The 122635-nt window shown below is 40.8% G+C and overlaps 6 protein-coding genes across 10 annotated transcripts; 2 read left to right on the top strand and 4 right to left on the bottom strand.

Moving 5' to 3' along the window:
• The first annotated feature begins 1465 nt into the window (after positions 1 to 1465).
• Positions 1466 to 3043, top strand: LOC147231244 (claudin-23-like). The gene has a single exon (XM_086152524.1). The coding sequence runs from the start codon at positions 1568 to 1570 to the stop codon at positions 2396 to 2398; it is 831 nt and encodes a 276-aa protein (XP_086008650.1). The 5' UTR covers positions 1466 to 1567; the 3' UTR covers positions 2399 to 3043.
• A 2933-nt stretch (positions 3044 to 5976) lies between these two features.
• On the bottom strand, positions 5977 to 10984 carry LOC147231243 (uncharacterized). The gene is made up of 3 exons (XM_086152525.1): positions 10844 to 10984; positions 9664 to 9972; positions 5977 to 7572 (listed from the first exon to the last, which is right to left on the bottom strand). Exons 2-3 carry the CDS (start codon positions 9942 to 9944, stop codon positions 7512 to 7514), a joined length of 342 nt encoding a protein of 113 aa, XP_086008651.1. The 5' UTR covers positions 9945 to 9972; positions 10844 to 10984; the 3' UTR covers positions 5977 to 7511.
• Positions 10985 to 11865: 881 nt separating this feature from the next.
• lrp13b (low-density lipoprotein receptor related-protein 13 b) lies at positions 11866 to 37011 on the bottom strand. The gene is given in 51 exon segments (XM_086153002.1): positions 11866 to 11925; positions 12371 to 12461; positions 12653 to 12965; positions 15953 to 16192; positions 16726 to 16833; positions 17371 to 17493; positions 17564 to 17765; positions 18278 to 18412; positions 18553 to 18780; positions 18887 to 19126; positions 19243 to 19407; positions 19560 to 19761; positions 19834 to 20014; positions 20141 to 20353; positions 21058 to 21247; positions 21391 to 21584; positions 22654 to 22783; positions 22908 to 23137; positions 23222 to 23437; positions 23532 to 23702; positions 23794 to 23904; positions 24046 to 24225; positions 24423 to 24638; positions 24787 to 25047; positions 25143 to 25361; positions 25727 to 25975; positions 26095 to 26316; positions 26424 to 26672; positions 26793 to 27008; positions 27114 to 27362; positions 27484 to 27678; positions 27813 to 28061; positions 28186 to 28407; positions 28514 to 28762; positions 28887 to 29030; positions 29160 to 29486; positions 30295 to 30452; positions 30644 to 30857; positions 30979 to 31287; positions 31439 to 31657; positions 32076 to 32195; positions 32418 to 32640; positions 33632 to 33800; positions 33995 to 34163; positions 34778 to 34981; positions 35299 to 35421; positions 35687 to 35803; positions 35911 to 36024; positions 36136 to 36360; positions 36590 to 36721; positions 37005 to 37011. Coding segments are annotated over 51 exon segments (9693 nt in total).
• Positions 37012 to 39510: 2499 nt separating this feature from the next.
• On the top strand, positions 39511 to 41121 carry LOC147231241 (nodal homolog). The gene is made up of 3 exons (XM_086153098.1): positions 39511 to 39807; positions 40002 to 40720; positions 40824 to 41121. Exons 1-3 carry the CDS (start codon positions 39537 to 39539, stop codon positions 40974 to 40976), a joined length of 1143 nt encoding a protein of 380 aa, XP_086009224.1. The 5' UTR covers positions 39511 to 39536; the 3' UTR covers positions 40977 to 41121.
• A 343-nt stretch (positions 41122 to 41464) lies between these two features.
• LOC147231240 (eukaryotic translation initiation factor 4E-binding protein 2-like) lies at positions 41465 to 46227 on the bottom strand. The gene is made up of 3 exons (XM_086152523.1): positions 45954 to 46227; positions 42242 to 42427; positions 41465 to 42061 (listed from the first exon to the last, which is right to left on the bottom strand). Exons 1-3 carry the CDS (start codon positions 46087 to 46089, stop codon positions 42030 to 42032), a joined length of 354 nt encoding a protein of 117 aa, XP_086008649.1. The 5' UTR covers positions 46090 to 46227; the 3' UTR covers positions 41465 to 42029.
• A 907-nt stretch (positions 46228 to 47134) lies between these two features.
• ank1b (ankyrin 1, erythrocytic b) lies at positions 47135 to 119537 on the bottom strand. Of its 5 annotated transcripts, none has more exons than XM_086152518.1 (43): positions 119001 to 119537; positions 86569 to 86670; positions 83416 to 83514; positions 83005 to 83103; positions 82781 to 82879; positions 81800 to 81985; positions 81544 to 81642; positions 81322 to 81420; positions 81056 to 81154; positions 79619 to 79816; positions 79208 to 79306; positions 78814 to 78912; positions 76937 to 77035; positions 76651 to 76848; positions 76363 to 76461; positions 76037 to 76135; positions 75610 to 75807; positions 74884 to 74982; positions 74552 to 74650; positions 74289 to 74387; positions 72069 to 72161; positions 71813 to 71885; positions 71634 to 71654; positions 70110 to 70233; positions 69152 to 69215; positions 68759 to 68871; positions 68240 to 68464; positions 67807 to 67961; positions 67342 to 67553; positions 66001 to 66205; positions 65776 to 65872; positions 65465 to 65693; positions 64836 to 64964; positions 63257 to 63376; positions 61075 to 61159; positions 59919 to 59993; positions 58619 to 58750; positions 58369 to 58527; positions 57798 to 57869; positions 52343 to 52994; positions 52085 to 52220; positions 51895 to 51954; positions 47135 to 51140 (listed from the first exon to the last, which is right to left on the bottom strand). In XM_086152518.1, exons 1-43 carry the CDS (start codon positions 119124 to 119126, stop codon positions 51078 to 51080), a joined length of 5688 nt encoding a protein of 1895 aa, XP_086008644.1. In that variant the 5' UTR covers positions 119127 to 119537; the 3' UTR covers positions 47135 to 51077. The 5 variants fall into 5 exon arrangements, with proteins under 5 accessions (XP_086008644.1, XP_086008647.1, XP_086008648.1 ...); XM_086152521.1 differs by having other exon boundaries at positions 52160 to 52220; XM_086152522.1 differs by lacking the exon at positions 57798 to 57869 and having other exon boundaries at positions 52343 to 52415.
• Between the last annotated feature and the right edge of the window lie 3098 nt (positions 119538 to 122635).

Here is a 122635-nt window from a genome sequence, read left to right as displayed (position 1 = left end):
CATAGTACTGAAAGCAGATTTCACCGATAAAAACAGTAACTCCGGAGGCGTAATAAAAAGTCAAGCCGTCACAGTATAAGAATGCGCGCAAGCATCTTGTCCGGTCAGTTGAACCTGATTCTCTGACTTCTCTGTGTGTGTAACCGTTCAAAATAGATATTTGAAAGAAAACACAAGGACAGAAGGATTGGCCTCTCAGTGGCGGCGAAGAAAACAATCGCACAGAAACCCGGGAGGTCGTCGTCTGCAGTCTGCGGTCGACCGTCAGCCGTTTGTAAACAAATCATTTTGGCTTTTCTGATGGGAAACGCTAAACAAAACCATCAACGGAGACTGAAAGTCGTACTCCGGCCTGTAGGTATCTGCGAGCAGAGCAGATAATGTTCTCTTTAAGGAGGATCCAAATCAAATAATGTTTTTTTTTGTTTTTTTTTTTTACTTATGTCTCATTATTTTGTGTCATCTACAAATCATAATTCCACTGCTACTTTAAGATCTTGAGTTATTCCGGCTCCGGTTTGACAATTTTTCTGAAAATTAATGAAAGGAATTTTTAAAATTGACGGAATCCGCCAGTTAAAGGTCAGAACTCACAAAAGTAAATATGACCAAAGCTGACACAGTGATATAATCATAATCTGATACATAGAAGTACAGTAAACTGTAAAATAAAACATTCAAAAATTAAAAGTCTTGGTAGCCACTGAGGGCAGAAAATCTCTCTAAAAATTAAATAAAGTACAAATGTAATCGTATTCGCCCGCTGTGCCACAGGCACACAAAAGTTACAGAACAACATCTGTGCTAAAATGTAGATAAAATGAAGACCAAAGATAACAAATAAAGTCGTCATTTCTTTAGTTCGAGTGACATCAAAACCCAGTTTCAGTTATTAGATTATATGTCTAAGATATTTCTAATCTTTATATTAATATTTTTATCCGTGGTAACTGAAGATTCAAGACCCAAAAGTTTTTTATTGTCACTATATAAGCATAAGGACATTTTGTAGGAACTCCTCTACATATAAAATAGACAAATTCTGTACACGGTAGAAATAAAAATAAATAATAGGAACAAAAAGGGGGTGTTTAAGTTTAACTTTCGCTACTTAAAGTGAGGGACAAAAGATTTAATCACACCATTTGATCCATATTTTTGCGCAATGAATTATTTGCGCAAACAAGATTGAGGTAGTATTTAAACTGGATATCAAAACACTATGCATTTACATTTGGTTATCGCGTCACATATTGTGATTATTTTGTGGAAAGTTTTTTTTTATTTTAAATGCTTTGACATAGAAACCAATTTAAAACGCAAAGGACTTTTGGTTTTAAGGCATCGCCAAAAAAAACGCACGGTGAAACGTCGGGCGGCGGCTCGGAAAGGTGAGGCCGAAGCTCCGCCCCCACCGGCGGGGTTTCTCCGTGGATCCGCTGGAAGTATCAAAACTCTGCGGATCCCGTCTCCCGCACCCACACATCGGCGATCAGAGCCGACAACCGCACCGACTACCGTACCCCGCAAAACAGCACCGGCAACCGGCGGGAGGCGGGGCCAAGTCATGCCGGGCCGATCGGCGCAGGAGTGGATCCGCACTTCGCTGCGGACTCCGGGTATTTTCATCTTCGGGCTGGTGATGGCGCCCTGCGGCTGGATCCTCAACCTGACCGCCACGGTGGCGCCCAACTGGAGGACCCTGCACGACGTGCCCGACCTCCCGCAGGACGAGTTCATCGAGCAGGGCATCTGGGACATCTGCAGGTCGTCCAACATCAACCCGCGGTCCGAGTGCAGCCGGGAGGACAGCGTTTACTTCGGGAACGAGTTGATCGAGGTGGCCCGAGGGCTGATGGTGGCCTCGCTGGTGATCACGCTGATCGGGTTGGGGGTGGCCATCCCGGGGGTGCGTTGCTGGAGGGACCGACCCAACTGGGTGGTCGCCGGGCTGGGCGGGTTGCTCATTTTCTGCTCCGGGGTTCTGACCATCATCCCGATCGCCTGGTACACCCACATCCTGACGGATATCGCCACGACCACGCCGGTCGTGGTGGTGCGCGTGGGCTACTGCATCGTGCTGGGCTACATCGGAGGGATCTTCGAGGTGCTCGGCGGCTTCGTCATGTTCATCGGTATCTGCCGATGCTGCAACGGAAAGAACCGCGGCGAGGTGCGCGTGGAGGAGGCCATGGGGACGCGCTTCACCCATCAGAGGCCGCCGTCCAGACGCGTGGACGTGCCGACCCTGAGCCGGGAGCGCAGCGCCGCCGGCAGCAGCGTCCCGTACTCCAAGGACTCCATGGACGACGACGTGTCTTTCCCGCGAGCCAAGAGTCCCGCCGCCCGATCCGTGAACACGTCGTACAGCGGCAGGCCCTACGACGCCGACCTTTGACCCCGATCGAATTGAAGCTCCGAAGCGGATCAGACCGCTGCTAAAAAAAAAAAAATAAATTAAAAAAAAAGAGTAAATATCACCCTCCCGCGTTTACAAATAATTTTTTTGTACTTTCTAGCAATGTATAAACTTTTCATGTCACCACGGCAACCAAAGAAACTGGGGATAATGAAGTATTTGACACAGTGAAGTTGTCATTGGGAAAATACATCCCTCTAGTAAGTATTACGGTATGCATCCTGTGATCATTTGACTCCCAATATAGTAAATACCCAATTTAATTCGATCAGATTATACAAATATATTGTATTTTAGTAATTGTGATGGGATAAATGAAGGCAGGCTTTTGTGAAATGTATAAAGATGTTTGTTTAAGCAAACATAACTTATATTATTTGTCGGGGGCCTTGAGAATCTGAAAGGAGTCCGGGCCTGTTAAAGTTTCCCAAACTGTACATAATGCTCATCTTATATGGAAAAGTTTTTTCTTTTTATAATTTAATTTTTAAAAGCCTCTGTTTCTTTTTATTGTGTGAATACTGTATTGAAAATAACAACGTTGGGCCAACTGTCACGAGATGATCAACTCTGTCTTCGCCGCTTTGTGGAAGTTCTTTCATTAAACATTCACCGTCTCCTCCAGACGCCTTCGTATCTTTGTTCGGAGCCTCTGCGCGTTTCCTCGTCTGATCGGACAAATCTTTCGCCTTCAACAACGTCAGGTTGTCGCGGCTCACAATTTCGATTCTTTCGAACTTAACCGGCTAGACGGCGAAGCCGTTCGTTTCCCGAAAGGGGATTAAATCGAGTGGTCAAAAATTCCAGGATGTGTTAGACGACTGCAAGAGCAAGAGAGTGACGGAAATTAGGAATACAGAAAAGTTGATTTTTACTTCTAATGATGAAATAGAAAGAGTCACACTCCCCAGAATGGAAACCATTATGAGCGCTGATGAAACCCAAACAGGTGTCACTCCACACGGGTATTTCTTCTTTCCTCGCCACCCCTGAATGTTTAGTCTCGTCCTCAGAGGCGCACAGACAATGCGACCCATCTCGTCGGACGACATTGCTACCTTCGTCGAAACCGGCTCCACGCCTCAAACGGGGCCGTGAACAATCGCCTCTTTATAGCAGCAGGACGCTTCTGTTTTTTGATTCTCACGGCAGGACCGGCTGCGTCGCGGCGAGCGCTGAAAGCAACTGTGTTTTTTTTGTTTTTTTTTTCCGGTTTTGAACAAAAGTGCGACCGATAAAGCTGCGTAACACGGAAAACAGGTCGGTGCGAGAATATCATGTGACGGCGCGACTTGTAAGCGCGCTTCAATGCGTCTTGGGGAAACATTAAAAGTGAATAAAAGTTTATCTTGTAAAGCTATGACAGAGCCAGGGAGATTGTTGCGATGTTTACTTTGCAGGCTTATGGCAGAGGGATAGTATTGTGTTGTAATAGAGAAACCAGTTTGCAAATATTATCTTTTGGCTGTGTATAAAAGGATATAAGTGAAAAGATCAGTTCACTCTGGAAAGTTTGGATTGTGAACTTTTCTTCCTCCAGGAAAAAACACTTTTTAACCGTGACCTTTTGTACTTTTCTCCTCGTCGTTCGATCTTATTCCTGTGACTGAATTAGATTTCATAGAATATTCAAATGACACATAAAGAATGTTATTATATTGGACCTTGTACCTGAACTCATTTCCTATGCAAGACGTTCCTCCCATATAATCCTCGTTCGTTCTTGTAATATATATTTACGGGGGTTATATATATGGAGTTTTCACCACACCTTCTCCAGGGAGATTAAAGAAACAAGATCTTGTGGCAAAAGGTCTACGTGCATATCAAGATTATTTTTAAATTACTTTCCAGTTTGTGAAACTTTAGATTTTATCAGTGCTCATTTGGAAAAAAAAACAAACATAAATGCATTTATCATCTGGAGTTAAAGCGGACCTGCTGTTTTTGCAGTGTCTGTAGGGATTCACTATTTGCTGTAATGAATTTCTTAGGAAATATGTCTTTGCACTCAATGAAACCATGAAATCAACCACTTGTTCTGCAACAGCTTCACTTCCTGGTGGCACAAGTGTTGTAAATACCAAAACTGATACTATCGTGTAATCGGATTCCAGAAGAGTTAAATATGAAAAGTAGGTCATGTTTTTCTGATGCATGTCATCGGCTTGCGAAAAGTTTGAAATACCTTTGAAGATTGTATTCTCGTTCTCATGAAATAGGTAGACTCGAAAATAATTCCGCCTAAAAAAAGAAAGCCGGACCTGCATAGTAAGTATTTTAGTTTTTTTAAAAACATTTTTTTTTCCTTAATATTTGAAGTTTTGATTTTTGTCTCTTATTCCAGGAGGCATTCTGACCAGAAGCCCAATCCACCTCATCTGACTGATCTTTATGTAGAGGAGCAGCGTCTCTTCTCTGAGCTCGTCCAAGATGACCAAATTTAAGATAACAACTTTATTAATCCCGAAGGAAATTGTTGTGCCAGAGTTACAGAAAATATAACAGTAATAAATAATAAAAAGAAAAAGGCAGAATTAGAAATAAAAATAAACTATAAAGTGTCTCAGTGAAACTATAAAGTGTTTTTGTAAACATTTCTCACCCTATCTCTAACGGGGAGTCCGGCCACCCTGCGGAGGAAACTCATTTTCGGCCGCTTGTATCCGTGATCTCGTTCTTTCGGTCACTACCCACGGCTCGTGACCATAGGTGAGGGTGGGAACATAGATTGACCGGTAAATTGTAGAGCTTCACCTTGGCTTCTTCTTCACCACGACAGATCAGTACGGAATCCGTCAACACGCAGGCGCCGAGACTGGGGGCAATCAATTTGCCAAACTGCAGACTAGAGAGTCCAGCCCCTCTTGAGAAGTCTGGTTCCAGACCCCACGCTGTGCGTTGAGGTGAGTGACTCTATCTAGTTGGAATCTCAGCCTTGTGCACAAGTTCCTCGCCAGAGAGGTGACATTCCATGTTCCAAGAGTCATGCAGCAGAGGACCGGATGGCCAAGATCCCCCGCTCCACCTACGGCTTGGCTCGCACTGCACCCGAACCCATTGGCTCTTCTTGTGGGTGGCGAGCCCAGGGGAAGCGGGAACCGTGTCGGTCCTTCTGGCTGTGCCCGGCCGAGCCCCACGGGTGAAGGCCCGGCCTCCGAGCCCGACCCCCGGGGGGCCTGGCTCCGGAGGAGGGGGTCCAAGTGACCCGCGTCCAGGCAAGAGAAAACTGGGTCCGGTGATTGTCTTCCTCATGAGGGACTTCTGAGTCACTTTGTCTGGTCCTTCACCTGAGGCCTGTTTGCCTCGGTTGACCCTTCCAGGGGCATAAAGCCCAAGAAAACACAGCTCCCAGGAACACTGGGACTTGCAAACCCCTCCGCCATGGTGAGTTGACAGCACATGGAGCCCTCCACTTATCCCCCTTTTTACTATTACCATTATTATTATTATTATGTAAAGCCTCTTTGCTGAAAGCTGTCCCATGAAAATGGGATAGCAGGTTAACATAGTAAGAAATCATTAACATAGTGTACCAGTTAAAATGGATCATGGTATTTCCAAAGAGAATTATATGTTTTTATTGAAAGCTGTCAAAAATACATAAGCAGCATACATGTATAACATTCAAATAATGGAGGCAGTACACTCATGGGTGAAATAAATACAGCTGCTCTAGTTAAATACATAAGAGGTTAAAAAAAAAGCAAACACTGCTAATGGGAGGAAACACACACTGAAACTTGAACAAGATAACTGTAGGCAAAAGGTTATTTAAATACAACTGGTAGCAAGTAAATACAGAACAATGTAAGTTTTTTTGGACATTTTAACTAATAGTGAGATGTTAAGAATTGATTGAAAAACAATGGAGTACTAACTGTGTTGGGGAAGTTATTGATCTGCTCGTCTCTTCAATGTCATGAATAGAATGAGAAGTTTTTTTTCCCCCAGACGAAGTTTAAATTCCGTAAAGAAGTATGATTGGAAATCTGTGCACATGAACTGCCTGGACATGCGCTCACGGTTTTGAATACTGCACATGTAGCTGAATTTCTGAATCTGTATGCAGTGTGTGGCGCTGTCCTATATTGAAATCTTACCAAATTCATGAAGACTTCTGAAAAAAGTTTGATATGAGATCGCAATAAGTAAAAAAAAAAAAAAAAAAAGTTCAGTGTTCAAGTGACATTCATAGTTGCTTTACATTAATGCAAATTCAGTATAAAACCCCTAATTTCTCTTGTAGGAACCCCCTCTTCCTTTTAAGCCCCAACATGTCTTCACTTTTGAGAAAAGGAAAGGCACCTTACTGAAATGGAGGCACGTGGGTAATTTCTCACTGTCAAAAACGAAAATAGTTATTTAAATTAACAATATATAGTTATGTTACAGTAGTTCTACTTCTGCAGCTCAGACACTGAAGAACAGCACTTCATAATGGTGAAATACAGAAAGGTGTAACAGGTTTCAGAACCAAGAGTTTTTGACTGTAGAAAGCACTAAAACAGTATCTAACACAGCAATACCTGCAAGAAAATAAAATTAGCATTGATTTCGAGCTCTAAGTGTAAAACGATTATTTACAAATGACAGTCACATGCAAACGCATACTTTCATCTTAAAAAAAAATTGGGGTAAATAACAGCGGTCCACCCCCAAGTAAAGTTTGAGGAAAGTAGTTCTGTTTTAGCAGATGAACCAAGATAAATGCACATGCAGGGATTAAGACTCCCACTGAGTGCTTTTGTGGTCGTCTATTGGCCCGACAAGGACAGATCAGTTTGCACTTCAGTCTGGGCCCTTTTGGGCAGAGAGGGCAGATCCTTCAAAGTACGTTGTAGTTCATGGTGCAAGAGTTATGGGATGCATGAAGACTTAATCCCTTAATTAAGCACCGGTGCAAGATATCAAAAAGTAATGTGTAAACTGAAGCAGAGAGGTGACTGAAAGCTCAGAAATGTTTTTGCCATAATGTCAGACTGGACTTGGAATGAGAACAAGTGTGTATAAAAGTTTTCATATGGTTTTCTCACAAATACAAGTTGACAGTTCAGCAGTTAGCAACCCAACAACAATGCTAACTCCAGTGTTAAGGCGACTTGTACATGTTAAACTGTGTTGCCGAATCCATGTTGGCTTCCAGAGCTCTCCTAGAAAAGACACAAAAACAGAGTGAGTTGTCTGATGTATTGATCATGTGACCACCATCCTCTGAACATGTCAAATGTTAGCAACTTGAAGGATGGAGACAATCGATGTTGATCATATTCTTTGTCAAGCTTCAACTGAGACCACCTGCTGATTCTGAGCTGCTGTAATTTGCAGAGCCACGTAAACTCCCGTAAATAATGTGAATCAACACTTTAAAATGAAAACAAAGCTTGTATTTCGGGTTACCTGTACAGCTGTGGCAAAATGATAACTTTCAAAGTTACTGTTGCATTTTTTTTCCCCCCTCTCGCTTCAAGACGGCCACAGTGATCATGACACTCCTTTTCCTCTGTCACAAATGTGGTTAATTAAAATGTATCCAATCTGGTTGTTCAGGACAGATTAAAGAGCTACACACTCGAAACCAAATGCGGAAATAGGGAACATTTTAACATTAACAGTCTTGTGTTTTAATCTCGACCTCAAGCTATCTTTGACCTGTAGAAACAAAAGTACCTATGAATTTGTGAAGGGGAGATTAAAATGATAAATCTTCTAAGGCCCCATGACTGAAAGGGTTGCTAGAAAATAATATTAGTACTTTTTCTTTTTAAGGAAAATTACCCTACCACCACAAAAGAGTGTTTGCTTCACAATGTACTAAAACATTTAATTAGCTATTTTTTTGGCAAAATAAAAACATTTCACAAAATCTACACAAAACTAGCCAACAATGACCTATTCAGACTGAGGCCCTGATATCTTACGCTTGTTCCCCCCAAACACACATTTACATAACCCCATTCAACCTAATTGCAGCACAAAAAATACTCATCAAAATAAAGACCACTTTCATGTCAGACCAACAACCAACCCAGCTGTTATACCTGAAACCCCCGGTACGATTAAAGATGTGAAGAAGCCTCTCAGATGAGGTAGAACATCTTCAAGGACGAAAACTAAGTCCAGTTGCAATGATAAGCTTTGACAATGATTGATCGAGAGCCTCCAGAGATCTTACCAGCTGCTACAGTCACTTTTCCAACCAAACTGCAGTTTGTGTGGAAAAAAAAAAAAATGCAGCAACAAGCTTTATTGGTGTGCATTAATTGTGCACACTGCCCATGACTTTTGCAAGTGGAAAGCTGTCAGTGAGCTGACAGCTTTCCCAGTCAAGCTATTCTGTCCATCTAAAAATCCCATGGCTAAAAAAAAAAGTTGGGACTATGATGATTTCTTTGAGATCAAAGTAAGAAAAATATAAACCTTTAAAGGATTTTTTCCAATTTTCTCACCAATCTTGGACAAAATTATTAGATCTATTGTAGGTAGACAGTTGATCCAGACATGCTGTATTATATATTTAGGGTTTGTGCCATTGAAGCTGTTGGGTACCCTGGCTATTAAAAGGATTTGCTATCATAGTTCCACAGAGCATAGCGATCACGTGTCTTAGGAGTATATTCCCTCTTGTACGTATATAAAGGGACATGACCATTATACAAATTGGTCAGAGGTTAATTCCATGAGATTTGGCATTACAACATACTGAACAGCTCTTTTCTAAATAGACAAGGAATCAGGGTAAGGATGCAAGCATAGGCTCCACATGTTCTTGGCTCATTGTCTTTGCCAAGAAGCTGAAGGAAGCATTTTGATTGAATTGAAAATGGAAAATAAGCTGAGAAAAAAGGCTTTGACAGAGCTAGAGTTGTTCAATGAGCATTACACGAACAAAAAGTCTCTAGATTGTGCTTTGATGGGAAATTGCACTAAGATGGGGAGAAGGACTTTGTTTGCATGTTGAAAGCCAAATAACTAATAACTCCTTAGTTTTGAATGCACAAAAGAGCTTCTAATTTGAGCAAACTGCTTTGAATTCTCTTCTGGGAATATCACAACAATTTTTTGTCTAAGCTTCTGTGAGTTTTTAGTGAGCTGTCTTGCATTCAAATAATTGTAGAAGTCCAAATTCAGCCTCAGAGTGACCAAGCAGGTTCCCGAGGTGGTAAACCGTTCTGTAGAAGAGCAAAAAAAAAAAAAAATCTGTTAAAATTCAAATTTCTCTGCGTTATTTCCTCCTTCCGTACCTGCGCTGCTTTTGTCGCTGTCGAATCTTGGCAACGATGAAAGCCAGGATCAGCAGCCCACAGATGACACCAATCACGCTCAGGGTCAAGGGTAGACTCAGTGACCCGTTTACTGTGTCCTCACAGGAATCTCCCATGTAGCCCAGTTCACACTCACACTTCATGTCATTGGAACCAGGAAAAGCCACACAGGTTCCCCGACCGTTGCAAAGATTATCCCCACAGGTCGGGAGGCTATAGTCGATGCCTCTTGGCTGGGGAGGAGGGTAAGATGTGGACATCTTGGAGACGGAAGACTGCAGAGATGTACTGATTAAATGATTTAGAAAGAGAAGATAGAGAGAAACAACATGGAAACGTTAAAAATAAGGTATGCACATTATGTAAAGCTGAATTTAAACGTACAGCTCACTGATCGTCTGTATAGAACATCTAATCTTACATGGGGCGGCATGGTGGTGCAGTGGTTAGGGCTCCTACCTCACAGCAAAAACCCTGGCTCCCACTTAGTGGAAATCAAACTCATGCCTGTTATGGGGCCTTTCTGTGTGGAGTCTGATGTTCTCCGATTTTTTCCCTCGATCAAAAAATTTGTCACGGCAAAAATTGGGTAATTGCCCAAATGTGTGAATGAGAGCATGAATGTTGTCTATATGTAGAATATATGTGATCAACTGGCAACCGATTCACCCAATGACAGCTGGGATAGGATCCAGCATCCTCATAAGGTTATGGGTGGATAATTTTAGAGAAACTGCAAACTCTTAGAAAGATAGACAGTCACCTTTAGAAATCATCATTAGGGGATCTAAAAATCAAATAGTTACCTGAGAAATTCACACACAAAAAGAGATGATTGAGTTTGACACAACCTACTTCAAGTTTCTGAACTATGAAAGGAAGCCTGAGAATAAAATTGAGACTTTATCATCAAAATCCCTTAAAGTGTTTGATACTGAAGAGAATGAAAACAAAAACAACTATAAATCTAAGACACCTCGAACTCTATGTTGGTTTGTAGCCTCTTGCAATCACTGTTCCAACAAAAAGTGACCATTCTAAAAAGCCAAAGCTGCTCTTTTAGCCATAACGGTGATTCACAATAGTGTCACGACACCCATTTAGTAACAGAAGGCAGCGATATAATTGGCAAAGCAAAAATGGAAAAACATCTACTCACAAACAAAAAATGATGTCCCCAAATGTCCTGTCTTCGGAATGATTCTGTACGCTCAACGTTTCGTATCTGAGTGGAAATCTCTGGTGACCAGAAAATAAGTTCCTGTTTCAGTAACGTAATCAGCATAAGAGGGAAGGGGAAGAAAGCAGAGACCTGTGAATACCTGCCTCTTATTTTTCCTTAGACACACTTAACACCAGGCACCTCCCACCACATGGGCTGAGTCATAGGGATACACCCTCGCACAAATACCTACGATAGTGTGTAGCAACTTCACATTACATACAGTCATCTTTCCGAGATGGTCAACTAAAAACTCACCTAACAATGGTATGGCTTCACCGGTTTACTGACATGCCAGCACTGTCAGGCTGCCAAAGAAATCTGACAGGAATGACACTTTATAAACTAAGTACAATCGTAAACACGCCCATAGCTTCTGGCTTCTAACATGAAGGCAATAGATGTATTTGACTACCTGCGCGGGGGTGGGGGCAAGTCAGAACAAGTTTCGGCAAGTGAGACCTGTGATGAAACAGACATACATGTCTGCAAGGTCTAACAAAGGCTAACAACCAGGGAAGTTGATTTCCTTCATATTTAAGGCCTTTGGAAATTTTGTAAACAAGCCACTTCTGGTCAATCTAGATTCTGGAAGGTGCTCTATAGAGGGGTGCAAACTATTAACACTACAATAAATGGATGCTGTTTGAAAGATAATACCCCGCTGAAACCTATTTTGCATACCCTCACTATCTGGGGGATATTTGGTGGGAGGTTTCATGGAAGGACAGAAATGTGTAAATAGTAAGCCATATACAACTCTTTTAGACTCATTTGTCAAGAATTACCAATGGCTTTGACTTTGTGAAAGAGACACTTTGGACTGTTATTCAGTTTACCAGAAAAAAAGGAGTACAGATTAAACAGATCTGTATCAAAGAATGGCCATTTATTCATGATGTCTGAGGCCTCTGACCAAGAGCTACATCAGTCATGTTTATCAATAGATTTAGAATTGTCTATTTAAGCTGGAGAGTCCTTATCGTGGGATTCCTCACATCTGATGGGGATTCAAGCTCCTGGAAGAAAAGGGGACAGACGAGGACATTTGAATGATATTGAAGCCAACAAATTGTGAGAATGAAAACAATTCAATGTATATTTGTTAAATAAGTACATATTTGGTATTGCTGCCATGTTTGAGCATGTAAACTTTTAGTGATAGTGTTCATGGTCAATTGTAAACTATTCTTATCGTGGCAGTGACACATGTGGTTGCCAGAGTTAAATTTTAAACACAAACACAATGTCATTAGAAAGGCAATGAGCAACATGTTCAATTAGTGCTGCTCTAAATAGTGTTTGAGTGACAGAGGTGTATCTAGCAGGTTAAAAATGTGATGTTACTTGTTTCCATATTTATTATATAGATTGCAAATACTGGGAGATCACTGGACCAGGAATTGGTATGTAGATAATTTGATTCAGATTCTTAAATGCAAAAGTGCCTGCAGCAGATTTTACCTCACAGTCAGAGTCTTGTTCACAGGGCAAGCCCATGTTGGCCATTAGCGTTTCTTTCTCTGTGGATTTGCCTCTTGTAAATATCCAGGTTCTGTTTCTGAAACAAGAGCACACCCCCAAACCTTAATCACTGAGCTATAACCTGTAATGAAGTTCAAGAGTGAAAAAGGATGAAGAGGTTTAGCTTCTCCCTTTTAGCCCCCAAGTGTGCTGTGAAATGACTCCTATGCAGTACATTGAATTTCAGCAGAAACTCATTTCCAAAGTGCAAAGGGATCACACCTTTTTGTGAAAACTGTAACTGCTACTGTTAATGCAGCAACGAGGCAGAAAACACCCAGGATAACGGCAACGTGGTTCTGTCCAGTTACTCTCTCTCGACAATGCTCTCCTTTGTAACCAGCCTTGCATTGGCAGCGAGTCACTTTGTCCTCGGTAATGCAGGTGCCGTGCCCACTGCAATATTGGGGGTTGCATAATGCAGAGTCTTCTTTCACAGGGAGAGCAATGTCCTTCGGGGGATATGGGTGAGGAGAGGAAGACTGGGGTAGGCGGTCACCCCTGTCTTTGGACTGCGAAGACGCCATATTCATGTCTGGTCCTGAAAAGACAATCCACTGATAATGCACCTCAAAAAAAAGACCATCTCAAATTAATCTCTAGCACTTAATATAGAGCAGACACCAGGGAATTAATTGTAAACAGACATCAGTTGCTAAGTACAATAATTTGATTGCTATCTTGTTTTGTCAAGACCGTGGTGCTAATCAAAAATTTACAGAGCAATGACATTGAATTGTGGATTGATGAGAAATCATCCAAACATTAACAGAACGGGTCTTTTAATGAACGCTACGTATAGAGTTTGATAACTGTATTTTCAAGACAGGTCCACATCATGACAGGTGATCTAAAAGGCAGACTTAAAAAAAACAAACGAAAAAATAAATAAAACAGGTAATTTGTCACGTGATTGACTACTAAATAAATGCAGCCTTTGGGCCCGTGTCTCCCTGAGCTGGTCCCAAGACCGGATAAATCCAGAGGGTTGCATCAGGAAGAGCATCTGGTGTAAAAGTTGTGCCAAAACCAGACATGTGAATATGGATATACTGTTTCCAGGGGACCAGGTGGAAAGATAGCAAGACTAGAAGCAGGTTTTAAGTTGTACTATCACAGTACTGACAGGAAGAGAAATGGGGAAGGAGTTTTCTTGGAGGAGTTTGTGATTAATGTTCTGGAGGTGACAAGAAGATTGAGAGGACAAAAGACAGAGCAGAGGACAAAATGGGGGACACTGGGGGGACTGAAGAGAAAAGACAGGAGGACAGGGAGAAACAGCATAAGGTAAAGATAGATAGCAAAGGCAAAACAAAGGCCATATGACTTGTGTACTCAGTTGGTCAATAAGGAGTGAGCATGTTCTATACACATTGGCAAGACAGAGATAGTGATGGAATGATGTACAGTAGGCCCAGGTAATAAGGAGGAAATTAAGTGGCGGATGCTAGAAGAGTGATGGGAAGATGGAAAGAATACTTTGAAGAGCTGATGAAACCGGAAAATGAAAGAGGAAAGGGCAGAAGAGGTGACTATTATGGACCACAAAGTAGCAGAGATTCGTGAAGTGAGGAAGGCACTGAAGAGGATGAAGAGTGGAAAGCAAGCTGGTTCTGATGATACACCTGTGGAGGAGAGGCAGCGGTAGAGTTTCTGGCGAGATTATTCAACAGGATCTTCGAGTGAGAAGATGCCTGAGGAATAGAGATGAAGCGTGATGGTGCCCATTTTTAAGAGTAAGGGGCATGTACGGAATTGCGGTAACTATAGAGGGATAAAGTTGATGAGCCATGAAATGAAGTTATGGGAAAGAGTAGTGGAAACTATACAAAGTAGAACTCTGCATTTGTGAGCAGCAGCATGGCTTCATGCCTAGAAAGAGTACGGTTTCTGGACTATGAGCCACTACACTCCCCCTCCCCCACATGCTTTGAACACTGCGGCTTAAACATTTATGCAGCTTATTAATGGATTTTGGGAGCCTAACTAGCTTCAAACCGCTAAAACATTTAGCCTCGTCACAATATTTTTCATCAGCAGTGTTACGGACACTGTTTGGAAAAAAGCATTTCCAGTACATATTTGTGGATGTTACTAAAATCTAATTAAGTTCACAAAAATGTTTCTGTGTAAATATCTCATTACAACATGGACCCCTGTGGCTTACAGACAAGTGCAGCCTATATATGTACACATTTATTTTTAGCTGATGGCGCTTACATTCAGGTTCACTCAATAGTCCGGTTATTACAGTTCTACACACGCAGTGTTTGCTTTGGGAATGCTAACAGAAGTACAGAAAAGGTCAGAGGGAGCTGCGTTGCGCTTTGTAGAACTAAAATAGCATGCTGAGACAGGAACTCTGGAATTGTATGAGGAAGTCTGTAGTGGCAGAGAAGTATGTTAGACTGGTGCAGGACATGTATGCTAGCTGTGAGACAGTGGTGAGGTGTGCTGTAGGCATAACAAAGAAGTTCAAAGTTGAGGTAGGATTTCATCAGGAATCAGCTCCGAGCCCCCTCTTGTTTGCAGTGGTGATGGAAAGGCTGACAGATTAGGTTAGACAGGAATCTCCATGGACCATGTTTGCACATGACATTATGATCTGTAGTGAGAGCAGGGAACAAGTTGAGGAAAATCAAGAGGTGGAGGTATGCTCTGGAGAGGAATGAAGGATAGTCGCCGCAAGATGGAATGTGCGTGTGAATGAGAGGAACCCGGGTGTTGAGGCTACAGGGAGTGGAGATCAAGAAGTTGGATTTCAAGTACTTTGGGTCAATGGTCCAGAGTAAAGGAACTGGTGGCAAAGTGTCAGAGGTACTATGCCGTAGAAGACTATCAGCCAGAATGAAAGGAAAGGTGTACAAGACAATGGTGAAACTAGCGTTGCTGTATGGTCTACATACAGTGACAATGATAAAAAGACAAGAGGCCGAGCTGGAGGTCACAGATGTTGAGGTTCTCTTTGGGGGTGATGAGGATGGATAGGATCAGGAACAAGTCCAGAGGGACAGCCCATATTAGAGGTTTTGGAGAGGAGGGAGATGGTTTGGTCATGTACAGAGGAGGGATAGTGAACATATTTGTAGACTGGTACTGAACTGGAGCTGGCAGGCAGGAGGTCTAGAGGAATAATAAAAAGAAGATTTATGGACATAGTGAGAGGATGTGCAGTTAGTTGGTGTGAGAGGATACAGAGAATAGGGTTAGATGAAGGTTGATTTGCTGTGGTGATCCCTGAAGGGAAAGGCCGAAAGGAAAAGATTGACTAGTACTTCAATTACATTGAATATTTAAGACAATGGGTCAATGATAACATACTGCCTAACTTTGTGGGAGTTACTTTTGATTTAGTGTAGATGTTAACTCTGCTGTGGGGCTTGAATAAATCGAACAATTGCTCCCAAATTGGACTAAAGGTCCTCATTCCAAGTTAGATCAAGTTAAATAGTATTAAGAAAATTTACCACTAATTCAGTTTCAATTTTGATGAAACTTCACAACAATAGGGAAATTGAGTACATTGAGAGTTATTCTGCACATCTTACTGGTCAGAACAGTCTAGATATCCATGACAGAACTTGCAGCTGCTCATACCTTTGTCAGAGCAGGAATCTTCTCCATTGGGACAAGGAGAGGATGGGGCACAGGATGTGGCAGTAACACTGTGGGACTCCTGGTCACACCTGCATGTACGACCTTCTGGATTAGGCAGGCACAGGTGTTCACATCCTCCATTGTTGCTGGAGCACAGGTTTGTTCCTGGTGAAGTCAGTGGGGGACAAAGAGTAACTTTAAAAAAAAAAAAAAAAAAAAAAAAAAATCACACTAAAGTAACTGTGCACATCACACTTTACAATCTGGCTGCTTGCAAACTTTTAGGAACCTCTTAAACCCTGTGCCTTTCTTGTCCATTAACAAGATGATCAACTGCGCAATATAATTTTAAAAACAGCTCCAATGACTTTTACAGTTGAAACCCTGTTTGAAAGAGTGGCCAGAGATTTTGCAATGTGAAGCTTTGCGCCAAAAGGTTAGTAAATTTTTAAAACATATATTTCAACCATTCACAACAGTATTTTATGATCAACATAAACTCTCGCTATTATTTGAGCAAATCAAACTGGTAGAGTCTATTTACTCTGTTGTTCTTCGCTGTTTAACATTATTGTTTCGATATCCTACCAGCTTTTCCTTATATGTGCTTTTAGTTGACACTGATTTTTGCCGTTTTACATGTATTATTCTACTTCAAACAAAACAATTCCACCCTTACTACTTTCCACAGCTCTTACCTGATTGACTACTGTTGCTGTAGGCTCGGATCTCTACTAAGCTAGTTTTTGTCTCAAACCACAGCTGTTTAGGCTGAAGTCCATTGCTGAACCACAGTTTGGTTACATCTGCAAAGGTTGAAAGCCAAAGATGTAGGAAAAACAATTACTCAGATTCTACAGTCCTTCCACTTGTATGTATGAAGCTATTGGGTGAGGAGCTAAATGCAATGTGTATTTGGGGGCGGCTCCTCCTAGTGTATCGAAGGGTGCTGAGCAAGACGCTGAACCCTAACTGCTCCCCTGGTACTGATGGACGGGATCTAAGTGCTCATGGTTCATCCATGATGGGGTAATTGCAGAGAATGAATATCCCCACGAGGAATTAATGAAGGTTTATCATTATTATAATTAGTATATAAAAAACGAATAATTATTGTTATAAAAGGTTTATAAAGGGAGGGCTTGATGAAATTTGTTACATTAGCCTCTTGTGTCATTTAATGTTGGAAGTTCAAGAACAGGGAAAATACACTGGAAATTCAAACAATTTAACAGGCCCCATTACACCAGCTAAAAAGCTTTGGATATGTGTTCTGAAATTAATCTTAATTCATGCTGCAAAGTATTCCAAAATAACTTGAAAGCATGTGCATTCATCCTTACCTTTGTCAATGGTGCTCCAAAGAAGCATGTCTTCAATAAATGTAAAAAAAATTAGACCTGGTCCAGTTTTATATTGTCTATAGCCTGAGCCATCCAATCCAATAGAGCTGACCGTATCTTCACCTAAAATAAAAATAGGGACATAAAAAAAAAAAATAGTGTAAAAAATATATTATGAAGTTAGTGTCCTGACCTTTGTCTGCCCAGTATATTATGGTTCCTTTATTGGAAAAGACCAGTGAGGTGGGAATGCTTGATTTCTTCCATAATGCCGCCTTGTTACGGCCATCCATCCATGCACAGTTTATCCATGTGTGGCTCTTTCCACCTGCCATGACCACGGCTGTGTAGCAGAGTCGACCTGTGGGGGGATGCAGTGCAATGGACACTGTTCCCTTAAAAAGACAGACATTTAGATTAGTGTGTGTGTGAGTGTATGCGCACGCACGCACGCACGCACGCACGCACGCACGCACGCACGCACGCACGCACGCACGCACGCACGCACGCTACAGGGGAAAGAGTGGTGTAGCAAATATGGACATCTAAGTAACCTATTTTTATGCACAAACTATTTTCATTGTAATTTTTTCCATTGCAATTTGGATACTGAGGAAAATCTATCTGTCCAACGAAACCTTTGACAATATTGATCTTAAGGATAAAAGAAAGGCCAGGTAAAATCTGCTGACTAATTACAATTAAACAGCTGATAATTCAAAGTGAACTTTTGGTTTGAGCTTGAACTCCTCCCAAAATGACTCTGCAAATATAATAATTTGAGCGCAAGAAGACACTTTGAAAAAAATGAAAATTGAATCATAAATGGTATGGAAAATGGATCATGTTGGTACTGCAGGGCATTATATAGTGGATTTGAAAGAGATAAATATCCAGCCAGCTTTACCCTTATTGGTCCAAACAGGAGGGAGGTTGTGTAGCCATTTAAAAAGGATGTCACATGGACATCAGGCTTGTTGGTGCTACTCCAGTAGAGGTTGGAGGTTACCCAGTCAACTGCCAAAGCTGTAACGGAGTCATCCTTTTGGATACCAGAAAACAAGAATGAAACCCAACATGGCTTATATGAAAGCATAGTTATGATCCAATGTCATAATAGTTAGTGGCACATATCTTTTAAATGATTAAAATCATATGGAGCTTGAGAGTGAACATTTGTACCTTAAGCTTTAGAGCTTGGGCAGCAGGTATCAATCCTGTTCTCTGACTTGGCTCGCTCATTTTTAGCACAGTAACAGATCCAGTCCCACGATCAGCAACATACAGGGCTAATCTTTGGACAGCCATGTCCAGGCAAGATGCCTCTATCACACCAGGAAGGTCGAACACACGGCTGTTTGGCATTTTCTTGAGAGCAACCCCATTCTGATGCGTAGAGTTCAAGTAAATCTACAAGTCATGTGACCATAAGATAGAGACAAGGAGATTGTGGAAATCAAAACCCAGATTGCAAAGGGCAAATGTGTATCAGATTTCAACAAGACAGACCCTTCACCTGATAGACTGTTGTACGTGAAAGGAGGAGAACGAAAATTGACGCCACAGGCAGGGAGCAGGACATCTTGTCCTTGGAAAGTAGGAGTCCTTTTGGACATCTACAAACTGCTGTAGGAGCCCCTGATGAGCCCAAGTCTGCTGTACGGCTCTTGAGTCCTGGGGCCACCAGGCAGAGATGGGAGCAACGCAGTTGGTCACATGGGTTCGAGGTCACCGGCTGGGAAAGAGCATGCATCAACTGCGGATTGAAGAGACTTAAAATTAACACTTAATTCGGCACTCAGTTATTGCATGAAAATTAAAAAAAAAAAAAATCTTGAGAAATTAAGACTGTTGCATTGGAACATGGCTGACTTTTAGTCCAAACGGTTGTCCTGGTCTCTTTAGGAGAACCATCTGATCCTTCCCCGAGTTCTTGTCAGCTGAGCGGACAGTTCTTCTCTTTGTGTCAGACCAGAAAATCCGGTTATTGAAGACTGCCACAGAGAATGGGCTCGGAGTTTCAGCTAACTGGAGGATCTAAGAGATGATTCAAGTTACAAACCACCGCTTTAGCTGATGAAATATCATTAAAGAAAAGCAAACATACAAAGGAGGCGCTCTGATGGGCGGATCAACCTTCAAAACGCAGCTCAATTGTTACCCTTTGTCTTTTAAGTAAACTGAAATACCTTGACATTGTCGCCGTCGAAAGACGCTGAGCCAATACAGCGCAGCTTCTCATCAGCCCAGTACACTCTGTTATCTAATATGTCAAAGGTCAGACTGACGGGCCAGCTTAAGCCACTGCTAACCACCACCTTCCTCTTTGTGCCATCCATCCCTGACCGCTCGATCTGTGGGGTGCTCCCGATCTCCGACCACATCATGAACCTAGAATTAAATTCTGTTATGAATTCTTTATAACCCCAGGATATGGAAAAACTGAAATGCCGAGATTCTTACCCTTTGTGTGACAACAGGACAAGTGAGCTTGGCTGCTCCAGATCTTGAAGGACTACAGTGTAATCCTGAGACAACGCTGTGGTATCACGGAGCTGCACTGCCAGAATCTGGCCGACCAATCCGTCCACCCAGTATAGATTTTTACCAACCCAATCCACCGCAATGAAATCTGACTTAACCCCTGTAACGAGATCGCACATAATGAGAGTCAGGTTTCGAGAAAAACTTGGGGGAGTTTTGAATCAAGTATATCATGTTACATATGTTTTTTTGTCCTAGAATTTAGCATATCCTAAGATTCCTTTACCTTTAATCAGTGTCCTTTTGCTGTCAGGTTTTGATATGTCAGTCCAGCGGATGCTTTGGTAGTCAGGGCTTAGCCAGTAAACTCTCTGATGAGCCCAGTGGTAATCCAGAGAGAAGACTGGCCGACTAGCAGAGGAAAGAAGGCGTAGGGTGCCACTATGGACACCCATGACTAACAGCTCTGACTGTACTGATGCCAGGAGCAGTGGCTCATCTACAGATGGAGACAACCACAGAATTATGACAGAACATAGAGTCTGACCCACTTCATTGACAGACAAAGCCTAAAAGCCTTGTTTTTGTAGAAGTAGCTTTTCATTCATTTCTGGTTTTAATGCTTTCAGAGCAGCCATTTTGCTATCCAAAATGTCTCGTTCTATAGCATTTCTGCTCCTCATTAGCTCCAGGTAAATGGAAGCTACTGTATTTGTCAAAGTGGAAATTGGAAAAATGAAATGCCAGGAGTTCAGCAGGCCCCCTAATGAAAGGCGCTTGATTTGTTCTCTTACAAATGCTGCAATGATTGAAAATGCATAGTCTCGGAATTTTCTCAGCTCTGACTTATTTCATTTTGGTCACTACAGCATTCATAATCAACTCATTGAGCTTTCCATAGATAGTTCTGATGCTCAATTACCACTTGATCATGTATAGGGGAATACCAGAGTCATGTGCATTCACACTTATGCTAGAAATACACCACTTTTTGTTGGGCAAAACACAGTAATGGAAAAACAATAGTTAGCTCAGGTCATTCTAGGACCTTTTAGGTGGATTGACACAGCCTCAGTAAAGTTAAACATATAGCTGTGATAAAATATGATGCTCAATATTTGTAGAGAAAGGCAAAATATGGCACAGCAGACATCCAAATTTACTTATGCAAGGAACAATCCTTGCTCATGTATACTTGCTTACCTCTTGGCTTACAGCTTTTGTTGTCAGGCTCAAGGTAAAAGCCAGGGTGGCAGTGACATTTGAAAGACCCAAGAGTGTTGACACAAATATGTTTGCAAATTCTCTCCTGCAGTGACCTGCACTCATCAATGTCCACACAGGTCATCATATCACTGGGATGTAGAGTGAAACCAGCAGCACAGTAGCATCGCTGCGAAAATGGTGCAAACGTCCATTTTCAAACCGGCAATGGTACCCGATATGCCGAACAATTTTCTCAGTGCGACAAGTTTGGAACTTTGCAAAAAACAAAACAGAGTGAAATCTGAATTTACAGATGAGTTCTATACTGACCAGTCCATTTGGGGTGTTAACGCAGTAGTTGTCACATCTAGGAGCCGATGGACTAGAGCAGTTATGCTCAGTGCATCCCACACCCTCATCGGAGCTGTCCGCGCAATTGGTCAAGCTATTACACACCAGCCTTGGTTCCACACACTCACCACTGCCACACTGGTAAAGGTGAGAGGGGCAGTTTCTCTTTTTACCTGGGGGAGAAGAGAGGAACAAAAAAAAGGTTAATAACATTCTAGAACCAGTTAAATATTAAAATATTAAAAATATTAAAATATTTATCAGAATAAAAAGTATTTCTCCCCAACGCATTATTTGAGATTATTATCCCACTTTTTTCTCTGGGGAATTTTCATTGTATGAGTAATATTTAACTGTTTAACAATAGTATGCATACCATTACTAAATGTATGAACAACAATAAGATGCCTCTCCACGGGTCGCTTCCTTATTGGGGTGGAAGAGTTTGCACATTCCAGTGATCCCAACAGCTAAGTTATGAGGGGCGTTATGACCCTGGAAAGGTCACTAAGGCAAATAGGTCCAAGATGAGAGACCAGACAAACCAAGGCTCAAGAGATGCCGTTGAAGTGAAGGAAGCCAAGCGGCATGAGGCTTTGGTGGCTGCCAAGGTAAACATTTGGGTGTGAGAGGTCCATGGAGGATTACTTCAGAGGGCTTCAAGGAAATTCTGGCCAAAAGTCAGGATTTTAGGGTGGGGTCCCCAATTTCCGGGGCTGAAGTTGCGGAATTATTTAAAGAGACCCTCAGTGGCAAGGCCCTGAGGGTGGATGAGGTCCACCCAGTACAGGGGGTGCCTGGCTGACATGCCTTTGCAACATTGCATGCACCACAGGGGTAGATCCTCTCTTCAGTCTCCTTGGACAGGCCTTCTCATGGGTGCTGGAGAGGAGAGTCTGCCAGATACTTTCACCTCTGAGTCGGGAGGATTAGTGTGGTTTTTGTCCTGGAGATTTGTTTTTTTCCTTTTTAAGTACATCATTCACAAGAAGATGGGTAGAAATCCAACACACTAATGGGTTACATTTTGTATAGTTGCAGCAGTTTAAATCAATATTTCCCCACATAGCAATGAGCCCTATAAATTTTGAAGACTTAATTTTTTGTATCTGACTGGCTATGGGAAATAAAATGGTCCTTTAATTTTAAAGTAGCTTCTGGTGACTTGTCAAGCGAGCTAAGGGTCTATACCTTTGGCACTTGCTCTGCAGGTCTTTACTGGCAAAAGCTAAACTATCTCACATTTATACTCATCCATGCTATTGTGGCAGTCCTCTTTCCCATCACATCTCCAGGATTGTGGAATGCACTGACTGCTGCCTTCACATGGCCACTGGTGTTCTCTGCAGTTAGCAGGCGTTACCATGCAGTTCTGGATACAAATCACACCAAGTTCAAATCACATTCCCTTATTCCATTGAATAAAATTAATCCAGATGTACAAACACAAAATTCTAAACGTCTCAGGCACCTCTTAGCAGAACCAGTCCTTTTACCTTTTCATCTGAGCCATCTGTGCAGTCTTCCTCACCATCACACAGCCACTCTTTCTGGAGACACTCATGACTGTGTGGACAACGGAGCTGTGTCATGCAACGCGGGGGTCTTGTGCAGTCCACCTCATCAGAACGGTCATTGCAGTCTGCATATCCATCACACTTAAGAGCTTCAGACACACACTGACCACTAGTGCAGCGAAATTGGTCCATTAAACAGGCCATATTACCTTTTAAGAAAAAAAGCAAAATATGGATCACCTGCTACTGGATATAACTTGTGATAAATGCTGCGACAACAAAAGGCCACCCACCACACTTTTCTTCATCTGAACCATCAGCACAGTCTTTCTCACTATCACATAGAAAGGTCTTTGGCAGGCAGCGAGTGTTGTTGTCACAGTGGTGATCACAGCCCTCGCTCAGACTTAAACAGTTAATTTCATCTGATTGGTCCTGACAATCATACTGCCCATCACACACCTGGACCTTTAGAATGCATCTATTTCCGTGAGAACAAAGGAACTCTTCTATTTAAGAAAAAAAAAAAAATATATGTATAAAATCCTTGATATACTGACAAGAGTTCCTTAATGACTCAACTTTATCTTTGTGGAAACAAACCTGCTTTGCACTGAGCTACACAACTCTCTTCATCGGATCCATCAGCACAGTCAATCTCCCCATCACACACATGGCTGTACATCACACATTCCAAGCCATCTTTACATGGCTTGAAACCTGTGCGACAGTGGAGAGGGGTTGATCTGGCGCTGGTCGTGAATTTGTGGGAAACTAGGTAGAAACACAAGAGTGGAGGGGGTTATTAAGACATTCGCATAGGATGATTTTTTTCCTCCCATGATAGGCTTACAGGGGGCAGTACGATCTTCTGATTTACACAGCCTTTCATCAGAGTTGTCAGGACAGTGAGCAAACCCATCGCAAACCTGCACTCTGGGAATGCACTTTCTCTTGTCACTGCACAAGAAATCACCTGACACACAGAAAAAAGGCATTAATGTTAAGATTTCATATAGTGCTACTTTACAATTAAACTAAAAGTTAATGCCATCAATAATTTGTCACAGATGCAGTCTATGGCTTCTGTTTTGTTTACAATAGAAATCCAACTTGCCTGGATTTTTACACTGGAATATACAATTACTCTCATCAAAAGCATCAGGGCAGTCCATTTTTCCATCACACAGCTGTTTTTGAGAGATACAGATTGAGGACCCTGGACACAGAACTGAAGGAGTGATGCACTGTTTGGGACGAATACTGGCAGGAGGTTCTGCGGAAGCTGTCACATTGTCTAGAAATGAGAATTCTTAAAATCAATTAAATCATGTCATCACCGCACCTTTCCAATGACAGTCACAAATGAAGGGGACATGTTATATCATCTTCCGTTACTTTGGCTTTATACCAATATAAAAGTACTGACATGAAATGTCTCGATCCATGATAGCCATGTAATTTTCCACCGATAGATACGTCTCAAATACTTACCACAGCCCACCTCATCTGTGCCGTCCACACAGTCTTTCTCCCCATCACACAGGAACTTCTTTGGGATGCAGCGCTTGCCATCAGAACAGCGATGCTCGCAGATCCTCGTTTTTTCCCAGCAGTTCAGTTCATCAGATTGATCACGACAATCTGCTTTCCCATTACATACCTGAGCTGCAGGGATGCAATTCTTCCCATGAGCGCACTGAAATTCATCTGGGATACAGAGAGGACAATGTAAGAAAGGTTGTAAATCAAAGACGTGGTGTGTTTTTTCATAGACTTGCAATTTTCACAGTTGGCTGCTTTATAATCTGACTGAACATGATGTTATTTCAGAGTGTCAAAGAAACAGTAATACAACCTTGTTTGCAGGTTTCTTGGCATCCTAGTTCATCAGATCCATCCGGACAATCTCTCTCTCCATCACAAAGATGACTGTAAAAGACACATTCTGTGCCATCATTGCATGGCTTGGAGTCCCTTCGGCACTTCAAGATATTTGCTGGAGCTGCAGTGATTGTTGAACAGCCAATCTCATCTGTGCCATCATTGCAATGGGAGCGTCCATCACACACCAAACTGAGGGAGATGCAGCTCCGTCGGTCCTTGCACATAAATTGATCTTGAAAAGAGGAGAATTAAACGTATTGTGAAGGTAACAAAAGTGACTTCTCTGGCAGAGGAATTGTAGTCTCCACATCAAAAATTCAAGCTTACTTGCAGAAGGGCATCTTTCTAAACAGTCCTCATCAGATCCATCAAGGCAGTCTCTACTTCCATCACACAGCTGTGTTACCAGGATGCATGAAGATGAATCTGGGCACATAACTCGGGGTCGCGCACAAGGTGGCTTCATAGCAGGCGAATTAATAGGTGTAACAGGCGAAGAGGGTGTGTTTGACTGAGGAAGTGTTGCAATACTGCCCGTTGCCATCTCTGCGCAAAGTTTAACAGCAGAAATGTCTCCATTAAAACAAGCCTGTGCGCATCCCCCCCCTTATTTATAGAACTTATACTATAGACACTGGAAATAGTGTTTGTCATCGATCAGCACTGGGTCATCTCAAATGACTAGTTCATGTCATCTGAATCGTTACTGGCCATGTGGTGCCAGGTTGCACCGAATAGTAGAAAATGAAGGTCTGGGTTTTATTTTAAAAATACACTTTTAAAGTTTATGGTGGTCATATTCTTTCCCCATTTTAAAGTCTGGCCCACACACTATCTTATGGGAAACTGGTCCATAACTAAAAGGTTGGGATGGCTGATAAACAAAAATAAAAAAAATCCACACAACTCACCACATCCATCTTCATCTGATCCATCCTGGCAATCCCTCTCTCCATCACAGACATGACTGAAGAGCACACATTCAGTTCCATCCTGGCACAGTCTGGAGCCTGTGCGACACCTCAAGGTGTTTGTGGGAGCTGCTGGAGAACCCATACTAGGACAGTTGACCTCATCTGACCCATCGTGACAGTGTGAGCGCCCATCACACACCAGACTTTGGGAAACACAGCTACGGCGGTCCTTGCAGCGGAAGTCAGCTATGGAAGATGTGGGAGTTATTTTTTTTTCAGCTGTGACTAACAGAGCTAACTGTTTTAATTTATAAAAAGTGCCAAACTACATAATCAAGATCATAGCTACAAGCTTGAAGGCTTACTCTTCATAGGACATCTTTTGACACAGTTTTCATCAGATCCATCAGGGCAGTCCCTCCTTCCATCACATATCTGGCTTGATTTGATACATAAAGAAGAGTCCGGGCAAAAAAAGGATGGACTGTTGCATGGCGGCAGGGTCGGAGGTTGTTTTGAGGCTTCAACAGGTGGAGGAGATGACTTCAAATGTGGAATTTCTCCAACAACTGTAGTCTCTCCTGCATCTACAATATTACACAAGAGGTCAGAGTAGGTTAATTCTGCATTCTATGATTGAAGAGAACATTTCTTTTGCAAACAGTTAATTTCTCTTGAAAGATACTAAACTCACTGCAACCGTCTTCATCAGATCCATCCTGACAATCTCTCTCTCCATCACATATATGACTGAAGAGCACACACTCCGTCCCATCCTGACACAGTCTGGAGCCTGTGCGACACCTCAAGGTGTTTGCAGAAGCTGCAGCAGAACGGACGCTTGGACAGTTGACCTCATCTGATCCATCATGGCAGTGTGAGCGCCCATCACACACCAGACTTTGTGAAACACAGCTACGGCGGTCCTGGCAGCGGAAGTCAGCTATGGAAGATGTTGGAATACTTATCTTTCAGCTTTGACTAAAAGAGCTAACAGTTTTAATTTAGAAAAAAGTACCAAACCACAAACGTCAAGATCGTAGCTACAAGCTCGACTGCTTACTCTTCATCGGACATCTTTTGACACAGTTTTCATCAGATCCATCAGGGCAGTCCCTCCTTCCATCACACAGTTGGGCAGACTTGATACATAAAGAAGAGTCTGGGCACAAAAAGGATGGACTGGTGCAGCTGGGCAGGGTCAGAGGTTGTTTTGAGGCTTCAACAGGTGGAGGAGATGACTTCAAATGTGGAATTTCTACAACAATCGTAGTCTCTTCTGCAATATTACACAATGTCAGAATAGGTTAATTTTGCATTCTATGATTGAAGAGAACATTTCTTTTGGAAACCGTTAATTTCTCTTGAAAGATACTAAACTCACTGCAACCGTCTTCATCAGATCCATCCTGACAATCTATTTCTCCATCACAGACATGACTTAGGAGCACACACTCAGTTCCGTCCTGACACAGTCTGGAGCCGGTGCGACACCTCAAGGTGTTTGCGGAAGCTGCAGCAGAACGGACACTTGGACAGTTGACCTCATCTGATCCATCGTGGCAGTGTGAGCGCCCATCACACACCAGACTTTGGGAAACACAGCTACGGCGGTCCTTGCAGCGGAAGTCAGCTGTGGAAGATGTGGGAATTACTTATTTTTTCAGCTGTGACTAACAGAGCTAACTGTTTTAATCTATAAAAAGTACCAAACCACAAAAATCAAGATCATAGCTACAAGCTTGAAGGCTTACTCTTCATAGGACATCTTTTGACACAGTTTTCATCAGATCCATCAGGGCAGTCCCTCCTTCCATCACATATCTGGCTTGATTTGATACATAAAGAAGAGTCCGGGCACAAAAAGGATGGACTGTTGCATGGCGGCAGGGTCAGAGGTTGTTTTGAGGGTTCAACAGGTGGAGGGGATGGCTTAAAATGTGGAATTTCTCCAACAATTGTAGTTTCTCCTGCGTCTACAATATTACACATGAGGTCAGAGTAGGTTAATTCTGCATTCTATGATTGAAGATAACGTTTCTTTTGCAAACAGGTAATTTCTCTTGAAAGATACTAAACTCACTGCAATCATCTTCATCAGATCCATCCTGACAGTCTTTTTCTCCATCACATATATGACTGAGGAGCACACATTCAGTCCCGTCCTGACACAGTCTGGAGCCGGTGCGACACCTCAAGGTGTTTGTGGAAGCTAAAGGAGAACTGACACTTGGACAGTTGACCTCATCTGATCCATCATGGCAGTGCGAGCGCCCATCACACACCAGACTTTGTGACACACAGCTACGGCGGTCCTTGCAGCGGAAGTCAGCTACGGACGGTGGAGGAATTAATTTTTTTCAGTTGTAATTAAAAGAGCTTACTGTTGTATTTAATTTATAATAAGGTACCAAACCACAAAAATGTACATTCTTGCTAAAAGCTTGACTGCTTACTCTTAATGGAACATCTTTTGACACAGTTTTCATCTGATCCATCAGGGCAGTCCCTCCTTCCATCACACAGCTGGGTTGACTTGATACATAAAGATGAGTCTGGACACAGAACAGCGGGACTAGTGCAGAGTGGCGGGGCTGGAGGTTGTTTGAAGGTTGTGACAGGTGGAGGAGATGGCTTATAATTTGAAATCCCTCCAACAGTTGTAGTCTCTCCTGCATCTACGAATATTACACAATGTCATTGAAGGCTGATTATTTGATGATTGAAGAGAATATTTCTCCAAGCAGTTGGAAGTTTAACCTGAAAAAAAAATATTAAACTCACCGCAACTATCTTCATCTGATCCGTCCTGACAATCTTTTTCTCCATCACAGACATGACTGAGGAGCACACACTCAGTCCCATCCTGACACAGTCTGGAGCCTGTGCGACACCTTAAGGTGTTTGTAGGAGTTACAGGAGAACTGACACTTGGACAGTTTACCTCATCCGACCCATCATGGCAGTTTGAGCGCCCATCACACACCAGACTTTGTGAAACACAGCTACGACGGTCCTTGCAGCGGAAGTCAGCTATAGTAGATTTCGGAAGAAAATTACACTTTTCAGGTTTTACTCAAAGACCTAAACATTTTATTTATTAAAAAGGTACCAAATCACAAAAATTAAGCTCATAGCTACAAGTTTGACTGCTTACTCTTAATGGGGCATCTTTTGACACAGTTTTCATCAGAGCCATCAGGACAGTCCCTCCTTCCATCACACAGTTGGGTTGACTTGATACATAAAGAGGAATCGGGGCACAAAAAAGAGGGACTGGTACAGGGTGACGGGGTTGGAGGTTGGTTTAAGGTTTCGACAGGCTGCGGTGATGGATACAGATTTGGAATCTCAGCAACAGTGGCAGTTGGAGTCTCTTCGGCACCTACAAGTATTACACAAGGTCAGATCAGGTAAACTCACTAACAATTAACTATCCTATTGGAAACAGTGAATATTTTTCCGAGCAAAGTGACATTAACCTGAAAAAGAAACTATCAAAACTCACCACAACCGTCTTCATCAGATCCATCCTGACAATCTATTTCTCCATCACATATATGACTGAGGAGCACACACTCAGTCCCATCCTGACACAGTCTAGAGCCTGCGCGACACCTCAAGGTGTTTGCGGGAGCTGCTGGAGAACCCATACTAGGACAGTTGACCTCATCTGACCCATCGTGGCAGTGTGAGCGCCCATCACACACCAGACTTTGTGAAATACAGCTACGGCGGTCCTGGCAGCGGAAGTCAGCTATGGAAGGTATAGGAATACATTATTTACCAAAAGAGCAAACAGTTTTATTTAGTTTATAAAAAGGTGCCAAACCACATAAAAAGTACATTTGCTGAAAGCTTGACTGCTTACTCTTAATGGGACATCTTTTGACACAATTTTCGTCAGATCCATCAGGACAGTTCCTCCTTCCATCACACAGCTGGGTGGATTTGATACATAAAGAGGAGTCTGGGCACAGAAAGGAGGGACTGGTGCAAAGGAGTGGGGTTGTAGGTTGTTTGAAGGTTTCAACAGTCAGAGAAGATGGATATAAATTTGGAGCCCCTGCAACAGTGGTAGCTGAGGTCTCTTTGGCATCTACAGATATTACACAAGGTCAAATCAGGTTAACTGCACCTCAAACTGAACATTAAAACTACCATATTGAAAACACTGTATTTGGTTTCTCTTCCAAGCAATGGGTCATCTACCTGAAAAAGAAACCGTATCAAAACTCACCACAACCGGCTTCATCAGATCCATCCTGACAATCTATTTCTCCATCACAGACATGACTGAGCAGCACACACTCAGTCCTATCCTGACACAGTCTGGAGCCTGTTCGACACCTCAGGCTGTTTTCGGGAGCTGCAGAAGAACCGACAGTTGGACAGTTGACCTCATCGGACCCATCATGGCAGTGTGAGCGCCCATCACACACCAGACTTTGTGAAACACAGCTACGACTGTCTTTGCAGCGAAAGTCATCTGTAAGGAGAGTATGGAAAACACCATGAAGCTTCTCTTGCATATACAAGAGTGAATTAGCAAATTGATGACCTACTTTTAGAGGGACAGCTTTTCACACAGGTTTGTTCATCAAAACCATTGGGACAGTCCTTATGTCCGTCGCAAAACTGGTTTGGCGTAATGCAGATGTGAAAAGTAGTAAGAGGACAGAGCACAGAGGGGCTGATGCACGAAGGCAAGACAGGAGTGGTCATCGCAGGTGCCAAGTTCATGTTCGCTTTTGTCACAGTCTGTTCAAGGGAACCTAGGACATGAATTGTAGATGAGTCGACAATAAGCGTTCACAACAAAGCTTAGTTGAAACAAAAAGACAACAAAATGTTGAATACACTAACATTTATCAGAATGTATGTCTTTTCTCAGACAACTTTGGCCAACCTGTTTCGATGTCCCCGAGAGCAGCTATAGCACTGGACACATATCGTGCTACTTGCACAGATTCAATGAGCCCCCCATCACGCCGATCCCACAGTTTCATGACATTATTGGAAAAGGACAAAAGGAAAGGCTCATAGGCACTAATGACAGAGCCGGACACATTCCATCTACTTCCAGCTCCATGTTTTCTCTCCTGAACCAAACTCATTGTCATCAGGCCTATAAAAGTGAAAACAAGTGCTCCTTAGGAAATGCAGCAGAAAGTTAATTTGCCACATCATGCAATTATTGACATGTCCCTGCTACATTATACATTGTAAGTGAGAACGGACTCCCATACCTCCCGCTTTTGAGTTCCATAACAAACTATTTGCCCTGATATCAAAGGTGATGGTTCCAAGGACCGCTCCTGTTGAGCGCAGCAGCTCTCGTACGTTGCCTCCCCTGATGCTCATGGTGAGAATATGGTCCTTCTCCAGCCATAGAATCTCACCCCTCAACCAGTCAAGATAAAAGTCTTGAATCTTTTGGGTTGTCTTGTACAACTGCTCAGGGTAAGGATTATCAGCTTTAGAGGTACCAATGCTGGTTTGATCCAAGGAAACCCAGTAAAGATTTCCACTCCTCTGGTCAACCTTTATTAAAAAGACTAGAATACAAAAAGCAACGACCCTCTGTCATGCCTTATCAGGCTAATTAAGTGAGCAATGGACAACATATCCTTATTACTTACAGTAGAAACCTAGCTATAAGAATCTCAATGTATATTTTCATAACCTTTCGAAAAAAATATTACTTACTCAGCAGAGGAATTGGCACAAGCTTGATCTTTTCATGGATTAGGCTGGAGCATTTGAGATTACCACTTTGGTTGTTCCAGTACAGCAGGTCTCTAGAAAAGTCTACATCAAATGATAAAATGCGGTCGTCGGACATGAGGAGCCGTTTGTCAATATATTCTCCTTCTTTAAACTCCAGTAGGTTGATATTGCCAACGGTTGCATATAGAAACCTTGGATCTGTGGGACAAAAAGATACATTCATGCTGACTGCCATGATATGGTATACCGTTACAGAAAGCTAACCCCATAGTGACAGAATATGCCAAGGGGGGGGGGGGGGGGGGGGAACCAACAAAAACTCAAATTCATAAACAAGGTTTGAATATATTCAAACCAAAATCAGGAGGAAAAAAACAAAACACTGGAACATAGACCATGGCCAAGATATAAATAGTTATATTATTTACTGGTTTTTATACAAGTTTTTTTTAGTTACCATTTCTTCCTGTTCCCACAGAACAAATTATTCTGCGTGAGACAAGTCAAGTAGATGCAGCAAATTTCTATAATGAAAGTAATTAGAAATACAGCAAACAAAAACTTTGGCCCCCTTTGGTTTAGACTTTTAATGGAAAAACAAAATATAAAAACTTACTGTCACATGTCTCATCAAACAACTGCACTTTGGACTTCGGACAAGCACACGTGAATCCATTAGGTTTGCTATTAGTCAGCAAGCACATTTGACATGGAGTCTTGACACATGCAGAAGTACCTTAATTGACAAGAAATTTTTCTCCATAAAAAAGTTGTATATCTCTGAAGAATAGTTGAAAAACAATTAACATTATACAACTTGTAAATTCTATTGTTGCATCTATTCTACTCAAGGACAGCGTGAACAGGTTTCCAATTAAGAGTATTTTAGATTAATATGAAAACAACGGCTTCAGCATTAAAAAAAAAAAAAAAAAAAAAAAAAAATCACCCATTGCACCTTGAGGCTGCTGTAGCTCATGGTAAATTTTAAAAACTGGCAATATAGACTTCCAGATGAACTTCCTCTGGCTCAGTTGGGTCTGAGGAGCCCGCCAGAGTCCTTTGTCATCCACCCAGAAGAAGGTACTGTCAAATACAGCAAGACCCACAGCAAGTCTTCTATTGAATTGTCCAGGGAAGGTGTAGCGACCAGTCCCATCCACCTTCACTGTCTCTATAGACTGAAAGGAATACTTGAGTTAATTTTGTCATGACATGCTATTTTCTCAATACACAACAGTGCCTTCACATCGAGATTTGTAGCATACAATTGCAAGACAGGGATTATAGTATGGCGTTAACAAAACCAGGAAATCCAAATTGGTTTTAGGCACTAAATACATTAAAAAAATAATAATAATAATTTTGGTCCCTAATCTATGCAAGATTCATATTTTACCTATATATTATGAAGATATTGCTCAAAAAGTAGAGAAATCTCAACCCTGCCATTTAACGGCTGAAATTACAAAAACAAAATGCGACAGTGAGTTATGTTAAAATTAAAATTTCAGTTCAATTTTCACCATCGTATAAATTGCAGAATCAGACAAACACACCAATTCTTATTCTTTCAGCTTCTCCTTTCAGGGATGACCACAGCAAAGCAACTTCCTCCATCTAACCACATTTTCAACATCCTATTCTCTCACACCAACTAATGAACTGCATCCCCCTGGGTGAACACAAATTAAAACTCTAAAATCCCCAAATAATCCAAACTAACCGTTTATACCCAGAGAAGTGTCTCTGATGCACATTGAAGACCCAGTGACAAACAACCATGGTCATTATTTTAAACCCTTTTATGTTCATGCAAAAGTAAGAGCGCAGAGAAAAAAAAATGTCTGGGACACTTGAACGTCTCATTTTCCATAGGTTTTTCATGATTGGAAAATTGGCCAATCACTTTCCGGGTCACAGAGGAACCTTATTCGGCGCAGTTTTCTTACAACAGCTTCAGCACAGTGCAGACAGACAGACAATTACATACTAATCTTAAAAATGTGTTAACACAGCACAATTCTACAAGCTTGCTTTTTTTTTTTAAATTGCTGAATGCCACTAATTGATCACATTTTCTTTAGTGCAGGAGCATAAAATCTTAAAGCAGTGCTAGACTTTATCGGCCTGAGTGCCAAACTAGAAAATAAGTTTAAAGTTTCTCCTTGCCTTCTTGAAGTCACTGATCCAGTAAAGCCTCCTGGCTGCCACATCAGCAGTCAGGCTATGGGCAGATTGAGCCGTGAGCACTGCCAGGGAGCGTCTGTCTGACCCATCCATCCATGACTTCTCTATCGTGACCCTCTCTTTGGGGCCAGTATTGATCCAAAACATTGAACTGCAAGGTAGAGACCAAGAATTTCCATCACCGGTATCTCATCTCTTCATTTTAGTGTATTCATATGTAGGTTTTCTGACATGTCTGGAGAATTAACTCTTACAAAGTCTCATTAATAAAAAAAAAAAAAAAAAAAAAAAAAAAAATATTGTCCCCTGCCTTCTGGAGGCTGGGGGGATTAAAATGAGACATACCTCTCCACAGGTATAAGTACCAACTCTGACGGGCGGATGTTTTTGCTCAACACTGAAGTATAACTTATCCCATCATCAGCCAGCATGTAGATAGACTCTGTTCTCTGATTTGTCCAGAAAAGGTTTCCATTCAGCCAATCACAAGCCAGTCCTTTGATTCCAAGCTCTCCTATAGGAGGAGTTAGGGGTAAAAAGAAAAATCATGACCGCCTACTAAATAAAGCTGCGTCAAAATCATTAATTTGCTTTTTACATAAATAAGTTCAGGTGCCAAATGCCTCAATAATACATTTACACATCAAATTGGTGTTTTTTTAAGTATATTCTAGCACTGTGAAAATATCTACGAATATTTCTACATTTCCAGTACTTTTGGAAATTTGATCAGATAAACATACAATGTATATTGTACCTTGTCCTTTTCTATAAACTCACTGTAGAAATACCAAATTAAATATATTACTTTGTCCATGTTAATACAAAGGAGGGTACCAATCAGTTAACAGATAAACCATCTGCCCCTCCATAAAACCTCGAAAGACATGAAAATAGCCATTCCTTACAAATGTAGTACACAGACTGTTGTGAAATTGTTCACATTGCTATTGGTTGGTCCGGATATCATTTTGGGAAATCCCATGTTTAATGGGATGCATGCAGGCCCGTCATTACATTCAATTAATTATCCAGCATATGTGACCCAGAATGAATATCTGTATCTCCAACAAAGAGAATTAGCGGTTACTGTAAATGCTAAGACAAGTGAAAAATAATTATGCCGACCAGAATAGATCATCCAGATGTTCTGCCCTTGAGTTCTGTAAATGCTCCCCTTGTTGTCAGCCCAGTAGTACCAGCCTCGGGAAATGTCAAATGTCAAGGCCACCGGCTCAAACTTTAGGTTTTGGATTATTTCCAGCTCTTGTGACTTTACATTCAGGAGGCCAATAGATCCACCGTTCACCATCAGCAGTTTGGTAGCATTACCTGGATCCATTTATAATTTTCAGAAAACAGAACATGGGTTGTTTTGCAAAAATACACCTGAGACACTAGTACATTTTTGCTGTTCGTAAACTTGCTTCAATCATTCAAATTAGAAATTACCACAAAATTATTTGAATTTGAAATGTATAAACTCATCCTTTAAGGATAAGAAAACACTACAGAAGTTTTTTTTTTTTTTTTTTTTTAATGCAGCCGATGGCAATAATAGCTACCATTACAACACAAGACATCTGTGTTTTTGGCTATGAATGCTTAATTTTTTCAAAATATTCAGTTCTCATAAGAAAAAATACTACCTGTAAATTGACAAAAACTGTCAACCAGTGTGAAACCGTCTTCACACTGGCAATAGTAAGATCCAATTGTGTTGATACAGCGATGCATACATGAACTAAAAGGGACAGCACATTCATCCAGATCTGTGGAGAAATTGAGTTCTAGTTTTAGAAGCTTGTCAGTCACACAACTGTAAAAATGATTACACCTGCAGGTCCTTATAGGGCCCTTTATGTTTGCTCTAACAATTGTATATGAACCAATCTTGGTTCATGGCCCTTATAGGCCAGAAAAATATGACTTGATTTTACTATCTGGGGGTTTAATGTATTCATTACGCAGGACTTTTAAAAACAAACAATGTTTAACTTTTGAGAGTAAAAGCTTGTGGAACAATCAGCCCCTCACCTTTGCAGACAGTTCCATTAGACAGAGTATATCCATCGGGACAGCCACACAACACCCCCCAGGGTTGATCAACACAAAGATGGCTGCATCCCCCATTATTCATCGAGCAGATCCGACCTGCAGAAGATGCAATATGAAACCCCAGCTTAACATGACAGAAGTCCATTTCACAATTGCCATTTGACTGTCACATAGTTTTAATATGAAAAAAGATGGAAATGTACCACAGGTTATGGGTTCATCACTAGCATCTGAGCAATGAATTTTTCCATCACACCTCTCTTCAGCAGACAAACATCTTCCGTCAGGACATTGTATCTCCTCATTGCCACACAAAACTGACAAAAGCAGAAAATTTACACTGTAATACCACATCACAATCCTCCCACCCCTTACTTCCCATCTTGGGGTGGTTTTAATTTTCAAGTAATGGAACATTTCATTCTTACCGCAGTTCTCTTCATCAGAGTTATCAAGGCAGTCATTCTGCCCATTGCAGACCAGCTCTTTGGGGATACAGATGCTGTTTTGACAGGTCCAGTCCGACATCAAACAGTCCTCAGTCACAGTGCAGTTATCAGAGCCATTTGGACACTGGCTTTGTCCACTACACTGGACTGAAACATCAACACAGCTTGCAGAGTCCACACATCGAACCTGACCTGGCGGACATTCTTGGAACATAGGGGTGGGATATTGTGAAAGGTATTACTTCTTGAAAAAAATTACTGTGTCCTCTGATTATGTACTACGACTCACTGAAAATAGAGATTGAGGTAAAATATATAGAGCAGCATTAACAGGGAAAAAAAAAACATTGAGGGAAATCAAAGCAATTTTTAAATCAGCATATATATAGATATTTTTTATTTTTCTCTCTTCATGGCTAAAAGCAGAGTCCACCACACTAACCAATGCAGTCCATCTCATCAGATCCATCCAGACAGTCCGCATCACCATCACATCTCCAGAAATCTGGGACACAGCTTCCATCATCGCATTGCCACTGGCCATTTCGGCATTTTAAAATCTGGCCTGTAACACAAAGCGAGCCGGGGGGCTGGAAGTTAAAGCGTAGAATAGTTGCCGGAGTGGTCAAGGGTCAAACTGAAGCAGTTTCAAAAAAAAAAAAAAAAAGTGGAAGTGAAACTTCCTTATTTTCAACATAATTGAAGCCAAATCATACAATGAGGCCTACCGACTTGACAGTTATTTCATTTGTTGGTGACAACAAATTAGACAAAAACTCATTATACGCTGGAGGCGTGAGAAAAGCATAAGAAAATTAATTGCAGTAATCATGAATGAAATCCATTACAGGTCATGTTAAGTGGCAGCACAGACAGGAGCTGCAAGTAATTAGCATGGGGTCAAACGGTTACGTTTGCTAGCCAGGTAGCACCACAGAGCTGTTTGTTTAGTCGGTTCAAAACGGGGGGAAATAGTTTTAACTGTATTTCTACAGGTTTTAAAACATCTTTAAAACCCCTTGAAATGATGTCGCGTTGACTCATTCTCAGCTGACTTTTTTTGAACTATTATACCTCAACCGGAGTGCGGCCTTACAATCAGCACCATCGTGTTTAGTTCCTTTTTGATAATTTCAATTAAACCAAACACACTGGGGAGATAAAACCGCATAAACCTGGACGCTAATGAAGTTACACATTTAGTATGGCCTGACATAAATATACACATGTATGTACATTTATTTTACCTGCAGAAAGTTGCAGACTGTACCATAAAATACAATAAATAAGCTTGCGTGGCGTCATGCTGTCCGGCGCCGCTCATCTGGATGAACTGTATCAGCTGAGACGGGAGCCCTTATTAAGCCTTTGCTGCTGCAAGCGGGATGACGTGACAGTGCGTCCGAAATAAAGAAAAATAAAATCAAATACAAGATTATACCAAAAAGACTGTTTTTTTACTCTTTAAATTACTACCGAATATAAATTGGCTCGGTGTCCCATGCGTCATTAATCTATACGATGATTTAAAATGAGGATATCCTCAAAAAAAAAAAAAAAATCAACTTTATTTTCTAAGTTTGTGACAGCCCGTCAATAGAGGACGCACACGACGAAGAAATAAAAACTAATCACCTAAAAATGATTTTACAAATCATGAACTTTTTAAAAAGCAACTTATATATTATACACTCATTAAACATTACAAACAAACTATATTAAAATGTAGTCTGAAGAAGGTTTTATTTAGGTTTTTAGGGGCGAGGAAGCAGTCAAGTTAGGTGTTTGGACTGTTTGCTCGACTCGGGTGCGAACATGTTTATCCTACGTTCCTTGAAAAATGTTTATCATACGTTCCTTAAAAAAAATGTTTATCATACGTTCCTTAAAAAAGGTTTATCATACGTTCCGGTTTTGAATAGAGCATGCGCAGTAGGCTGCCTCAGTATTAAAGACTGGAGAACGCCCGGAGAGCCCGTGAGACAAGTGGTTTTGTTTAATTCATCATAATTTTCATTTTAATGTAATCCAATCAAATCTTTTAAAATAGCAGTGTGATGCATGACAATAGTGTTTTGGCGTATCCCAGTGGAGACAAGTTGTTATGACGCATCTCAAAACTGCCTTGCATCCCCCACAATACTTTCTCCATCATCAATATATAATTCGAAACAGAGAGAAAAGCTCGTCAGATCTCGCCAAAGCAGTACACTTAATAAGAACTAGATCCATTCAAGACGATTTGCACATTTTCTCCTTCTACCTAATCAAAGGCGTTCAAAGCTTTGTAGTTCATCCCTTTTTTCTTCCATCAAGTGTTCATATTGTCTTTGAATTTACCAGCAATCAGACCTTAAACGTCTTTTGATGCTGCCATCGATTCTGTGTTCACGCTTGTTTCTTTCATCAACTGTGCACTGAGTTCTTAGCATTTTACATAATGTGTCGCAGTAAAAGCCTTAGGACATATTACATATCACTGACTTCAAAGAAAAGCTTATCATGTTTAAAATGAAGCTACCGATATTATTATTTTTAATTCTTGGAAAAATCATTTGGGGTTTATGACTTTATACCATAAATCATTATGTTCTTCTCTATTGTTGATCATTTATTTGATACACATCTAATTTTGATCTCAGCTCACTATTTGTTGTTAATTGACTCACATTGTTTGTTGTGTTTGTTTTTAGCTGTAGACTGTAAATTTAGTGACATATGACATATAAATGGGTTGCGTTATAATAGCATTCACTTACCTGTATTTGGGTTTCAAATCAAATCAATCAAAATTTTATGAAAAATTGCAATTTCCGGAGGTGTTCGATTTACTGTATTTATTGCACTCTATAAGAAAACACATTTCAATTAAAATTACAACGACGGTCTGATTGTGAGCCAAAATAACACAAATAATCAATGCTGTTATTTGGTTTTTATTTTTATTTTATTTTACTTTATCCAGTCCAAAAAAGTGACATATGACCACCTTCCACCATTTCTTCCCAATCAATCACAAGCAGTTGAGATGCTTCTAATCTCCTTAACTAATATTATTGTCAGGCTTCGTTTTATAAGGATACTTAAAATAAAAGAACAACAATCTTTCACAGTTTTACTTTACTTCAGACAACAAAGGGACATTGGTTTCGATACATAACGACCTTGTCATTACATTTCATCACACCCATTGAGCGCTCCAATGGATCATGCACACACACACACACACACACACTCACACACACCATTCATCTGCACTTTGACAGGTATCTTCAAAGACTTCCGAAGACGGTTGTGTCATCATAAATGCGAGTCCGGACTTCTTCATCTGGGACATTTCAAATCTCTCCTTCGACGTGACAACACCGAATCTTGGAATAATGGCGAAACAAGCGGCGGATTTAATGTGCGCTCTTCTCTTAGCGGGGTGTATTGGCGGTTTCCTTGCCGTTCCAACCTTCACCGCGACGCGCCGTGACGCACCGCTCGCCAGGTGGACCGGTGGCTCCAGGCGCGCCGTGCACAGGACCGGCGGGCAGCCCGGTTATATGATCCAGCTCTATCGCACTTTGATGACCGAAAACCGAGACAGGACTTCGGACCAAGCCGGACTGCAAGGCACCGACTCTGTCATCAGCCTTGCCGCTCAAAGTAAGAGCCCCCTCTTGGATATTAGCGCTGTAGTTTGTGAATTAATTAGTGAAACGCAAAGATTTAGTCCAATTTAGATGTTGCAATAGGAAAAGCTGGGGGACACTGAAGCAACTGTTTTGGCCGTCTACATTTTATTACCTCAAACAATCTGATTCCTGCCGTTCTAATCTTTCTGTGCTTGTGTCTCTAAGGTTGCGAGCAGGTCGGGCATCGGGTATCCATCGCCTTCGACATGTCCTCCATGTCCTCCGGGGACATCGTCCAGATGGCTGAGCTTCGAATCCATCTGCAAGCCTTCAGCGAGTCTTCCAGAGTCTCCTTGGACATCTACCACTCCCACGACAACAGACGGTTCCTCCTTGGCCGCCTTAGTGCTCATCCCAGTTCCACAGAGTCTCCAGGCTCCTGGACTGTGATTACCATGACAGACATACTCCGTGCTTGGCTGCAGCAGGACATCGCCACACGGCGGCTGGACGAGGACGAGATTTATATTTCCGCGGAGTCGGGGCAGCGGGAGCAGGATGTAGTCCAACACCCAACAGTAGACAAAGTCATGATGGTAGTCTTTACTCGGCAGAACCCTAAAAATCAGGGTACGTCAACTCTCATCCACACAGCAGAGCGGTCTAAATACATCAACCTGGATCGGGAGCAGCGGACGGTCGGCTCCGTGTCCAGGTCAAAGAGGGACCACCAGAACCAGCAGGTGAGAAGGAGGCGGACAGCCGGAAACCCCACAGAGAAGGGTCCTTTGTGTAAGAAGGTGGACATGTGGGTTGACTTTGAGAAGCTTGGATGGGGTCAGTGGATAATCCATCCAAAACGATACAACGCCTATCGCTGTGAGGGGAGATGCCCCACACCCGTGGATGAAACGTTTGCTCCGACCAATCACGCATATATGCAAGTAAGATAGTACTTCTCAGTTTCTCTTTTTATCTGCTGCATTGCTAAAATATGAATTCTGAATGAATGTCTAAATCTATTTTTTTCTTCTATTTGTACTTCAGAGTCTTTTAAAACATCACCATCCCCAAAAGGTGCCCTGCGTGTCCTGCGCCCCCACACGCCTGGCAGCACTTTCAATGTTGTACTATGAGAATGGCAAGATGGTCATGAGGCTTCACCAGAACATGGTGGTGGAAGAGTGCGGCTGCCACTGAGCGCGGGAGCGACACGGCGACTTGTAAACAGTCAAAGACTGAGCGACACAGCTCCGGGACTTAAAAGTCGATGGCGTAAGAAGACGACGCAAAGCAGGAAACCATCAACTGACACTTTATAGATGTCCGGAAAATGTGGTTTCGCAACAAGATAGCAACTACCGTATGTCCTGGACTCTGCTCTCTAAGTCGTGGATTGAAAAAACAAGGATATTGAAATTCTTGGCAGGCTTTCCATAAATTAGGTGACCGAAATTGGAAGTTACACTTCAAGCGGCCCAGCTGTTATAAGAAAATGGCATAGACTGACGATTTCACGATAATTCGAGAAAAAAGGTCGGGACCATGGAGCATCCCGCTAACTCAAATTAGCACTGAAGATGCTTCACAGAAACAGTTGTATACAAAGAGATTATACTGTTGTTCTGATGTATCCTTTCAGCCATTTATATTTAAGGTCACTTTAGTGACAAATGAAGATACCTGTGTGGTGTAAGCGCTTTAACTTTATTAAAACATCTGGGTCACAATGACCCTGTATATATTTCCATTGTACAGTAATACAATAAATTATTGCTTTATCCTCAAAGACTACAATTGTTGTCATTACAAAGTCATAGGTGTTAAAATAAGGCAATTGTATTTCCTGTCCTGGAGATCAGGAGTAGGGGGAGCAATGGACAGTTTTTTTGAAGTTGTGTTGCGTCTCATCTACGAGGCTTCTTCAGGTCTCAGGCTGTCCTTCTGACATTATTCCGATGATAAGAGTCCCGTTCAATGAAACATGATGGATTTATTAAAAAATAAAAGGATTAGAATTATTTGTCAAATCAATGACAGCTATACAGAAGTGCCCATCCAAGAGAAGCAGCAATTGGCACGTTAATCCCTAGGGGGGGAAAAAAAAAACAACCCTTTTCCAACATCTGAAAACAGATTTACCTGCTCCGGTTGAACCAACTGAAATGTTTATCATCGTACACAAAAATAAAACCGAAGTCAACCGAAGGACTTGTCCAACCGACGGACAAATGTGTCCTCTTGGCTGAATCTTTAAATGTCCATTTCAAACTGGGCATCTTCCCCTGGAAGAAGAAAATACACCAATAATTAGCAAAAATCAAAAAATTAGATAACCACAGACACCTGATGTGGTTGTTGGACCATATCATCATTGTAAGTCTGGGACTATCTGCGTAACCCATCTGTAGCATAAACACATAAAGTGCTTTACTGCCAGCAAATTATGAAAACACAGGGTTTACCATGATCCTCTGCACGGTTGTTTTCAGCCTTATTGCTCAGGGTTTGTTCAAGCTGATTTGCCTCTGTGGAAGAGGATTTGAGTGAACTGGTGACTCCTGGTATGTCAGGCAGGCTGGGAGGTGTACGGGCAAGGGGAGATGTACGACACTGCAGGAGGAACTTCCTGTCATAGATTATTCTGGTTCCTGCAAAGGAAAAGGAAAAAGGACATTTGAAATGCAAGAGCTTTTTTTAGTCTCATTGCCACCAGGTATGAGATTAAAACAGTTTCCATTGACTTGTCATTTTTACCTGACACATAGAATGATGACATTTCAGGTGGTCAATGTTTGACAGCAGATGTAAGAAAATAATCTTTTTTTGATGGATGAGGCCAATAATGTTCATGGATATTTAGTTAAATAAGACATTTTGGTATAGAAAAAAAGCTTTGAGATAAATGGACATTATAGATTTAGCTGAAACTAGGTTACCTAAGAGTTAAATGAACATGAAATGCTATAAAAATATAAGTATAAGGAAAAAGCAAAAAATTATTAGATATTCAGCAAGACCGTGACATTCTAAAAATGAAAGAAGAAAGATCAGGTCATTGTAAAAAAACAACAAGCGGTTTGCAAACATTTAGATCAAGGTAAAAAGGCTGTTGCCATTTTTTGTATGTGTGAAAAACACCAAAACACAAGTAACGATGTCCGAATGTCGAATATGGACCGTACCGCCACACAATCAAGTGGGAGCCGGCGATAGCTTTTAGTAAGTAGTCTCCCCCCGTCGTGTCTTCACAGCAAGATTTGAGATCATTCTGACTTTCGAGGAGTCAGGTTTTAGGCAAGACGGAGATTGCTTGCCCAATAAAGTTATGGGTGATGTCACCACCTCTCTTCAGATAGCTGGATACACCAAAAAACTCCTTAAAAAGGCCAAAGGAGTGGCTGTCATGGACCTGGATGAGGTTGAAGCCAGCCTCTAGCCTCTCACTCATGAAGGGAGTCAGGATAGAAAACAGGCATCTTGCAGTCAATGGTGCAACACCATGTCCAAATCCTTGGAAGGCTCTACACAGGGAGTAGACTGTCTGAGCCAGACTGATAAAAGCAGCCTTTCAGGGAAGTTCAAGGTTCGGCGTTACCAATTCACAATGTAGTCATGCCGGGTTTGACTCCTGAGACTGTTACTTCAACAAGAGCCCTGAAGACCGACACAAATGTTAACAACCACATCGGGAAATAACCTGCGCCCACACTTAAGAGTCCCACTTAAATCCATCTATTCTTGGCTGCAAACAGGAAAGGTGAGGCCCATGCTCACACTGAGACACTCACTTGACCAGTTTGTACAGAACACAGAAGCCCAGGTTCAGACAGGTTATAAGTGGAGTGCAAAATTGACAGTCTAAGAGGCCATCAACTCGCTGAACGGTAAGGGGATTATCAGGCTACCACAGCCAGGGGGGAAATGCCTTGGGTGGATGAAAATCAGAGGAAAACAGTAAACAGCTGCGATCTGACATCATTGGGTAAAAAGGAGGCCATGGTCAACAGGATTGTCACATGAGCAAACCTGCAGTGTAAAGATAAAGAAATCCTTGACTTTGTCAGATTGAGTAATATCCACAGCACAAAATCAGCAAAATGAATCCTCTGCATTTAACCAATCACGGATGAATAATAAGCAGTGTGCAGCCACCGAGAAGCGGTTTAGTGTCTGGCTCAACACCATTTTGACAGGCTAGTAGGAGGTCGGGAACTGAACCAGAAGCTTCTCGGTTCTTAACACCAGAGCCGAGCTGCTCCAGGTCCCAGCTAGGCCAGGTATGAAATTTGTCTCAGTCACAAGAACCTGTATCTGTTGATCAGATCTGCCGGTTCTGCTCCTCCAAGAATCCAGTTTTGTATGGTTTTTATAGATGTTGTCAAGTCCTGCATATGCTCACAGTCAATACTGGAGATACACAGGCTTGAGGTAAATTGGTCGATCCCAGCAACAAAACAGTGGTGGACCCAATTTTTCAGGCAAAGAGGATGTGTAAGATACATACTTATCAACGAGGTATTGAATTCCTGTAAAAAATAAATTGTATTTTCCACAAATTAAATAGAATTAACTCCATACTACTCCAATCATTTTTTATATTTGTGACCTGTGTCTTTACCTTTACGTGCCCAACAACTCCACAGGACTTACTTTCTAGTACCCCTTGCACACATTTGGTGACCAAACAGGTTTTTTTATCTGCGTAAAAGTGTGTTCCACCTGCTACTGCTATAGTTCACTATCAGTAATGCAACATCTGGACTCTGTGCCAGCTTTCTCACAATCACAACCGATACTCTCACTCTGCTCTTGTCAGCAACTTGGAATTTTCTATAGTCTCAATCATACAGATCTATAAGTCAAATAATACATGAGCATCACAATGTGTAATCATAATATACATCTATACACACGCACACACACACACACCAACCAATTAATTCATTATCTATAGCACTTATCCTGCAGTTTGGGTTACAGGAGGGGTGTAGGGGTGTGGGAGGCTGGAGCCAATCCCAGCTGTCATGGGCCAGAGGCGGGGTTCACCCTGGACTGGCCGCTAGTCAATCGCGGGGCCAGAGAGACAAACAGCCATTCACTCTTTCATTCACACGTCTGACAATTGAAGGTCTCTAAATAACCTATGGCGTTAACCACTATGCCAACATGCCGCTCCATGTTATATACTGTATAAATATACGTCTGCGTGTGTCTTAACGAATGAAACGACCAAACTTTCAACAACACAAAATACCAGCACCAAAACATTTGTCAGACAGACAAAATACTGCCAGGCACGACATTCAGTCAGTATTTATATTAGATTATGAAGCTGAAATCTGAGCTGTAAAATAGTAAGATGTAACGAGTAGGTTCACTAGTATCATCAATATAAGCAGTGTGTCCTGCTCGTGGTACGTTGGCCATTTTGAGTAAACATGTTGCTGCAACTCAACAACAGGTATCTGTTATCACCAGAAAGAGTCCTATAAATAGGAAATTTCTGGCGCCTTTATCGGAGTACACAATCTTTGATTGTATCAAGAAATACAAGATGTCTTTTACATACTGAGCGATTAAGTTCATTTATTTCTTTAAACCCCTGCTATTACACTGAAAATCACATATTGGACTTTTTTAAGACAGATTTTTTAAGCCAAAATAATGACTGCATTACATTAGAGTATATTCAGAATCCCATGAGGAGATTTAAAAAAAATGAACTATTTTTTTCATCTTGAAAAGTACTCATTCCAGTGGTAAAACACACTGCAGAACCACCTTTCGTTAAGAGAAAATGTTATGAAGGGAAATCTATGAAATGTGTCATTTTATAGGCTGCACATTTTCGAGTTGCAGAGCGTTCCGTCTGCTATGAGAAATAGAAATGCTGTCGATCATTCACAGGATTACGACACAATTGCGTGGCCAAAATAAATAACTTGGAAAAAAGAAAAGCAAATACAGTAAATGTGCTCGAACTTGTCGAACGACAAACTAAATAAAATGCATCTCTATACTTAAAAAAAATAAATAAAATAAAACAGTGAAAAAGTGAAAACAGTAGAAGTACGACTAGTTTTCATAGATGCCTGTTAACGTTCACTTCCGGATTCGTTGGTTCTATTTCCACGTAGCGTGTCACGTCCCCCATCCAGCCGAGAAGCGCTTTACCTCCCGGCGTGGTGCTGAACACCGTCCCCCCGGGAGTGGTGGAGTAATCCTGGGGCATGTGTGCAGCCTCCAGGATGCTGACCCGCTTCACTTTCGGGATATTCCGGCCGCGGCTCTCTTGACCTCCCGCCGACATGTCGAGTAAAACGCGGGCGGACTGTTGAAGAAAAATACGCACTTTGCGATATCACGCTCAATTTAACGAGTCCCAAAGACGTTCCAAGCCGCGTGCACAGAGAAACGCTATCTCTTCCATGCACGTGGTGCGGACGGATCCAAAACAACACGTGAACCGGTCCGCGACCTCTGATTGGTCAGAGCGAAGGGGCGTCACAGATAAGAGGGTAGTTTTTCCGGTATGTGTAATGCACTCTATTTGCATTTAATATTTTTTATATTATTTAAAATTTAACACGATGTGACCAATGTTGCTTTTTTTTTTTTTTTTAAAAAGTTCTTTCCCAATTTTCAAAAATACTCAAAAATGCTTACGGAAAAGAGAGATGCATTACCCATACAGTCCACACGGCGCCACTGTTCCCCTGAAAACGTCAACTAAATAATTCAAAATACAATTCAATTCAATTCAATTCAAAATAGCACTCAGTGGAAGTACCAACATGCACTAGTTAAATGCTCAGTCACTGGGGTCTTACGTCAAGAATATACTTGAGATAAATGTCTGCTTACAATTAGACTCACAGAGTTTCGCTCTGCAAAACAATTGGCAAATCACATAAATAAGTATCACATGTTATGGATAATTGACTGATATTGAAGCAAGTAGATAATTATGTCCTTAAGTGCCTAAACGTTAATTTGAATTATAAAAAAAACATTTATTGTTGCTGTTCTATTGAAGTTCACCTGTTAGTTGACTGTTTCATTTTTCAACAGTTGTGGTCAAATGGGCCAAAATATTAGTTTTGATACAAGCGAGCATACAGTCTGCACAAATGTGAAATGACAAAGGTAATTCTTGTTTCAAATTAATTTTTGTGTGTATGCGTGCACACAGGTGTGTGTGTGAGTGTGTAACTTTGTTCAGTTGATTTGTTTTAGCTGACAAAACTGTTCTATTTTTACCAAGTGAATATTAAACCTCCAGACAGAATACACATCAATACATTGGGGAATAAGGGGCGAAATGTCAAACCATATTTCAAAAACAGTCCACAGCATTAATGTCACATCTTTGTTTAATTCTTGTAAATGGTTTGAGCTGGTGTACAGGGTAAGACGAACTATACATATCTTCATGTCAGAATGAGTCTGATTTAAAGGATTGTATACATATTCACGTCTGTTTATCCTCTTTCCAGAACATTACAAAGAAAAAGAAAAACAAGTGGTCATAGCTACGAAGCCTCTACATTCCCCATGATGTGGGTATTGGCCTAGTCTAGATAATGCTTAATAAACATCCATAATATCTCTTCAGAGGGTGCATAGCATTCTCATTAAATATATTTTTGTCATATATTTATACATATATTTTCATTAAAAAAACATCTAGTTTGTGCATGTGTGCAGTTGCATTCCTTAGGATAGAGGAGTATGATATTGCATTTACATTGCCATGTATCCATTCTAAAGAAGTATACGTGATTTCTACTCTTCTTAACAATTTTACAACACCCTTGAAAATACATTGTCATTGGTTAAACTTTCTTTCAAGTTGCATGCCTTGTAAAAATGTTCTCTCATGATCCCCCTGTTCCAGCTGGGTTTGGAACCACATGTACACACATACACACACACACACACACACACACGTATGCACGCACGCATTCACACACACGCACAAGCCCACACGCATTCATGCACACACGCGTACGTGCACACACACACACACAGACACACGTTGTTGATACAGCACAAACAGAACAGACTCAAAATCATCATGTCAGTATGACAGCAAATCTGATGTGTGTAAAAATCTGTTTTCCACAACATAAAGCAGTTAAATACATTATGTTACACAATAACCAGATGTAAATATACATTGTTTTGATATGCGATCTATATCCAGTTTAAGTACTACCTTAATCTTATTTGATTTAAATGAATCCTTCGCGCTCCGGAACTCTATAGTGGCCAGTCAGCAGTGTAACCAAACTTAAAAATATGAATCAAATGTTTTCATTAAATGCACAAATATTACATCTTTTGTGTCCCCCATTCAGCCTGGAAAGTTAACATCATAGAAGAGTTACCATGGAGAATAAGATATTGAATAATGTTAATATCTTAGATACATATTCAAATGATTAAAAGTTGGATTTGATATAATTCAAACCAAAGAAATAATGACTTCAATAGTTATCTCTGTAATATGTTCTGCAAGGTTTTGTGTGTCAGTTGCCAACTAGGGCCTTCCTGCATGGAGTTTGCATGTTCTCCCTGTGCTTGCAAGGGTTCTGCTCAGGTTCTGTTGTTTCTTCCCACAATTGTCAAAGTTGGGACTCTAAGCTTTTTGTTGATGTGTGTCTCTATACATGGCCCTGTGTTAGCCTGCTGACCAGTCCATAGCGTACCTCATCGAATACCAGCTAGGATTGACTTCAAACCTCATGTACTCCTTAATCCCCCCGATAAGCGGTAGAGATGATTCATTAATTTACGATTTCCTCCAAACTCTCCACGTGCTGATGCAGGACAATGATTGGAGCGAAATGAGGCAATGCTGATTTTCATTGGAGAGGGATTCATTTTCTTGGTTGCTCACTGTGAATCAATGAAGAGAAATAAACAAATAATCAAAAACATGCCAGCGGCCTCTGTCATGTTTTCAACATGTTGCCTCTGCAGGAGGGCAAAGTGATCCATCTCATGATCAGTACACCGAATCTTTTTTCATTTAATTTGAAATGAAGTACTCCAAACCCGAAACATACACACACACAGAAACATGAGCACACAAACCATCTTCCTTCATTGTAACCCTATAAAAAAAAACGCTTTCTTCACCCCCACCCCCCACCCCCACACACACAAAAAAGCCCTAAAACAAAACCGAAATAAATACAAATACAATGAAATAATAATTCTGACATAGCAGAACAGAAAACCTGAGTGGAATAGCAGTGGAAAACATGATATGTAATTAATTGCTGTGAGGCTCTCATGTACAGGCCATGGAAAATGTGTATCATGTAATGTGCAACAATTATATCCATCCATTCACTCTGTCTTGCTAATTCAGGCTACAGTAGCATTTACAGTACTTATGGGATAAATATTGTGTAGTTATTTTCAGATGTGTGCTACTTCGATATGGCGTGACTCCTGTAGTGCGGCTATTAGGTTTCTGCATAAAAAAACGTGTTTCACAGATGAAGACAGCAATTCTCATTGTGGTATTTTGGAAATGTGTGATGCACAAAAAACCCTTAAAGAATTTACTTACTAAGAAAAGTATTAAAAATGGAGATGGTTTCCTCCATACAGCAGCAACACTCTGCATTAGTTATCAATGTAAATTAAAATAATGTTTAATATTTTGCTACGTTTAGTGCTGAAAAACAACAAAAAAAGTCCCTTCCTGGCCTCCTCAGTCCCAGTCCTCCGTGACTCTGCCACGTCAAGTTCAGTGGTACCCATCGGACATGGTGCAGCTCTTTGTCCAGATCCGATTTCCGCTTCAGTCTTTTGCACGTCTCCGTCAAATTCAACTGGTTTCCACCTTCTCCCTTCTTGTTGTAAGGTATTATTGCTTTTGCAATTTCAAGAGTATCCGACTCTCTGACCAGGTAATAACTGTTTCATTATGAGGCGTAGGAGCATGTTTGTTTGTGTGTCAGTGTGCTTGTGTTTTGATATATGTCATAACAGTTCACGAGTCTGGGGTCAGTGATAATAAGACAATCACAGTGCTGCCTGTCTGCCCACAATATGCTTTAGTACAGGTATACGTTGATAGACCAGGAACCCTCGGAATCACTGTATCCTCAAACGTTGTTCACTCTCATTCGCTTAATGTTTCAAATTCAACGATGAGGATCTGCAGCTTTTGTGAACAGAAATCAGGAGCGCGGATAGCGGCCCGTGAGATTCTTGCATATTAACAGAAGCTACTGATAAAGTGAAACAAGATGGCGTGCGCCACTAAGAAAAGAAAGATGGAAGAAGGTGGACGTGGTATCAGGGGAGAAACAAAGTCACTATTTGCATTGGAGAGCTGCTGCACAATGTTGTCAAAGAATATCTGCCCATTATTGAAGAGAATGTGACTCCCCAAAAAACCCAATGGTTAGGATATTCAGACCTACAAAAGCCAAATGATGGTAAATATCACAACGGGAAGGTTTTGCTGAAAGAAACCTAAAAAGCAACGTTCATCCAGAGGGAATGACGTCAACACACACACAACTTCAGCAAGGGACGCTCACAAAAGCGGAGGAACGCAGCTGCTTTCTCATTTTAGCACTGAGCACATCACGAGGGGCAGGAGCAGGGCTCAGCGCAAAGCCGGGAAGCAAAAAAAAAAACAAAAACAAAACAACATAAACACATGCGGTAGAGAATACACGCATACTCGCTCTCACATACACACACACACACGCACACACACAGCGACACATGTCCATGTAGCATACAGTGCATATATCACATAGATAGTAAAAGGGTCTAGTGATGAGAAAAAGCATTGTTTGGTGGTGAACTGTCATCCTTTGAGGGGGGAAAATACTTTGTGAGGCTGCAGTGTCGCTGGATTCAACTTGCCGACAATCCAGACAGGGAAATAAGGTCCTCGAAGTTGCCCCTGGATTCAAATGTGGGCCAGCCCTGCACCTTGTACCCCTTCAGTTAATAGATCGACAGTTCAAAAGGTCAAAGGGCATGCACCAGCAGTTATCATGCGGTTACACTTCACAGGAAGCACGTTTTGTTGCTTTTTTTTCTTTCCTTTTTTTTTTTAAACAGACACCTATTTTTTTTTTTTTTTTTTGTAAAAAAGAGAATCCTCATGCCTTAGGTGATCATTTACAAATGTTATAAAACTACAAGTTGAACATTTTTTTCTGTTTCTTCTTTTTTTTCTGTTTGTGTGAGTGTGTGTGTGTGTGTGTGTCACACATTGAGGATGATTTTCTGTGTCATTTGTTGTTTAGCCACTCTGTCTTATTTTCCTCTCGGGACTGGTGGCATTTTTGCGGAGGATGGTTTGGCAGTGGCTTTTCTGTCCTGGAAAACAAAAGGGGACATCATTAACACAGATAAGTTCCTTTTAAACTCCACTAAAATCCCTGAGTGTAGCTATTGATTGCACATAATTGGAGCTGAATGAGATAATCACGCTCTATCGATCCAATAGTTGGCCACAGCCTTGTCTATCCAAATGCCACAAGGTTGTGTGTCCCTACCTTGTGGGCTTAGTCGTATGTGTATTTTAGTGTTTAACTCTTCACATATTAGTGTGCTGCACTTTTCTGAGCGACCCTTCTCACATCCATCCCCACCTGGAGCATGTAGGGAGGAGGGAGGGTGACAACACTTGCACTGGTACAATGCTGAAGCCTCTATTTGGAATCAGAGCAGGAAACTATCTAATCTCTCCCTGGATGATCATCATCATGGTTGATTCACTGGCCACTCCGATAATAACTCTTCTATCTATTGAAGTACTACTTTGGTATTCAAAGCAATGTTTTTGATTTGTATGCAGATGCTGATGATAGCGTTTCTCTGTCATCCAAGTATTTATTGCATCTTTATTATTCTCACTTATTTCTCAGTGACGATGACCTCAGAGCTACATTTGGATTTGTGCTGTATCAGCTCATGGGGGACGATAACGTTTTAAAACATTCAGAGGTGTGATTGTTATTACCATTTGTGCCGTCACCATTGATGCACCTGACAGCACCTCCTCCTTGGGTTTATAATGTTAGCGTACGAGACCGGCTTAATATAGCCGACGAAACCATGGCGGACTCACCCTTCTGGCCAGCCCGTATCCGTGATCGCCGACGAACTGTGCATCGGCAGCCTCCTCTCTCTGTGTAAAGAAAATTTAATGTGAATTTCGAGCAAAATACAAACTGCACACAGGACCTCAACCTCCTGAAGGGGCTTCATTCTCTGTTGGAAGTGAACATGTAGCACATGAGAGTAATGGTGACACACACCGGGGTCAGCAGAGCCTCGGGGGCCATGCGCAAGCTCGGATTGCTGTTGTCACATCCCGACGACACTGTACCCACCCAGCCCAGCAGGGAGTCCTTGTCTGGTAAATATGGTTGAAACGCACCGCCTCCAACTAACCTGAAAATCAAAATTCAAGAAGGAGATGTGACGTAGTGTGTAGCATGGGTTTATTTTTTGATCCGGGCCAGTGGAAAAACACACGCGGGTCGGTATCGTGTTGCATTCAAAGGGTAACATACCGGTTTTCTCCGTTGCGTTCCAGGGGTCGGCTCAGACCCGACGTCTCGCACCGCTGGGAATACACCTGCTGGCCTGCAACAACAGAAATCCCTTCCACTGAAGCTAGCTCTACACTTCCACCTCCTGCTCCCCTTCCTGCTGCAAGAGCCTCCCCTTGCTTTCCATCCAACCTCTGACCTCCTGGCTGGCCGTTTAGATTGACCTTGGGAACGGCGCCGCTTGCCCTTATTCTATCTCTTCCTGCCAGTCCACTCGCTGGCTCTTGTGGCGCCTCCTCCTCCTCAATCTCCCCTTCCTCCTCCTCCTCCTCCTCCTCCTCCTCCAACTCCATGATAGAGCCACTTGCCCCGCTGGCGCCACTACTCGGGCGACCCAAGCTGCAGGGGAGGGAGAGCGTGGCGCCCTCAGAGTCATCGGCCCGACTGCTTCCCTCCAATGACGAGTCCTCCACTGTAACCAGTGAAGGGCTGACCCCTGCTGGCCAAACTTGGACGTCTGACATCTCCATGAGCGTGTCCTCCTCAGTGGTTGCGATGGGAGCACATTCCAGACTGGAAACTTCCTGCCAGTAGGGCTCCACGCCCAGTGGGGAAGGCAAACTGTACTGCATAGAGGCGGGGGACAGCAGCTCCTCCTGCACCAGCCCATAACCTGGAAGGGCAACATGGGCAAGACAAGAGAAAGAGAAAGACTAACACCACGCAGGCACAGCCAGGAGGGGATGGGGGGATTGTCTGGGTGCTGACCTTGAAGGATCAACCGGGCTCAGCCCCGTCACGATGCACCAGAAAGAGACCGGAGTCAGTCCTTGTTGAACACCTGCCGTTTTGGCATTTCATTTAGGATTAAAACCTCCTTCGATACATGCATTCATTCATAAGTCAGACCACTGACGGATAACTTTGGTCATTTTCTAATTCATTTGTAAATATTTGGACTGATTTCTGCCTTTTTCTGGAAGGGGAAGTGTTTTTGAATTTTCCAACTCGGACGCTTTTGGAGTGAGGTGATCGGGGGACGAAAAGGTCTGGTGATTCATTGCTCTCTGTGAATTGTGCAAGAATCGGTTTGCTATCATATAAAGGAAGTGAATCTGCCGTACATTGAACATTGAGTTTCACTCAACGGAAGAGAATTGCTTACTTTATATTGAGTTTCAGGGGCACCATGTTCATTCGTCATCACAACGGTGCTAGGAGCTCAGGGGTGGCGCGTACTTTCACTCTGACGTCAGCGCAGCGCACAAATCTGAATCTGCACGTGTTGTTATCTTCCGATGGGCAATCTGCTAAGCAATGACTCTGCACTTCAAGGCAAACTTCACCAAAAATCTGCATATTCAGTATGCATTATCGTTTTACATTTGGAAAATCTTTTTCTATGATATCCCAGCAGTTGTGATGCAAATGCCAGAGCCACGCTGAAACATTTCTGTCATAGCCTCGCCTCTTGTCACATAAATTCCGCGCTAGTGAGAGTTAGCAGTAACTTGCAGGCGCCCGTTCAAAATGCAAGTTACTCTTTTGTCGTTGCAAAGTCATGCATTGCTATTTCTCAGGCATCCGAAGGAAGGTTACTGTGTCTACACATTCACGCACACAAACACACGCACGCACAGATGCGCACACTCAATGATGTATAAGATTTAATTAATTTATCAACTTTTTTCCTCTCGCCTAAAGGGACAATTTGTCTGCATTTTTAAAATGTCCTCAAGTTACAAGCATTAATGTGATCTGAACAAGATCAAGACAGAGGAATTAATCCACTGCAATAATGCTGGAAAACTACAAAAGACAAATAAATGCACACAGTCATGTAAACAAACATGTTGCATGACAAAGAGTACTTATTCAGCAACATTCAATTCAGGAAAAAAACAGATGTGTGGCATTATTCCTGTTATCATTTCATATATTAGCTGTAATTTTGATTGTAAAAACAATGAAAAAACAACAAGTTTTATTCCTTGTGCGTTTTGTGTTTAAACAGGTTACAAAATTTCACATCCAATAAAAAAGGGAACAATTTACATAATTGTTTCTTGATTGACTTGATAAGTCTTTCTTTTTTGAGCCAATTTATTGTGTCATATTATTATTATTACTATATAACACATTGTAGAATGTATATAGAATTTAAGACTAAGCCTCTATAATAAAATTTTGATAGACGGTCAAATCAATACGTTGCTAATAGTAAAAGTGGAAAGCAACAGAGCATCTGCAATAGATTTTAGAGGTTACGATATAATATTTAAATTGTAGAGAAATAAGAGAAATGAGGTTCATTGTACCTGATAAGGATGAAGTTACTATTGTCGAGCACATAGATTTTGTTCATGAACTGCTGAGCCTGTTGTATGTGAAATGAAGGAGACGGGTCACGTCCTTGATAGTCGTTGTCATAGCAACTGGAACTCCTCAGTTTTCTGAAAACTCATCTAGTCTGTATGGATGCGTCTGCAATGCTTTCAAACAACTCAAGGGGTAGTCGGGGTTCAGATGTTTAAAAAGGTGTGGTAATTCAACATTTCAACAGGGTAATTCAACAAGGTATTCAACATTTATGACACATGTGTTCAAAGTTTTTTTAGCAATGATCTTTGCACAACATTGAAAATTCCGAATATACATATATAAATGTTATTGTGTCCTATTTAATAACCAGATACATCAACCTTTTTTACCTGCATGACTAAAAAGGGATTTTCTTTGTTACATGTCGTATTTATTTCAATGAATGATCTTTTTTTTATTTGTTTATTAAATTAGAAGGTAGACACAGTGTATAATTAAAATGCCCAAGAATTTATGACATTTATGCAATGACTAACTTTCACTATACTGGTCTTTACAGTGAAACCTGTCGAGTCAGTCATCCCAATTTGAGCAGTAGATGTCAAGTGAAATAATGTTGTGGAAATTAATAGCTTTCTTTTTGTTTTTCATCTATTTGTGTGGCTATTTACTAGGACACTTGAGTCTACCCAGGTTGACCTATGAATGACAGTATGTTTTTTTTATTGCGATAGGACATTTTCATCAATACCTGAACATAGCATGGAAGTCATTCGCATAGTGAGTAAGCATGCGTGTGTGTTTCTGGGATGTTGCGGGCCAGAATAATGGGAGGTGGCATCAGAATGAGGTAAACAGGGAAGAATGAGAGTCTGAATGAGGTGAATGAGTCTGGGTCAGCCTTTCTTTTCATTCCTACCACTTAAACAAGCAGTCACAGGTAGAAAGCACGAGATGTGGTGATGCAGAAATCAACTCCAAAGGAACTGTCAAAGCATACGGACCAAAACAGAAACACAGCACAACACTTGCTTACTCATCACTACACACACACACACACACACACACAAACACAAACACACACTCACATACAGTCCGGCACTGAAACTGGAACACAGATGAGGACACAGTATTATAACACTGAAATACAGAAACATTCACTGACACCCCAACCTGAGTGAACCTCAGTTGTCTCACACACACACACACACACACACACACACACACACACACACACACACACACACACACACACACACACACACACACACACACACACACACAACCTCTGCTGGCAGATAATGTTCAGATAATGACACAGGTGAGTCTGTTGTCTGCCATGGACGAGGGCACTGTACAAAAGTTAAACAGACACATCCCATCTTTATAGGGACAATAGATTTAATACCTATTATTTATTTGAGAAATACTGGAACATCATTACTCTAAGAGCAATGTTTTTCATGTATATATACAGAATGTGTGTATATATATATATATATATATATATATTAAAAGTGTGTCCATGAAACTATTGTCGCAAATTATTTCTAATAATTCAATAATCAATTGGATTTTGTCCATTGTGAATGATAAAAAAAAATCTCTCTTTTCAAAATTAATGTTTGAAAGGTTAATCGAACTGGATTAGAAACAGTCTCCTAGCAACATTATATATTGAACATTATGTGCAGAGCCGTTCATGTTAGAGCGCAGCATTCGAAATTAAATCAACACCACAAAAAATACAATTTATTTCACAGAAAAAGACATATTTTTGTTAATATAGCGGTTAGAAACACATCCACTGAACAGAGAAAACATTTGCATCGTGAAGAAGAGTTCAAACAACAAAAGCATGCCATGCATATATACAGTAGATGTCAGGATTTGAAACAACAAAATATCATTATTCTTAAAGAAAGCACTCATTTTGGGAAGACCTGGGTAAAAAAAAAGCTAATTTGTCCTAAATTTCATCTACGGTGCCTCTTTTGTAAATTCAGTGCTGATAAGAACTGGACACCAACATGACAAATGGAAATAAAAGCAACTTATAATCTATGTGAAATCACCTATGTTTTCACTTTCCTGGAATGCTAACATATTCAGCTGCTACTTAGTAATGCCCAGGTCTCAAACACACACACACACACACACACACACACACACACACACACACGCACGCACTAACACACACTAACGGAAAGGCAGGCAGCATGCACATGCTCGAACTGTAGTACAAACACAGAGCTGGACTGAGAGAGGAGGAGTAGAGGGTCCCCGCTCAACTGAACGAGGAAGGAGCACGGGAAAAATAGATGACAAGAGGAGGCCCAGAGGTTCAACATGAGGTCATATGAGGTCAGAGGTTGGACAGGAAGAGCTGTGAGGAAGAAGAGCAGGAGAGGGGAGTAGGAGGAGGAGCAGGGTGGTCGGGCATGACATGTCATAGGTTCAGAGAAAAAGGCTGGAAGAAGGACAGACAGAGGTCGTCCTGAGCGAGATGCAAAACTTCAGAGCCTGATGTCTGCTGCCGGTCAGGCAAAAAAATCAGGCGTGTGAAATTCCGTCTCATTCAGAAAGAAAGAGAGACAGACAGAGCGAAGGAAGAATAGAAACAAGGTATGACGGCCCAGAGCACATTATCATCTATCACCTGACTCTAAGTGTTGCTTTTTTTAACACGTGTACTCATCCCAGACATACACACGTATGTGCGCACACACACATATGTGCGTACGCGGAGGCTACACTTATACACATATTGTCTAAATAATCGGAAACATTTGTGGAAAAAATTCCGAATTAACAAATGAGCATTGCGTCGTTTGGCTTCGAAATTATATCCCGTCTGCTGGAGTGGACGCTATCCTCGTTTCTCATATTTGGTGACCAGAGTAAGAAAACATCATGTTCCGGGCTCAGTGAGGTGTGGAAACTTGTAACAGAAGAAAATGTAACTCCAGAGAGGAGTGCACGGAGGCGGGGTGGGTGCATGCTGCATAAAGGGCTGGGTTCATGGTGGGAGAATGACACCATTCCTCAGACCTCAAAAAACATTGTTTGAGATTCATCATCATCATCATCATCATCATTACGATTTGGAATGAGCAGCAGACCACCATGCACCCCAAACATCCCTTCCACTTACCCCTTCTGAAAAACGGGGGTCTAATAACTCTTGGCTTGCGCACTAGGCGCGACGGCCTTGTGTCCGTGACCTCTTGTGGAGCAACAGAGACAAGGTGGAACGGTTGTTACCCAGACCCCGTGGGGAAGCAGGAGCACTTTCAGAGCGGCGAGGTAAATAATAACAGTTCACAGAATTGTGCTACGATGAAATGAAGAATCTAAAAAAAATAGGCTGATTTTTTTGCTTTCATAATTTCCCCTCTCTGCAATGCAAATTCTGCATGACGTGGCCTGAAATAAAAAAAAAATCTGAATTTTTTGATGTCGGCTGCACATCATGATGGTAAAAAGGGGACCTCAGTGGTAATATTCGATATGAAGACGCCGAGTACTCGTTCTAGTAGTTAGTAATTAGATTAGTAATCTTCATGACAAAGTGACGTCACATTTACGTAAGGGACGCGCTGTTTGATCTTACCTTGCTGAATTTCTACAGCTTCAAAGTGTCAAAAAAAGAATAAATAAAATCAGAAAAAGCGTCGTCTCACACGTCGTGCGCGGGCTAAGTTTGACACGTTTGTGTATCTTACCATTGATGACACTCGGCGACAGGAAGGTGGAGTCACGGTCACCCAGCCGGCAGGTACCCTCCTCTGAAGACGCGGGGGCTGGCTGCGCCGCCTGACTCTCCAGGGAGCTCATGATGTCCGTACGATCGATGTTCTTCAGAGCGATATACAGACTCTCCACTGGAGGGGTTGGAATGTTAAGTCATACAAATAAGAAATAACAAGGACAAGCTGAATGATTTGAGGTCATAAAAAGGAGATGTGAACATACTCTTTGCCCTTTTGCCCTCTCTGCTGACCCACAGGCTGAGAAGGGCAGAGCTCTGGTCCAGTAAGGAGTTGGGGTTCTCCACACGGATCCTGTTGATGTCATCTACTCCAAACTGGAGCTCTCGAGCTAACTCTAACGGGAAAAAGGAAAAAAAAAAAAATTAAAAACGGATGAAAAGGGTAAATCTAAATGAAGACAGGGTCTTGGTAAAATGTGACCTAGACCTGGGCCTTGATCCAACTCTTGCTAGAGGAGCTATTTTCTGATTGTTGTGCTGTAGAACTACACTTCATTACATCTATTACTGCTACAACTGATAATAATAAACATAAATAACAAAAGAAATAATTACAAAGCATTTTTCATCGGTGTGCCGACAAACATACATGCGGATTTTCTGATTCCATGTGCATTATTCAGAGCATGAGTAAACTTGTGATTGTATTATACAAATTGTCATTTGATGCAACTTCTTGAACATACCTTTAATTTAAAATAACACGGTTTGTAATCAGCCCATGAATGAAGTGCCTTTTCTCTTCATAACGCAATGATTCACACATTTTTCATGTGAATAACAACTGGACCCCCTTATCATTTTTACACCTGTTTCATTTTAAACACACTCACATGGAATTTGCTACACATTTGCACACATGGAACACATTTGCTATAATACCCGCTGATACATAAAATACATTTCTCAAAATAGAATAGAATAGAATAGAATGTGCCTTCAGGAGACTAAGTTATATATTTTAACTGTACACCGTGTTGTAGATTATATGAAAGAGCTGTTGTTGACATGAAGTAAAAACTTTTATCAAAATTTCATAAACATATGGGCTATCAAAAAAAAAAAAAAATAAATAAAAAAAAAAATATATATATATATACACTGCTCAAAAAAATAAAGGGAACACTTAAAAAACACATCCTAGATCTAAATGAATGAAATATTCTTATGAAATACTTTGCTCTTTACACAGTTGAATGTGCTGACAACAAAATCACACAAAAATGATCAATGGAAATCAAATGTATTAACCCATGAAGGTCTGGATTAGGAATCACACAAAAATTAAAGTGTAAAAACACACTCCAGGCTGATCCAACTTTGATGTAATGTCCTTAAAACAAGTCAAAATGAACCTGTGTTGCTTCCTGAGTGGACACTATGATTTCACAGAAGTGTGATTGACTTGGAGTTACATTGTGTTGTTCAAGTGTTCCCTTTATTTTTTTGAGCAGTATATATATTTATATATATATATATATATATATACACAAACGAACTGACCTGCCCAGCTTAGACCCAGTTGTTCAGATATCATGTTGATCTTGATCTCTGTCCTCTCCATTGCATTTACTGTGGCTGAGACAAAGAAGAATCTGAATCAGAATCAGAGATAAGTGACAGCCGATGGTACCAACACAAATCCACAGTGATTCACTGGATTTCTCCCCAAAAAAAAGGACATTCTCTCCCTGGATTATAAACTGAGTAGTTATTGCTTTGTTTGGATAGTAAATATTATGGATAAATGACAAATATCGTCATTATAATACCATAGTGCATCAAAATTAATGCTGAGAGTGTTAAATTTGCATTTGTATTACTGATAAGCATGTGAGCTGTTGTTTCCCTACTGGGTTTACTTGAAAAATACTCTTTTTCAATATGCAATTTATACTTCTATTAGGGATACTTACCTTAAGAAAACCATTGCTCTGCTGAAGGATTGTCTTTGCTCAAATAATCCACAGGGTTAGCTCAATGCTCACGGGGAGTGTATAATTTAGTGTTCATTTAGGGACTAACCCCACCGACTACAGTAGCATTCATTAAACATAACAGAGGCACCAAAATGCAATGTAGCAGCGCCGTATATGTGATAGACAGAAAAGACCTTACTCCTTTAGAAACCCATTCCCAGATGTCACAAGGGCAGTTGTGACTCATTCACTACTGTCCAGTGTAAGGGCTCCTCTGTCTAGCTCCACTGTGAGGTCCTGCCCATTCCCATTGGCAATAGGTATAATAACAGTTTGCTGCCATGCCATTTTAAATCGCAGTGGAGACATTAGCACCATGCAAACCCATCACAAAAAAATCATTCATCTTTTGTAATAGCTACCACGGCACCTTCGAAATGAAAAAGGCCAATTTTCAAGGTGCCGTGGAGCCATTTTAAACTGTATACGGGACTCGTCTTTTGGCACCAATCAATAGAATTTGCTCTACCTGGACTGCAAAAAAAAGTTTGGAAACACTTCAGAGCAGTGTATTGCATCCAGGTTATGCCTGTGCCATGCGTGCAGGTGAGACAGATAAGGGGGGGGAATAGAGAGGGCAGAAGTAGAAAGCAAAGGGTTGTTGCTTAAAGGACAATGCAACTCTCAGTATCCTCCTGCACTGTGTCTACATCAGGAGGTTAAAGTGGCGAAGGACTCACCTGCACCCGGTTCATTCAAAGCACTGTAGCGTTCCCTCAGGACGAGGGGCGTCAGTGTTCGTCTTCGCTCCTCGCTTCCAACAACCTATAAAAGGAGCAGAATCGAATTATAATAATTTACCACATTTTCTTATATAGTAATATAACGCTACTTCTTTAAATCTTTTTTTTTCCCTCTTTGACACAAAGTCAGCCAGCTAAATACCCACAATGCATCTATAACAGGATGCCCCCCTGTGGTGCATGGGTCTAAAAGTTAGACAGGCCAAGAAATAATAGGTCTCAAAAGTGGAATCTCCAAGTGACGACAGGGAGTTATGGTTAATGACATACAGAGGTATCGGGGATAGCTACTCTGAGCGATAGAATTAGTCACCGGGCAAAGCCTTTTCTAATGTTCCACTAAAAAAACTAAATAGTTAAGCACTGTACCTAAATACTGCTTTCAAAATGAATATCTTGCAAAGATGTGACAAGTGAGAACAGACACTCAATAGCAAGGACTACCTTATGGGTCAATCTCAGAGTTGGCCAGAGCAAATCTGTCACCTCCAACTGATGAAACCCATCAGTATTATTGCCTTAAAGCAATGCGAACAGTGTAAATAAAATCTTAGAATTAATTTACACATTCATTCTTTGTCTATGCAGCTGATCCTGAGCACAGGATCTCAACTGGCATTAAATAAGAAGCAAGGCGCACCCTGAACTGTTCGGCAGTAAACTAAAAGGTAAAGAAGGCTATTTAGCTATTGATTTAAATATCTATACTGCTTATCCCAGCTGTCATATGAACCAGTCACCCAGTGGTTCATATGTATACAACCGTTCACTCGTCTGAAGAATTTTGGGTCTCCAATTAATCCACTGCTTTTTTGACCAGTGCAAGGAAACAGGAGAACATGAAGATTTCACACAGGAAGGTCTGCTGTCAGGCTTGAACCAGGAAATGTCTACCTGTGAGCAGGAAGCAGCAACCTCTGAACCACTATACTGTCCGCTATGTAGCCATTCACTCTAATTTACACCAATTTACACTAATTGCATGTTCTGGTAGCGAAGCTGGATAACCTACAGAGTCAACACTGTTCTAGAAAGAGCAAACAAACTCGACAAAGAAAGGCTCCGGTAAACTTCGGGAATGAAATCGGAGCCCTTCACGCTGTGAGGGGAGACTTCGAACTGTTATACCAAAGTCTGCAAATATTTATAGTGAAAAGTGTAAAAAAGTGCTTCAAATTAATGTCTTCTTGGCTGGAAGGTGATGCATTGAGTTTTTTAAACCACAACGAACTTCTAGATCACTTGGCTTTGAGAATGCCTGTGTGAAATGCTGAAAATGTGTTGGTTGACACCAATTGGTAAACGCCTAATTCCTTACCATAAACTATTTTTCCACTTCACCCTCGTGCAATCTTAACATTGTGTTTACTCCCCTTGTCCTATTGGTCAAAAATGACCCATAAGACAATCTTTGTGGCCTAGTGGTGTACAGCCCACATGGAAACATAAACAAAAGAGAAGTATGGCTTTTTCTAATTATGGGGTCTCTTAAGGAAAAGTCATAAAATTTCAAGTTGGAAAAAAATTGGTTAAGGTATTTTTTCTACAGCTAAACATGGTAGTGGGTCACTTTTGACCCGCAAGACAACACAACGGTTAAGAATATACCAAGCAAACAGTAATTATGATTTTTTTCCTCTCATATACAATTATGCAATCTTTTACATGATTGTGTTTAAACTTTATAAAAAATGGACATTCCTGCTTCAGAATCAACCTTATCCCATTTCCATTCCCATCTACTCCATGGCAAAAAAAGTTTGAACCCACCTCCTCGTCATCTGGCCTTACTACTTATTCTTATCTATTGAATATACAGCATATGTACTTTCCTTTTCCCCGACATGTCAACTGGCCACCTTCCTTTTCCTGTCATTGCGCCAAATGTTCGTATGTATGTATCAAGCTCAGAAATCCCCAGTTTTGAGGCAAAATGATTTCACACCAATCATGTTTGATATTTACATCCATGAATAAAATGTCTTTTCGAGCAAGACGCAGTTTCATGACTCCTTTCTCAACTTGCAATGGCGTCAAAAACGATTTCTGAGCTTCATCTCTATTTTGTACGCTCATAGTTGCATAGACTATTTAGTGGATTTGGCAAGCATGTCTGTACCTTAACACAGGGGGGCATGGCGATGTTGAGGTTGCACAAAACATGCTGTGCGTCTTCATACTTAGTACCCTTCCGCAGGAAGGACAAAAACCCAGTGGCATCCTTGGTACTATCCCTGACCTGACAAATGAGGTGGAAGAGAGAGACAGCATGGAAAGAGGAAGAAAAAAAAGGAGGTGCCAGATTGAAGAATGAACAAAGAAAGGAGAAGAGTGGAAAAAAAAAAACATGAGAAAAGATGGAGGAGACAAAACAGATGAAAACCAGGATTAGATCCCATCCACAACTTTTCTGTGATGTGGCTCAGTAACTGGGGAGGAGAAGAAAGGGGGATACAGGGATGAAAGCAGTCCACAAGCAGGCAGAGGGAGAGATTTACCTGCACACTTTACCTGGACGTCTGTCAGACCAGACGGTAACAGAGTGACCGTGAGAGAGAGAAAGAGAGACAGTGAGACAAACACATACAGACAGGCAAGGCCGCGAGGTAGGAGAGCACGCAAAGAAGGTGAAGGAATCACAGGATGCGCAGAGATTCACCCGTGAGATTCGACAGGCAGACATGCCGGCTGCTTGTTGTGGGCGATGTGGTTGGTCAGTTAGACCGACAAAACAAATAATGACTCAGACACACAAAACCGTAATAAGTGAAAGGAAAAAAAAAAAAAAATTTACAAATGATTACAAGATTAGCAAATGAATCTACGCACACAGCCTTAAAAAATATAGACAGCAACAGATATTGTTGGGAACATCTTTAACACCTGCGTAATACAGGAAGAAAGGGACGGCAAGAATTGTAAGTTACCATATACTTTAAGGTGGGATATTATCAACAATGGGGTATTCATCACTGCATGTTATTGATATTTCTTGAAAATTATGGTAAAAAATAATAAAAAAAATCAGCAAGGTATGCATTTAACATTTCCCTTTGTGTTTTGTGTTTTTTGGGTTAACTTTTTTGCAGTCTTGAAAAAGATTTTCTGACAAACACATGTGTATCATGTTACAGTATCAGCACATCACAAATATTTGAAACCCCCCAAATCTTTTGATCTTTATGAACCTGCATATAAATTTTGTATCATATAAATTATGGGAATCACACTGAGCAGGTAAAAGAAATCATACCGAAAAGCACTCAAAGTGTAATTTTTCAGTATAAAGAAAAAATATTGTCTGGACTTTACATGTGATTACAAACGATTGGTGTCATGATGTTATGGCTTTCATTAGGTTTTATTCAACATCAAAACATATTTTTTTTCGAAAGCGGGATTTTGTTCCCCGAGATCATGAAGATTATTGGCGTTTTGTGTACAGTTTGTAACAAACGACCATCGGAAATTCCTCTCCAGATTTATTTTCTAGTCAATTAAATGATATTCATTTGTTAAAATCCGGAATGTGAAGAAACGCTATATAGAAAATTCCAAATGAGTTCATTAAAATTAAAGTGAAAAACCTGCGTGTTGCGGTTGTATAAACAATACACATGATGATCAGAATATGGAGCTGGTGATTTAGATGCAGGTATAATATATTATTATTATTTTTTTTCCCTGGGTAAACAGACCTTGACTGAAACTGGTAGTCTGTTGTCTCTAAAGGCCTGGAAGCTAAAACTCCGAGGCTGCTGCGTGGCCTTCCTGATCGGCACCAGGTTCCCTGAACATTCCAGGTGGAGCGGCATACCCTCCATCACCTGCGGGAAAGTCCAAGTATTAGTAACAGACTGGATGAACCAGTGAGTGATTTATCGTAAATCCTTGCAAAAGGACACAAGCTCTCTTTCTCACTGCAGAAAACATGACACTTGCAGTTCTACCCTGTTGCGCTTGAAAGCCCTAACATTGACATTTCCCAATATATATGTTCTCATGCCCTTCGTGAGGCCTGGGGGACGACTGTGCAAAATTATTGGTGGAGGGAAAGAAGAAATGAAGTTAGTTGTTGTGAGAGGAGCGTGTACAGAATAGGGACTAATGGCAACCACTGAAGTATTTTGTCTTGCATACACTATCCATTACAATGATAGCTCCTTAAAAAATCCAAGTATTTGGATACAAAAGGCTCTAGAAGTTTCGGCAATTTCACGTTGGAGTGATAAATCTGATTCACGCTGTCTTCCTGTTGCCCATATTTCCGCCTCAAACAAAAATTATCCTTGCCAATATAGTTATTTTCTCTTGCACCTGTGCTGACCTCAATGTCTCGACTCCGCGCCACTTCTGTGAAATTCTCATGGAGCTCCAGAGTTTTATCCATCTTGTCATCTGTCATACAGTAGCAACGCAACCGTCCCTCACGGGCTTCATTCATTTTCGCAAAAATGACAAACTTGGCCATGTAAGGCACAGCCATCAGTTCTCGATACAGCAAGTTGGCGAAGGTCACGGCCTCCGCTGTGCGAGGACAATCCGCGAGCCAGAATCTGCGGAAAGGGAATAAGGGACATTTGAAGATTCGTCGAAAATCATCATGAAGATATATTCGGGGATAAAACTGCAACTGACCTTGCAGAAACATTGGTGGTAAAGTTGGCACAGCTGTTGGCGTACATCAGTTTGGTGGTTCCGGTGATGTCCTCCCACTGAGCAGGAGCTGTCCCGCCTGGGTGGAAAAGGTAATTCAGAATGTCATTCATGTCCATTTATCAAGGCAAAAATGGGAAATTTATTTCATGACATTATCACATCCAAAAAGTCTGATTTCATCATGGATGATGAACAAACTTGTACCAATGACACTGCAGAGGAGGCGCAAACTTGTGGTGTCTCCCTCTCCGGCATCACGAGGGCTCTCCCTCCAGGACGGCGGTAGTGGGATACGCAGGCCGATTGGGCGGTGAAATTTACGCCTGCGCGGCTCAATCGTGACCACCGGGCTGAACGTCGCCTGGTTGCCTAGTTGCCGAGTCAGCAGTTCATCGGGAATCGGCTGTGCCTGCGGTCGGCGAGAGAACACGCGCCAGAAAACGGCGGGATAAAAATGGTGCAGATCAATAGAAGGGTGGATGTGAGCGCCATGCACTTAGTAAAGGAGGACTACGGGGTAAAATCTTTAAAAACTGAGACGGAATACAAAATGGAAAAAGAACCCAAGGGTTAAATACGACTGAAACATCAGAATCACAACCATACTCACACATGCAACCAATTTATAAGTCACACCTGACCCAATTCGGATCAGTGCATCAGCTCAGTCAGTGTGGCTCACAACTTAAATCGGGGAAATGAGGAGTGAAGAATGGCTGTATAAAAAAGGAAAACATAAACAGAGCAGTGTAAGGCAAAACAAAATTCAGACCCATGCAGTTTCTTCATGTAACATCAGCACTTTGAGAGACAATGTTGAAATAATGGTTAGTGAGGTGAGCAAAAAAACAAACGACAGAAATGCGGAGTGCATAACCATTGAGAATCTCTTTGTTATGGAAAACACAGCCAAGCAAGGGTCGTGCTAAGAAAATAAAAACAAAAACAAAAAAACATGATCAGCAAAAGTGATTCAAAAATTTTTCGTTTGTGTATGTGTGCTTTCGGATGACCGTCAAACACACATTCACCGAAACACCCCGTCAGGCAAGAGGAGCCACACGCCAAAAAAAAAAAAAAACGCCGGCTTAGACTTCAGTGGGTAACATGAAGTATCTAAAACCGCTGCTCTGAATTGTCAAGAACGAGTTATCGATCAGATAAAGCTAAGTTTGATAGTCGGCTTCCCAGACATCTCTGCTGGGCGGTCCGGCCTAATTGTCATTCTTTGCCCGAGGCTCCTTCTACTTAAGCTCTTTACGGTGCAACCTCTGATTCCAAATGACATAACAACACAAAACAATACAATATGGACCTGTAGGATTGATAATTTATGAATATAAAGAGATACCTTTACAAAAGTTGAATAACCCCAGATGTCATATTGTGAATGTAAAATATAAACACTTAGATATTTCATAACTGCGATCAATAGTAAAGTGTCTGTTTACCCTGCACTGCCAACAACTATAAATGTCTCACTGACGACTGTCCATTCTTGTCGCTATCAACCGAAACGTCTCTTTATTTCACTGCTCTTCCTACCTGCAGTCCCAGTCGCACTCTTTTGGTTACGGCCGTCTCGGGGAAGATGGCTTCGACGTGGGGGACCAGCTTACTGGTGAGCCGGCCGCCCTCCGGACCAACCAGATCGCTCTCCTGCTGAATCCGTGAGACCACAGCGAAGTACAGGGGGAAGTCGGTGGAGATGATCCGCCGGATTCTTTTCTTGTCCAGCTCTTCTTGGCTTTCCAGTTCTGGAGACACAAAAGGAGATGAAGAAAGGAAGGTCGTGGGCAGAATAAGAAACAAAAACAATCATATAAGGACTGATATTTCCTTTTTAATGAAAATAAGCGTCATACTTTTACAACATATGAAAGGACTCGAGTGTAATATAGCTGAGGAAACGCTCCTCCTCATATTCTGCAAGCCCACGATCATAAATCAAGATTATAGTTATCCGCAACAGCGAGGGGTCTCACGGACGCTGACATCCATCACACTGACCTTCATCCATGCCGTTCAGAATAGTTTCTAGCACTTCGTCACCGTAGCGGTTGCGGTGTTCCTTCCATACCGAGCCGTTCTCACTTCGCAGGACGACAAGCTCCCTGTCGCCTCGACCCAGTGAGGAAAAGTGTGGGATTTCCACTATTACGGGCCTGTAATAAACAAATAAAAACCCGCCTTTAAATCAAGTTTTGATCCACTTTTAAGGTTTTCCTTCTCAGTGAGGTGGAATAAAATGGACCAATGTATTTGAGTAGACGATGAAAAACGTAAGTCAAATAGATGTACATATATTATGTTTAGTGTAAAAGAAAATGATTATACATCATGCTGTGGCAACACATTTTGGTAGCATTTCTTTAGATAAAATGTGAATCTGTGTCACAGTATTTGCTTTTTAACGTTTGGACAAAGCTGCAAGGTCACCCACCCGAGGAACTGCATGCTGGACGGACCGAGAGAGATGATGCGGCTTGCGAGTCCCTCCCCTTCCACCAGAGGCGGAGGTGTGGTCAGTTTCTGAGGTTTTACCAAGCGGCAGGTAATGCGTGTCGGCGCGGCACAGGTCCGGGGAGGGATGATCACTCGCAGCCCGTGGTGTCTGCTGCCTCGCATGGAGCCTCCCCGAGCGTCCACCATAAAACTCACCAGGAAACTGAATTTCATACAGCGACACCAGTCGTTAGATGGATGGGATAGTTTGTGTAAAACGATCCGCTTTATCGCTTCATCGGTAGTCACAAAGAGCAGCAAATCACATTGGTCAGCAACATGGGAAAACTATGAAATCAAATGTATCAACCAGTATATCATCCACTATTCATGATTGTCTTTTCACAGTATTCCTATGGTTATATTGAGAAGGTCACCTCAAAATCGTATTACTTTTGAGCTGTAATAAAGGATAAAAATATGGGTAATAATATGGCACTTTTTTTAATCTGCTCACCCAGTGTGAATTGGACTGGCCATGGGGCTGACATTGTCTGAAGTCTCTGTCGCTGGACTACTTGGGATCAAGGAGTCTTCGTCATACTCCTTGGGCAAAGGGATGGGGGTATGCTGAGGGCAGAAAGAGTGAAATTGTAAAAGTCAGTGAAACGGACACAGTGGGGGAAAAAAAAACAAAAAAAAAAACAGCTGAAATGCTTGAGACAAGGAAAAGCAGGAGGGGATTACAGATTAAAAAAGAAAAAAAAAAGAAAATGAAAAGAGAAATATAACAAAGAGGTGACAGAATTGAACATGGAGAATAAGAAAAATTTAAAACACCACATTTATAATACTGTAGCTCGAGGAACAAATCCAAACACATTTGCTGCCCGATATGCGTCAAGCCTACCTGATCCAGAAGGACAGTCTCAGGGGACACACAAGGGATTCTGGGAATAGCTGGAGAATACGGTCTGTAGGAGAGGAAGAGAGACATCAATGAAAAGTCAAATGTCAAATATCCAGTCAGCCTTGCCCGGCCCTGGAGGCTATCCCAGCTGCCTTTTGGCGAGAGGTGGGGTTCATCCTGAGCTGGTCGCTCATGAGGCAATAGAGACAAACAGCCATTCACATGTCACTTTCACACTTCAAATAGACAGACAGTCATTCACGCATTTGCTCAATCTAGGGTCTGCGGTAAACCGGGTGCATGTTTCTGGACTGTGGAAGAAACTGGGGGAGAACATGCAAACTCCACACAGAAAGATCCCCGGAAACGGAAACAGAAAGATCAATTCCTTGCTGTGAGGAGGCAGAGATAACCACTACACCACTGTCCCGCCCATATAGTTAATGCAATATAATTCTACTTTATTAAAATGTGCAGGGTTGATTTATTCCCCTAAATGCACTAACCCATTAAAGACAAACACACCCTTGATTATATCATGAATGAATAAATGAAAAAATAAATAAAATATTTTTTTATAGAACCAAACCAGTGAAAAACTCTATTTTAACCCTTGTGCGATCTTAACATTGTGTTTACTCCCCTTGTCCTATGGGTCAAAAATGACCCATAAGACAATCTTTGTACCCTAGTGGTGTACAGCCCACATGGAAACATAAACAAAAAAGAAGTATCATTTTTTCTAATTATGGGGTCTCTTTAGGAAAAGTCATAAAATTTCAAGTTGGAAAAAAATAGGTTAAGGCGTTTTTTCTACAGCTTAACATGCTAGTGGGTCACTTTTGACCCGCAAGACAACACAAGGGTTAATCTTCATCATGTAAAGGCAATATGACGTTTTCAAAAAGGAACAAAAATCCAGTGCGGCGATTGACGCAAACACACGATTGACACTTACGTGGTACCCATGCCCCCCTCGAAATCTCTCAGGGTCTTCTTTGGAGAAAGGAAGTCTTCATCTTGGTCCTTAAAGTCGTCAAGTTTCAAATAACGTGCCCCATCCATACCCAGCAACTCATCTCCTGTGAATAGAGGAGAGAAGTTAGGGCGAGACAAAAGGGCAAGGACGGCAAAAATAAGAGGGAACGGCAAAAGACGGGCTGAAAACAGCACACATAATTTAGATAGAGAAAGGACAAGAATAGGGGGATACAGGGTAAATTGATGCTTGCTGAAACTCAATTTTCTTGACTCCGTCTTAAAATATAGTATTCCGGAATCAGGTTTTGTGACTTGTTTGTCTATGAGCGACAATGGGAATGAGGTGTAACCATTGTTTCCATCCCTTCACCCTCCAACCCCTTCACCTTCGACAGCCCACAGAAAGTACGGTGACACAATAGTCTCGGATACTGCGGTTGAAGCGATGCAAATACAGAGCCAATGGAGAAACCAAGGAGATAAAACAAACGGGTTCTCAAAAAAGTGAATATCGGGACAGTCTGAAACACTGCACGGACAACAAACTGCAAGACACTCAGTGGAAGCTTTCTTTAAATGTGCATGCTCAGTAGAGATGAAATCACATATGGTGATGGCTGACTGGTGGAGGAGAAAACATCTCATTTAGTACACGGGGTTGATAGTTAAATAATAACCACAACAACGATAGTAAAGGCGCAAACTTGGTGAAAGCTGCTCGGGGGAACACGCAGGCAACGAAATAAAATCAAATTGTTATGACAAATACAGCACAAAAAAGTTAAGCTGGATTCAACTTTGTTGTAAAGGTCGAGGTGATTCTGAGGGTCCCTTGAGAGGAGAAAAGGCCACGTAGTCAACAAGCCATGAGAAGCACAGTTTCACAGCTTGGAAACAGCATGAGTGTAGAAAGTTAAGTGAAAAAATACAACTAGTGGCACTAGTTCTAAATCACTCATTCATTCTCTATATGGCTTAACCTACATTCAGGGTCATAGGGATGCTGGAGTTTATCCCAGTAGTCATTGGGTGAGAGGTGGGGTCGCCAGTTAGTGACGGGGCCACATATAAAGGCATCGGACCGGGACCTTGTTAACCTGAGGCAGAAGCACCAACCGCTGCACCACTGTAGTGCTCAGCAGTTTATCATGTAAATGCAAAAAAAAAAAAAAAAAAGTAAAAGCCCGGTTTCTCGCAATCATGTGTCCACAAACTGATGTGTTCTGGTAAAAGGAAAATGCTGTGACTACATGCTGATGAGATACATATCTCTACATCGTTGTTTTTTTTTTTCTTCTAAATAAATGTCCAATCGCGAGGGAAAACGAGAGACAAAAGATACAAGTACAAACAGAGCTGAAGTTGAGTGCAAAACCTGAATAGCCGACCAGAAAGACAACCAGTGACGCACAGAGAAAATGAGAAAATGCAATCGCAATGAGCGCACATGTTCGGTAGCCATCGGAACAGACAAGCCAAACATATATGTACAATCCCCTACCTAACGTTAGCTGGGCAACCCCTACAAAACAAATGGAAAGGGGTGTTATCGACAGTATTTGATAGGAAAATGCACATAAAACATGGAGGTACTTCATATGATATATTCCCCACATGGTCTTAAGAAAAAAAAAAAAAAAAAATCAACACAGTGTAGCTATGATGCAAAAAACAGCCTACCTTCATCCTCTGAGACGTCCAAAATCTCATCCACGGTTTCAGGAAAACTCATTCGATGCTTTTCTGTCGTTATCTGTCAATATGGGATGGATGTTCCAAGAGTGAGATGAAACAGGACACGGGAAATAAATATTAGGACAAATTGACTTTGTGATGACAAAGTTCAGGTTGAGTGTTTGAGCCACAACTGAATCACAGGATTAAATCTTAGCGTCCTGGCGTGACAGGGTGAACTACGCATGCGACGTCAACTCACCGTAGAGACAGATTCCTCAGTGACGAGTTTGAGTACATCAATGACGGAGATGTAACCAAGCCGCTTCGCAATGCCGAGGGGAGACGTCCCATTCTAAGTAGAAAAATATGGCAACCCTGCCTGGTTATTCATAGCTTTTCTGCTTTTGTGGGAAATGAAAGGGAATGGAAATGACATTCAAATCCAAAAAAAAAAGTTAGAAAAATATGAAACTGTCTTTTTTTTACAGCAATAGATGAAACTGTAACCCATTTAGGCTTGGATGCAGTCTCTGCAGTATGAGACCCCTTTGAGTGTCCCCAAATCAAGCCTCTTCACATTCAAATTTAAATAATCCAGTCACTACAATGTGTGATGTATGATTATATAAGAAACTTATATAAGCACAGATGACACTCTTCCTCTCCGTCTTTCAACTACAATTCAAATTGAGCTGGTTTAGTAGGTTACAGGGGCTGCAGCCGGAGGAGCAGCTAGTCCACCTCTCACCTGTGCTGCAACTCAGGGCTATGCCGAGGCCCCAAATTTTCACCTTCAATTTTAATGATACGAGTCCCCCACTGCTGTGAACTCCGAGGCGTGAATAAAACCAACATAAAAAGGCGAGCAGGCGTTACGCAACAGATACTTCAGCCTTCTATGATCAATAATGCATTGTCATAAGATCATTTGATAATGTGGTTATAGTTTGATGATGAGTTTCCTTCATAATGACGTACTGTGCGTCAGTGGACACATCTAAGGTCTTTTACCATAAATATGAACTAATCTTACTTTTAATTTGGCTCAATCATGAATGACTGAAAGTCGAGTGGCGATTCCCGCTCATCCAACTTCTCGCTCTTCGGTCACTGATGTGCGTTGGCTAATTTATGCCCATGTACGCAAATAAAGTCTTTCCAGTGTGCATCGTAACAATGTTGTTATATCATAGTATGACATAGTTAATATTAATTGTACAACCAAACATTAACAAGAAAAAGAAGAAAACCTTTCATTTTTAGTCACATTCAGTTACCCATGCTGAAAAACATCAGTGAACTTTGACTACTGCTACTACTACGACTACTATTAACCCATCCTGGATGAACTATAAGCAGTGGGCAGCCGCTTAGCAGCACACTAAGGGGAGCAGTTCAGGGTTTAATGTCTTGCTCAACAACACGTCGACAGGCTAGTAGGAGCTTAGAAATCGAACCGAGAACACCTGGTTCCAAGACAAACGATCTTACCCCTTGAGCCACGCCGCCCCTTTGCTTGTAATCCTGATGTAATGCAGCCCTAGTAACTTTTGGGTGGAACTTTTGTCACCTACCACTGACGAAAAGCCAATAAATCTATGCAGGGAGTTCAATATGTTTTTACTACAGGGGCTGAGCCTAGGAGAAAAACTAAAAGGAAAAAAAAAGGAAAAAATGCAGCATGCTTCAACTTTCTAATTCTATCTGCGGGTATTGTTTGTTGGATGCTGCGTTCCATTGCGAGGCCGAATAGACGCTATCTGGCAAATCGCAAGAGGAGACAGCAAATTAGGTCAAGATGTTAAGAGGAGATTCTAATGTTGAGGGATTTTCAGACAAGGGAGGGACATGGGAAAAATGTGTGTCATTGCAGAAGAGACTCTTTTTGCCATGAGCACCTGAGGGATGCTTCTCTTAAATAGAATAAACTCATCTGCCGTAAAAAAAAACAGGGGACATTTAATATAGCATCAAAAGCGTAGAGATAAAGGGTGGAGGCAGTGGAATTTTTCTGAGAGGTACGGTTCTCAGAAGCTGAACCTGGTTAAATGATCTATCAGTATAAACTACCTATCATTGGTAAAATAATATATTTGGCCAATCTGTCTGATCATGGAGTACAACAATCAGATCCGGTCAATCAAACTCTTGAAGTTCGTCGACGACACAACAGTCATCATTGGAGACGGTGACCAAGCTGCATTCAGGCAGGAGGTTGAATAGTTAATTCACTGTTGGAGTTAACCTGGAGCTGAAACCGCTCAAAAAAAGGGAAGATAAATTTGGACTTCAGGATGAGCCCTCCCACTTTATTAGTGGGGTGTCTCCCTACTAAACCGCACTGTGGCTACTGTAGAACCCTGCAGGTTTGTATGTGCAATGTTTGTGGCCTGTATGTGTAATAATCTGGATTTTAGCTTCGTATGTTGACTTTGAAGAGGGATAAAAGTAAGACATGAAGCTGGTTTAAGTGCCTCACCGATGTAACGTCATTTGGCTGAGCTCCATGTTTCAACAATAGGGTTACAATATCAGTATGACCCTGCTGAGCTGCCTGGTGCAGTGGGGTGTAACCCATCTGAAAAGAAGAAGAAAAAAAAAAACAGATAAAGCATCAGTTTAATTAATGCCCCCCCTAATACACACATTATTTATTTCCAAAGATATATGTGCAGATGGTAAAATGATAAACAAATAAACACATATATGGTCATGTCTAACAGCATTTGAGACATAGTGTACCCTTGTTTTGCTATTCACGTGGGCCTGCTGCTGCAGAAGAAATTTCACCATCTTGATGTTACCATAGTGACAGGCCACATGAAGGGGTGTGTAACCCATCTGCGACAAGCAGGAAAAAGGAGCAATATCTTAATTGTTTTTAAATTTTCTCATACATCTTTCTAAATCCTACTGACAACAACAGCAATACGAAACATTAAACTACTTTAAACTTTGTTTAAAACTTGAAACATTTAAAAATTGAATTTTCTTAGCAAAAGGTTGCATTCAAAAAAGAGAAAAAAGGTATAGTTTGTTAAGTAAATAATTTAATTATGTTACTTTTAGCTTACCCTAGAAGCTGCATAAACGGAAGCCCCCTGTTTGACCAAAGTGTCTGCGATGCCCACATGACCCTCCTGAGCTACGAGATGCAGTGGGGTCAAACCATTCTGAGGACAGACCAGAAAGAATTAAAAAGATTAATCGACTCTTACAGGTATAACAAAACAATAGTTGGACAGATATTAATCCCATTTGCGTGAACCTGCAAAATGAGTCAGAAACTCATAGCACATTAAAATCTTGACAATGTGAAAAAGAAGGGCGGAGTGGGTTTGACAGATTTGTTTGATGTACTCAAAGGTTAACAAGTGCAATGTCATTCTTTCTAAGTATTTCTTTGATTCCTTCAAAACCATGAGCCTCAGATAATGTATTAATGTAACTGAATCACAGTCGAAATAATCAAGATACCACTGTTTGCAATAGCTGAATGATAATAAGTTTTAAGATGTGCATGTACAATATGCCAAGTCTTGAATGCAAACTATCCAACCTTGGATTCATGAAGGAAATTGTGAAACAAAAAAACCAACATTTTTTTTATCGGACTCGATTAGAAAGTACAAGACAGTTAATGCCAGAATGTTTCTTCTTTCTATTTATCTAAACAGATTTCTGTGTTTAAATAAATAGCTCTCTCTGACACCAGTCTGTGACGCTCCAAAAGTCTCATTGTTATTTGATAGGAAGTAGGGTGATCAAATGAATGATCAAATCCGTACGATTATTAATACCTTGTTTCCCAGATTTACGTTGGCTTGTTTAGAGATGAGCAGAGCCACCATGTCTGGTCGTCCTTCCTGTGAAGCGAGGTGCAAAGGCGTGATGCCTTGAAGTGATTCGGCGTTGGGTGTCGCGCCATTCTGCAACAGACAACCGGCCACTTCCATTTGGTTCTGTTTGGCCGCTATGTGCAATGGAGTATAGCCGTTCTGCAAAGAGAAGGGCAGAAAGACACAGAAGATGGCACCGCTGCTCAAAAACCTTCATGACTTATTCAAGATCAAAACACTGCTGCGAGAGTTGCTCAGAGGACAAAGTCTGGCATGTTGTTTATTGCGTGCTTTATTGCGACACACCCACTTGAATTTGTTTGGTTTTGTGTGTAAACCATCTGTTGGCACACTGCTTTTGGACAGATACAGTATGTGAGCATCTTACTCGGGCAGTGCTGTGTGCAGATCCTCCATTGCTGACCAAGAGTTTAACAACATCCAGGTTGTTGTGATGGACCGCCACATGAAGGGGTGTCAGACCATTCTGTCAAGCACAACCATATACATGTACACGTATATAAACCCACAGACGCACGTGAACGAAACCACACAGAAACATGTATAAAATGAAGCACATACCATGAAATTCTATCAAACAGCCCAAAATCATCTTTTTTTTTTTTTTTTTTTGGAGGAATGCTTTTAGACTGAATCATTCTTCACAACCTTGTTAAAAGCTCTAGCATCAGGGACGTAAACGGTCTGTCTCACCTTGCCTGCTGCATTAGGATTGGCGCCTCTCTCCAGCAGGAGCTCAGCTCCGTCCACCTTGCCATATTTAGAGGCCACATGGAGGGGAGTGAAGCCTTTCTGCTCAAGAACAAAAACAATAAAACAACAAAGAATGAAAGAACAATATTCTCGTTATCTCGCTGTCAATTTTTACACGGTTTATTTGTAATGACCCCAATTTGTGGATACAAGCTAAAAGAGAATTTGTTTGACCGGGCAGCAAAATAGAGTCATGCAAAAATCTAAAAGTCAGTAGTCCATGCCTACCTTTGTCATTTTGGTTTGCTGTGCGCCGGCGTCCATCAAAATTCTAATGGTGTGTATATGACCTTCACGTGCGGCGATGTGTAAAGGCGTGTGGCCTGCAGTTGTAGACGAATCGGGGTTAGCCTTGTGCTCGAGAAGTACCTTAACCAGCTCCTTGTGGCCCATGCGGGCCGCACAGTGCAGGGGTGTTTGGTCATCCTGGAAAGAGCAAAATAACGCAATAGAGATATCATCCTCCAAAATTTCAAAGGTATGAATGGCTCAAGTGACACAACATGAATTGTACCTTTGCTTTGGCGTCCACCTGTGCTGCGTTCTGCAGCAGGAACTGAGCAACTTCACAATGTCCTGCTCTGGAGGCCATGTGCAGGGGAGTCTCCACTTTCTGGGGAAAACCAAGCCCATAGAGTCCATCACACAGAAGATAAGGTTATACTTTATTGATCCCCGGTGGGGAAATGCAATGGAAACATTAAAGTATTCACAAGCTGTGTGTGTAGCTCATGATTTGATTCAATGATGTAGAAAACCTTTAATATCATCCATATGATTTCTAATTTTGCCAAAGATAAATTTACGCCGTCTATGGCCCGGGGTTCGAGTTCCGACTAGCAATCTTAATTTAAAAAGTAAGCTGCATTTTAACTTAGGCGGCTCAGAAATGACAATTCTTTCAAATCTGACAAAACCCCAAATATTAGTTTGTCTCTCGTGCTTTACATTTTGTAAATAACAAACAATTGGTGCCGGTCCAAACATGTATAAATGTTTCCGTCAACAGTTTCAAAATGCTTACATTCATGTTCATTTGACCACCTTTGACGAGTAAGAACAATTACGAGGGAAAATGATGACAGTAATGGATCTGCAACTGGAGATCAAAATGGTGCTAAACTGTCATGAACTTCCTATTCGGATTAACATTTTGGGATCACAAAATATGGGGTTTGGCACAGTATAAGAAAGCACCGATGATGTTATGAGGGGCTTGATACACTGCAAAGCTGTATTTCAGCTGGACAGTACCTCTTGCATCTTCATCCCAGTCGGTGAAGGCAAAATCATTTGTTCGCTGTCAGAGATTGGCTTCAATGACTCTTAAAGGGCATGAAAGCAGTCTCCTGGAGTGGTTTATCTGTGTTTTATCCCCCAATCCACCCAAAATACGATCATGAATCATTAAAAGTAAATGTGAAGACTTTGTAAAATTCCAGATGTTTCAGCGAGCCTTCACAAAACAAAAGTAAAGTGGATATTTTGCTTTGTGAGACACCTTGTAAGTTGTGGACTACTGCAGCACCACATCCGACTCTGCTGTTCAGACCATTACAGCATGTTTATTGTACCGCTGCACCTAATATGTTATCTGGGTGCCAAAATCAGGTTCAAAAACAAAATGTATTTTCATTCTCTGGAAATGAGACGGGCCTGAACCTGGTCGCCATCAGGGGTGCAGTAGTGGACATTGTGGACAACTACAAGTACCTGGGTGTCCACTTGGACAATAAACTGGACTGGACTGTGAACACCAACGCCATCTTTAAGAAGGGTCAGAGCCGCCTGTTCTTCCTCAGGAGGCTCAGATCTTTCTGACACTGACATCCTGTCAGAGCTCTTTCAGTCGTAGACTGATACCACCCAGGAGCTCCACTGAACGCCACAGGAGGTCTTTCTGACCTGAGGCTATCAGACTTTTTAATTCCTCTCCCTTCAGCCGCAGGGAATCTCAAAATCTTTGTACTTAAGACCTTAAGACACTTTATAGCCTTGACTTGTTACTTAGACACTTTGTAGTTTTACTTGCATTTCTTATTCTCCCTCCTTTTTTTATACTGTTTATACAGTTTTCTACTATTATTTATTATTGTTATGTTTTACTTGAAACTCTGGCACAACAATTTCCTTCGGGATAACAAAGTTGTTCTTATTCTTATTCATTCATCCCTTTTTCAGTCATCCTTCAACTCTTGTGTTTCAGCCTACACCTCCTACAGACTGGTCATTCAAGTCTAAAACTTCCATTGCTCTGCTGCCAAACTCTTGGAAAAAAACTGCCATTCTGTCTTTGGAGATGAAAGATATTTTCAAGGGACACCTGAAGCTAACCTTTATTATCGGGAAAGTATTTAAAAAACGCACAAGTTGTTGATACTGGTTTCTTACCACATTGGAAGCATTGGGTGAAGCCCCTCTCTGGAGCAGGTTCTTTACTATGTTCAGATGGCCCATGAAAGCTGCTACATGAAGAGGAGTGAGACCTGACTGTGAATGTACAAACAGAGGAAGAAAGTCAGCAGAGACATAAAACAGGTCATTTGAATTTATCAATACTGGTAAGTGTTTAAAATTTGTAACTGAAGTCATGGATATCTACATGAAATTATAATTTAATTAAATAAATGTTACAGTAGGTAGAAAAAAAAAATGCTGGAAAATATTAAGAAAGTCAGGTATTACTAGGATAAGGAATTCATTCGGGAGAAATTTTCTGTTCTTACCAGGACAGCTAAAATTTGTTCACTTCAAGACTCTTTCAAAAGCAGTCACATTATCTCACCTCTGTAACCGCCTCTAAAGAAGCAGAGTGTTTCAGCAACAGATCCACTGAACGCATATGGTTCTTCTTGCAAGCGATATGGAGAGGTGTGAAACCGTTCTGGAGTGACAGAGAAAGTAGAGAAAGTCAAACATACATAGCATCATGGGCATCATGTTATTATGCAATGATTTGACCCTTGATAGGACTTCTGATTGTCATTTAGGTATTATGAAGGATAAACCCTTGTATATGATAATAATCTGACAGATGATCAAAAAAGATGATTAAAACTAAACAACAAGGAATTCATAATTTTCATAACATAGTGGTCAGTCCAGGAGATATTCAAATCTTCATCATTAAATCACTCATAAACTAACACTGTAATTTTGAGCATTTAGATAAGGAAAAACAACAAAACATATTCACCAGGGCACGCGCGTTAGCTTTAGCCCCTTTGTCCAGTAGGACCTTGGCCATACGATGGTGACCGCAATGGGCCGCGACATGAAGAGGGGTTAAATGGTCCAGCGTGATATCGTCGATCTCAGCATTGAACTGCAATAGCTGCCTGACACAGTCCATATGATCCCCCTGAGCTGCCATGTGGATAGGGGAAAGACCATTCTGCAAAAAGGAAAGATTGGTGTTGAAATAGTAGTTAAAAATAGCTGGCAAAACAAGACGCCGGAACAAGTATGTAACTGATGCTGTATATTGTCATCATGCGGGTCATATCGCCCATTTTTGAAATCCTTCTTTTGCAACTCTACCGGCTTGTTTTCTTCGGATGTTCCAGTAAAGAAAACCTGCAATCCACCATGACGCACAACAATGCCAACCCTCAGTCAAGTCCAGTTTGACAGTGAAAGGGCAGCTTCCCTCCCCCAATATCGGACAACACGGTAAGAGTATATATCGATGTTATACAAGGTATCTACGAACAGAAAAAAATCTGCATGATCCAAATCTCTTTTAGAGAATCTGGATTGAGGGGAGGCGTCCAAATTGATGACCTTAATCATGGGAAAGCTCACAGATCACAGCTGGGTCCACTTCTTTTCTCAAAAACATCATCTCACTTGGCACAGTAATCCACCACCAGGGTTTGTAATGCCACTGCTATCTGGATGACACCCATCACTATTTTCTCATCACTCACTCCCAAATGACATTCTAGCCTGATAATGGATCCGCCTATCAGCCGATCAGATTTATTTGTATGAATAAAGTAAAGCTGTCACCACCACCAAACTATTTAAGACTGAGACGTTCATGTCTCATCTCCGACTACAATTAAGCCTCATATCCACACTATCTACCTGAAAAACGGATGTCGGTGAATAAATATGACCGTCTGACTCAAATGATTCACAGTGAAACTTCTCAACTCTTCAATTAACCAAAAAAATCAGATCATCCCGTTGCTCATATGCATTTAGTGTCTTTACGTTTTTCCCTAAATCAATTTCAAACCGTTTAGGCTCACTTAGAAAGAACACAAAAGCGGAAGAAATTAGCCGACAAGAACATGGACAATGTAATTGATGCCATTAACCATGGCTAACTGAGGGTGTACGCTCCATGAATAATGAGCCAAACAGTATTTCTTTGCTGTCCATTTTGTCCAACTTAGTTATGAGTTTATAAGGTTGTTCAATGTGAGATTTGCACAATATTACATTTCACCGCCATCTCCCATTACTGACAAAATAACCTGTATTGGTGCTCTCAAGACATCATCATGTTCCAATGTCAAAAAATTGAAGACTTTGTCTTGATGACTCATAAATACACACATATGCAAACACACATCAGGGGTCATTGTTTACTGAAGTGGACGAGAGATTCATTCAATCCGTTTACCTTAGTTTTGGCCTGGATTGGAGCACCGTGTTCCAGCAGAACCTCAATGATACGAAAATGACCATTTCGAGCTGCGCAGTGGAGAGGAGTGAGCTCATCCTTTCAGGCATGATAGAAAAACAGAAGGGCATTCTGAGAATATGTGCGGAACTACATTGGGAATGAACAAATCTACAGGAGGCCGTGACAGATGGGGTGTAAAAATAAAACTCATAGTAGCACAAAAGGAACGCGTTGGCTCTGCAGAGCAGAATGGATCGAAATACCTTCGTTTTGGAGTCAATCTGAGCCCCTCTATCGAGCAGTAGTCTGACCATCATCACATTGCCCCTCCTTGAGGCTATATGAAGGGGAGTGATACCGTTCTAGTAAAGAGAATGCAAGAATTGAAGTCACCAATTCACGGTTATTGATTATTCTCTTTGCATATGATGTTTTTTGACTTTTTGGGTGCTGTTTCTGAGCTTGCAGGAGCTGAGACTACTGACCTTGGGGGTGAAGTTTGCATTGGCTCCTCTGTTCAGCAGGAGCTGGGCCACACTCATATTCTCATAATGGGCAGCAATGTGGAGAGGAGTGAAACCGGTCTACAGAAAAAAAGGAAACAGTTGGAAATAGTTCACTATGGACCTCATTGTACGACGTGATGGAGATAAATAACAATTTGAGCCAAACTATGAAGGACAAAGATATGTTTGTACTAAAGAGCTTCACCCTTAAGTTTACATTGAAGAGAATATATACCTTGCTGAGAACATCGGGATTGGGATCGTTTTGGAGAAGCACTGCTGCGGTGCGGGTGTCGTCATTTCGCGCGGCAATGTGCAGAGCAGGAAGACGGACTTTGCCCTTGGTGCCGTAGTTGATCAGCAGCGCAACGACATTTTCATGGCCCTGCTGCAGGGCCACTGCCAGGGGCGTGAAACCATCCTGACAACGGGTTTACAAACATGGCAACATGATAAGAGGAGGATGAAAGAGGAGGATATGATTGTAGTCACAGACCAAAACAGGATGCGCTTTTGTCACTGTTTAGTAATCATACTATACACTCCATGAAAATGACACCTGAAGTCTCGAGACCAATATTAGTGAAACAGGAAGCTCCTTTCAATATTTAGCTCTATCTATTTAGCAATAGATAGATAGATAGATAGATAGATAGATAGATAGATAGATAGATAGGTAGGTAGGTAGGTAGGTAGGTAGGTATGTAGGTAGATAGATAGATAGATAGATAGATAGATAGATAGATAGATAGATAGATAGATAGATAGATAGATAGATAGATAGATAGATAGATAGATAGATAGATAGATAGAACAACTTATGAAACCCAACATCAACTTATGGTTACAGATCAACTCCATTTGTCAGAAGAGAATCATATTGTGCTTTTCTATAATTACAGAAGGTAGGAGGAAACTCCTCTTTCTCTCGAGACAACAACGTTATAAGAGGTTAATTTCACTGTCCGTCAAACTATATTTACATCACTGAAATTGAATATATTGTTTCCTATAGAAAAAGCAATTGGTTTTGCTTGCAGCACACACATTCTTAGTCCTTGTTCTATTAATTATTATTCTTTTTCAATATACATTGCATATTTTTTTATTTTTCATTCCTTTTACTTGATGTCATTCATTGTGTATCGATTTCGGTAATTTCATCAGAGTGGCTGATAAAAAATAACTTCCACAGGCAATCATGAGCCGTGCATACCTCAGTTGGAAGGCTCTGATTGGCGCCGTTTTCCAGCAGGAACTTGACCACATCTAAGTGATTCTCTTGTGCTGCCATGTAGAGAGGACTGAACCCTTTCTGTTGATGACAAATTTGATAAATAACTCATATACATGCAGAAATTTAATCTCGGAAATACACTGATCCTTACATTAATATATGGGTCAAACACTCAAATGTGCAGCGGTATATGTATAGCTTACGTGAGACTGGGCATTAACATTGGCACCATAGTTTACAAGCTCAGCCACCACTTTCTCCTGCCCTGCCAGTGCTGCGATATGGAGAGCAGTATTGCCTTTCTGAAGGGCACAAACAACCCCCCCGACACACACACACACACACACACACACACACACGTACAAGAACACAAATGTAACCCAAAATTAATATGACTGAATGCATCACAAACTTAATAGAATTGCGTGTAGAAATTGCTTGTATCGCTTTATTGCTTGTAATCATGTTCATATTGCTGTTTACTTTGAGTTTCAATGTGGTTGCAGAAATATTTGATCAAACTGAGAGAGATTTGTCTGTAAGATGGTATATAATATTTGGCTGCATTTTTGTTTATTGCAAGAAAGAGCAAACATGTAGATAGAAGGATGTACCTTGGTGGTGGCTTCCATCTCAATGCCAGCGTGTAAGAGCTCCAGCACCATTTTTACATGACCTTCTTTTGAGGCCAGGTGTAACCCATTGAGACCGTTCTGAAAGAGAAAACAAAAGGATTTTTTTTTGCTTTAAAAACAAAAACTGTGACGAGCCAGTAGGCTTCATGTTATGATCACGGGTCGCATTGATTGGAAATTTACACAACGTCACTCAAGGCAACAGAATTAATCTATTTGTGTTCTTGTTTGTTATTGGACGGACCCAGACAGAACATCGTATTCTACGCTTTTGAATTAAGTCACCGGCTGGATGACAGATTTCTCAACATGCCTGTATATTTCCATGACAAAAACAAACTTGACCCCATTTGACGTGGCCTTCTGCTTTGGCTCAACTGCGTTGCCAAAACCACCGAGCGACCAAAAACCCCCAACACAGCACATCATTTTAGCGACTATTACAGGCTCACGAGAAACTCTGGTGTCATGGTGTTTCAGAAAACGCGCACAACGTATCATATCCGCCGTCTGTGAAAAATTAAATGATGAATTCACCACACCAGCAAGTGGACTATGCTTAAACAAAATGCGACACAACTAATGAGCCAGCAGCCTTGTCTCTTTCTGTCTGTTGTCTCTTTGCCCAACTAAATGCCTTTTCTTTGGCGATACCTTGCATTATTAACGCTTAGGTATCAACGTTCTTCGTCTACTCAAATTGGCCACAAGAAATCTCATTCAGGCAAGCGATTACATCGCGGTTACACGCAATTCAAAAATAATGGCAGTCCGTCTGCAAGGACACATAGAGCAGGGGGAATACAAAGTACGAGATGTGCATACATAGACTTATTAGTCGAGAAGCCGGTGTGAGTTCGTATACTGCAAAGAAAGACAGAAAAGTAGGGAGAACTAATCACAGCTTGAAGAAAGATTGCATGGCTATTTAAATTTCCTATATTAATCAACCGCCAAATGCAGTGACTGGTATTGCATTCCCTACTTAAGATGCTTGCTTTCTGTACACAAATCACACATATTCACAAACACATTTCATCGCCCAGATTTCTTTAATCATGATGCAAGACAATGTAACCATGCAGGCAGCAGGACCAAAGATTTGAGGTGACTAAAACTGAGTATATTGAATTACTTATGAGCACCACTTTACAAAGACGGATAGGAATAGGTCCGGGAGTCCTGAATGTTTCATTTTCTTTTTGGTCTTTTGTATAATAGATCGGTTCTGGTTTCATTTTATATTAATGATATTATTCCTGCCTGAGCTCAATCTGAAATTCGTGCTACATTTATCTTATTATTTAATTGCATTTTGGACATCACAGAATTAAGTCCAGGAAATTCTACTTTGCAAATGGCACTTGGTAAAAACTAATCACAACTCATACATGGGCAAAACACTGAAATGGTTTTCAAATATGTTCACATTTACACTGATGTAAAAATGTGTTTAAAACCTCCAGTTTTGAATGTAATAAATCATATTTAACCCTCTTGCGCCCAAGTTCGTCACTTGTGGTGCTTATGAGACCAGTCATTAGATCCCATTCAACACTGTTGGAACAGTCATCTTTGTTTACAGGCAGGACACGTACATGTTTATTGGATGATGCCTCCCTACATCTCACTAGTACTGCGTTTTTTTCGGGATCTTGTCACTGAAAGATGAATTATTATATGTCACAAAATCTGAACAAAAAAATTGTGAAAATCTGGGTTTTGTTCCATGGCTACATTTGACATATAACTCAGTAAAAAGCACTATGAAAATGAACTCATATGCATATCCATCATTTTAAAGCTATTAAATACACAGTAGTGAGATATAATTAATAGGGATTTGCATCACACTGGTTTCTATTATGAATAGTTAAGGTATTATTGTATCATTAATCCATGGAACTGTCATTGCTACTAGTTGTAGTAGAAATAAATAGCTGCATTTGAGCCTGTCCTTCCCAACCCCCCCATACCATTTTCTATCTCTATCAACCTCCTGCTTTCTCTCTCTCTCTCTCTCTCTCTGGCTGACCGTTGAGACAGAAGGCCGCCCACACAGAGCTCAGATCTGGCCGAGGTTTCTGCAAAAGGCAGTGTTTCCTTGATGCTGTTGCCAAGTGCTTGCTCATGGGGATGTTGGGTCTCTGATAATAATTGCTAAAGCGTGTGGTCTAGACCTGCTCTGCATGTAAAGAGTTATGAGTTCTTGAGCCATGAGACTTGAATGAACGTGTGGGCGATAACGGTGGAAGGGCGTTATTAAGAGAAACTACCCAGTCTGGGTCTGAATGTATGTTTTGTTACTCATCCACAATGAAAACCACGTTCAAGCATAAGGGTGATAGAGTTAGTGGTCATGTCATCGGACTTGGAGCTGGATGGATGGCTGGATATTCTGACATTGTACTTCATTTATCTTACCAATCTAATAATCTTTCCTGTTTCTGATAATATATACAGATACAGTTGCAAGTTCTATTGAGCGTCTTTAAATTTGACTTCATTTTTTCAAATAATTCAAGGGCATGAGATTTTTATCATCTTGTGGATAAATTTAGACCCATTTAAGATGATATCAGAGGTTAAAATAGGGGAGAGAACATCCTCCAACAGGGAATATGGACAATTTTTTTGGACATACTTTACTTTTTTACTTAAAATATTTATATTACTAAATATAAGAATATATTTGAAGTATATTATTATATATTATTTAACTGATTTTTTTCTGTTATTTGAAAGAGACATGTCAGGACATGGTAACGCACAAAAAAATTGAAATGGATTGGAATGTAAATCCATGCAAGAGCTTCATATAAACATCCCTGTGTGGCCCTGAGGCTGGAAATGTGACTGGGAGCAGAGACAGAACCATTACTGTATTGTTTTCTTTTCTACATATGCATCATATCTGACATATCGACGAGACACGCAAGTCATTCAATAAAAGAGTTATTTTTGGCAAAATAATTAATACCACTTGAACAGCTTTTACTTGCCAAAGTTATGACTATTCCTAGAGGTAATTTTTTTTGCCAAAGACAGTATAATACCTGCAGCAAGTACATTTGTCAAGTAACAAGGCCTGCTGCTAATCTTAGAACATATTGAAAAAATAAAAAGTCATACTTGATTGGCTGTGTTGATGTCAATTCCGATCTTGATGTGATCCAGAGCTTTGTCTAGGTTCCCCGAACGAGCTGCACGCAGGAAACTGGTTGCCGCATCAGCCTGCAACGGGCGGTAAGGGAAAAGTCTGTTAGAGAACGGAGGAGAGGACGAGGTATCCAACAAAAAAATTGGGTACATAAAATCAAGGCAAATTCAGGCATCACATTTACAAAGATGCTAAAAATATACACAGACAAAAGTGTCTGTGTATCCTGGTACAGAAAGGTAACGACTCCTCAACACGGACGGATGAAAGATACAGTTATACTGTAAACTATATCGGTCACCTGCATCAACAACTACCTCACAGGAAGTTTGTTAGACTACAGAGCTGGGTGTCTGACAAGCACCAACAGAACGCCCTCGGGGAACTGCGCTCGCCCCCTTCCTTTTCACCAACCACACTGCAAACTTCAGGCAATGAGTGAGTCATTTCACCTGCAAAGACACTTTGATGACATTAACCTATAAGTGTGTGTGACGAGTAGAGATCTCATCCACTGCTTTGTGGTTTGGTGTTGGGAAAATAACCTGTAGCTGAATGTGGAGAAGAAGGCACGAGAAATAGTGGTGGACTTCAACAGGAAAAAACACACACCCTCTCCATTCTCCTTCAATGGGACGGATGTGGAGATGGTGGCATCTTATGAGTAACTGGGTGTGGAGTCGTCCACAAAAGCGGAGGCTGTGTCCAAAAAGGGCCTGAGCTGGCTCTACTCCCTTGGGAGGCTCAGGTCTTTCAATGTATGCAACAGGCAGTCTGTTGTTGGGAACACTATCCTCTTGTCTGTTGTGTGCTTCGGTAAAGAATGCCAAGAGACTGAACAAACACGTAAAAAAGTCTGACTCTGCTGTTATTAGCTCTGGGTTTGCCACCCTGAAGGAAGTGCTAAATGGCACAATGTTGGCAATTACGGCCAGACCATCCCACCCACTCACTGAGACACTGGACAACCTCAAGAGCAGCTTCAGCCACGGACATAGACTCAGGCATCTCAAGAAAAAGCCATTGTTCACCACTGCGCTGCCTCATTCTGTGTGTGTGTGTGTGTGTGTGTGTGTGTGTGTATGTATAAATATATCTATAAATGTATAAATATATAAATAAATAGATGTATATACATATATATAAATGTGTACATACACACATACATATATTTATATATGTGTGTGTGTGTCTATTACAGTCTATTTACTTTCAAGCCCAAAATGATATACAAACACTCCCACACATTTGTGTGCGGGAGTGTTTGTACGTTTTTTTTTTTTCATTACTGTATGTATTTATTTGTTTTTACATGCGGATGAATGCGGTTTTGTCTTATGTTATTGTATGTTATGTTATATTGTTACATATCCAACTACCTACCTACCTACATTTCTTGTTCTCCTGCACTCAAAACTAGAAATGAAGGAATCATCCATGAAGATCTCATTGCCGGACCAAAATTGTAAACATTTAAAACAAACACGACAAACAAAATATTAAACATTCTGTTACGATTCAAGATTCAAAAATTCAAAGATTCAAAGTGAAAGTAGTGAAATCCCTTCTTTGCTATCCGCAGTGCATTTGGATATGCGCTGATAGAAAGAGTGTAAACATTATAATAAAGATGATTATAGATATAAATATGAATGTTGCAACATGAACAGTGGCGGTGCAATAAGACATGAGTGCAGCATGATGTGCAGATGCAAGGATGAGTGCAATTTAAGTGGCAGTAGACTTTACACGTGCATGCATAACAGTGCTAACATTACATATACATATGAATAGGTATGTAAAACAATATGAGAATACATAAACAGTATAGAGCAGGGGTCGGCAACCTTTACCACTTAATTAGCCATTTGGAGCCGTTCCCCCACAGTAAAGAAAACTCCTCACCCACACTGCAAATTGGGAGGTCTCTATTGCTGTGCTAAGCTATGCTGTGCATCAGAGTCCATCAGTGTTTGTGTGGCCACTTCCAAATCCATTCATCAGCCAAAGGTATGACACTGTTGACCTACACGAAGAGATCTTTCAAATGCCCTGTGCAGAAAAAGCTGCATAATGTACTTTCCCCTTGACCCTCTCCCCCTCGCCCGTCACCAATATAATGGCGTATTGGTGCGAGCTGCGGCTCAAGTGGTTGGATTATGCTGCACAGTTCTGCCCGTCTTATCTCACTTATCAGGGCTGATGCATATGGAGATAATATTCTGCATAACACTTCACTTTACAGCAAAAATAACTTCATAAATGTTATGAATTATAATACGTTATCATCATAAGATCAAGTAAAACACACTTCACAATTAAATAGTCTGTTCAGTGAAACTCACACATGTACGCAGTGGTCAGTCATATCCTTTGTCCTCCATCTCATGGATTGGATTGGATTTTTTTCATTTAAGAAAAAGTGAGGACGCCATCTGACAAATCCCTCTTTTTTTTTAATGGCAGACACCCAAATTAAAAGCTATCTAATTTAAAACTGGTATGTTTTAGCCAAGTCAGAGACATTTGAATTTTCTATTAAAAAAGAACTCCAAATAGCTAATAAATACCACCAAGCTGACACGCAAAATACTCCTGATGTTTGAATAAGAGAGTGAACGGTTGTTTGTCTGGACATTACTTAATTTGAGTACAAAAAAAAAGACAGGCCCTTTCCAGTTTCTGATAATGTGCAAATAAAAAATCCTTCAGACTGTGATGATTTTAGAGTTATTTATAAAGAAATGTATGCCTGCAGTGGTTTGTCTCATTGGTCGGTTAGTAATAGCTTCCGGAGAGCACATTCAATTGTTTTCTTGCATTTATGCCTATTTATGTTGTCAATCATATCTTGTATTTTACAGATCTGAAGCCTTTCAGTGTCCAGATGAAATTAAGGCCTCTTTGTTTCTCTCACATACTGGACGGCCAATGTTTACGTTTGAAATCCGTATCCATTTCTCAAGTCCCCGTACCTCTATATCTGCTGTGTCTACCTGTTTTCAATATTTATTTTTACAACTTGCGGGGCATGAGAAGAGCTGAACGCATTTCTAGAATATAAAACACAATCCTGCGGCACATTCAAAGGGTCATCCAGTGCATATTTGTGCTGGTGTTGCTGTCAAGCTGGGATCCATTTTTTTCCTTTCCTCACTCTCATCAGTGATTAGGTTTGCTTTTACTGTGTCCCATTAAGTCCTCCTCCATAGTATGTGCTGATTTGATGACTGTAAAAAATATGCTTTATTACTCTGTAATAGGGATATTACTGAAGCTCCTTGCTGCACCACCACCCCTTCAATATCAGCTTTATCTATTTATCCTCATAACTGTTAATTTATATTTAGATATGCATTTGTAGCAATTAAATTATTCTATAACCGGTATATGCAGGGTAAACATTTTAAAGAAGCAATCATTCAGTAATATGTGCCCCTTTGATTCAGTAAAGTAGAAATTGGTAATTCCATGTAGAAAATGGATAAAGCGCAGACATGAATTAGTTAAATACCAGATAAACAAATGAATAAATTAGTTCCTCAGTCTGCCACATAATTTTGCCCCTGTGATGGTCTGATATGAAAAGAGATGTCAACTCTCAGCAAAGTCACTCCAATAACCCTGCCTGATATATAGTGTGTCTGCATTACATCGGCATCAACACAAAAGTAGTGGTATCATCATAAAGACAACCTGTGAGATCTTCACTTTTAACCAACCCAATGGTGATCTGAGCAGCAGCACATCCCTGTCACCTTGGCAACTAAACAGAGCAACACACAGAGCATGAAACATGCAGCAATTGTGACGTGAAAACGAACTCAAGCGTCAACAGAGACCTGCGATGACGAGGCCGTTGACCATTGGCCGTTTTTTTTTTTCACAACATTACAACCTGTCACATTAGGTCACATTAAGACTGATTCATACACTCATGAACCAGAAGAGCGATGATGGCTTTCTTGAGCTCACATGGACAAGGTCAAAAGAAGGAGATGCAACAAATCACAGTAAAAGCAGGCCAGATTTCATTCATTCACATAACATTTAGTAAATTATCATAAACTAGTTTTCTGGCGTTTTCTTAAAATTCAATCCTTCTAAACATTTCTCTATTTACCAAACCTGAGTGGAAGAGCCTTCTTATTGATTCTATATTCAGCCTTTGGTTCAGTGGTGTGTACAGTTATAGATTTAACATTTATTAAGTCGCTGTACATAGTGTAGTCACGGCGACAACAGGAATCTCAAAATACAACAGAGACACTTCACACCAAAACTAGGGTTGGTATTGGAGATGAAGCTTTAAATTATATATTTATTATATTTTCTAAAAAATATATTGTGTACTGTGTATATATTTCCTGCATGAAAGGTCATATATGAGCAAAGTATATATATTATACATATGAAATATATATATACTTTGCTCAGGTGCTCATTTACGACTCCTTTATGCAGCATATATATATATATATATATATATATATATATATATATATATATATATATATATATATTATACACATGTGTCCTATAATATATTTACATATATAATATATGATAAATATTTGCATATGCATATACATACACACGCACAAGTACATTTACTTGTAATTCCATGATAGCATCACTCATTCATGAGTAATCGTGATTTAAGCTGCCTCACAGTTTTGCTGGCAGCAGTCTTGCGATTAAAATTACTACTATTATTACAAGTGCGTATTTTGCATTTTTGTGAATTTTTAAGAGGCTGATGAATAAAAATACTAGAGCAGCTGCGCTGACAACACAGAAACCCCAGGTAAGGAGAAAGAACCCAGTCATAAACCCTCAGTGGATTAAGTATGTTAAGAGATTTCAAAGTTTCTCTCTCTCGTACACACACGCACACCCACATGCACACGCACGCACACACGCACACACACAAACAAACATGCGCCTTGTGCGGGTAATTATTGTAATTTGATGAAGCAATAATGGGCCCTTGCTCAGTCACGTAATTGATCACCTTTTCAAAATATAAACAGGGCTATCGGCTCTTCTTTAGGAAACAACTTTTTTTTTAACAAAATAACAGTTCAATTAAAAAAAGGAACAATCAGTGTCTGACCTGTTCAAATATTGAATAGCTTTGGTTTTTACAGGCATATTCCTATGATATAACAATATAGGACGAATAGTGTATTAGTCGAATCCTTTTTTTACATAACATACCATACTAAAAGTTCCTTGGATGTATTGAATGTTGCTCACATTTGTATCATACATGCTTAAACACGGTGTCAAAATTTCACATTCCTGTCCGGGAAAGTGGATATAACCCCAGGGTCACATCTCGGACTGCAAAAATGAGTCAGCGTGAAATGAATAATAGTGAGCAGTGCCCAGCAGGCTCTACAGGGTGAGAGTGGATTTCATTCTAAAGAAGAAAAGATAGCGTGAGAGAGTGGAACAGGTCTAAACGTGTTGGTACAAGCTTGTCCAGCTGATCTTATAATCGTGATGACAGTTTCTGCATGGTTACATCACCCAAGCACAAGGTATTATTTTAAATGTGCATGCACTGGGGCTGAAGCGTATGTCCATTTCTGCACTTTGGATAAAAACGATCAATTCGTGTTAAATAGTCACTTTACTGGCAAATACACACCACTGTGTCATCATTGCAAGGAGTCAAAAATAAAATTCTAGAATCATAAGCTCTAAAAAAGGAAAGAATGTGTTTAAAGTGTGTAAAGCTCTGCAAGATTCAAGACTATTTGACATATTCCTACTTGATGACCAATCAGATGAGAGTCCATACAATGTGATCAAACCGTTTTTTCTGGTTTATTTTTCACCGTGGACCAGTTGCAAGTCAGTCATAAAATATAGACATACAACCATTTATCCTCTCAGTCACATTTCTGGGTAATTTAGGGTCTCAATGAACCCAGTGCCTGTTTTTGGACTGTGGGGGAAAACTGGAAAACCTGAAGGAAACCCGAGCAAACATGGGGGAAAAAATGTAAAGTCCTCCTTGAGAGGCCCCTGGAACCTTCTTGCTGCGAGAGAAGAACCAACCACTGCGTTTCAGTGCCACAAAGAGCATTTTGTAAACCCAAATTAATCTGTGTCCTAAAGCTTTTACCACAAGGAGAAATGTTCATGTTATATATACTGAATTTTAATGTTTTTCCCCTAAGTTCAGGCTCCACTGAGGTGCGGTATAGATCTTTTGTGGACTAATGTGTCATAAATACGTCAAAGACTAATTATGAGGACCTTAACTCAACAAAGTATTGTATTATTTCCCAACTTTGGGATGTAATTGACCAAGACCAGAGATATGTGAGACTGTTATAACTGTTAAAAGGGTGTTTTTTTCTGCCATGTCTATATCATGTAGTCAAATGGTAGTCAGCATTCAGTGAGGTAGATGGAGGGTTGAATGAAAGGCTGACTAAGCAATCCTCGATCCTACCAAGTCACTTCTAAAGAGAGCAAACCTGCACCTTACTGCACAAAAAAAAAAAAAAAAAAAAAGATTTCTTAGGGCATGACAAGCCCAAGATTTTCTTAGGACTTCTTAGGTATTTTCAGACCCTTAAATTCCTTTTTGCTTGGCCAAAAAAAAGGATGAAATCCACCAACATTAGGATCTTCAGGATGTCTTCTCTTTCCCAGTTTTAAAACAGACCATCTGAAATATTTATCGTCCCGTCGGGGCCGCTGCTTCTACAACCCATTACAAACAACTATTTTCCTTGTCATACACGCACACACTCATTCACAGACCACGTGACACAAAGATCATAAAATAGTGAAAACAAAGGCTTGCAGCTTCTGCACACGTGATCGCCAATCACACTCACACAAACACACATCAAAAAAAAAACTGTGCATAATTAATATTTCAATGAGCACTTTCTGCACTGAAAAGCCATTCGGGGTCACATGTGAACATGTGATATCTGTGGGAGGAGGAAAGGAAATGTGTCAGGCAGTTATAGGAGGATTATCCCATGGAGTGATCTTCCCCCCGAACAAACCTGATGCTACTTGTTATACGTTCACTTGCTAAGAAACGGGAACATACCTGGAAAATATCGAGACGCCGAGACAATCCTAATGTCTCTTCTCTAATCTAACAAAAGTGTTATATCACCATTTCAAATATAGAATTGGATAGATTTCCGTCTGACATTTACTGGAAAATTCTCATGTAAAAGGCTCTCATGTCCATGTACAAAACAGGAAAATTAGCTTTATAAAGATTAAAACAGGCAACCTTGCATCGGTAAATCTCCGACAGTGTTATTCACTGTATTTGTGAAACTCAAAAACAGTTTTTTGATATAATTGCACAGTTCAGGAGGGAAATACAGACGATAAGGGGAAATGGGACACAGTGAGTCAGCCCCGAACTGCTGAATCTACAAGCACTTCTATCTCAACTCCGTCATACTTCCTATCAGCTAATTTCTTGTCCTTCCTCACTGAAACCTTGCTGTCTCCAAACGTCTTTGACGCTTTATGTGACTTCTCCTTTTCTCTATGCCCGCCTCTCTCTTCTCTGTCTCTTTTCGTAGCTTTTCAATATTTATGAGCACTGCAGAAATGCTACAAGCAAAGCATGCCGGGTAGAGCCAAACCTCAGAGCCTGTTCTTGACATCATCGCTTTCATGCCGACATCTGGGTGTCCTGCATCATATAGACACCTGAATATCAGTATAAATTAAATGTATCCCACGTATCTGCATAAAATGCAGGCTGGGGTGGCAAAACGTCTTAATTATTAAAGGATTTGTCGAAAATGCAGAGTGTATTGGTCTCGGCAGCAGAATTGAATGTGCTCTGCAGCAGAGCAAATTCAGTAATCAGGTTTTCTTATGTGTAAATGATGGGAGAATTTGACATCAGCAATGACACATTTTCCAGCAAAACGTACTTAAATCGACAAAACTGTTTATGAAGAGGTATTTGTAGCATTCGAAATATTAAGCAGTACAGACATAGAATGAAAATACTACTACTAGTGGTAATACAAGTGCTACGACTAATAATAAAAAAAATGATAAAGTAAATTGAAAATGAAGAAATTGCTCTGTTATACAGGTGTATGTCACACGATGAGCGAGGAGGGTTGCGTTTTGTCGGTGCAGGGTGGTCCCAACATCGTTATCATCACAAGAGAAAGCAATTGGAATCCCATTTTTAATGTAAGGATAAAGGTAAGAAGTTAAAATAAAAATATACTAAATGGGGACGGCAGCAAAAGGCACGTAACCACTGTCTTAAAGTAATATATGCATAATTAATGCAAAGCACTCTGCTGCGAACGGGCAATGAATTCGCAGCCTCCCATCAGGATAATGTATGATCACCTTTACAGGAGGGAGCAGTCAGCTGAGCTTGGAGCAGAAGTGATGGATTGGAGCCCGCGGAGAGAGAAGAAGCAGGACAAGGCCTCGCAGTGGTTCTGATCTCGAGCAGTTCAAATGAAGACATAAAGGTTTTAAAAGGCAAATCCATTACAAACAAGTTACAGGCGGTGTAACGTACAGTGACAGGGAGTCATATGGACCAGGAGCTAGGAAGGAAGGAAGGAAGGAAGGAAGGAAGGAAGGAAGGAAGGAAGGAAGGAAGCTGATGGGTAAAACAGACAGAAGGTTCTTTAGAAAAAACCCATTATTATAGACCAGGGGTGTCTATAATATTTGTATTATATATGTCTATAATATTTGTATTATAGACACCAAGGGTGTCTATAATACAAAGACACCAAGGCTGTCATATTTGTCCAGGGCCACAACAGACAAATATGACACCCTTATTTGTCATATATTTGTCATATTTGTCTGGGGCCACAACTGGCAAAGGGGCCGGCCCAGTAATATCATAGCGTAAATACCTAGAGGTAACACTAAGTCCAAATTTTTCCTTTGTTTCAGTGGTCCAAATTTTTCCTTTGTTTCAGTGGTCCAAATTTTTCCTTTGTTTCAGTGTAAAGGAGAACAGGTAATTATAAAAATCTTTATATGTAATGAACTGTAATGTTCCTTTAAAAAAAAAAAGAAAACATGATGAACAAGCTGAGATTTGTGAAGAAAAGTACAATTTCAACAACACTATGCCTCAGTTCTGTCTTCTCGGTTCTCCGTGCATTTTGTTGTATTCGATTTGATTTGATTTCAGGCAGGAAGCCACGAAATATTGTTCCGAGGGCCGCATTTGGACCCAAGCCTGAGACCCCTGCTTATTCTATAGCCTCAGCTTTCATGCTCTCAACTTGAAAACCAAATCAAGGTTTTAAAAAATGACATTAAATGGAGAATGCCAACCAATAAGGAATATGGAATGTGAACAAGAGAGGTTAAGAATTGGAGGACATGCCAAGAACATGTCAGCTGAAAGAGATGTCAGCATGTTCAGCAAGCTACATATGTTTGATATTCATCTTTTTGGGTCTTCCCTTCAGGGTTCCCCAGAGCCAGTTATCTAATTGCATCTAAGCCTCTCCTCTGCACCCTCTTTTCTCGCACCAACAAACTTCTTGTCCTCTTTCACTTCGTCCATAAATCTTCTCTCTGCTCTTCATCTATGTGTCTCCTGCTTAGCAGTTCCAACCTCAGCATCCTTCTAGCAATATACTGTTTCTTCAAGGGAATAAAGATATAAAAAAAACAATAAAAAAATGAAGTCGGTCTGAGAAATACAAACCAACAAGTTCAGTATATAATAGTGTTTATGCATCTTAAGAAGAGCCATGAATGAAAGGCATCATCTACGCCCTGCATTTCCAAAGTGTCCAGCTGAGATACTAGATGCAGCTTGGATGTGGGTCTGTCATTAAATTTAAATTATCATGTCATGTTAAGCATGTTTAAAAAAGGGGGTGGACTTAAGAAAATATAAGTGCCTTAGAAGAGCTTGTCAAAAAGAAAGGATTGAGTATCTCACTCAAGCTATTCCTCGTAATTTCATTCAAGATGCTCTTAGACATAGCTGCTGAAATTATCATTTTGAGGTTTTTCAAAATGATTTATGGATGATTTCCTTTATATGAATGACTCTTATAAGGAGGAAATCTAAGAGTGCCGAGTCATGTTGTTATGTGCATTCTGTCTGTGCCTGAAGACATAATCTAAACCGCTAAAAAAGATAAAAAAAAAAAAAAATTAAATCAACATTAGAGAAAAAATATCTCCCAATTTAATGATGGTGAAATAAAATCTGCATTACCGTGTCTGGTTCTTTAAACCAGAGAAAAAAAAAAGCTGTAATTGACCAATTTTAGGTGCAGTGAGTTCAAATGAGGATAAAATCTAATTTCTCAGAGAGCCACCATTAAAGCTTTTTTCTAAAAATGACTGTGAGACCTTCATCGGTCAGAAGGACTTGGCAAACTGAGTAAGCTGCAATCCACAGGACAACTTTTCATTATAGGTATTCAAGGAGCTGCTGCCAGGTTTTTAATCGACGAATAGGAAAGCCAGTCTTGTTCATAAGAAATATATCTTAGTGTGGAAAGGTCTTATTTTAGCAAAAAAGATATCGTACAGTTGTTGGGAAAAGCTTCTCCTTGTACGCACGTATCTCGTATCGCACAACAGGGTTGTCCTGAACAAGAATCACGACAAACGTCTCAGCTGAAGGTGTGAGACGGCTAGAAAAGGGTGATAAGCACACAGTCCATGTCTGAACGTGAGTCTAGACTGATCCCGTGTCGACAGATTTCCCAGAGTATGGTGAGGTTTCACAGATGTTGGGCGTAGACTGCAAAACATTAAAATAACACATGGCAACTAGGGGAGAACCATAGGGAAAACCAGTTTTGGAAAACAGTTGATCATGTTTATGGAAGTCAACTTAAAAAAAGTGTCAATTATCAACAACTATAATTTCATAAATGTCTATTTTTTTCCATTCGCAGCAACTGAAAATTTGATAGACGCGAATATATTTTGCATCCACATTCCTTATAACTTCTACACAGTGTGCGGCTCAGGCGGGGGAGCATTTCTGTTGCAATTGGAAGTTCCTTAGGTATCTAATAGGGTATTCAAAATAAGTACTGTGCTAAAAATGAATTTCAAAATAAGGATTTACATCAAATGTATTAATTAACAATAGCATTTACGAGGGTCTTTCCTTTTCCCTTCCTTTATTGTATATAACACTTAATTATAATTTAAATGTTATATTTCTTTTTTTCAATACACGCATACTATCTTTCTTGAGATCAATAAAATTGATTGTATTCTATTCACTCGTTGCGGAAAGTGAAAATCATATTGTATATATTCATTACCCACAGAGTTGAATACTTCAAGCTATTATTTCTTAAAATTTTCATGATTATGGCTTAGAGATAATGAAACGCAAAGTGACAAACATTATTGTACTTTTTCACGATATTCTCATTTTACGAGCTATACCTCTATTCATCTTATTTCAGGTATGTGTTACCAGGGCAACTCAAAGGAAGTCCAGTCTGTGTTGATGATGGGGATATATCATGGGAAAGCTCATTTAGACGCCATATTCCAGATAGTAAACAGCATCCCTTTGGTATTCAGGCATTATTTGCGGATGATATTCCTTTTTCCTCAATAATCGTGTATCCAAGTGATGTCACATTTATTTATTACTTTTGAGTTTTCAGAAAAATTGAAATGGTTGATATTCTCCATTTATTTTGTGCTTTCACCCTTTGTGGTCTCGGAGCGCTTTGCACTCGATTGCAGCCGACCATTTTCACACGCTCACACTCACACACCAATGGTGGCAGAGCTGCCATGCTGACCAGACCATCTGGAGCAACTTGGGGTCCAGCATCTTACCAAAGGACACTTCATCAGGCAAGACAGGAGGAGCAGGGACTCGAGCCTCAGACCTCCCGACACTGGAAGACACTGACACCGGGAGAACTAGAAGAGAGCCCCTTCTGTGATCATTGTATCTGAGGGGAAGCAAATATCTGCAGCGCTAAAATTCAGCTACTGGACCAAATAGCGGATGGATGAATGGTCCCAAAGACAAATGTTTTTTTTTCTTTATTATATATATATATATATATATATATATATATATATACACACACACACACACACACACATATATATATATATATATATAAAATGTATTTATTTATTATACCTATTTTATTTTTTTGTAAACTGTTTTTATATTTCATCTGCATCCTTGAATTTGTGCAAGACCACTTCTCTACAGTGCCGCCTCAGTAGGTGACGCTGTGTTGTAACACTTCTCTGTTCAATGGGCTCAACTTCGATTGCACTTTCACACCCTGTGCTTCCAAAGCGCTTACACTAGAAAGCATTTACACACACACACACACATACAAACACACACACACTCTCAAACACTCTGATGGGGGCAAAGCTGCCATGCAAGGCCATCAGGAGCTACTTGTGGTTTAGTGTCTTCCCAAAGACACCTTGACACCAGCAACCGAACCAGCAACCTTCCAATTGGAGGGACGGCCATTCCACCAAGTGAACCACAGCAACAGTATTCTGTTCAATAGCCACATTTAATAGTATCAACATGTAATGGTGGCAGAGAAGCACAATGGTTAGCGCTTCATCTTCACGGCAAAAAGGTCACCAGGTAGATTCCGACAGGGGGCCTTTCTGTGTGGCATTTGTATGTTCTTCCTGTGTCTGCGCGGATTTCCTCCAGGTTGTCTGTTTTCCTCCCAAACTCCAAACACATGCAATAGGTTCATTAGAGAAACTACAATTTCCAGATGTGTGAACGAGAGTGAACGGTTGTAATGACAGCGGGGATAGGCCCAAGGCCTCCCGACTCTGAGTGGAGGATAAACAGCATAGGTAATGAATGAATGACTTGGCTTAATGATATGATGTATATAAACAAACAATATACCACATATCTAAAGTCAAAGCAGGACTGGATACCATCATGCATGTTCACAGCACAACTCTGCACGTTAAGTCGATATGTGCTCACTGCGGTATGACTCAGTAAATGAAAGATGTCAGAGTATCTATAGCTCCGGCCCAGAAAGGAGAGATGGATGGACCAACGGGAGCAGACGCTCCTGCCTTATTGTGACGCTGAGTGACTGCTAAAGCCATGAATCAGGGAAACCGAGCTCGGTGCTGACACATTCTAAGTTATACAACAACAGACGCAAGGCAAACACCCATACATAAAGTTAATATATAAATAACCATGCGCTTCATAATCCAACTCTATATACTGAAGTGATGAATTTCACAACTTCTCTCACGTTAATGCTGACCTTATTTCCAGATTTCTATTTTTAATCTCACAGCTTTGCTCATGTATGACCCGCTATGCAGCATGTCATGTCCTCTGTCAAAAACAAAAAAAAATGCTTAGCACCCCAAAAGCCAACTGTCCTATTCATGGCTATATTCCAGAAGCAAAGAAGCCTGTTGGGAACATGGATCTCTCAACCTGTGAGTGTTTTATGCCTGGAGCAAATGATAATATTGAGCATTATCTAGATTGGAGCTGAAAACTCAAAGATTTTATTGATACAATTATTGCTAGTAGTATAACAACTACTGGACAACCCCAAGTTACTCCTAATGGCCTGGTTATCATCTTGTGTGTGTGAATGCTATCTAGTGTAAAGCGTCTTGAACCGCAAGGTGTAAAAGTGCGATATCAGTTGAGACCATTTACCATATTCATTGCAGGACAGATGAGATAATATACAGTATATTTGGGGGCAGCGTGGCGCAGGAGGTAGAGCATCTTTGAAACCGAACATTCTTGGTTCAATTCCCGGCTCCTCCTTATGTGCTGAGGTGTTGTTGAGCAAGACACTGCACCCATAACTGCTCCCCTGGTGCTGGTGGACAGCGGCCTACTGCCCATGGGTCATCCATGATGGGTTGATTGCAGAGAACAAATTTCCCCATGAGAGATAAATTATTAAAATGATTATAAATAATGAGATGAGGGGTTCGGCCAGAGTTGAGTTAAAGAGCAACCTCAGGGTCTCGGCTGTTTTTTTTTTCTCTTTGATCATTCGAGTCTGGAAAGCATCCAGAGGAGGGCATCTGACAAAACACTTTCAGGACTTCTGAGATAAAGTAAAACGCAAACTGCAGCACGAGCAGCTTAGGGAAAAGGGGATCCGGATTTACATTGGAGGTGTGTTGTATAATGGCAGATGGTTCAAGAGAAGAGTCAAAGAAGCCATCTTTGTCAAAACAGAAAAACCATCTCTGAACAGAGGAGCGGGCCTCAGACTCAACAAACACATAACGCTGCACTGGGATCAATACCAAGACGGATTTGCACACACAAAGACCAAGCATGTCTGCATCCTTCAAACAACCAGGAAAGATTCACCACCAGAACCAGCCTCTGGTAACTTCGGCCTCAGTTCATGTGATCCAACAGGTTTCACTCCTTTGTTTTGATTTACCTTTTCACTTTCCCCTCCACGTAATCCCAAGGGAAGAAATTCAAGTCAAGTTGCCACGACGAGAAGATTCGGACAAGAATCCACCATGACCTGGTTGACGTCCAGAGGATGTCATCTGACGCGTCGTAATGAAAGGTGATGTTTAAGCAGCCTACCAACGGCCAACAGATATGACTTTTTGCAAACTGAACACAGGTCAGATTGTCATTGGTCATTTTACGGACCGCGAGCCACATTTGGGCCCGTTTTGCTTTTTTATCCGGCCCACCAAACTATTTTCTTTGAATATTTTACTACGTCTTTTCAATCCATATTGAATTTAGAAACTCCTTATTTTTTTCCTTTTGTTTAACTTTCTATGGATTATTACATACAAAATAATGTCAGTGCATTTAAATGATCATGAATGATTTTAAAGTTGAAATAAAAAGCAAAAAAATTTAAATTTTCTTTTTGTTCAATTTACATGATACCTACGCATAAAAATTAAAGAAGAAATGTGGCCCGCCAGCCAAAATAATTGCCCACCCCTGGTCTAGATTGAAAATCTACATAGCTCCCTTTAACCAATGAATGAATCTATTCTTCAGAGAGAAGTCAAACAAATCCCTATTTTCGACATTGAAGTTTCTCTCTGATAATTGGAACTGTGCCTTCACCCTTTTTAACGGTGTGTGAGTAAATCCTGGTATCATCAATATATATGGACAAAGGTATTCAAGAATCACTCAGCAAATCATTGAAACAGCCTTGAAATACTACAGGGACACTTAGGAGAGACTTAAGGCTCATTTATGCTCAATCTTAAATATACACATAGAGCCTTCTGTCCATCCTCTGTGTTCATTTTGTGCGTAATTTTGCGTTTTGCGGAGTTTGCTCGCAGAGCCATGCTGGCAGTGATGTGTGGTATTCTCAGAATTCTCTCTGAATTTACATTATCACAAGCTCCCGATACCGTCACTATTATGTAAAAAGAAACGGGAAACTTGGAAGTGAACTCTGCACTGCCCTCTACAGGATTTTCTGCTCAACAACCATCGTAAAGTAAAGCACACATGGAAAGTGTGGGCGATGACGTTTGACACTGTTCAAAATGGACATATATATGTATGCGTATGGGCTGAGCAGAAATTTGTTTTGAAAGTGTTTATCATAGTGGCAACATGGAGTAAGACATATTTCAGAAAGTTATTTTAGACAATGTAGAAGTTCTATAGATTTGGGGAATTTGGCCCAGATTGTAACAGATTGTAAACATTTGAGGTGACATACTGAGATGAGCCATAACTAATATTTTTCATCATTGACGACTGAAGACGGGTGTTTTTGATGGACAAAATAGTTAAATAACCTCCAAGCCTAATTTATTAAAAGTATCACTATCACATCACCTTGTGGCTTTTTGTCAAGCGCTTTGTCAGTAAATCTGTAACATGAACATGAAAAGAATGGCACAGTTCAACCATATGGTGTGGGCTGCTGCTTGCCAAAACAAATAAAAAATAAAAAATGTCTATTAGGGTTGAAGTTGGAAGCAACCATGGACCTGAATCACTCAATAGATAATCTTAGGCAGCATGCTTTTTCAGCATGTAAGCTACTTGTAAAATGACCAAGTCAAGATGATCTACCCACAACAAAAATGCTAAACATTCTTTATATGTACAATGTATGTTGAAGTATATTTCATAACTGCATGAGCCATATGCATAACCACATTGTGCATATTGCACAACACAAAATAAATATGTTCATTTTTTGTCATTACCCAAGTTCACTCCAGTTCACTCATGACTTGCATTGACAATAGCTGCTTGACGATGACGTCATTCGCCCGGAACGATGCTTCATTCGCGGCTTTCGCTTTTTAAGTATGTTGTGTGAAAAGTGACTGCTGTCCGGACAACTGGGATTTTAGTTCCTTCTCCTTTCTCTTTCTCAGCTCGCTTTTCGGCGGAATGTCCGTGTCGTATTTTCCACTAACAGTCCAAAAATGCCGCTCCATATTACCCTTTTTTGGAATTGCGATTGTAGACTGGCAGGTGAGGCAAACGTCATCGTAAATTCCTCCACCAATTCCGTATGAAAGTGATAAGTTTTTGTCTTCTCACTTGGTCCAGCTCCCCTACTCATTTTCTACCCTTTCTTAAGTTTAAAAGAAAGAAACCGAGGGCTAAAAATTGGAGGTAACTTGCTAACTGGCTTGTTAGTTTTGCTGAACTTTCGCGTCGCTATTGTTTGTTTCTGCGCAGTGACTTCATTGTCAGAAAATATCAGCTGTCACCTGATTGGCTTATTGGTATATCGATCAAGTAACGGGATGGCTGATAGGCTGATGTCTATTTTGTTTAATTTCACGCTATCTACCAGTATTACCTTTGCGATCGACTGGTATGTGCGTGTATTTGTGTGTGTGTGTGTGTGTGTGAGTGTGTTTGTGTGTGTGTGTGTGTGTGTGTGTGTGTGTGTGTGTGCTGTTGTTGTATAAAGACAAGATCATAAATGAAGCAAATAACCTTCATGTGCCACCACAAGCGTATACTTATACTGTGCCACAAATGACCACTTCTGATAGATTTATTAAAGTGACCACTCCCTTCTCTGGTTGATGGAGCTCATGATTCAGCACAACGCTCAGATAACAGGGAGTATTTCTGCCCACAAATAAGAATTTAGCAAAAGGAAAAACCCTTGATATTTAGCCAAACTGATCTTAGAGCGTTCTAGGTTTTCACTTTTGTGTGAAGATATTAAAACTGGACAGATTGGCCCAAAAGCAGAGATAACTCTTCATCCAAAAAAACAAAGGGTGCTAAATATTGTAGAATGTTCGAGCTCTTGCTAAATCACATTCTACCCGTACAGACCAAGAAATGCTGAAGAAATGTGCAATTATGCTCTCTTTTTATGAGAAAAATTAATCATTGCTTTCAAGATGAAATAAGGATGGAAGAGTCACCCCTGCCTGTCTTGCATTTGGTCAATTGGATGTCATAACAAATGGATGCCGATCCCTTATCACAATTATTCCATTTAAGTTGTAGAAGTAGCAAAAACCAGTATGACTGGTGCATTGTGTATTTGCAAGTGTATTTGCAGTCCCTATGTCCTCTATTGTAAGTCGCTTTGGATAAAAGCGTCTGCCAAATGCAATGTAATAATGTAATGTAATGACTGAGTTCATGTAGATCAGGGGTGTCAAACTCAAATACACAGTGGGTCAAAATTCAAAACTGGGACACAGTTGCGGGCCAACATTGATATTCATTGAAAAAAATCTTCCTCTAGATATAACAATGAACTTTTACAAATGAACCTAAACAAGTTTTGCTTAAAAACTAAATATGGAACAAGCATAGCTTAATACTATACAATACATAACATAATATAGCACACATGATAAATCCTGTTTTCTGCCTAAGTAGCGGGGTGCCAGTATTAGCATAAGGTCGCTATGACTACCCTACACAAAGGAGAGGGCGTTTATGGGTCCCATTCTGATTTTCGTGCCAAAACACCAGCAGAAAATTCTGGGATTTGTAGAATTAGTGGTACATGCACTGTAGACTATCCCGGCGGGCCAGCTCTAATAGTCATATGGTATGGCTTTGCGGCCCAAATAGAATTACAGTGCGGGCCAGAGTTTGACATCTATGATGTAGATGGTGGAAGTATGTAGAGAAATGTGACTAATATGAACTGTGAGCAGCCATGACTATGGACCAGAGGTCAAAAAGCTGAGTTCTGTCAATTGCAAACGACAAGTCCTGGGAATGCTGGACATTCTTTTGGCACTTTAAAAAATAAGTCTTGAGATTTGCAAGACAAGAAAGGATGAATACAAGGTCTATCTTTTATATCAGCAGATGCATAGAGATCTTCTCCTGTGCATGAGCCCGAAATGGTGTCCACTGAAGAAGAGTCAGCCTTTTTCCTAATCAGTCAGTTAAAGACTGTGCTTGTACTCGAAATGTCGGTGCGAGGAGTCTTTTTCACATTATCAAATAATGGAGGCAAATGCACAGCTGACTGAGCTGTCACTTTACCGGGATGAATTTAATAGGAGTCCGATGTGCACATCAATCCGTGTCCGGGTGTTTTTCCTCTCACCTTGGCCCTCCCCGTGAGACTACGAATGTGCACCATCAGGGTTTCGATCAGGAACACGAGCCAAAAGCAGCTGAGTCAGTCTCACTGCTGTGTTATAATCAGACCGCGTTCCACGAATGACGTAGTGAAACCATATTAGTGAAACAAGGACATGAAATCCCGAGAGAACTGGCTTACTGTTAATACATCATGCCACTGACAGAGGAGAAATGAATAATAAATTGCTCTGTTTTGTTTTACTTGAAAGAATTTCACCTTCCCATTTACTTGAATGGGCAGGCACTTTCAACTTATATTTTTAAATAGAATATAATATATAAAAGCACATTTTTTTATTATAATGATATATTAAAACAATCTGATATCTATGATGTTGTTTTTCTGATATTCATTTTGGAGTAGCATCCTGACCAGGATTACCTTTGTATCAAATATGGCAACATATGTTTGGATAAAGACCGTTAACAATGAATACTTTTGACACCCTGCCTCTCGATCAACATGTTAAGTTGTTTTTTTTCTATCTATCTATCTATCTATCTATCTATCTATCTATCTATCTATCTATCTATCTATCTATCTATCTATCTATCTATCTATCTATCTATCTATCTATCTATCTAACGTGAACACATTTTTCTTGCTATATTTCTGATGATTTATGAATAAATTCCATGGGTTTTGAGGTTCCATATGCTCCTTTCTGCTGAAAACATTAGGTGATCTCCAGAATCATTAGCCTGACATAGATATTGTTTGCATTAACAGTGTGCAGTCTCCAAAAAGGCTTTATGTTATTTTATTTGACTTTGTTTAATTTTAATTGAGAATAGTTTAAGTCCGTAATCAGTCACAGCGGCAACATTGCTGGAGATTTGATATTATCTTTACTTTGTTGATAATTCATAGGCCATCCTCAGAAAAAAAGGATGGGTTTCTACCCGTTTGAAAAAACAAATCCAAAAATGTTTGCAACTTTATCTGCATGTTCTCATGTCTCTGTGGATGATGATGTTAGATTTGGGAATGAGTGAGTGAATGGTTGTATGTCTCTCACTCAGAGTGGATACAAAATGTTACCACTATTGTTGCACACACACACACACACACACACACACACACACACACACACACACACACACACACGCACAGTAAGTCAGACATCCATAGGGTTTTTGTCATATTTTGTCATAAATTGACTTGTCAATCAGACAAAATATATAAATATCAAATATCCTCTCACAGAGTTTTTGGATTAGTATCTATAATTTATCCTGAAACAATATTTATAACAATTTTCTGTCATATTACTTGTATTTTTCCCTTTCTTTTCCTCATCTATATACAATAAAATAATGTCAGTTTGCACCTTTAATATGGCTCTACGCATCTTTGGCTCTACGCATCTCGTGCAAGAGGACTAACTAACTAACTGACCTTTAATATGTTGTATTTGAACACTGTCAAGTTTTAAAGGATTATAAAATCATTTTATGCCCAGTGGGGCAGCATATTTTCATATCAATTTATCAATTAATAAAGGCTTGCATGTTAAACTCAGGCAGGAGGTCAAGGATGAGAAGGGCAGATCAGATGGAATATTAATACACTCATATTGTGTTAAATAAAAACCAACATTTTGTCTCAGCGCATTGTTTTGACTTTTACTGATGGATGGAGATGAATCATTCTCGTCAGTGGAGGTTTCCAGTCACCTAGGTCATGGTCAATTTTTGTCAAAATCTTCATTTCATAGCCACTGGACTTGATTTTCTTCCCTTGAAGACATTTCACCTCTCATCCGAATAATCTACAGAACTGAAGAAGTCTCTCGGATGAGAGGTGAAACGTCTTCAAGGGAAGAAAATCAAATCCAGTTGCTACCAAAAGAAGATTTTGACAAGAATTAATCATTCAGAGAGACTTTCCATTTAGGAGAAAGCACAGACATTCTTCTGTTGTTACCTCTAGCCTTACGATCTTTGATACTTTGCATATTTAGTGAAAGAAATGTGTTGACAAGGCCTTTGAAAAGACACTTGTAGAAGCATACAAAGTCGGAAATTCACCATAAACATTATTCCCTCTTGAAAATGATAAACCGTTGTACGATGTGTTTGAAATTAGTAGACTGACAGCTATTTCTCAAGACAATTTAGACCGAACTCTCGGACTTTAATTGATATGGATCGTCTCCTCACAATGTGGGATGTTTTTTTAATGGTTCATCAATGTAATGTATCCTCCACTACATTTGGAATCACCTCAAAATGAGCCGAACCCGTCTCAATAAGTTGATGCTGAAGTGTTCTCCAAGATATCAGCAGATTGTCGATCATCCGCCAATCTTTTATTTCCCAACACCTTCATGCTGCGTCATGTACGTTGATCGTCATCAACATATCATCACATTCCCTGAACAAATTGTCAGACAATTGGAAAGGATTACGAATCTTTTTGGCTTATTCCTTTGCTCCAAAATCTCAATTAATGCAATCAAAGGTTGTTTATATTTTTCTAGTTTTACGGAGCAGTTAATGTCCATGAAAAAGAAATATATCATGTCCCCACATGAGAGCAGTTTGTGGTCTCCCTAAATTGTTATTACATCACCGTGCCTTTTGTACGAGCGACATGGCTCAGTAGGTTATTTGTTCTAAAACTCCTGCCCCTGGTTTTAGACTGTTCCGAGGCAGTTCCCTACACTTGCTCCAATAAATTCTGTTTAAAAAAGTTTCTGTACTTGCAAGCGAGCAAAGTTCCATTGCCGTCACAGCAAGATGTATCCCAGAATCCTACCTCACTGATTCTAGTGTCAGATTACAAAAGGCAGTGGTTCTGGAAGATGATTTTTTTTTTTTTTAACAGTCACTAGATCACAAGTGATGACATCATGTTGTTTGTGATGATTAATCATTGTTTTCACAACAATGCTGTCAGAAAATACACAAAATCATTCGTACTGTTTAACACTGGGCTTTAAACCTGAACGCTTTGCAATGATTTTGAAATGACTTGTGTAAAACTACCATCTCACACCAGCTCACATCTTAAGACAACTTTTTAGAGTTTAAGCCTAAGCATAGTGTCAGCCACTGACGTGAAGTGACGTCATCACCGCACGTCTCCTCTTCATATTTGAACAGTAAATGTGAATTTTTTTAGCGATTTTGAAAAAAAAAAAACAACTAAAAATGGTGAAGCTACGTGGAAAATAATTTTATGGTACAAATCACTGAATAAATATAACCATTTAATTTATTTTTTCATTTTGTATTTTTTTCTTTCTTTTCCTCCCCTGCCTCTTCTGACTGCACGTCACTGGTCTCAGCCCAGTCTGGGAATAAAGACTGCGGATCTCACATCTAAAGACTTTGAAAAGACTTGTTTCAAAGTACGACTAGATTCTTTCAGCAATTTTTTCCACCATGAAATGTTTGTACTGAGTATTTGCAGCCTCTACTATTTCAGTCCATCGAATTTCCCTCTCCATTCGGTCGTGATACGTTGGAGATCGTACAAGCCATCGTCCAATCCACCGTCTGCCCCTTTTTCTGGACCGTCCATCCTGACTGGAACATCCTTTGCTGTTCCTGTTCATCCATAGCACAGAGAAATACTGTCTCTGCCGCCAATACCACTCTGGAGATTGTTTGTCTACCAGGCTTCCTTTAACGGCTTTATCGGACCTCATTTATTGGTTGTTGATTCAGTCTTCGGGCAGACGTAAGTCAAAGTCAACATTGTCAATTTCTCCGCATGTGCTGGACATACAGAGGAATCGAGAAGACATTTATCACAGTCCCACAGTGACATGAAATTAACAAAATAATGGAGTGCAAATTAGAACTAAAGCGCACTGTTGCATTAAACATGAAACCATGAGGTGTGACGTATAAAGTGCACACAGACACAGATGCTAGTTTATGGTGAAATAGCAGCAATGATGGTTTTTCTCGGTTGAAAGTAGCAGTGACAGCACAAAGTAACACAAAGACGTGCAAAAATATCAAACATTTGATACGGTCGCAAGCCCCGAGCCTCGGCAAAGACTGAGCCACGACTGCTCCAAGACAGAAAGATAACCAGCTTAAAGACCGAAATGATGACAGCGTGTCGCGACGATGCTAAGACTCCTACGACTCTTAAGATTTCCTCCTGGCTTCCAATTTTAAGTGTGCAACTGCGAAAATCAGCATAAGTCTGGCATCCATCAGTTATATTGCACACCTTTCAGAGCCCCTTCAGCTGAGCAAATCTCTTAAATGATAGAAGGAAACTAAGAAATTTGTAGACTGAAATTTGAAATTCATTCAAAAAGTAGGATCTTTAAGTCATTCATTTATTATCTGTACCACTTATCCTGCAGCCCATCCCGGCTAGCGTTGGGTGATTGGCAGGTTTGACCAGTCAATCACAGGGTCACATATAGAGACAAACAACCATTCAATCCCTTTTTTTCATTAGATGTTCATTACCATAACTTGGTAACTGATAACACCAACAGTCTCCAGATTTATCTGACTTCAACCATCTAAATGACAGAAAAGTCAAAACAGATCTCATAACTTAGTAATACGACCCACCACTGATCCTGGTTTTAGAAAATTCTTGTTCACTACTCAGAGATTATACTTATTGTGAAAAAATACCACATAAAGTACTTGGCCCCCCAAAAAACTTTCGGGATATTTCCTCCAAGACTGGGTCAACGGAAGACATATTTCTCTGGTCTACACAGTAGGGGAGCAGTTGGTGCTAATATATGAATGAATGAATAAATAAAATCATGATTCTCGTGGCTCCGGTTCTGTTCAGACAGGACAGACTATGTTTATAACCATCAGATGAAGTTAACTAACTTACACCATCGGGCCAAAAGTATTCGCTCACCTGCCTTGACTCGCATATAAGCTAAGGTGACATCCCATTCCCAATCCATAGGGTTCAATATGACGTTAGTCCGTCCTTTGCAGCTAGAAGAGCTTCAACTCTTCTGAGAAGGCTGTCCACAAGGTTACGGAGTGTGTTTATGGTAATTTTTGATCATTCTTCCGGAAGCGCATTTGTGAGGTCACACACTGATGTCGGACAAGAAGGCCTGGCTCTCAGTGTACGCTCTAATTCATCCCAAAGGTGTTCTATCAAGACTCTGTGCAGGTCAGTCAAGTTCATCCACATCAGACTCTGTCATCCATGTCTTTATGGACCTTGATTTGTGCACTGGTGCACAGTTGGAAAAGGAAGAGGCCAGCTCCAAACTGTTCCCACAAAGTTGGGAGCATGGAATTGTCCAAAATGTCTTGGTATGCTGAAGCTTTTCAGAGTTCCTTTCACTGGAACTAAGGGGCCAACTCCAGCTCCTGAAAAACAACTCCATGCCGTAATTCCCCCCTCCACCAAACTTCACACTTGGCACAATGCAGTCTGACCAGTCGCGTTCTCCTGGCAACCGCAAAACCCAGACTCATCCATCAGATTGCCAAATGGAAAAGCGCGATTTGTCGCTCCAGAGAAGGTGACTCCATTACTCTGGAGTCCAGTGGCGGCGTGCTTTACACCCCTGCGTCTGACACTTTGCATTGCACCCGGTGATGTGTGGCCTCGGACGCAGCTGCTCGGCCATGAAACCCCATTCTATGAAGCTCTCCGCGCGCTGTTCTTGAGCTAATCTGAAGGCCACATGAAGTTTGGAGGTCTGTAGCGACTGACTCGGCAGAAAGTTGACCACCTCTTCACCTCAGCAACCGCTGACCCCGCTCTGTCATTTTACGTGGCCTAACACTTCGTGGCTGAGTTGCCGTCGTTCCCAAACACCTCCATGCTCTTATAATGCAGCTGACAGTTGAGGAAATTTCAAGAACGGATTTGTTGCAGAGGTTTCAGCCTATCACACTTCCTTGCTGGGGCTCCTGAGAGCGACCCATTCTTTCACAAATGTTTGTAAAAACTATCTGCATGACCAGGTGCTAAATTTTATACACCTGTGGCGATGGAAGTGATTGGAACGCCTGAGTCCGATTAATTGGATGGGTGAGCGAATCATTTTGGCCATAAAGTGTATGTTGTTCTGGTTGTCTTGGAACCAAAAGTTCCCAGTTCGATTTCTGATCCGTTGTGTTGCAGTGAGCAAGACACTGAACCCCTCGGCTGCCCAACACTCACGGTTCATCCATTTTTCAGATGACAAGTTTTGCTGTTTGTATAACTGAATGTGAAAAGACAAAAAGATTTGTCTTCCTGGATTTTGTAAATGATGTCAATTGGTACTTTTTATGTTTTAAGGAAACTCGTAACATTACAGTTAATGAGCACTATCATGAAAGTTTTTACATTTTTTTTTCATTTTTGAGTCTAAGCCTACTTCCATTATCCAGCCCGAATACAGTTGAATGTGTAGTCCGGCAGGGGAAGCGGTGGGGTCAGGCCGTGCCGGAGAGCTGCGTCTTCAGTGCATTAACAGGCTCCTGCAGGCCACATGATCTATGCAGACCTTGAGGAGTACTAATTCCATTACATAATGCACACTTCTGGCTCTGAGTGTGTGTGTGTGTGTGTAAGCCTATCAGTGCCTGTGGCTCAGAGCCAGTCTGTATCACTTTCACGTCTTCTATAATGAGCCTTTGGAATTAGCGGCGCTCACTCTTACTTCACTTTTTTTTTTTTTTTTGCTAATGACCTACAGTGAGTCAAACAAATCATTAATATATCTTGTATGTAGGTCAGTTACACAAATTAAATGGGTTAGGGAAGTGCTAGATTGCTAAGATGTCTTTTTTATTAATGAACTAAAAACGACATCTTTTTTTTTTTTACTCGCGTTTACGAAAACAGTAAACAAAAAAAATCCCAATTCATTTATTCATTCATTTGGCTTTACAGTGCTTCTGCCTCATAGCAGGAAGGTGTCAGGTTTAATTCCCAAAAGTATGAAGTTTGCTTTTTCCCATCATGTCTGGTTTTCAACATGCAAATGAGAGGGTGAAATGCGAATGAATAAATGAACTAATTAATTCAACTAAAAGAGCGACATCTAACAGCGGGATTAGTGAATGGTCCCATTTAGTAAATCCTGGTGGTTAGGTGTAGTTCTTGCAGCAATTTCTGCAACCTGTATCTCTGCGCTGCAAGTCATCACAACCCAGCACACACTCATCCATCTCACTCCGTCATCGTAAGATGCATCGCCATACCCCGATCACCATGGTAACATTGGTTACTTTAGACCGCCAGCAACCTGACCTCAGGATAACAATAATTATTACTCAAAGATTTACGGCATGCGGCACTGCCGGCCTTAATAACAACTATGACGGATACTCTTTTTAACAAGAGCAGACTGGGAGATGAGCTGTGACTCTGGGGATCATCATGACCGTGCGTTTAACTGACAAACCTTCAGCACAGTGAACCTTATCTGAGCGCAATGTGATGAACTGATGACAGGTTACAACCAGAACAAAAATGTCTTTAGTGACTCTTCAAACTTGAAACTATTAATATACCGTAATTTCCGGACTATTGAGCGTACCTCAATATAAGCCGCACCGGCTAGCCGATCGCTATCTTGGGCTTCCTCCCACGCGCTAAAACCGTCAGTCGTCTTCCTCTGTATCTTCAGACTCAGAATTTCCCGGTTATTTCATCGATCCGATGTGACGAGGATAAATGTTTTAATGGCGGGAAGCTTGTTAGCCCCCCCCCTCCCAAAAATCCATATATTAGCTGCATCGTTGTTTAAGTGAAAAAAGTCGCGGCTCATGGTACTCTAGTAGATAATTCATTGCTCATGTCTTTTGATAATGGCGTATTGCTGATTAATTAGCATTTTTGGACAATATCTAAATTGGACACATCCGTCACCCGCTCCAACTCTGACTCAAGACAACCTTCGCCATCCTCGGCACCTTCCCCAGCCCTCCTCACTGACATCCTACCGTCATCATTGGGGATCTGTGAGGAGGATGTGCGCCAGCTCGTAAGGAGAAAAGACCAGAAAGGCAACAGATGCCGATGCTGTGTCATCCTACTGTCTGAAGGTCTATGCCAGGGATCAGCAACCTTTACACTCAAAAAGCCATTTGGACCCGTTTCCCTACGGTAGGAGAACCACACAGCCCTTTTGAAATTTAAAATATGGTTGTTTTTTTTTGTTTGTTTTTTGCATTTATACTATGTATAAAAAAATTGTGTCGTATTTCTTTTTTTAAATCAATGAACTGCAGAGAGAAAGAAATTACATTTCTGCATGCAACAAAACATTTTGAATCCCAAAAAAAAAAAAAAAAAAAAAAAGAGACATTGGGTTGTAGGTTATTCTGAAGCAAAATACACACTGTCTATTTGAGTATTTCCTGTATTTATGAAAGAAGCCATACTTAAATTATCACCCCCGGCAACAAACCAAAAATTCCATCCACCCTCTATGTGATGTCATCCTTACTGGCGCGTGCAGAAAAAGCGGCAAAAATATTTTAACACGTTTTTTTTTTAAGATTTTACAAGATTGCCATAATCTTCAAATTTAAAATTACATTTAAAAAAATGAATAAAATAAAATACATTTTAATTAAATACTCAAATATTTTCAAAAGCCACAGGGAGCTGCATCAGAGGGATCAGATTCCTCCAAAAGAAATCCTCAATTATAGGGCTAAATGATTGTGGGATCGTTGTCTTGATGTTTGAAAGACTGATATTGTCCCCACCTGAAGGAAATCACAGGAACCTATGCTGAACTCCCTGCAGTTTGCCTATCATGCAAACAGGTCAATGGATAAAGGAGAACGTCAACATCCTACAACACCTCAACTCCCCAGTGACTTATGCAAGGATGCTTTTCGACGACCTCCTTCACACCAAATTGTCCATATGTATCTCTTTGCAATATCAAATTGACGAATTTCCAAACTACATTTGCACACTGAATTCTTGTATTGTCCTTCTCGTCAGTACAAGATGACGCTGAAAACCGAATCCAAAGCACTTGCATGTGTGATCCAAGTACTACATACTTTGCCAATAAAGCCAATTCTTACCCTGAAATAACATTCATCTATGCAAATGCTCATATTCACAATGAATAAAATATCTGGAACAAATTGTCTCCACGTGCAGCCAAAGCCATCACAAACACTTCAAGGTTTATCTCTTAAAATACCCCAATGTGCTCAACATAGCCACATTGTTCGTGTTAAAACCGTAGATCTAAGCAAATATTGAAACAAGACTGATTTCCAAATCCGGATGACGGATTGTGACCATCATTTTGGGTTTCTTGTAAGGTATCTGCACCACATCAGATATAGCATCAGAGAATCGCTTCATTGTAAGATGCAGTGTAATTCAAGGCTAGCGGGTAAATATAGCCTGTGGCTGCTCAGGGCCAGGCTGAGCACTGCTTGGCTCCGTTCGACCTTGGCTCTTCCTCTACCTGTTTCATGGAAAAGGTTGAAAATGCAGCATCCTGCACTTATATGACACTTGTGTGAAAGCACAGTCTTACAACAGGAGTGCATAATTTCTCTCTATAGGTAGAGATTTTTCAATAATGTCCCAGCTTTCACCAATCAATGTGGGAAAATACACTTTCGTCTACAAGCCTCCGAACTGCAATGGCAGCTTAGCAAATACAGATTTGTATTGCAAAGGCAACTGCAATATTGATTAATATGAATTTCCACTGTTGTTTCTTGCCTGTAAGGCATTTTTGATTTATTCAGTTCTGCCTAGTTTTGCAGTGCCACAGCTACATACACTATTTCTACAACCTGAGGTGTATTATGGCGACAACACAAGCAAAGCAGGGTAACGTAGTTCAATATCAGAGGTTTTAATGCTTGCTAATGTGTACGATCTGTGTTGTTTTAGTCCCCTGTTGGTGTGTGCTTTCAGCACGAAAAGGAAAATAAAGAGGCTGAGTGACAGAATCGACCAATTACGGATACTATCAGTGACATCATTTAAATTGTATCATGAGATATCCTTAAATGCCCAAATATTTCTCTTAACATGCATTCATGCACATGTCCAGCACTTTTGAAACACACACACACATACACACATGCACACTATCCATTAGCAGATCTCTGAAACCAGTGCACGCCTGGAGGAAACAGGTAAATGTGAGAGTGCAAGCAGCCTCATGCTGAGCTACTACACTAAAAGGTTATATGACCCAGATTACTCCGTTCCATTGATGACAGGGAGCCTAAAAGAGCCGTAACAATCCACAGCACTACACAGCAATTTCATTTGTCCTCTACAAATTTTTGTCAATTTATTGTCACATATTTGAACCCAAGGGATTAACTATATAAATAGATCAGGCCATCATTTTGACCTTGTGCAAAGATCAGTTTGGGTAGTTTTTGCTAAGCACACTTTTCACACTACAACCTCATATACACAGTGTTGGGAATCCATTGAACAAACTGTTGCGGTGGAACTGATGGGCTTGATCGGCAGAAGCACGGGCTTCACACTCGAGAGCAAGTCAGATACAAACTATTTAATGGCCAATATTACGTATTCTGACATCATCTTTATTGTACAATCCATCTGGAGAAAAGCCAGATGGTTTAATGTGAAGGTGAAAGGGGCCACATATATTGTCGTGGGTTGAGCAGCCAACAGTTCCATTGTGTTGGGATTAAAAAGAAAAAAAATACAAGGATACACAAGGTATTTCCCAAACAACTATATTCTCATATAGCCTAGGTTCTTAAACAAAAAGCGACAGTATAAATAATTCTGTTTATGATGACACTTTGGACCGTAGTCCTGTGATAATATTTAGTAACACTGAGTGTCAGTATTGTACCAGGTCCCGCAGGTTATTCCGAGTACAAACACATATTGGTTTGGGTATGGCGGAATAAATATCACGTCAGAGTTGAATGCGGACTTTAAAATGAATAAATAAATTTAAAAAATTGTATCGCTCAAAAGCCGTTCAGGGCTGTACACCAGCTTGAGAACCCATCAGCCTCAGTCTGCCGACAAACTCATTTAAAAACCAAAACAACCACCGAAACATTCATTCACACCTGGTTTTTCCCTCCAACTTCAGTTTTGATGGTTAGAAAGACAGGGAGTGTTTGAGATATATATATAAAACCCAAGCTTGGGATTGTGTTTGGATATAGTGGATGGCATTTGTGCTGGGGAAGATTTAAAGAAAGACTACATTTAATTTTTTAAAATATTGTATTCATATACCTGTTAATGGGGTTTTCTTTGATTAATATCCCCATAATGTTAGGTCTCGACAAAGCCTTGTCTCATCTTTGCGGTTTCTAAAATGTCCTGCAAACAGAGGAAAAATCAAAAGACATCGGCCCTCATCTGTAATCTGATCCCGCGACTGAAACACACAGATTTCCGCATCTCGCAAAATTAAAGGATGTTGGATGCTATTGGATCTAATTTTAGGTCTCGCCAAAAGAGAAGGCAAATGAAAGCGGTGCTCAAAACATCTTTACTGGCGATGTTTTATCAAAATTTTTTTTTTTTGCAATCTAGATCTCTTCAGCCATATAGAAAAAGAACAAGAAACTCCTTATTTTGTCACATTGGTTTATAAACACGGCACAGCATCAGCTAAACCTGAGCAGCAGAGGAGCTTCACAATCCAACCAGAGACTTTTAGATCCAAGAAGACTGAGTTCACTACCTCAACCAGGCCACTGCTTAAATATTAATAACTTGAAAACATTACGTGAGTCAGCAGGTGGACGTGACACACATATATGATTGAATTTCACATTATTCTCATTCATTCATTCCATCACAGACGCTTTTAACCAAAGCGACTCACAAGAAGTGCAATTCAGTCATCGAAGATCCGAAGTACCAGCAGTCAGAAGTGCCCACTCCACCAAATAGCCATCTCAGAACCATATACATTTTTTTTCCCATTCATTATCTATTGTGCTTATAATTATCAATAATTTGTACTTTATTAATCCCTTGTGGGGTAATTCATTCAGTTAGGGGTTCAGCGTTTTACTCAGCAAAACTTTGACACATTAGGTGTCAGATTTTTTAGGCCCCAGATTTTTTTAAATTTTAATTCTAATTATGTGATTGATATGATATTTTTTTTTCTAAAGAATTTTATTTAAGGATATAACGCCAGTTGCAGCAGTAACCCCCCCCATGCATTTCTTCTTATTTATTTCAGTTCTATTTCTAAAAAAAAAAAAAAATTGCATCCATGGGAACACTTTTTCTTATTTCAAGAGTTTATTCAAAAAAAAAAGAAAGATCTAATAAAGATCTTCTTGTATATATTTACCATTTGACAGGTTCACTTGATTTTATTCTTGTCTATTTACAAACTCCTTGTTGTTGTGGTTATCATTGCATTGTCTTTGAACTTGCATGAGAGACCATTAGATGTCAATCAATAATTTTGTAATGTGTCAAATAAATGTTAAAAACTTCTTTGTTTCCATCTCTCTGCATCCTCAAATTTGGGAACCAGGCATCTGTATATAACATTTAAGCATTTAAAACCTCCTGTTTTTCCATTGTCTGATCACTATTGAGGTCGTAACTAAATCTCCGAAACAAAGTTTCACCGGCTTTTGCTGATTTTAAGATCATGCCATATCATATTTGTCAAAAACATTCAAAGTTTTCATTTTTTTCGAATCAACTATTCTACGATTGAAAGGTTTGAAAATAATCTTTTTGTCAAGATTGGGATTCATTCTATCCTAAATGCACTGTCTTACCATTTCTATCATAAAGCAAATGCTCCTTTAGGGGTGTTACATCTGTGCACGTGGGTCATCACTGGACCAGTCATAATAAATGGAGAATTAATTCTGTCCTGAGCAATAAACAATGCATTTTAATGAAAATTAATGGTTATAACGAAGGGAAGCTTGAAGAAATACGTCAATATTTTGAGAAAAATACAATTTAAATTTTAAATCATTTCAACTGCTCCCTTCAGGGGTCGCCACAGCCAATCAAATGCGTCCATTTCACCCTCTTCTCTCACACCAACTAACTTCACATCCTGTCACTCCATCCAGAAATCTACTTTTGGGTCTTCTTTTAGGCTCCTTGCGGTAAACGGTTATATAGTGTACTATCTACATTGGAAAGCCTTTGCTGCTAAATAGAAGAAATCATGTTGAGCGAGTCTTATCGAGCATTTTTTGGGTCTCTTTCTGTCCGACAAAACACAGAAGTAGAAACGCACAGGTGGTGCAAACCCAAGAAAATCTGCACATGAAGGCAGAGCGAGAGAGCGGAGGGAGGAGTGAGGCGATCTGGTGCTTCACAAATCTCCCTTTTATAATGAGATTTTTTTTTTTTTTTTTGTGCTGACATTATTACGATGCATTACTGACATGCATCATTGAATTATCTGTCAACTGACCGTCAACACAACCCAGGCAAAACATACGGGGTTAGAACTCCCATCTTTCCCCTCCATTTCATAGGAGAGAAAACAAAAGAAATTCAACAGCAACATCAGGGGGGAAGCGACGGTTCGAGTCCAGTCGAAACCAGCATTTCGATGAAAAGCATCTTTTTCTGGATGCTCCTGTTGGTATGAATTGACATAGTAGCCTGATCACCCTCAAATGGGTGTACGAGTGTGTGTGTGTGTGTGTAAGCCCCTTTAGACCCGTGTCTCAGAGCCACAGGCCTTGGGCACCAACTGCGTAATTACACATGTGTAACCCAACTGTCACTGATCATGCGGAGCAAATGGAACAGAGCCAGGGAGGGATGGAGATCGACAGTGTGTGTGTGTGTGTGTGTGTGGAAGAGGGGGAGGCGGGTAAATGCAATTTCATCAACCTTTCCCGCATCTTAAGGTGGCATACCTTGCGCCGGCGATCTCTGGATCGATTCCTCTTTTTGATCTTCTCCTCCTCCTTCTCCCGCTGCTCCTGGGCGGCGGCCTCGGCGAGGTCCTTGGTCTTGCGGAGCTGCTTGGCAGCTTGCGCCATGGTTGCCGCTCCTCCCGCTGCTCCTACTGCTCCTCCCGCTCCTCCTCCAGCCCTCGGCTCCTTTGCGCTACCGCCCGTCCTCCTCCTCCTCCTCCTCCTCCTCCTCCTGTCCCTGCGTCCCTCACCACCTCCTGTGCGCCGGTGACCGCGACATCTGTGTGTGTCCGCGTTCCCGAATGATGCGAAGACGAGGATGCTACGGCGGCACCGGCACACACCAAGGCAAGATGCTTGTGGTGCTGATGCTGCTGCTGCCGCCGCCGGTGTTGCTGCTGCTCCGCTCGCACTGCGCTGAATTGCCTCCCCTCCCCCTCTTCCCTTTCAAACCTACCTTCCTCCCTCCCTTCCTTTCCTTGCCTCCTTCCTCTCTCCCTCCGCTCACCGATCCAAGTCACGCAGTCCTGTGCTCGACCCCCCCCTCCTTTTTTTTTTTTTTAAATCTGTCACATGTTCTAATCTACATTCTCCCCCTGCCAGCCTCCTCCCCGCCTCATTTAGTTATAAGCGTGTAACACCTTTGCATCCAAGGGACGAAAAGATGAGGGCGCTATAGTTGCAGGATGCCTGGATGTGCAAACATGTCCCCTTACAGTATGTCCTCCCTCCCGCCGACTCTGTATCCTACATGGCAGCTTCCCTCCCTGAAGGGAAATGATGGGAGAGAAATCAAATAGTTATTAAACAGTTACGATCATCTTTTGTGTCAAGTGACCAGGGATTCAGGTTTTAATATTCACTGTGTTTGAATGGCTTGGTCTCGAGTCCAATATTAATATAATACCTTCTTTCAGTTGCATGTAGATGGTTTAAACGCCGCGTCTTCTTCCTTTTCCTCCCATCAGATGGGAATGGTCACCGCAGCCAATCGTTCTATTATTGAAATCAATACGATGATGGTTTTACAGCGTTGGCCATTTTATAAAAATAAACAACAAAAAAAAAACAAAATATTGCATCAGCTGCTGAATAAAATTCTTTATATACAGTTTATATATCATATATGTTTTCTCTCTAGCTGAGGAGTTGTGTAGCACTGGACTCCTTGTCTTGATCCATTTTCTAGGTTGCCAATCAATGTGTTCTCCTCAGACCACCACACCAAGCCTGAAAAAAAAAAATACAGCAACAACAAAATGTTTTTTTTTTTAAATATTTATCCTCCATGGGCAGAATGGTGGCGCAGTGGTTAGCGCTTCTGCCTCACTGCACGAAGGTCCCTGGTTGAATTTCAAAGGGGTGTGGAGTGTGCACGTCCTCAAGTCTCTTCCCACAGCCCAAAAACATGCCGGAGGTTTATTGATAAAATTGAAAAAAAAAAAACAAGCCCGAATGTGTCAATTCGAGAGTGACTGGTCAATACTCGTCGAAATCTTGCAACCGGATTTGAATTTCTTCACTTGAAGACGTTTCAGCCCTTCTCTGAGAGGCTTTGTCAGTTCCACTGACCTGTGGGGAGTTTATGAATTTAACTAGAAGGGTTTTGGGCAGGTCTAGGTTATGGTGGTTTGTTATGTAAACAGCAGAGCCACTGTAGCCTAGACCAGGGACGGGCAAACTACGGGCCGGGGGCCACATCTGGCCCGTCTGCCTTTTTAATCCGGCCCGCCCAAAGATTGGTACAGAATTCATACTCAATGTGAACGATCGAGTCAATGACTGCGGGAGCTAAAACAGGAGATTATTTCATTTTTGGAGCTACTTAAGAACACTGTGGACATCCTGACACACATAAATGACCTGGACGTGAAGCTACGAGGGAAACAAACGGTTTGTGCATGAAATGCAAGCAAACGTCAGAGCCTTCAAAACCAAGCTGGTTATACAGTATACCCTTGTTTTTCTTGGGGGTTACGTTCAAAAAAGAACCCATGATAGGCAAAATCCGTGAAGTAGAAACCTTTATTTTTTTTTTTTACAATTATTATACCATTAAATACTCTATTATACATTGAAAAGAAAGAACAAACCATTTTTCAGGCTCAATTATTTGTTTTTCAAATAAAAGCACTGTACTTTAGAAATGTTTTTTTCAACAAATAACTTCTGTACTGTACTGTCAAATAATAATTTTAATCATCAATGTGAACAGAAGGCTTCAAATCGCGGAGATTAGCACCGCCCACCGCAACCCGAGTAATTGGATTAAACGGGAGAAAATTAAAAATGACTAGTGCAGACTCCATCCTTACCATGGTCTTGTTGCGGACAGTTGCAACCCTTTTTGCATCCTTATTAAAACTTATCGCTGTTGTCGTCCTTATGTTTTTTTCTTCCTTCTTTAAGGAACGAACGGAAGATTAATTAATTCCGTAATGCCGACCTACAGCAGCATAGCTTTTACCTTCCCTTAGCATGTCCAGAAGCTTAACTTTATCCGCGATAAATAGCATCTTCCGCTGCCTTTTGGACCCTGGCGCAGATGCTTTTGTCGGTCCAGAGCGTTTCGTCAACATTATGGGTTTTAGAGAAACTCGAAATTGCGAGAGAATTTGCACGTACGTAATGTGAATTTGGCAAGCTGTTTTACGTACGTGTACATATCAAACTGCAACGTTATCGACGCACAGGTAGAGAAGAAGTGGAGTGACTTTTTAGCCAATCAGAATGCAGCACACAATGCACGATGCAAATCCGTGACGTAGCGAAATCGTGAAACCCCGTCTGTCGCCCAATGATAGCTGGGATCCAGCATCCCAATGACCTCAAGTGCAGGGAAAGCGATAGATAACGGATGGATGAATATTTATCCTCCTCTGCAATGTCATATGTCTGCAGAAGGAGGATGCGTAGAAGCTATTGTTCGCAGATTCTTCCTGCATACAGTTAGTGAAAGAAGACTATTGTTAAAATCGAAACTTTGGCTTTAAGAATAAAACCTTCAATAATGGATATCTCTAAACATAGAAACTATTTCGGTGAGTGGTCTCTGCAAAATAGACTGACCCCCCCTCACTGCAGTGAGGTGGAAGCACTTTGCCATTGCACCAGCCCAGTTTAATCCAACAACTCTTTATTTTATCATTATTTATGAATCAGTAAATTGATATATTCATTTCCAAACCAGATTTAAGCAGCAACAACAGCAAGATAGTATTTTCTTTACTCTTGGGGACTGCGGGATCCATGAATTATTATACATAGGGAATAGAATTGAAATTCTCAGTAAGTGATGATATGCTAAATTTCTTGAGTTCTAATGCACTAGATGGACATCAGGCAGCATTTTTTTATTTGAAATAATAGAAAGGTCAGTTATTCATTATTGGATTGGGCCTGTGCATCAACAGCTGGCCCATGATGACCATATTTGGCAAAACACGAGTTATATTTTTTGGATGTGAAAAAGGGCAATTCTGAAAAAGAGTCCCCTGACTGGGCATTAAAATAAATGTAAAACACAGATCAGATCAGCTCCTTTCAAGAAATTCCTTTCGACAAATATAAATTCATCTAACTTATAGTCTGCTTCAGTTTACATACATATTTTGTGGCAACAAATAATGTCTTTC

This window comes from Fistularia commersonii, chromosome 9 (genome assembly GCF_037954325.1).
Source record: "Fistularia commersonii isolate RoL2024-O1a breed Wild chromosome 9, RoL_Fcom_v1.0, whole genome shotgun sequence".
Classification (NCBI taxonomy): Eukaryota; Metazoa; Chordata; class Actinopteri; order Syngnathiformes; family Fistulariidae; genus Fistularia; species Fistularia commersonii.
Note: the sequence above shows the minus strand (reverse complement) of the source record. Positions and strands in the feature narration are given on the sequence as shown.

What these genes read in the sequence shown, in the direction of transcription:
- LOC147231240 (XM_086152523.1), bottom strand. Translation starts at nt 46,089, where the DNA reads ATGTCGGCGGGAGGTCAAGAGAGCCGCGGCCGGAATATCCCGAAAGTG. An exon ending in GTTCAGCACCACGCCGGGAG is followed by an intron (nt 42,428 to 45,953) that starts GTAAAGCGCTTC and finishes TTTCCTTTGCAG; the next exon opens with GAACCAGAATAATCTATGAC. An exon ending in CAACCGTGCAGAGGATCATG is followed by an intron (nt 42,062 to 42,241) that starts GTAAACCCTGTG and finishes TTCTTCTTCCAG; the next exon opens with GGGAAGATGCCCAGTTTGAA.
- LOC147231244 (XM_086152524.1), top strand. Translation starts at nt 1,568, where the DNA reads ATGCCGGGCCGATCGGCGCAGGAGTGGATCCGCACTTCGCTGCGGACT.
- LOC147231243 (XM_086152525.1), bottom strand. Translation starts at nt 9,944, where the DNA reads ATGTCCACATCTTACCCTCCTCCCCAGCCAAGAGGCATCGACTATAGC. An exon ending in CAGCGACAAAAGCAGCGCAG is followed by an intron (nt 7,573 to 9,663) that starts GTACGGAAGGAG and finishes TGTCTTTTCTAG; the next exon opens with GAGAGCTCTGGAAGCCAACA.
- LOC147231241 (XM_086153098.1), top strand. Translation starts at nt 39,537, where the DNA reads ATGGCGAAACAAGCGGCGGATTTAATGTGCGCTCTTCTCTTAGCGGGG. An exon ending in CATCAGCCTTGCCGCTCAAA is followed by an intron (nt 39,808 to 40,001) that starts GTAAGAGCCCCC and finishes TGTGTCTCTAAG; the next exon opens with GTTGCGAGCAGGTCGGGCAT. An exon ending in CCAATCACGCATATATGCAA is followed by an intron (nt 40,721 to 40,823) that starts GTAAGATAGTAC and finishes TTTGTACTTCAG; the next exon opens with AGTCTTTTAAAACATCACCA.
- ank1b (XM_086152518.1), bottom strand. Translation starts at nt 119,126, where the DNA reads ATGGCGCAAGCTGCCAAGCAGCTCCGCAAGACCAAGGACCTCGCCGAG. An exon ending in AAGCTAACGCGCGTGCCCTG is followed by an intron (nt 79,307 to 79,618) that starts GTGAATATGTTT and finishes CTGTCACTCCAG; the next exon opens with AACGGTTTCACACCTCTCCA. An exon ending in AGCCAAATGACGTTACATCG is followed by an intron (nt 72,162 to 74,288) that starts GTGAGGCACTTA and finishes TTTTCTACTTAG; the next exon opens with AATGGGACGTCTCCCCTCGG.